The 134808-nt window shown below is 42.1% G+C and overlaps 36 protein-coding genes across 36 annotated transcripts; 21 read left to right on the forward strand and 15 right to left on the reverse strand.

Annotated features, from left to right (window-relative positions):
* Window positions 1-6159: 6159 nt before the first annotated feature.
* Window positions 6160-13462, forward strand: EAE98_006185 (uncharacterized protein; the record flags this gene model as incomplete). The annotated part of the gene is made up of 3 exons (XM_038953807.1): window positions 6160-6324; window positions 6723-6988; window positions 7057-13462. The coding sequence occupies 3 exons, from the start codon at window positions 6160-6162 to the stop codon at window positions 13460-13462; spliced, it is 6837 nt and encodes a 2278-aa protein (XP_038809597.1).
* Window positions 13463-13967: 505 nt separating this feature from the next.
* On the reverse strand, window positions 13968-15743 carry EAE98_006186 (uncharacterized protein; the record flags this gene model as incomplete). Its single annotated transcript, XM_038953808.1, has 4 exons — window positions 13968-14155; window positions 14634-15035; window positions 15104-15475; window positions 15542-15743. 4 exons carry the CDS (start codon window positions 15741-15743, stop codon window positions 13968-13970), a joined length of 1164 nt encoding a protein of 387 aa, XP_038809598.1.
* A 1851-nt stretch (window positions 15744-17594) lies between these two features.
* On the reverse strand, window positions 17595-18528 carry EAE98_006187 (uncharacterized protein; the record flags this gene model as incomplete). Its single annotated transcript, XM_038953809.1, has 2 exons — window positions 17595-18343; window positions 18441-18528. 2 exons carry the CDS (start codon window positions 18526-18528, stop codon window positions 17595-17597), a joined length of 837 nt encoding a protein of 278 aa, XP_038809599.1.
* A 923-nt stretch (window positions 18529-19451) lies between these two features.
* Window positions 19452-20667, reverse strand: EAE98_006188 (uncharacterized protein; the record flags this gene model as incomplete). Its single annotated transcript, XM_038953810.1, has 2 exons — window positions 19452-20422; window positions 20514-20667. 2 exons carry the CDS (start codon window positions 20665-20667, stop codon window positions 19452-19454), a joined length of 1125 nt encoding a protein of 374 aa, XP_038809600.1.
* Window positions 20668-21126: 459 nt separating this feature from the next.
* EAE98_006189 (uncharacterized protein) lies at window positions 21127-22135 on the forward strand (the record flags this gene model as incomplete). Its single annotated transcript, XM_038953811.1, has 3 exons — window positions 21127-21184; window positions 21267-21398; window positions 21453-22135. 3 exons carry the CDS (start codon window positions 21127-21129, stop codon window positions 22133-22135), a joined length of 873 nt encoding a protein of 290 aa, XP_038809601.1.
* Window positions 22136-22883: 748 nt separating this feature from the next.
* EAE98_006190 (uncharacterized protein) lies at window positions 22884-24753 on the forward strand (the record flags this gene model as incomplete). Its single annotated transcript, XM_038953812.1, has 3 exons — window positions 22884-23280; window positions 23378-23452; window positions 23882-24753. The coding sequence occupies 3 exons, from the start codon at window positions 22884-22886 to the stop codon at window positions 24751-24753; spliced, it is 1344 nt and encodes a 447-aa protein (XP_038809602.1).
* Window positions 24754-28779: 4026 nt separating this feature from the next.
* EAE98_006191 (uncharacterized protein) lies at window positions 28780-31787 on the forward strand. The gene is made up of 2 exons (XM_038953813.1): window positions 28780-29419; window positions 29499-31787. Exons 1-2 carry the CDS (start codon window positions 28979-28981, stop codon window positions 31233-31235), a joined length of 2178 nt encoding a protein of 725 aa, XP_038809603.1. The 5' UTR covers window positions 28780-28978; the 3' UTR covers window positions 31236-31787.
* A 2602-nt stretch (window positions 31788-34389) lies between these two features.
* Window positions 34390-35450, forward strand: EAE98_006192 (uncharacterized protein; the record flags this gene model as incomplete). Its single annotated transcript, XM_038953814.1, has 4 exons — window positions 34390-34503; window positions 34537-34585; window positions 34645-34862; window positions 34884-35450. The coding sequence occupies 4 exons, from the start codon at window positions 34390-34392 to the stop codon at window positions 35448-35450; spliced, it is 948 nt and encodes a 315-aa protein (XP_038809604.1).
* A 525-nt stretch (window positions 35451-35975) lies between these two features.
* Window positions 35976-37616, forward strand: EAE98_006193 (uncharacterized protein; the record flags this gene model as incomplete). The annotated part of the gene is made up of 2 exons (XM_038953815.1): window positions 35976-36429; window positions 36478-37616. 2 exons carry the CDS (start codon window positions 35976-35978, stop codon window positions 37614-37616), a joined length of 1593 nt encoding a protein of 530 aa, XP_038809605.1.
* Window positions 37617-40977: 3361 nt separating this feature from the next.
* On the forward strand, window positions 40978-43272 carry EAE98_006194 (uncharacterized protein; the record flags this gene model as incomplete). The annotated part of the gene is made up of 2 exons (XM_038953816.1): window positions 40978-41824; window positions 41888-43272. 2 exons carry the CDS (start codon window positions 40978-40980, stop codon window positions 43270-43272), a joined length of 2232 nt encoding a protein of 743 aa, XP_038809606.1.
* A 236-nt stretch (window positions 43273-43508) lies between these two features.
* Window positions 43509-44577, reverse strand: EAE98_006195 (uncharacterized protein; the record flags this gene model as incomplete). Its single annotated transcript, XM_038953817.1, has 2 exons — window positions 43509-44230; window positions 44292-44577. The coding sequence occupies 2 exons, from the start codon at window positions 44575-44577 to the stop codon at window positions 43509-43511; spliced, it is 1008 nt and encodes a 335-aa protein (XP_038809607.1).
* A 1452-nt stretch (window positions 44578-46029) lies between these two features.
* On the reverse strand, window positions 46030-46995 carry EAE98_006196 (uncharacterized protein; the record flags this gene model as incomplete). Its single annotated transcript, XM_038953818.1, has 4 exons — window positions 46030-46186; window positions 46242-46651; window positions 46785-46855; window positions 46932-46995. The coding sequence occupies 4 exons, from the start codon at window positions 46993-46995 to the stop codon at window positions 46030-46032; spliced, it is 702 nt and encodes a 233-aa protein (XP_038809608.1).
* Window positions 46996-47634: 639 nt separating this feature from the next.
* Window positions 47635-48388, forward strand: EAE98_006197 (uncharacterized protein; the record flags this gene model as incomplete). The annotated part of the gene is made up of 3 exons (XM_038953819.1): window positions 47635-47881; window positions 47936-48169; window positions 48225-48388. 3 exons carry the CDS (start codon window positions 47635-47637, stop codon window positions 48386-48388), a joined length of 645 nt encoding a protein of 214 aa, XP_038809609.1.
* An 882-nt stretch (window positions 48389-49270) lies between these two features.
* EAE98_006198 (uncharacterized protein) lies at window positions 49271-50119 on the forward strand (the record flags this gene model as incomplete). The annotated part of the gene is made up of 1 exon (XM_038953820.1): window positions 49271-50119. One exon carries the CDS (start codon window positions 49271-49273, stop codon window positions 50117-50119), a length of 849 nt encoding a protein of 282 aa, XP_038809610.1.
* An 806-nt stretch (window positions 50120-50925) lies between these two features.
* Window positions 50926-52104, reverse strand: EAE98_006199 (uncharacterized protein; the record flags this gene model as incomplete). Its single annotated transcript, XM_038953821.1, has 2 exons — window positions 50926-51872; window positions 51939-52104. 2 exons carry the CDS (start codon window positions 52102-52104, stop codon window positions 50926-50928), a joined length of 1113 nt encoding a protein of 370 aa, XP_038809611.1.
* Window positions 52105-52480: 376 nt separating this feature from the next.
* On the reverse strand, window positions 52481-52924 carry EAE98_006200 (uncharacterized protein; the record flags this gene model as incomplete). Its single annotated transcript, XM_038953822.1, has 1 exon — window positions 52481-52924. One exon carries the CDS (start codon window positions 52922-52924, stop codon window positions 52481-52483), a length of 444 nt encoding a protein of 147 aa, XP_038809612.1.
* Window positions 52925-55704: 2780 nt separating this feature from the next.
* EAE98_006201 (uncharacterized protein) lies at window positions 55705-58834 on the reverse strand (the record flags this gene model as incomplete). Its single annotated transcript, XM_038953823.1, is given in 5 exon segments — window positions 55705-56213; window positions 56238-56863; window positions 56917-58271; window positions 58288-58403; window positions 58420-58834. 5 exon segments carry the CDS (start codon window positions 58832-58834, stop codon window positions 55705-55707), a joined length of 3021 nt encoding a protein of 1006 aa, XP_038809613.1.
* A 720-nt stretch (window positions 58835-59554) lies between these two features.
* On the reverse strand, window positions 59555-60184 carry EAE98_006202 (uncharacterized protein; the record flags this gene model as incomplete). The annotated part of the gene is made up of 1 exon (XM_038953824.1): window positions 59555-60184. The coding sequence occupies one exon, from the start codon at window positions 60182-60184 to the stop codon at window positions 59555-59557; it is 630 nt and encodes a 209-aa protein (XP_038809614.1).
* Window positions 60185-61619: 1435 nt separating this feature from the next.
* EAE98_006203 (uncharacterized protein) lies at window positions 61620-62555 on the forward strand (the record flags this gene model as incomplete). Its single annotated transcript, XM_038953825.1, has 1 exon — window positions 61620-62555. One exon carries the CDS (start codon window positions 61620-61622, stop codon window positions 62553-62555), a length of 936 nt encoding a protein of 311 aa, XP_038809615.1.
* A 686-nt stretch (window positions 62556-63241) lies between these two features.
* On the forward strand, window positions 63242-65567 carry EAE98_006204 (uncharacterized protein; the record flags this gene model as incomplete). The annotated part of the gene is made up of 4 exons (XM_038953826.1): window positions 63242-63324; window positions 63382-64191; window positions 64251-64516; window positions 64576-65567. 4 exons carry the CDS (start codon window positions 63242-63244, stop codon window positions 65565-65567), a joined length of 2151 nt encoding a protein of 716 aa, XP_038809616.1.
* Window positions 65568-66263: 696 nt separating this feature from the next.
* Window positions 66264-68305, reverse strand: EAE98_006205 (uncharacterized protein). The gene is made up of 3 exons (XM_038953827.1): window positions 67747-68305; window positions 67505-67693; window positions 66264-67446 (listed from the first exon to the last, which is right to left on the reverse strand). The coding sequence occupies exons 1-3, from the start codon at window positions 68080-68082 to the stop codon at window positions 66469-66471; spliced, it is 1503 nt and encodes a 500-aa protein (XP_038809617.1). The 5' UTR covers window positions 68083-68305; the 3' UTR covers window positions 66264-66468.
* A 3115-nt stretch (window positions 68306-71420) lies between these two features.
* EAE98_006206 (uncharacterized protein) lies at window positions 71421-73652 on the forward strand (the record flags this gene model as incomplete). Its single annotated transcript, XM_038953828.1, has 4 exons — window positions 71421-71589; window positions 71649-72065; window positions 72114-72202; window positions 72255-73652. The coding sequence occupies 4 exons, from the start codon at window positions 71421-71423 to the stop codon at window positions 73347-73349; spliced, it is 1770 nt and encodes a 589-aa protein (XP_038809618.1). The 3' UTR covers window positions 73350-73652.
* Window positions 73653-74636: 984 nt separating this feature from the next.
* Window positions 74637-75191, reverse strand: EAE98_006207 (uncharacterized protein; the record flags this gene model as incomplete). The annotated part of the gene is made up of 1 exon (XM_038953829.1): window positions 74637-75191. The coding sequence occupies one exon, from the start codon at window positions 75189-75191 to the stop codon at window positions 74637-74639; it is 555 nt and encodes a 184-aa protein (XP_038809619.1).
* A 2574-nt stretch (window positions 75192-77765) lies between these two features.
* On the forward strand, window positions 77766-80860 carry EAE98_006208 (uncharacterized protein; the record flags this gene model as incomplete). The annotated part of the gene is made up of 5 exons (XM_038953830.1): window positions 77766-77991; window positions 78039-78111; window positions 78231-78520; window positions 78576-78643; window positions 78692-80860. 5 exons carry the CDS (start codon window positions 77766-77768, stop codon window positions 80858-80860), a joined length of 2826 nt encoding a protein of 941 aa, XP_038809620.1.
* A 761-nt stretch (window positions 80861-81621) lies between these two features.
* Window positions 81622-83023, forward strand: EAE98_006209 (uncharacterized protein; the record flags this gene model as incomplete). The annotated part of the gene is made up of 3 exons (XM_038953831.1): window positions 81622-82502; window positions 82635-82779; window positions 82878-83023. The coding sequence occupies exons 1-3, from the start codon at window positions 82461-82463 to the stop codon at window positions 83021-83023; spliced, it is 333 nt and encodes a 110-aa protein (XP_038809621.1). The 5' UTR covers window positions 81622-82460.
* Window positions 83024-84984: 1961 nt separating this feature from the next.
* On the forward strand, window positions 84985-86116 carry EAE98_006210 (uncharacterized protein; the record flags this gene model as incomplete). The annotated part of the gene is made up of 2 exons (XM_038953832.1): window positions 84985-85228; window positions 85287-86116. 2 exons carry the CDS (start codon window positions 84985-84987, stop codon window positions 86114-86116), a joined length of 1074 nt encoding a protein of 357 aa, XP_038809622.1.
* A 3278-nt stretch (window positions 86117-89394) lies between these two features.
* EAE98_006211 (uncharacterized protein) lies at window positions 89395-90834 on the forward strand (the record flags this gene model as incomplete). Its single annotated transcript, XM_038953833.1, has 4 exons — window positions 89395-89409; window positions 89468-89888; window positions 89955-90447; window positions 90507-90834. 4 exons carry the CDS (start codon window positions 89395-89397, stop codon window positions 90832-90834), a joined length of 1257 nt encoding a protein of 418 aa, XP_038809623.1.
* A 1016-nt stretch (window positions 90835-91850) lies between these two features.
* EAE98_006212 (uncharacterized protein) lies at window positions 91851-92096 on the reverse strand (the record flags this gene model as incomplete). The annotated part of the gene is made up of 1 exon (XM_038953834.1): window positions 91851-92096. The coding sequence occupies one exon, from the start codon at window positions 92094-92096 to the stop codon at window positions 91851-91853; it is 246 nt and encodes an 81-aa protein (XP_038809624.1).
* A 1252-nt stretch (window positions 92097-93348) lies between these two features.
* Window positions 93349-94329, forward strand: EAE98_006213 (uncharacterized protein; the record flags this gene model as incomplete). Its single annotated transcript, XM_038953835.1, has 3 exons — window positions 93349-93604; window positions 93668-94030; window positions 94088-94329. 3 exons carry the CDS (start codon window positions 93349-93351, stop codon window positions 94327-94329), a joined length of 861 nt encoding a protein of 286 aa, XP_038809625.1.
* A 587-nt stretch (window positions 94330-94916) lies between these two features.
* Window positions 94917-96560, reverse strand: EAE98_006214 (uncharacterized protein; the record flags this gene model as incomplete). Its single annotated transcript, XM_038953836.1, has 1 exon — window positions 94917-96560. The coding sequence occupies one exon, from the start codon at window positions 96558-96560 to the stop codon at window positions 94917-94919; it is 1644 nt and encodes a 547-aa protein (XP_038809626.1).
* A 211-nt stretch (window positions 96561-96771) lies between these two features.
* Window positions 96772-99559, forward strand: EAE98_006215 (uncharacterized protein). Its single transcript, XM_038953837.1, has 2 exons — window positions 96772-98495; window positions 98551-99559. Exons 1-2 carry the CDS (start codon window positions 97220-97222, stop codon window positions 99516-99518), a joined length of 2244 nt encoding a protein of 747 aa, XP_038809627.1. The 5' UTR covers window positions 96772-97219; the 3' UTR covers window positions 99519-99559.
* Window positions 99560-99574: 15 nt separating this feature from the next.
* On the reverse strand, window positions 99575-101091 carry EAE98_006216 (uncharacterized protein; the record flags this gene model as incomplete). Its single annotated transcript, XM_038953838.1, has 2 exons — window positions 99575-99708; window positions 99759-101091. The coding sequence occupies 2 exons, from the start codon at window positions 101089-101091 to the stop codon at window positions 99575-99577; spliced, it is 1467 nt and encodes a 488-aa protein (XP_038809628.1).
* Window positions 101092-101613: 522 nt separating this feature from the next.
* On the forward strand, window positions 101614-102881 carry EAE98_006217 (uncharacterized protein; the record flags this gene model as incomplete). The annotated part of the gene is made up of 8 exons (XM_038953839.1): window positions 101614-101616; window positions 101678-101705; window positions 101762-101827; window positions 101934-101973; window positions 102034-102112; window positions 102172-102488; window positions 102586-102671; window positions 102742-102881. 8 exons carry the CDS (start codon window positions 101614-101616, stop codon window positions 102879-102881), a joined length of 759 nt encoding a protein of 252 aa, XP_038809629.1.
* Window positions 102882-103310: 429 nt separating this feature from the next.
* EAE98_006218 (uncharacterized protein) lies at window positions 103311-105389 on the forward strand (the record flags this gene model as incomplete). The annotated part of the gene is made up of 2 exons (XM_038953840.1): window positions 103311-103734; window positions 103786-105389. The coding sequence occupies 2 exons, from the start codon at window positions 103311-103313 to the stop codon at window positions 105387-105389; spliced, it is 2028 nt and encodes a 675-aa protein (XP_038809630.1).
* Window positions 105390-106171: 782 nt separating this feature from the next.
* Window positions 106172-106708, reverse strand: EAE98_006219 (uncharacterized protein; the record flags this gene model as incomplete). The annotated part of the gene is made up of 1 exon (XM_038953841.1): window positions 106172-106708. One exon carries the CDS (start codon window positions 106706-106708, stop codon window positions 106172-106174), a length of 537 nt encoding a protein of 178 aa, XP_038809631.1.
* Window positions 106709-108761: 2053 nt separating this feature from the next.
* Window positions 108762-109611, forward strand: EAE98_006220 (uncharacterized protein; the record flags this gene model as incomplete). The annotated part of the gene is made up of 2 exons (XM_038953842.1): window positions 108762-108875; window positions 108943-109611. The coding sequence occupies 2 exons, from the start codon at window positions 108762-108764 to the stop codon at window positions 109609-109611; spliced, it is 783 nt and encodes a 260-aa protein (XP_038809632.1).
* Between the last annotated feature and the right edge of the window lie 25197 nt (window positions 109612-134808).

The following is a 134808-nucleotide window of genomic DNA, read 5'->3' on the forward strand; positions in this document are numbered from 1 at the left end:
TGTAAACTTGGGTTGCGTGCATTGGCTAAGGCGTTTGTTTGTTTTTCTCAACATCGTGCGTGCATAGCTAGGCGGACATGGTATGGGAAACAGTTTGGGATTGATACTGCTGCTATACCTCTTTTTTATTGATTTGCTCTGCTCCTCTTGGCTCGTTCCTTTTTGTATTCTGGGAGGAGAGAGTTTTTCGTTTCATTTGTACATAGGGGATGGATGGTTGATGATGGGTTTGGGGTTTCGTTTGTTGGTGAGATGGTGTGCGGGAGAGATTGGAATGGATTGGTAAGGTGATATGGATGCAGAAAGAGCATGGATGGATGGATGGATGGATGAATGGATAGATGAGATGGAATGGAATGGAATGGAATGTGATAGGATGGATGGATGGCTGGAAGTGAGCGCTACAGACACAGACAGACTATAAGAATGAAGGAAATGATTATGATTCAATTGGGTGTTTTTTTTTTTTTTTTTTTTTTTTTTTTTTTTTTTTTTTGATATGTGATGTGATGATATGAGTGAGAGATCTTGATGATCAAAAAGTAGCTATAAAATAAGATGAATGCACTAGCTACGGTAGGGTAGTAATAGTAGATGGATGATATGTAAGGAATACCCTTCTCGGGAAAACTACCTAACTACCTACTTGTCTTGGTAGCTACCATACCTAGGTAGGTAGGTAGTAGGTACCTACGGGGGGTAAATACTAGGCAGGCCGGGGGCAGGTATAAGCTTAGGTATTTCTTACGCCCGAATATTTTTCGGCTTTTGTGGTTTGGTTTGTCGGTTTGTCGGTTTGTTGGTTTGTTTGTTGGTTTGTTTGTCGGTCTGTTTGTCGGTCTGTTTATCGGTCTGTTTGTCGGTCTACCTGTTATGTATATAGATATATTCCTTCTTTTTATATTATATTGTATTATGTTATGTTATGGTTGATTGATTGGTTGGTTGGTTATACGTTTGAGTTTGATTGAGTATATGCTCTCCTCTCCCTTATTTTATTGGTGATGGTCATGGTGATGGTGTTGCTAGGGTTGGAAATGGAAATGAAGCTGGGAGGTGGTAGGAGAGTGAGGAGAGCGAGGAGAGTGAGGAGAGTGAGGAGAGTGAGGAGAGTGAGGAGAGTGAGGAGAGTGAGGAGAGTGAGGAGAGTGAGGAGAGTGAGGAGAGTGAGGAGAGTGAGGAGAGTGAGGAGAGTGAGGAGAGTGAGGAGAGTGAGGAGAGTGGGGTTTACTCAGTTTTCCTATTTGTTTGTTTGTTTGGATAGATGGTTAGGGATGGATGGGATGGGATACACTGACTGGATGGGATGGGATTGGACTGAACTGAACTAAACTGGATGAACTGGACTGTTTGGGAGGGGGCTGAATGAGATTAGGTACGTTGAGTAGATAGCTTGGTGGTTGTTGAAGGATAGGTAGATAGATAGATAGATAGATAGATATTCCATTAGATAAATAAATAACTTATCTGGCTCTATCTAGCTACTAACTAGCTGGATAGATAGATATATTGAGTGCGTGGGTGTGTAGCAAGTAGTAGGTAGTAAAAGTAGTAAGTAGCAAGTAGTAAGTAATAAATAGAGTAGATGAATGTGAGTGTAAATGTGAGTGTGAATGTGAGTGTGAATGTGAGTGTGAATGTGAGTGTGAATGTGAGTGTGAATGTGAGTGTGAATGTGGAGGTGATGAAGAAATTGAGAAGGAGATGAGATGTGGTAGAGAGGGATTTGTATCTTGTAGTTCTGTGGGTGGTGTGATGTGATGTGATGTGATGTGATGGAGATTGGTGGGTGGATGGGTAGGTAGAAGAGAAGGGGAGGGGGGTAGGGAATTAAGTATGGATGGGATTTATATATATATATATAGCTTGTGATAATTGTTATTTGGATGATGAGAGATTGAGAGATTGGCTGATGAGAGATTGAGAGATTGATTTGAGTGAGAGTGGTTATGAAGGGGCTATCTATGGGGAAGGAAAAAGAAAGATGTTTTCAGATTATATCGCCGACGTGTTTGGACTCTAGAGTGATGATTTGATTGGAGGAGGAGAGAGATTTTTTGATGGGAAGTTGATAGATAATAGGTATCGCCGATGTAGGTAGGTTTTTTTCCTTGTAAGACGGACGACTGTTTGGGGGGCTAGAGAGAGGTGTGGAAATATTGATGGATGGATGGATGATGAATGGAATGGATGGAATGGGATTGGATGGGGGGTGGATATCTACAGTAGTAGTACCTACCTAGGTAGCGAGCGACGGGGTGTAGCTACAGTAGCTACCGGTATCACTTTGCACGTAGGGAGCAGGGAGGTAGAGAGTGTTGGTAGTGGTAGTAAAGAGGTTATTCTTCTTCTTCTTCTTCTTCTTCTTCTTCTTCTTCTTCTTCTTCTTCTTCTTCTTCTTCTTCTACTTTGGGTGAGTGAGTATATGGAATGAATAATGTAATGAATATCTAGGTAGTGCGATAAATGGATGGATGTGTGAATAGGTATTTTATCCACCCCGATATGTAAACTCCGGTTCAGGATTGGTATTGCTGTAGCTGGGATAAGTTCGAGCTGGAGTTGGGAGGATGTGGGTTTAGGGGTCTTTTTTCTTTGATTCTGAGGGGTAATGAATGGGAAGGGAAGGGAAGGGAAGGGGAAAAGAGGTGATGATGATGATGATGATGATGATGATTGTGGATTGTTGTCTTGTTTATTGTTGAGCGAGCATTGAGTACATGTTGGAGAGAAGATTATCTAGCATCTATTATGTTATACGAGTCAATTATCTGGCAGTCTGCAGTCTAGCGAGGAAAGGTGTACACGAGAAACGAGAGAAAGGAGGGAGCTCGGAGGAGGTGAGGAGGTACCTAGCCTAGTAGCTAGCTCATCGGATGTCCGTGGGGAATCGGGGGAGAAATAAGAAATAAGAAATATCTGGTATCTAATCTACGTACCTAGTAATTCAGCCTCACGTAGGTTACCTAGAAATTAGAGAAGCGGACTTGTGAGATACGGGCGCACTCGAATTGTAGAAATTATCTAGTATAGGTACAGCGAAGGGTTCGAATGGAAAGAAAGATAGATATGATTTGATGGCTGCTTATGGGCTAGAATATATACGATGCAATATACATGGACGAGTGAGTTTCTGTATTGATGTTTCGGAGTCTTTGACGTACATGCACATTTGGTGATGGGTTGGGTTAGCTGGGTGATGACTATTTTGTTTACTGATGTTCTGGAATTATTGTCGTAGTGGTATGAGTAGATGCAGATATTTAGATTTTGGGTTGATATTGAATTGGATTGGATTGAATTGGATTGAAGGGAAGTGAATGATGGATGATGATGAATGATATTTTGGGTTGGAGCTACGCTACCTATCCACCCGAGCCACCTAAGCTGTCAAGCGAGACAAAGCACTCGGAGGGATGATTACCTTAGGTATATTTGCTTGGAAGATTCGGATTGAACTTTTGATGGCTTTTGGATGGGAAGAGCAAGGGTCATGATGATATAATGTTTTGTTGGCCGTGAACTATCTCCGAAAGGGAATCATCGAGCGCAGCGAGCTACGGGGGTTTGGGGGCTGGCCCCCATCCATCAATACCGAGTCAATGATGATCTAGGAAAAGGATCAACGACGGGTTCCATATTTTGGGAAAGCTGAGAGTTAGTCGTGTGTATGTGTGTGTGCTGCTGGAAAGTACTTCGTACAGAGAGAATATACGACGTAGAAGTCCGGTGCTAGGAAAGCTGGATAGGTTCTCTTGGTATATATGTGTATGTATGTATGTATGTACTTTGTAGGTAGATATGTATGTAGTTTGAAACTGCATCCCTAGACTAGCTGGAGATATCTGCATTCTGGTGTTGTGAGAGGAACGAGTAAGAGACGACATCACCATTACATTACATTACATTGCATTACATTGCATCATGTACGGAATGGAGGATTTTGACTTTCATGACTCTCTCTCCCTCTCGATGTCTTTTGTCTTTTGCATGTACATATGTACTTTGTAAGATTTTACCTTGGATTGGTACAGCAAGCAAACCAAAGGTTCTACGGGATTCTTCATCCCTTTGGAATTTTGACCCCTGTTATTTAGTTAGCTTTATTAGGTATGTACCAGTATGTACGAGTATTTGGGTATGTATTTGGGCATGTACTTGTATGTACTTGTATGTACTTGTATGTACTTGTATGTACTTGTATGTACTTGTATGTACTTGTATGTACTATGTAGGTAGTCTCAAGGTAGTGTGGTGGTGTTGGAATTGATCGACCGGGTAATATTCATTCCAGAAGCATGGCCACGACCCCTAGCCTCTCTAACCAGCCTTAGAGGGAAGAAAGTTTAATGAAGTTGTCACTCTCGATGATTGTTGATTTTTGGTGAATTTGAAAAATGGAGATTAGATTAAATCAATGGGAGATGATTTTTTGATTTTGGATTGATGGTGAGTGTTGATGTGTTGATTATCTATATTTATTAGATGTGTCTTTATATGTTACAATGTCGTGGTGATATATTATAATATTGTCGTCTGTTGATGTAAAAGAGTATACTCTGTTTTTATTTAATATTGATATTGAATATTCCCATATAATTCTCACACTCTCAGCCAGATCTATCGACGGACTTCCTTCTCAAAGACTTGTTAAGCAAGTAAAGTGACTTATTAGCTACCTAGTCTCTCCGCAAGTGGTATACACCTTACCCTACCTTACCCTACCTTACCCAATCTCCCCTACCTACCCTACCGACCTAGTATGCAAGTGGCTGAGTGGGTCTCTTCAAAACGCCAGAACTCACCAAATTCGTGGTCGTTGGGAGACGCGCTTTACTCGCTTGGGTTTAGTGGGGTCAAGTGAGGGATGGTTGAGAGGTTTGAGAAATTGGAGACATTGGAGAAATTCAATTTTTGATAGTGAAGTGTGAAGTGTGAAGTGTGAAGTGAGTGAGGGAGCGAGGGAGGGAGTGAGTGACAGTGAGGGATGACTTGATATTGAGAGTGAAGACTGATGAAACAATCAAGAATCCAATACATCCAATACAATCAATGGTGATACGTACACTCGCATCTCATCTCGCATCTCGCATGAAAAATCAAAATAATGAGACTCGGTCAAGAAAATCCATCGAGCATTGAATTTCATGCCATGTAAGACTTAAGACTTATTACATAGAAGAAGATAAAAAAGGAACCTGATCGCCATAAAATTGGAGGGTTTTTTTTGCTTCTATGGTGTAGATCAACAATTTTGAAACTTGTTGATTGTTGATTGTTGTGTTGTCGACTATTTTCCATCCCATCCCCTCATTCGACGAGACTTGAAGTCTTTCAACTAGCAATAAGTACATACATACCATACCACATCTACTTCCTTGTCTTGTACTTTTTAATAGATACATTGATACATTGATACATTCTTCACTCTTCTCTCTTCACTCTTCTCTCTTCTCTCTTCACTCTCCTCCCTTCTCGTCTCGTCTCGTCTTCTCTCCTCATACATCCATCAATCATATACCCAACCACTCATCCACCTACCTACCTACCTACCTGCCGTCTTACTTATTACTTACTCATTCTTACATCATCGCCTCAACTCTTCTTAAATACTAATCCGCTGTATATCCTCTTTCCTCGAGTATACACAGACTACTTTGTAATATTCGGACATCATTCGCCGAGAGAAGGGACCGTCTCCAATCTTTTTTTCTGTCAAGCATTCATTAGATTGAGATACCCCAGGTAAGATTATAAAACCTTCATTAACACTTCTCCCCTCCCCTTCCCCTTCCCTTTCCCCTCAACCCTCAACCCTCAACCCTTCCTCCGAAAACTTAAAACTTCCACTATTTTTGTATTTTGTCTACAGTTCAAGTTTAATCTTTCCATTTTCTTACAAAATACAAAGGGCTTCAGATTTATTTCGGAGTTCTTTCAATTCCTCACATCTAGAAATCTTTCGAGGGGATTTCGGAGTCAGTTCCTGAAATAATTATCTGACGCTCAACCTTTTTCCCGGCTGGCTTAAGAATACAGCTTCCCCTCCTTCCACCATTTCCAGGCCTCAATCCTTTCTTTGGCACAAGTTCTCTTCTCTGCTCTTCATTGAGCCTTGAATACTTCTCAAAGATATCCGAATCTCAAATCACATTCACAATGGCGGAACCACATACAAACGGCACAGTGCCAATAGTGTCCTCTTACGCCGCGAGACATAACCTCGCAGATCACTTTATTGGAGGAAATAAATTAGAAAATGCTCCCGCGGGTAAGGTTAAGGACTTTGTGGCAGCAAGTGATGGACACACGGTTATTACAAATGTGAGTAAAAAGTTTCTTGAGTCTGGATGTGGTGACGCTCCGCTGGCCCTCCGGGGGCCATTGCCATGGGGGCAGACTGTGCGAGAGGAATTATGTGTTCGATTTGAGCTTTTGAATACAGTGGTGGGATGGGAGTCAGGACCTGTTGGGTGGGTGGCAGATAGAGAGGGCGAGTAGTGGAGCATGGCAGAAGCCTTTTTTCCCTCTATTTCGTTTTGGATACCTCGTCTTCAAATATATATAAAGAAAGCTTCGAGCGTAGCGAGCTTTGGGGGTTTGGGGGCTTGCCCCCATTGATAATGGACAACGTACAATCTGCTCCCTTGTTGCATACTGGGAGTTTTGGGACTGGCATATTCACATCTAGTCCAGAAACATAACTAACACTCGACGAATAGGTTCTGATCGCAAATAACGGAATTGCTGCTGTAAAGGAAATTCGATCGGTACGAAAATGGGCATACGAAACATTTGGAGATGAAAAGGCTATTCAATTCACGGTTATGGCCACCCCGGAGGATCTCCAAGCCAATGCAGATTATATCCGTATGGCAGATCAATATGTTGAGGTTCCGGGTGGTACGAATAATAACAATTATGCCAATGTCGAATTAATCGTTGATGTGGCCGAGAGAATGAATGTTCATGCTGTCTGGGCTGGATGGTAGGTTTCGCCCCTCATACAATTTCAGATACAGATCATTTGGAGAGAGAAACTAATAATTCTATCAGGGGTCATGCATCGGAGAATCCAAAACTTCCGGAATCCTTAGCTGCGAGTCCGAAAAAGATTGTATTCATTGGTCCTCCAGGTTCGGCCATGAGATCGCTCGGTGACAAGATTTCTTCTACTATCGTTGCACAACACGCCAAAGTACCTTGTATACCTTGGTCAGGAACTGGTGTTGATAAGGTAGAGGTTAATGAGGATGGTATTGTTACCGTCGAAGACTCGGTGTACATGAAGGGATGTGTTCAATCATGGGAAGAAGGTCTACAAAAGGCAAAAGAGATCGGATTCCCAGTCATGATTAAAGCATCTGAAGGTGGTGGTGGAAAGGGTATCCGAAAAGCTGAATCCGAAGAAGGTTTCGAAGCCCTTTACAAAGCTGCCGCGAGTGAAATCCCTGGTTCCCCAATTTTCATCATGAAGTTGGCTGGTAATGCGAGACATTTGGAGGTTCAATTGTTGGCTGATGAGTATGGAAATAACATCTCCCTCTTTGGTAGAGATTGTTCCGTACAAAGAAGACATCAAAAGATTATCGAAGAGGCTCCAGTTACTGTTGCCAAACAAGCCACTTTCCAAGCTATGGAGAAGGCAGCTGTTCGTCTCGGTCGTCTTGTGGGATATGTTTCCGCCGGTACTGTTGAATACCTGTATTCGCACTCCGATGACAAATTTTACTTCTTGGAATTGAACCCAAGATTGCAAGTCGAACATCCTACAACTGAGATGGTCAGTGGTGTCAATTTACCTGCGGCTCAACTTCAAATTGCAATGGGTCTTCCTTTGCACAGAATTAAGGATATCAGATTACTTTATGGAGTTGATCCCTCGACAACCACCGAAATTGATTTCGATTTCTCTCAAGAGAAGAGCATCCAAACTCAAAGGAGACCAACACCAAAGGGACACACCACCGCTTGTCGTATTACATCCGAAGATCCAGGAGAGGGTTTCAAGCCTTCGAGTGGTACTATGCACGAGCTGAACTTCAGGAGTAGTTCCAACGTTTGGGGTTATTTCTCTGTTGGTACTGCTGGTGGTATTCACAGTTTCTCTGATTCGCAATTCGGTCACATTTTTGCCTACGGTGAGAATCGATCTGCATCGAGGAAACACATGGTTGTCGCTTTGAAGGAATTGAGTATTCGTGGTGATTTCAGAACTACCGTTGAATACTTGATTAAACTTTTGGAGACTCCTGCCTTCGAAGATAACACCATTACCACTGGATGGCTTGATGAACTTATTTCCAACAAATTGACTGCTGAGAGACCGGATCCTATGCTTGCAGTTGTTTGTGGTGCCGTTACCAAGGCCCATATTGCTAGCGAGGCTTGCATTTCCGAGTATAGAACTTCTCTGGAGAAGGGTCAAGTTCCATCAAAGGATATTCTCAAGACTGTTTTCCCAATCGATTTCATTTACGATGGTCACAGATACAAGTTTACTGCTACTCGATCCAGCTTGGACAGCTACCATCTTTTCATCAACGGATCCAAGTGTTCTGTCGGTGTCCGTGCATTGAGTGATGGTGGTCTTCTTGTACTCCTCAGTGGACGTTCTCACAACGTTTACTGGAAGGAGGAGGTCGGTGCTACTCGTTTGAGTGTTGATAGCAAGACGTGTTTGCTTGAACAGGAGAATGACCCCACTCAGCTCAGAACTCCGTCCCCAGGAAAGCTCGTCAAGTTCACTGTTGAGAATGGAGAACACATCAAGGCTGGTCAGCCATTCGCTGAAGTCGAAGTCATGAAGATGTACATGCCTCTTATTGCTGGAGAAGATGGTATCGTACAACTCATCAAGCAACCAGGAGCTACTTTAGAGGCTGGTGATATCCTCGCCATACTTGCTCTTGACGATCCATCGAGAGTCAAGCATGCTCAACCTTTCTTGGGCCACCTACCAGATCTTGGACCACCCCAAATTGTTGGTACCAAGGCTGCTCAACGTTTCGTACTCCTTCGTAACATTCTCAACAATATCCTTGATGGTTTTGACAACCAAGTCATCATGGGTTCTACTTTGAAGGAGTTGATCGAGGTCCTCAGAGATCCAGAATTGCCATACGGTGAATTCAATGCTCAATTCTCAGCTCTTCACGCAAGAATGCCACAAAAGTTGGATGCCACCTTGACTCAAATCCTTGACCGTGGTAAGTCTCGCAACGCTGAATTCCCAGCCAAGAACCTTTCCAAGGCTCTTCAAAAATTCTTGGATGAGAATGTTGCGCCTGGAGATGTTGATCTCCTTACCGCTTCCATCGCCCCATTGATTGAGATTCTCAACCGATACCAAAACGGACCAAAGGCTCACGAATTTGCCGTCTTCTCTGGCCTTCTCGAGAAGTATGCTTCCGTCGAGCGTCTCTTTTCTGGCCGTACCTCCCGTGATGAGGAGGTTATCCTTAAGCTCAGAGATGAGAATAAGGATGACATTTCCAAGGTTATTCAAATTGTTCTGTCGCACAGCAGAGTCGGTGCAAAGAACAACTTGATCCTCGCTATTCTCGAGGAGTATCGACCAAACAAGCCCAATGCCGGCGATGTTGCTAAGCATCTCAGACCTTCTCTTCGAAATCTCACTGAACTTGAGGCCCGTCAAACTGCCAAGGTTTCCTTGAAGGCACGTGAGATTCTCATCCAATGTGCTCTTCCATCCTTGGAGGAACGTGCGGCACAAATGGAGCACATTCTTCGATCTTCGGTTGTTGAATCAAGATATGGTGAGACCGGATGGGAACACAGAGAACCTGATATTGAGGTTCTCAAGGAGGTCGTTGACTCCAAGTACACTGTCTTTGACGTCTTGCCAATTTTCTTCGGACACAGTGATCCTTGGGTCTCGCTCGCAGCTCTTGAAGTTTACATTCGTCGTGCTTACAGAGCATACTCCCTCAAGAAGATTGAGTATCACAACGAGAGTGCCGAGCCTCCTTTCATTGTCTCATGGGACTTTGTCTTGAGAAAGGTTGGAGCTTCGGAATTTGGCATGCCAGTTCAATCTTCTGCTCCTTCGACACCAGCTACCCCTTCGCATGAATCCGGCAACCCATTCAAACGTGTCAGCTCTATTAGTGATATGACCTACCTTACCAACAAGCCTGACCATGAACCAACAAGAAAGGGTGTTATTGTACCAGTTCAATATCTCGACGAAGCTGAGGAGTACTTGCAACGGGCTCTTGAGGTCTTCCCTATGTCTGGATCTAAGAAGAAGGGCAATGGTCTTTTGCCGGAACTTGGTGGCAAGCGCAAGGTTGCACCACCTCGCCTTGATACTGAGGACGAGCTTACCGCCGTCTGCAATGTCGCCATTCAAGATGCCGAGAGTCTTGATGACAATGAGACTGTCGCTAAGATCAAGCTGATCGTCAACGATTATAAGGAGGAACTTCTCAACCGTCGCATTCGTCGTCTCACCTTTATCTGCGGTCACAAAGATGGTTCGTACCCTGGATACTACACTTTCAGAGGCCCCAACTACGAGGAAGATGAGAGTATCCGTCACAGTGAGCCTGCTTTGGCTTTCCAACTTGAGTTGGGAAGACTTTCCAAGTTCAAGATTACCCCCGTCTTCACCGAGAACAGAAACATCCACATTTATGAGGCTGTTGGCAAGGAAGCTACAAGCGATAAGAGATACTTCACTCGTGCTGTCGTTCGTCCTGGAAGACTTCGTGATGAGATTCCTACTGCTGAGTATTTGATCTCTGAGTCTGATAGATTGATGAATGATATTCTGGATGCTCTTGAGATCATTGGAAATAATAACTCTGATCTTAACCACATCTTCATTAACTTCTCTCCTGTTTTCCCTCTCCAACCTCCCGAGATCGAACAAGCTCTTGGTGGTTTCTTGGAGCGATTCGGTAGACGTCTTTGGAGACTCCGTGTTACTGGTGCTGAGATCCGTATTATCTGTACGGACCCATCCACTGGCATGCCATACCCCGTTCGTGTTGTCATCACCAACACTTCTGGTTATGTCATCCAAGTCGAGATGTACGCTGAGCGTAAATCTGAGAAGGGTGGGGAATGGGTCTTCCAAAGTATCGGTGGTACCACCAAGATTGGTTCCATGCACTTGAGACCAGTATCTACTCCATACCCCACCAAGGAATGGTTGCAACCAAAGAGATACAAGGCTCATCTCATGGGTACCCAATACGTGTACGATTTCCCAGAGCTTTTCAGACAAGCCATTCAAAACAGCTGGGTCAAGGCTGTCCGCAAACACTCCTCTTTGGCCGAAAAGCAACCCCCTACTGGTGAATGTATTGAGTACAGTGAACTCGTCTTGGATGACAATGATGGTCTTGCTGAGGTTTCGCGCGAACCTGGTACCAATACCCACGGTATGGTTGGTTGGCTCATAACTGCCAAGACACCAGAATATCCTCGTGGCCGTAAATTCATAATCGTCGCCAACGATATCACTTTCAGAATTGGTAGTTTCGGACCAAAAGAAGATCAATTCTTCCACAAGTGCACGGAACTTGCAAGAAAGATGGGTATTCCACGTATTTACCTTTCTGCCAACTCTGGTGCTCGTATTGGTATGGCTGAAGAACTTATGCCTTACTTCAAGGTTGCTTGGAAGAACCCTGAGAGACAAGAAGCCGGCTTCAAATATCTCTACTTGGATACTGAAGCCAAGAAGAGATTTGAGGATGGTAAGAGCAAGGACGTCATTACTGAGGAGGTTGTTGAGGACGGTGAGACGAGACACAAGATCGTTACTATCGTTGGTGCTGAAGATGGTCTCGGTGTTGAGTGTTTGAAGGGTTCTGGTTTGATTGCCGGTGCCACTTCAAGAGCTTACGAAGACATCTTTACCATCACTTTAGTCACTTGTCGTTCAGTTGGTATTGGTGCGTACTTGGTTCGTCTTGGACAACGTGCTATTCAAATTGAAGGACAACCAATCATCCTCACTGGTGCCCCTGCCATCAACAAGCTTCTCGGTCGTGAAGTTTATACTTCCAACTTGCAACTTGGTGGTACTCAAATCATGTACAAGAATGGTGTTTCTCACATGACTGCCAATGATGACTTCGAGGGTGTTTCCAAGATCGTCGAATGGATGGCTTATGTTCCAGACAAGAGAAACAGCCCTCTACCAATCGGACCTGCTGCTGACTCTTGGGATCGTGATATTGTTTACACTCCACCTGAAAAGCAACCTTATGATGTTCGAAACCTCATCGCTGGTAAGGAAGACGACGAAGGATTCATGCCAGGTCTTTTCGACAAGGACTCCTTCGTTGAGACTCTCGGCGGATGGGCAAAGACTGTTGTCGTTGGTCGTGCTCGTCTTGGTGGTATCCCAATGGGTGTCATCGCTGTCGAGACCCGCTCAGTTGAGAACATCACACCTGCCGATCCAGCAAACCCAGACTCGACCGAACAAATCTCCAACGAAGCTGGTGGTGTCTGGTATCCTAACTCCGCTTTCAAGACTGCTCAAGCTATCAAGGACTTCAACAATGGTGAGCAATTGCCGTTGATGATCTTGGCTAACTGGAGAGGTTTCTCTGGTGGTCAACGTGATATGTACAACGAAGTTCTCAAGTATGGAAGTTATATCGTTGATGCTTTGGTCAAGTACGAGCAACCAATCTTTGTCTACATTCCACCATTTGGTGAGCTTAGAGGTGGTTCTTGGGTCGTCGTTGATCCTACAATCAACCCAGAATTCATGGAAATGTACGCTGATGAAGACGCTCGCGGTGGTGTTTTGGAACCAGAAGGTATTGTCAACATCAAGTACCGTAAAGACAAGCAGTTGGAGACCATGGCCCGTCTCGACCCAGAATACGCTGAACTCAAGAAGCAATTACTCGACAATGCTGCTGGACAGGAGAAGTTGGCTGAAATCAAGGCTAAGGTAGAGCAAAGAGAGAAGGCATTACTTCCTGTCTACAATCAGATCTCGCTTCAATTCGCTGATCTTCACGACCGTGCTGGACGTATGAAGGCAAAGGGTGTTATCAGAGAGTCATTGAAATGGAGAGAGGCTAGAAGATTCTTCTACTGGCGTGTACGAAGACGTGTGAACGAGGAGTATATCCTTAAGCGCATGTTATCCGCCAACTCAAAATCACCAACTGGTACCAGGCCAGAGAACTTGAGAAAACTTGCCGCCTGGACTGCTATTCCAGCATTCCAAACAGATGATAAGAGTGTAGCCATGTGGTATGAGGAGAATAGAAAGGTTGTTCATGAGAAGGTTGAACAAATGAAGGTTGAGGGTGTAGCTGCCGAGGTTTCGGCTTTGCTTAGAGCTAGTGGACCTAGTGCTAAGGGAGGATTGAGTGGTGGTGCTATGGCTGGTATTAGACAAGTCTTGTCTATGTTGCCAGTTGATGAAAGAGAAGAGGCATTGAAGTTTTTGGGAAGACCTTAAGGTTGGGGTTATGAATGCCATGATTTGAAACGAGGGTTTCGACATGATGATATGATCATTTGAGATGGGGGATCTGGGATGGAAAGAGGATTAGAGGATGATACAACTTTTACTCTGTACTCTATTACAATTTCTTTCGTTTAAGCCATGTCTTTGGTATTTTGATAAATGAATGGTCGGTTTATAGTCTTTAAGCAATGCATTGCGTCGCGTAGTTTGAAGTATGAGAAGATATAATTATTCATCAATATTGGGGTTTTCACATGTGATGTAGTTGATACCTTTTGTGAATTTGATTAATGAATAAATTCATTGACTTGTATTTGATATTACTTGAATGATAGGTATTCTCAACCAGCTCAGTACCATGCCTTTCACTAATATATCAAGCCTCGCAATTAATCACCATCTACCTAGGTATTTATCATAACAACAATAATAACAATAAAATTAATGTTCAAATTCATCACCTCCATCATCTCTTATCTACCTAGTATCTATCTATCTATCTCCCCATGGAAGAACAATTCCTAGGATACTGAACGGCTCTCTTAATCATGCTCTTCAAGGTATCACCATTGACGCGATGGACATAGTGGACCTTGCGCAGGCCGGGCGGCATCAGCGCTTCTTGGTAGGCGTGGATGTTGCCGTACGAGGGGGAGCCGTAGGATGTGTCGACGTCGATGTAGACTAGGAGGGGGAGGGGGGGTGTTAGTGAGGGGTTTGTTAGTGAGGGGTTGGAGATGGAGGGTTGGAGATGGAGGGTTAGATATGTAATTTGTAGGATGTGGAGAATCGGTGTATTCATTGCGTCGCGTACCATGATGGATGTAATTCTCTTGGGGTTGAGGGTTGAGGGTTGAGGGGGAAACTTTTCTTCGTCTATCGAATGCATGCAATAGTGGGGAGGGAATTGAAAAATTGGGAGGGGAGGAGAGGAAGGAGGAAGGGGGAAGGATCAAAATTAACTTGTAGTTTGTGGAATTCTCCACAGTTGATTGATCCATTTACCATAATCGCCGCAGCAGTCTTGTGGGTGGACGGGGGAGGTGGAGGAGAGCTGAGGGAAGAACTTTCTTCTACTGTCTACAAGAGCCGGCGGAGCTTTCTTCCATGTCGTTTGATGGGAGAGGGATGAAGCAAAAGTGCCCAGAGAAAAATAACTCACAACTTGTAGAATTCTCCACAATCGATCCATCAACCATAATTGCCGCAGCAGTCTCATCCCAAAATGGGAATTCCGTTCCATAATGTCCCCACACCAATTCCGAGTAGGGATTACTAACTTCCTTAATCTCGTCCAAGAAATCCTGTGTGCTCATGACCTGATTCGCGACATTACCTGCGAAAGTGATTTTGGGAAAGTTGGCCGTGAAAGCAATTTTGGCGGCTTCGGGATCGACCATCAAGTTGATGTCGGAGCTGAGGTCGGCTTGTAGCACGCTGCCGGTTACTTGGAGGAGGTTGTCGTCGATGTAGCCGCCCATGATGACGAGTTCTTTGGCGAGGGAGGCAAAGTTGTCGTCGGAGCGGACGGCGAGAGCGACGTTGGTCATAGAACCGCCGGCGTCTGGGTGGGGAGTTAGTTTTCGAGTCAAAGTTGAATTACTAGAAAATAAGCAAGATTTGTTCACTTACATATGGAAACTTGTCCGGGATATCTATGCACCATTTCAATCATAAATGCACTGGCACTCTGACTTTTCTTCAATCCATTAATTGAATAGTTACTTGGCATTCCTTCTACAAAAGCCCCCTCTACGACTCTGAAAGGGTTATCTCCCGATGTGGGATCACTTCCTTCTGCTTCTGCTGTAGCATTATACGGAGCAAATACACCCTCCCAAGGAAGTTTACCATGAACCGCTTCCCATGCTTGGAATCTCGTGGCGGTATTGATAAGCGGGAATGTAGAGCCCGGAACTACGGGGATACAGCTAGTCAGGTTACCGACAGAGAGGGTAGCTAGTGCATGCAGTGCGACTTGGTGTTGCCATGTATCTGCGGTACCTGAAAGGGGAGGGAATTGTCAGCTGAAAGGTAGCTATGATAATGAGAGGATGAGGAGATACGCACAAGATGTTAAACCTAATACTTCCCATCCGGCCTCGAGAGCGATGAGGAATGGAATGAAGCCAGTCGAACTCCAATCATTGTCCATAATGACATATTTGGTCGCATTATTGGTAGCATAACTAGTTCCATATCCCAGAGCACTCGAACCACAGACCAAACTTCCCAGGCCCAAAAGCCCAGAGACGATCCGTGAACTTATCATCTTGTCTTATCTTGTCTGGTCTCCGCGTAACAGAAAGGGAATTCTCAAGATCGAACGAAACGAAAAGGTGAAGAGAAATCTCGAGAATACTCGTCACGAGATATATATATGAAGTTAAATGACCTACCCACCCTACTCCTTCAATATCATATCTAGCTCAACGGACGTCACCGAAAATTCTTTTTTCGTACCCACTGCTCCTCGTGGGAATCGAGAGAGATCGTCAGGAAACAGGACAGATGCGGTTACCTAAACGATTTTGTATCTATCGCTGTGCCCCACATAGATATTGATTGCACCGACTCTATGAAGTAATCAGAGACTCTTAAGGTTATCGTGGTGGAAAGATGGGGGCTGGAAATGCCGCGATTTTACCGGGTATGGTATGGTATGTGATACGGATTGGAGATTGGAGATTGATAGAGAGAAAGATGAATTGAGGGAAGATCCTAGTGTGTGATACGAAGGAGAAAATTGGTGGATGTTTTTCGTATCTTTGGAGATGGCTGATTGTATTTAAATTTGGGAGAAGGATGAGAAAGAAGCTGAGCTTTTTCTCGTGATGTTGCGGTGCGGAGAAGATCACAAAAATACGTTTCCAGTTTAAATCGGAATCGTACTTTCCTGCTTGGAAGATCACATTCCTGGCCCCGAGGTACAGTAGTGTTATCGATATGTAGTGAGTTTATTTAGGAAAGATCGATAGATGTAACTAAATTGACCGCTCTCTTTCGATGTGTTAAAGTAAACGCCATCTGATGAACTTTCTTGAGAGGATTGCATTTACATGAAATCAGAACTTAACGGTAGCACAGACAAACTGCCTTGATCAGAGCATTCAACGCTGTTCATTTTGCTTACCTTTTCATTTTTCAATTCTGCCAATCTGCTTCAATTGTTTGTATTTGAACAAGTCGAGAGAAATTCGTCTTAATTTTCGTGTCTTTGCTTGAATTGATTCTGCATACTATGGGACCATAAAACTGCCGATCGGCAACATCTCTCCAGCGAGACTGTCTCGCTGCTGTCGCTCCCTTTGCTTTTTCACACAGACATCTATGTGTCTTACTGCCTTTAAAACTTCAGACAGATATTATGACGTAAAACAATGGGCTGAGAAGATTATGAATGAGGCGCGAGCTTTCTTGTGGAAAGCTAATCTAAATCACAAGAAAAAGAATACCACTTTCCAGCGTGAAGATTGAGGAAGGTCCATCAGAAAGGAACACTGGTACAAAGCCAACGTCCAAGCATAATTTGAGGAAACAGTCGTCATCGAACTATCCTAAACTTCACAGATGGTTGATGGACGACTGGAAGATGCGAGGTCTCCTAGTCGGAAATTCAATGCGGGGTCGTCATGCCCTTGTTCTATCGCGCGCTAAACACCCCTGAAGATGAAACGAGAGTCACATGTCATTCAGCAGTGCTGGAAAGAACTGATGAGTTGACGGATTTCATGTATACTTCTGAAGATTGGTTTCACTTGAATATCTGCATAAGAGGCAAGTCATCATTGAAATATACAGACTCTGCATCTTATTACTATGTAAGACTTTTTTCCACCAAAGTCAAGATACAGTCTCTCAAATTCGTCCATCCCTGATGTATTGAGGTGATAAATCGGATATCATGCTACATTGCTCAAGGTTTTACCAGATTGGCACAGATCCAGTAGACACCTACTTCGTGCGGAAGTTAAGGACGTGAATTTCAAGAACTTAATTCACACTGAAAATATTTTTCCACGAGTAATAATGGAATCGGTTGAAAACCCCTAATCTCTTCCCATATATTATTGAAGTACTAGCCTCCAGATGCTCTGTGACTTTTCAATCAGAAAAATGGAGGTTACAATCTGCCAGATTTCCAGAGCTTCCGCGCCTTTGTTCCCTTCCCAGTTGGCTTAGATTTCTCGGGCTCCATGGGCCAAGATTGGCCTTCATCCGGAAAATAAATCAATACCGCCATCGAATTATTGTTGCAAATCTCAGTCTTCTGATACTTCCTGTGAGAAAGAAGCCACTTTTGACCACCGTTGGAAAGTAACCAACGGTACAAGTTTGAATGACGATAAGACGCAGCTAGTCTCTCCCTCTGGCGAGTCCAAGACTCCCAGCTCAAAACTTCATTCTTAAATTGCCGTGCAGCGAGACGAAACCAGTTATCCACGCTCACACCGAAAGGTTTTGGAACATGATAAATCAATTTATACGTCTCTTCATCATGAGTATTCAATCTCTTGTAGTCTTGCCATTGACAAGCCAAAGTTTTTTCCTCCACTCCTGGAAAGTCCCCATACACAGCACGCGATAGAAAAGGTGTTTCAATAACCCGACTATTATGGCCAATACGACGGTAGCCTGGGCCAATCCAGGTTTCAATCAACTCGATAAAACGTATTTCATAGAAGTCAGTACCGAAGTTAGTAAATCTCTTCCATGGTTTACCCTGGTAGAGATTCCAGCAGTTTCGACATGTAAGGGCAAGACAAGTGATGGAAGTCATTTCATCTCGCTCGAGTAGTATATCGAAGAGTATGTTTATAATGTCGAGTGGGAACCCTTCGAATTCGCTCTTTTTGGTTAGGACAACATTATCTAGCAGGTAGACATGTTAGCTTTTGATGCAATCGGGTGTTGTTTTTGAAATGATAATGGCAAATATTAGTTGTCACAGGGAGTGAACTTTACTTACTGGTAACTGCAACCAATTCAGTTCCCGGTGATTTAGACATAGCCTCTTGGTTCTGCTTTTTAGGCTTGGGGCAGATTTTCCAAACCATTGTGCGTTTTGAGTATTTTTCAATCTTGGTTTCTTTCGTGTTTCGAAGAGTATCTGAAATTATCAGAAAGTAATCGACGTCTGTTGTGTAGTGTAAACTTTGCTCTTGTTGAAGGGGACCAAGAAGCTGATGTGGATTTTGAAGAACGTTGTGTGGGGGTTGATATCCTTAAGTAGAGTTCGATTGAAGTCAATACCGTATCGAATGTTCAATACCCACGACGTATCTAATACTTTTTACCGCGTTGAGTTTCTGGGCAGCAGTGAGACGATTCACTTTACCGAAATTTGTACAGCCGTATTGCTACCGCAAGTTTTCTGCCTGGGGCCTTGCATATACAACAATCACGAAATAGTGGACCGCTTGATGAGCCGACTATTAGATTGAATGGAAATTATTGCCGTAGCTCGGGAGTTATAATATCTTTATTAAGTTGGTGGTATTTTGAAACTCACAGTAGTAGGCACACCAGTACGTAGACCTGCTACGCTCTTCGTATCTCACAATGGCAAATTCTTTTCGAATCTAGAGTGCATCAATGGAGATCAATCAAGTAGATTTGAGGAACCAGTTTGTGTTTCTGGTTTGAAAGGTCTGGAAATTCAAGCGATAAAAGTCACTGATGAGTTAGATTTTCATGTTTACTTGTATTTCTGCCAAAACTGCGATTCCTTGCTAATGCCTATCTTGAATTCTCTCAACTAGAACTAGATATTTTGAGTATACCTGACCGCGCTGACCTCTGCAACATAGTCTGAAGAGTCCATCCATTTACCTAAACAAGTCAATCTCTTCAGTATAACTAAACTTTGATTACAAAGCCCGAAGGATGGTATAAAACCACCCGAAAGATCGAAAAAAGCTTCCTCCCATATATCGCAACCATATAACCTAAGTTTGCACCCTCTGATCCACAGTCCAGCCTATTCATTGTTTCTTTGAACCTCAACCCCGTCAGCAAAAAGAAGAAAGTACTGTTCCCAATCTTGCTTTGAAGCTTGAAGTATTGCCTCCCAAAAACACATACGCCTAGTTGTATTGAGCACATTACCACGCGGATCATGATCTGGAATCCGTGTGCTAACGTGCTTTCCCATGAAATACCAAAGGTGAGTTTTCTGCATGTTTGTAACTCTTGAATACTGGTCTTTGACCGCAAGATTGGTCATTCTCAAGTTCTCTCGAATTTGATCTTGGTCGGGTGTTTGACCGAGCATTGTTTGTCCAGGCATTATGTGTCCAGTCGAAGTTACTCCGGGGTATGGTATTCCATGTAGCCAAGGTCTAGTATCCAACGGTGGAGCCATATTGACTAAACGAACCGGAAGCCCCGTCGACGTGAATGTACTCATTGTTAGTCCAATCACAGAGATCCCGGGCATTACGACTGGTACATATTGCATAAGATTGCTACCGACTGTGGATAAATCTGGAACAGCATCTTCAACGTGTTTGACAAATTGGCGAACTGCTGCAAGATACCAATCGGTTCCCATTCCAAATGGATTTGGCAAGATAAGTTCTCCGATTGTACTTCCTTGTCTTGATATAATGCTGTGATAGTCGCTTGTTCGCTGGATCAGATCCCACTCTTTGTGAGAGCCGGCTTCATCTCCATAGACAGAGCAAAGAAGGAATTTTTGGAGTCGCTTCGAGAGTCGGTACTCTGGAACCAACGAATCGTGTAGAAGTTTTGCGAGGGTAGGCGGAAACTCCTTCTGGCTAAAAGGGTATGGTGGTCTTGAAATGAGCAGTACTCGTTCTGGGTGAACTGAGCAGAAGAATCTATAATAAGCTCGACCTGTGATAGCGAGACAGACTGCCGTACATTCGTCGTGATCGTTAAGAAGTAGTTCGATGATTTGGAAGATGATTTCGACGGGGATCCGAGGATCTGCAGATACACGAGTTAGTGACAAGTCTAGTATGAAGCTGCAGTAGTGTGATTGATCTGATCGTCTTAATCGAAGAGGTCTGTAGCTTACCTTCGATCTTTTGTAGTTGCCGGTCCTCGATTTGGCGAAGCCATTTTTCAACGCGGGACTGAACCTTGGGATGCGCTGTTGTTACGATATCATATTCCCATTGATTTTCTAGAGTACTGCCTTGCTGGACCCCGTGTTCAATTGAAGAGGTCATCTTGTTGATCTGCTATGTAGTATGACTATGGTAAAAAAAAGTGATGTCGAATGTTGTTTGCTGATGCAGAGCTACCTAGGTAGAGAGATGAAGCAGTAAGCGGAGGTAATCATTATTCTGCCTACTTTCTAGCACTTTTAGGGTAGAACTGAATGAAAGGGCTTATCCTATTGGCAGTGAAAGCTCTTTCATTCAAAAAATCAATTTCATCTTTAGTTCATCTTCAATTCAACATTCACTTCGAGAAACTGAATACATCTGTGAGCATCCTGGGATTATCTCGGGGCAATAAGGGGTAGCTCTTTGAGCCGAGGCCACCCGAAAACATTTTTGGATTTGCTTGTACAGCAATGTGATCAGGACTAAAGCCACCAATTCTTTTATTGGGGGTAGATACATCGATGCTCATCAACATTAATTTCTAGCCCGATACCAAGTATTCAAAACACACAATCAAGAATGATGAACAGTATTGTCCTTCATAGCAGCGCCTCGTCCTTGAGACGGCGGCCTACAGGTAAAGTCCTTGAATTCCTTGGAGTTGCAAATTTTGCCTCTTTCCATTGTCTATCAAACTAACCTATTTCATTTTGTTTCAGAATACAAAGCTGAAATTATCCATTTCTATACCTTGACTTATCAAGACCTCCGCCAGAAAGACACGTTAAGACTATCAATTGATCAATTGGAAAGGAATCTTGTTCCGGGAGAAGCAGCTGCCGACGAAGAAGGTAAGATCAAATATAGGTTCCCCAAATAATGCTAATGCGATTTACTCAATATAGTACCGAGTAATGGTTCAACAGTTACAGCGAAAGCCCGGATACAAAAATGCGCGACAGCAGAACTATCCATTGTTGAAAGCGCACCTACCGAAATCATCAACAAGATATTGAACAATCTCCTCGAAGAAGACTTTCCTGATATCTGCTCAGCTCTTTGTTTCGGCCTGACTTCCCGCAGAAATTGGACAATACTTCGTAACCTGGACCATACAAGCTACCTCAAAGAACATATGGACCATATTCCGAGTATTATCGATTTCAAATACGACAAGATTCCATTGTTCAATCCTTACCATGAGAAAGCTGGGTCAAACTCTGTCGTTGAAGAAATTAATGAGAATGAATTTACTTTCAAACACCAGAGCTTTCACCATCTCTTCCCCCGTTTCTTTAAATCATCGCCTATTGTCAAGCGTTCTCTTAGCCCTTCTCAACGCAAGCAAATCGTGTTATTTAAGGAGTGGATGGGCCCCAAATATCGTCCTCCAACTTCTTTGCTCATCCCTTGCTATCTCTCTTGTGCTGTATATGGGGAATCGGATGAAGAAAGTATTGAAGAAGAAATTCTTGAGGGTAGATTCTATGATTTCATAATGGCTCAAGCAATGATGTGCAATTCCCGAAACCCCTTTGGACTAGGTGATATATGGGATGCTGTAGTTAACTCGAATTGGGACTACTAGGCAATATCCGATTCTGCTACGCATCTTTTCACAGTATTAGGGTAAGAGACTGGAGAAGGTTGATAGTTGGGTTGTTGGCAATTGGCATGGAATACAAGATTACCAACTACGTTCAACATTTCATCCGTCGACTTCTACTATCAGAGGCATTTGCATTACATCTTACACACTCATCGTGTCATAAAGTATCTTATCAAATAAAACTGATACTTTCATATACCGAATTAGACTTTCTGACTTGTGAGACTTCCATGTAACCTCTCTCTGGCTATCAAATTAGTGAAATCACAAAGTGTTTTCCTGATTTTATAGAGTAACCATGACATGACCTAACTTAACAGCATGAACGGCTTAAAAAACTGCAACAAATCAACTAATTTGCTCTACAATATGAAAGAGGCCAATCAGCAACCAATTTAGTATCTATTTCTGTTAATTAGATCACGTTTAGGCCTAAATGTAGAGATTTAGATAAACCAATGAGAGCATGTTAAGCGAATTTTCTGTAAACCCCGCACTAACCATTCACAGATGTAACCATGCTAGCATCTTTAGGTAATCTTGATTCTGGAACAACTCGGCCCTTGAATCATTTGAGGCATTCCAAGGTTCCCCGCCGCCAAAAAGGTCAACTCTCCAACAACATCACAAAGGACTGTCGATCCTTTCCTTGAATCTCCATTACATCTACCTTCGATATACGCAAGAAGCAGATACCTGCAGCACAAATACAAGTTCAACGTTCAAGATGCCTCCTCGGCGTCTCCTGCTTCCGAAGTCAAACCAGTCCCAACCTTTGGAGTCAAACGAATGGAATGTAGACGACTTTACAGCCAACTTTATCTTGGAAACTTCGGGACCGAACATAGTCAACGTCTCAACAGCTAACAATGGCCGACCTCTTCGCTTTGCTCCTGCAGGATTTTATGGCCAATCTTTTGGCCCCGCTCCTGGAAGAGGTAATAGCTCTGCGCCTGACATGCAACCGTCCTTTCCAGTTCGAGGTCCACTTACTGCAAGCACCAGTCAGGATGATGGAGCTGAAAGGCTGCGCCAGCATTTGATGAGCCTTCGTGAACTTTCAGTAGCACGGGGCCTTGACAACGTTGAAGAAGTTCTCGAACCTGACCAAAGCCAGATTAGATGTACGTCGCTGCAGCTCTTCTCTTCTTTCTTCTACTCTTACCCTCTTTGGCCTACAGGAGGGTTTATATTAACTAAATATTTACTAATATCTCGCAGATGCAGGGACATCTGAGAAGAGACCAGCAGAAGAAACGAAATTGGAGGAAGACGGAATCGGCCCTCAACCTGCTCGTAAGAGAAGATACAATACAGCTAAGAGAAGTAATAATATTGCTAAGAGAAGAGGTTGGACTCTACCATTTCATAGCTGTTACTGTGTTTTGATTTTGCGTTTTCCTTTTTAACTCCCAACCACTTCAGCTGCCTGTACTGTCATATTTTGACAATCCTTGGTGCCATTTTATCTACGGTTCAAAACACTAAAGTAGGAGCCGTGTCATGATTTCCTGACTTGCAGTGGTCATTCTTGTTAGAGGATACATCAGGTCATTTTTTCATTCGTTCTCTATATTCTCTCCTCATTATCATGCGTTCAATCACCTGAACAATCACTGCATCCATATTCGAACACTCATCATTCATCCCAGCCTTCTTAACTCAGCCTCTCCTACTATTCATTCTCAATGCAAGAGTTTCAGCTAACACCCTTCCCATTTCTAGCCGCGAAATTTGATTTCCCCACCGAAATCATCCGTCTCATGCTCCGCTGTCTCATCTCCGAACATCAAACTTTCGAAAGCGACTTCTGCACCGCCGTCTGCTTCGCCCTAACCTGCCGCACCCACTGGGCAATCTTCCGCTCAATCCACAGTGCCAAGGTCCCTATCATGATTCAATCTCCCGGAACATTGAACCCTAAAAAAGCCAGCGTCCCCTACAGACTCGGAGATCTCCTGATCAACTGGATGTCTCCAAAATACCGTCCATTGCCCTGCACACTAGTAGACGGCAAAATGGTAGTTCAGGACATCAAGTGCATTGAGGTGTTTGTCAGGGCTGCTGTATATCCTGCTGTAGGAGGCGAGAAAGATAGAAGGCTCTTAGAAAGAATGGCAGAATTTAAAAGTAACCGTTTCAAAGACTTCTACCACGTCTACCATAATAGTCTTCGCTCATCAAACCCACCAGGTCTCAACTGGTTTATTCCGAATCCATTCAGAATGGGCGAGGAATGGTATCCTGCCACCGCGCATGTTCTCAAACATACTATCTTCAAATGGAAGTCTGATTGCCATTTGGAAAGAGAATACCATTGGCTTCGTGACAGGGAGGAATATAGTCGACATTATCGGGTCTGGTCGGGTTACAAAACCTGGATGCTGAGAGAGTGGGTTGAGGCGCAACCGGAAGCAATGGCATACAAGAGATCTCGTGGCTTGGGTGAAAACAAGGCGAAAGTCGGTATGAGAGATGGGTTTGAGATGTTGAAGTTGGTGGATGTGCAAACGAAGGAGCATAAGAGTAAGGTTAAGCAGGTTGTTAATGCGATGCTGGGGTTGGTTGAAGGCCGTCCCTTTTACGGTCATGAGTGAAGGAGGGGATAAAATTTATGTTGCCAGCCTGCTCTGTTAGGGCTGTGATCTTCATGCAGTGTGATTACTGCTTCGAAAACTTTCACTTCTTTCCGAGCAATTACGTCGAAGTAATGACTACTCTTCCATGGGTAACGTCAACTTCGGCTTAATGCATCGACTTTTACCTGGCGGGATTGAACAATCTCTTGTTGGCAAGCCTGGGGACAGTGGATACGGATAGGATAGGATATGACATGGATATGTCATTGTCTTCAGATTGCCAACAATAGCGTTGGATTGTTTAGACCGTCTTATTTTAATTTAGTTTATGATGAACAACGAATCTCCTCTTTTCTCATCTTATCGAGTTTCTGATGTGCAACTATGGTCATATGTGATAACATTCGAGACAGGTAGAGAACGTTTTCAACAATGCTGGATCAGTAATACTACCTTGCATCTTGCATAATTATCGATTAGTATACTTTAAAAATACAAGAGATTGTGATATGTTTTGATACACATTCTCTACATATAGAGACTAGATGTACATAATACCGACTCACTGAGTTTTAATACATGCGATGAGCGACATGTATACAGAGCTTGAAGTCGAATTACTGATATGTCTCCAGAATAATCAGTCAGATAATCTGGCAATGCAATGATATATTTCTTGTTATTATAATTCCAAGTCGAATCCAAGAGTATATTTAATTTTCCCCATTCAGATATCTAACTCTCCTGCCCCTATTAGAAGCCCAATCAAACACAACATACCCAATTTCCATCTTATCCCATCCTACCATTCAAATCACAAGCAATCTTCAACTTAACACTACAGTATTCCTGAGTCTCTAATTGATCGTCCTTCCAATCCCGCAGAGCTGAGTGTCTGTCTAGACTTTCACGCTCGCGTAGATTCGATATAATCAAGTATGTTTTGATCAAAGAGGCAGAGCATCTGATATCCAACCCACAGCCCGAATCCATCTTAAAATTCCACATTTCAAGAATCTACGCACAGCAGGATAAAAATCCTACCCAATCCCTCGGGAAAAGGGAAGGAAGCCGAATCGATAAATCGATGCAGCGACATACATCAATACATTCCATATAACCCGATCAAGATACCAGATCGATAAACCCGTTGATTAATTTCCACGCCAATTCTTCATTCTCACATTTCTCGCTCAATCAAAAGAGACTATGGAAACATGATCAATAATCTACTAACTAGTATGAGTCCATCCCACCCACAAGATACTTCCCAGCCCAGCTCTCCTTACATGTAACCGAAAATATCTCATCATGTGATATCATACCATAGGTTACTATACTAGGTCGAGAATATATAAATATATATATAATCTCGACTCTCTAATAAGTATATATTATATAGATTAAGATCTACTCTCCCTTTAAACTATTTTAAATTCTCACTATTATATATACCTCTTTAGTCCTTTTTACTCCTCTATTTCTCTAACGATTATCTATTTTCTCTTTTTCCTCTTAATATATATTATACTGAGATAGATCGTTAGAAACTAGTAACTAGTAATGATATATCCCAGAGAATCTAGATATAACTCCCTCGTTTCTAGATACTCATCGATATTAAATTTCATATCTAGTATATCTATTTATAATAAGATCTTTTTAAATACTCAGTTTAATATCTTCATAATCAATTATTTCCGATGACCTCATAGTCAAAAGATCGATGTTCTCAACCAATCAAAATGTTAGGGTATGACACTCACGTGATTTTGAGAAAAGGAAAAATTTGTTGCACGTCTAAGATTTGAGAGTCGATACCCTGGTGACCTGCGATTTCAGAAATATGGGGTGGGTGGTAGGTAGGTGGGGCTGAATGGATATCTATCATCGACCTATCTCTGTTGCTAGTGCTTTTGGAATATGGTGTATGTTGTTTTGAGATGTGGGATGATGTTCATATTTAGATGATTATGCTGTTTATACTTTTATGCTTCTATTATTCTATATACCTAGGTATGCTTTAAGAGTATCATACCTTAAGTGCAAGTAACTGAGTAAGTGTAGAACTCAACTCAGATAAATGTAACAAGAACCGGATTCATACCGATATTCCCTCTCAACACACCTCTCCGGAAAGCATACCCGAGATTTGTAAAGGGGAGAGAAGGTAAAAAGATCACACGTTCATATGAGGCATTTGGAACTTGATCAGACGCAACCAACACATCTACTTGTTGATTCTTAGATTTGCGTAAAATGTCCAATGAAAGACCTGTGAAACATAGGCATCGTGGATGAATTATGTAATTAGAAAGGGTTATTGATGGATAAATACCGATGGTGTTTGTAAAGTGGTATTGATTGCAACTTCAGACTGCAAGCAGCTGTTTCAATCTGATTAGCTCATTGTATACTGTCTTGACTGTACAACTGAGATTGACATTGACTCGTGAAATGATAAAGTTCCCTCGTATGACTTCGTATCTGTCTGCAGGATCTTAGCTCAGCAGCCTCAGCTACCCAATTCCTGGGCTTCACTTGAAACTAATATGGGATTCGGTTAGATCTGAGCCACGTGGTGCATGATATACAGATTAGAGGATGGTATGACGAATATTGCCTGCAGGTCGAAGCATTTAGCAATTGGTGAGGTTATTCCAATCTCGCGAAGGAGGAATGCGATAAGATGATCTTTCTTGGGTGTTTCTTGGAGGTCTCGGGGAATTTCTCAAGGTTCAGCTCCCAGCTCTCAGCTCGCAGCTCTCGAGGGAGAAATGGCCATCATGGTTACCATCCAATAGTTACGGTCACTTTATTAATTGTGTGATCATGATCATCCAAAAGGAGACGCGGAGAGTGGAGAATGAATGATCTTTGAATGACGGACGGCCAAAACAATTAAGGAAGGAGGAAGGGTGTGAGATAAAAGCAGCATTGGATCCAGGGTCTCTTTGGCCGCGTTGAAGGGTTACATAAGATGACATTGACCGAGAGCGAGAGATAGAGGCGAAAGAATGCGAAGGAATAGGAGTTAAGAATTCCAATAGATTATTACAACATCTCGAAGAGAAGTCTGAAGGCGAATGTGATTAAAAATCAAGATGTAATCATGGATGCTCTGGAATGAATTGAATTTGAATTAATTATCATTCTTTCGCTGGCAAATTCTTTTCAAAATTTTGAGTAAAATTTACATAATTCTTCGACTTCTCTATGAAAAAATGATCAATTTTTCATTTCTATCGCGTGATATGGAAGCCTGAGGCATTGAATCAATCGCACGCCATTTTTAGATTTCTTTGTCGCCTCTTGGAAGTGAAGGAAGGAACCTTGGAAAGATAAGTGAAGTCAGAGTATTGAAATGAGAGAAGATAGAAAATAATACAACACTTATGATAACAATGACACTACCTAGGTAGGTACACAACACAATGCTATTTTAATTGCTTTGTGATAATATAAATCCCATCAGAATTTAGTCTTGTTAGGATAGGATTATTACCCCAGAAACCAAAATGGTGCCAAGAGAAGTACCGGCAGATACTACCACCAGTTACCACCAGTTACCACCAGTTACCACCTTCATCCACAAGTCTTCATCCCTCTCATCTGTACATGTACACCGCAGTATTCTTTCCCCCCCGGATTTTCTGATCCAAATATCCAAATATCCAAATATCCAAATATCCAAATATCCAAATATCCAAATATCCAAATATCCAAATATCCAAATATCCAAATATCCAAATATCCAAATATCCAGATATCCAAATATCCAGATATCCAAATATCCAAATATCACACCTACCTAGGTAGTGAGTGGCCTACTTATTATTACTAGGTATCTTACCTACCTTGGTCCCCTAGTCAAAACAACACCAAAGCACGCAATAAATCAAAAATTGACCTCAACTTCGCCCACCAACCCGGCTAGCTACTCAGCGACCCTCTATTTCAATCTGACGGCTGATTGCGCAAGCAACAGAAGACAAAACAAGAGACAACTCAGCAAAACCAGACAGAGGAGAAGAAAAATTATAATTGATGGTTTGATGGTTTGATGGTTTGATGGTTTGATGGCTTGACTGAAAAAGAATCTCTTCATGATTATCGAACCTTACTTTAACATATTGCGCGTTCGAGACATTCATTGCATTATCTTACTCGCCCTGGTCTTAACACCAATCCATTTCGCAATACTACTGGACCTCTCCACCATTCCTTAATATTTCACCATAACATGGTCACTATGGCGTCAAATCATGACGAATCTTCAGCATTGCGCCATAACGTCGAATTGGATCTGGAGCGGTCAAGAAGGAATACTTCAACAGGAGACATTCAAGAATTATGTTTGGCAACAAAAGCACAATCGAATCGCGAAAATCTTGATACCGACATAGTTGAATCCATTGAACCTCTTTCAATGGAAGATAATTGCAGAGCCGATCACGATCATTCAGATCCTACAATCACCATCTCGTCGACAAGTAAATTGGCTGGCCAAACCGTTGCGCCTTTCCTTGCGAAACACATCCCAGAACAATACGCTCCTTTTGGCCCCCCACAAACTACATCAATCTCACGAAAGGATCCAAATACCAAATACTGTTATCGACATCGACCGGATTCGAAATGTCGTAGAACCGCAGATGAACCTACAATGGAGAATCTACAAAGAGTGCGTCACACAATCTACCCCTCGCCCCTCACATCTCACCCCTCTTACGGTCTCCGTACATCTACTAACATGATCATAGGAGCTTGAGACCTTGTCGCAATCAGATCAACAAGGTATCTCTCATGTTTGGACACTCTTCTCCGCTGCGCCATCGAAACATCGAAACCTCATGCTTCAAGGCATCTTATCGCAATGCTGCTTTCCACAATTATCCTACCTCTCCTCCGCTGTCAAGAATCTCATTCGCATTGATTTCATTACAGCTTTACCTTCTGAAATCTCCTTCAAAATTCTCTGTTACCTCGATACAACTTCTCTATGCAAAGCTGCTCAAGTCAGTAGACAATGGCGAATAATGGCGGATGATGATGTGGTTTGGCACAAAATGTGTGAACAACATATTGATAGAAAATGTACAAAGTGTGGATGGGGCTTACCGTTGTTGGAACGAAAACGATTGAGGGATTGGAAAAGACAACAGCAATTGAGAGCTACAGGATTAGGTCTCAATGGTCAATCACCTCAAATCACAGCCATGTCAGATACTTTGCGCAATACGGAAACACGTGTGGTGACATTGAATGCTTCAGGGAAGAGAAGTGCCACTGAGTCGGAGTTCTCAGAAGAAAGTTCAAAGCGACAACGTACCAATCCAGAGGAATCATGTCTTGGAAGACCAAGATTTAGGCCATGGAAGGACGTATACAAGGATCGATTCAAGGTTGGAACCAATTGGAAATATGGTCGATGCTCGTTAAAAATATTCCGAGGTCATTCGAATGGTGTTACTTGCTTACAATTCGATGACAATATCCTCGCTACCGGATCTTATGATACGACCATCAAGATTTGGGATATCGAAACGGGAGAGTGTTTACGAACTTTGCGTGGTCACACATCTGGAATTCGAACATTACAATTTGATGATACCAAGTTGATCAGTGGAAGTCTTGACAGAAGTATTCGAGTTTGGAATTGGCGTACTGGAGAATGTATGTCTTCTTATCCGGGTCATACTGATGGAGTTGTGGGTCTTCACTTTGAAGGAAATCTTCTTGCCTCAGGTTCTATCGACCGAACAGTTAAGGTCTGGAATTTTGAAGATAAATCTACATTCAGTTTACGAGGTCACAAGGACTGGGTTAATGCCGTCAAAGTTGATTCGGCTTCCAGAACATTATTTTCTGCTTCTGATGATTGTACTATTCGCCTTTGGGATCTGGACACTCGACGTACAATCAAGACTTTTGAAGGTCATGTGGGTCCAGTTCAACAAGTCACCATTCTACCACCCGAGTATGAATTTGATGATGTGGATGTTGAAGAGGCAGATGATGGCACATCAAGTACAGCATCATCAACTGAACTCAACCGACCAATAGGAGAAAGTTGTTCTTCCTCCCAAGGATCCTCTCTCTTCGATTCTTGGCCAGCAGGTCGTCCTCGTCCTCCTCGCTACATCCTAACCGGTGCTTTGGACAATAATCTTCGCCTTTGGGATGTATCAACAGGTCGATGTCTTAAAACACTCTTTGGTCACGTAGAAGGTGTATGGGCACTTGCAGGTGATACATTGAGAGTTGTGAGTGGAGCCCAAGATATGATGACCAAAGTTTGGGATGCGAGGACGGGGAAATGCGATAGGACATTTACGGGTCATAGAGGCCCAGTTACATGTATTGGATTAAGTGATAGTAGGATGTGTACAGGAAGTGAGGATTGTGAAGTTAGACTTTATAGTTTCAAGGGGGAAGTAGAGGGGCAGGAAAAGGGGAGTGAGGGTACGGGATTTATTGAGGAGGGGACGACACCTTAAGGGGAAGTAAAGAGAAGTTTTGTTGCATTTGGGTTTGATTTAAGTTACTAGCCGACTGGCTATTTATGGACGGATGGAAAGATACCTTTTTGCAATGTTCATCGTTGGTGGTCTTCTTTCAAGATATTTATTGGCAAACATCAAATGGAATTTATGATGGGAGTTTGGAAATTGGGGTTTGATATAAATCAATGGGATATCCTTTCTTCATCAATAAATGAAGATATTTTGGAGTTCAAATAGGAAAGGGTTGGACTTGGAGTTTTGATTGTTTGTTGGATGATGAACTGGGAGGTTCTTCGGACTATGAATGGCGGATTGGTAGATGGATGGATAGAATGGTTGGAATGAAAGGGATGAAAGGGAGGGTATGATTAGACAGAATTATGTTGACATGTTTATTTAATAAACATAATCTTTACTTTGTGGTATGGGAATTGGGGATGGGGATGGATTAGATAAAATTCATTTATATAGGGAAGTTGTAATGAATATGGTGTGGAGTGGTATTGAATGAAATGAATTGAACAGAAATGAAATGAAATGAGCTGGAATTGTGTGAAATGAAAGGAATTGAAATGCATGGGATTTATACACTTTGAAGAGTTGTGGGTGAGATTCTTTGATAAATATACACATAAAGGTAAAGAAAGATATAATTGATTGATTGATTGATTGATTGATTGATGGGTAGGTATCTGTCTATCTGTCTGTATATGTTTTGGGTTGTGCTGGTTTGCTTTTTCGTCGGATAGTGCTTTTCGGATAGTGCTTTACTCGGATAGTACTTGGATGGTGCTCTACTCGGATAGTGCTTTTCGGATAGTACTCGGATAGTATTCTACTCGGATAGTACTAGGATGGTGCTCGGTTATAGCTAGGTATGTTTATGAATAGTTGAAGGTATGTTTATGGATAGTTGAAGGTATGTTTATGAAGGTATATTTATGGATAGTTGAAGGTATGTTTATGGAGAGATATTTATGAAGGTATATTTATGAAGATATATTTATAAAAATATATTTATAAAGATATATTTATAAAGATATATTTATGAAGGTATATTTATGGATAATTGAAGGTATGTTTATGGAGAGATATTTATGAAGGTATGTTTATAGAGAGATGTTTATGGAGAGATGAACTTTGTATCTCCTTTGGCTATTTAGCTATGATTAGGCAGGCTATTGGGTATTAAAGGAGTTGAGGAAGAGTGAGGAGGGGGAGTGAGGAGGGGGGTGAAGAGGGGATGAGGGAGGGGGGAGAGGGAGGAGATGGGATGAGGAGAGGGAGTGAGGAGAGGGAATGAGGAGAGGGGTGAAAATAGGTGGGAAGGGAAATGTAGAAAGAGTGAGGAGAGGGGTGAAAATAAGTGGGAAGGGAAATGTAATGAAAGTTGGAGAAAGTTCGGGATATTGGTGGGGATATTGATAGGGATATTGATGAGAATATTGATGGAGGATTGAGAAAAAGAGGGAGAATGTGTAGATTTGGAGTTTTGTAGTTTTGGTGTGAGGTAGTGTAAATAGGTGTGAGTGGGTATGAAAAAGGATGGGGATGGAGAGGGGGATGGAGAGGGGGATGGAGAGGGGGATGGAGAGGGGGATGGAGAGGGGGATGAAGAGGGGGATGGAGAGGGGGATGGAGAGGAGGAGGAGAGTAAGGAGGAAAGGAGTAGTGGTGCTTGATAGAAGTGAAAGGAAGAGTGAAAGATAAGTATAGTAGGGGGCTATTTAATTGAAGGGAGAAGAGGGAAGATTACAAATGAAGAGTTGTGTAGATATATAGGTGTATGGGGAGCTAGGGAGTATAATAGTGGAATATTGGGAATTAAAGATGAGGAGAGGGGATAGTTGATAGAGGGAAGAGGGAAGGGATTGAGGAATGGGATTTGGGAGGATAGGGGGAAGGGAGATGGGGGAAGGAAGATAGGGGAAAGGGAAGAGATGGGACGGATTGAGAGGTGGGTGATTATGTGGATAAGTGTGTGGATGATGGTTCTACCGAATTTCTTTGACATCATAACTCGAATAGAGGGCCCTTGTTCAAGAACACTGGCGCATTTAGTGTAGAGGTAATCTCTGATAGACTGCAGAAATAGGAATAAGAAAGGGCAGATGAATCAGAATCCTGATGAATAACTAGCTTGGGATGACAGGAAAATGGGATTGCGATATCCTTATGTCATGGGGAAAGACTGATAGTTTTCGGCTGTGAAATTCAATGGTCATGGCAGGTGAGCAACATCATAAGATAGAAGAAAGAGCCAAGGTAATCTCGTAGAAGTACCCCTTGGAATACGTGAGAGAATGCTTCAATCCGCGTTATAGATATAGTCATTCTTGGAACTTAATTTACTAAGGTTATAGATAGCGGAGAAAAAGATTCCATGACAAGGACTGGCTTAGGATGAGGGAGAAAAAAGACTATTGTTATTATTTTGGTGGTGACTACGATGTCTTCAAAATAAGTCTAATTGATTGATTCGTACTGTGTGTGTGTCTATTCTAGGTTCACAGATTCGAGAGCTACATGCAGCTGTGGGCTAGCAATCACGTGTGCAATTCGCTCACATCAAAACACCATCTCTCTGATCAAGTCATGCAGCTCACTAAGATATAAGTCAAACCTCAGGTTTAGTTTTAGTGTCCTTGCAAAGACATAATGAACTTCACGAAAGTATTACTTTTGCCCAACTAACCTGCTAACATCAAGTTTGCCTTTTTAACATTTTCTCAACCTATTTTCTGTTCAATACAAGTTAATAAGTTTCAAACATCAGGTAGTTATATTAATCAAATACATCAAAAACTTTAGGCCCATTAATAGTCAGGTTTTTCAAGCATCTGACTAGGTACCATATGTTCATCAAAGCTAAGCCAGTGCCTTGATGAGTTGAAGTTAACCTGAACTAGGTTGTCCAATTGAAAATAAGAGATTTTTTACCCAAGCAAATTAGCCGAAACAATTAAACAGCCCATCAGTCACTGTAATCTCAATCAGATTTTATCATCCTCCTTCTTTATCTTCCACACATTTCAAAATCAACATACAGATATCAAACTACAAATTTTCAAAGTAAGCTCATCATGATGGTCAACAAAATAGGTTGGATTCCCCCAATTATGAACGTTTTCTCAATACTTCCCTTGCAATGGAAGCAATTCTCAAAGAATACTCCCTGAATCAAGAAGTAGCCGAAAGAATTGCTCTTTGGATGAAAGGATGCCCTCCCATAACATCTAAAATATCCCCTTCGTTATCAAAGGTCATGGATATCATGAAATCTTTCACAGCTTAGGACACGGTTGCTAACACTAGAAAAAATAATCCTAAGAATTTACAGAGTGGTAAGTCTCTTTTTCTTCCTGCTCTCTCTGCACATACTCGCATGCTAACAGGCTGATAGAGATAAAGATGCAGAAACTTCCGACCGAAATAGTTGACCAGATCGAAATGCTCTGTCTCTGTCTTAATGATCGTGATGAGCATAATGGATCAGATGCCTACTGCCGAGCAGTTTGTCTGGGATTGACATGTCGTCATTACTGGGCCGCCTTTTCTAGGACATGGTGCCACGCTGGTATAAATATAATCATCCATAAGCCTCCGCCAACTTCAAAGATGGTTCTCGCTCTACTCTAAGAGACTTGGGTAGGACCTGAGTATCGAATTTCCTGCCATATTTCCTGGATTAGAGGGGGAGTTCTCATGTTTCTATCCCGAGAGTTGTATGGCAACAAGAAAAGTCTAGCTGAAACCCGGCTGAAGGAGAGATATGATGATTATGTGCGACTTTACACCTGCAAATCGACCCCTTCTACTGCCGGCTTATCTTCTCAGCGCATGGCTTCGTGTTGGAAAGGAGTCTTGAGTCCGTTTGGAATGGGTGAGGCGTGGTACATAGAGGCAGCAAGACAATTTTGTACCCGCTTAGATTGTTGTCTTGTGGCACCAGTATTGGGTGATACTATTGCCTCGGATCCTGATGCATCATGGAGAAATTTTCGGGCTAGTCATCTTTATGAGTGGACTTATTCTCAGGAGCTCTTTCCCACATCAAAGTTTCAGAAAAACATCAAGGAGTGGCTTCGACTATATGAAAAGAGCTTTGAAGAGCGCCAGGGCCATCGTCGTTATAAGGTGCATCAGGGCGTCTGGAATCCCGAGTTTTGGTATATTTCCGTAAACAAGCACTCTGACGGAGAAAATTGAACGGTGATGGAAAATGATGCTTTCTCAATAATTGCTCAATTCGGACTCTAGAATTTTCGATAGCATGCATGGGACATGGCTAGCACATGGTGATATAGCTTATTCAATATTTGCTTGATTTATGAACAGTATAGTCAATACAGTGTTGATGCCAAATTAGCACCCAGTTTAATGAGAAAGATATTGATTGTATCATACGATTCTCATATTCCGTATTTGAGGGAGGTATACTCCATACCTCTGCTGTTATTTCGCCGTGAATCATCTGTATACCTAGGTACTTTGTTACAAAATGCAAAACACGTAAAACTTATTCTCATTGGATGTAATCTATGAGGCTGTCATATCAGTTCATGTGCTAAAATTGCCGTAAAACCTGATCGGCAAAATCGTCACTCTCTCAGCCATTTTTTAATTTTTTTTGAAAATACCCCCGACTAGGTGGCCATAATAAACTCATCAACCACAACTCGCGATCCAAAAACGAAATTTGCGCACTCCATCAAAAATTCTGAGAACGATAAGATGAATAACTCGAATTCCATTCAGACGTCAAATGTAACTGTTGAACCCTTCACTGATTCGAGGGTATCAAGTGGAGTGGATTTGAGCGGCCTCAAGAGAAAATCCGGTGCAGAAGGTTCAGAAGATGCGTATTTTGGTGAAGAGACCATTGAGCGAGAGAAAACAAGAAGAAAGATCGACCATTCGACAAGCCATTCATCCTCAATTCCAAAAGGAGATCAGGAAAGCAATCTTGGCACTTTTCCTCATGGCGAAGCCTCATCCTGCGATTCTTCAAGCAATTTTCACGCCAACTCCGCACTTATACAAGCTGAGACTAGCGAAAGAAAGATTGCAGAAGCAAATCTAGGACAAGTCGACTACGCTCCAACGATAGGTGTTGCGGAGAGTGCTACTTGGAGGGATAAAGACAATGAGGAAGAAGAAAGAGCTACTCCGTCTATAATCCAGCGAAGTAAGTCTATCTTCTCAAAAATCACCTGCACTCTAACTGAAAATACAGAAACATCGAAAACTGTGGCAGAGTCTACATCCTTCCTCCCAAACGAAGTCGTAGTCAAGATCTTCAAAGCCATCTTGCGATTGCCACGAGAGCCCGACACACCGCCAACTTCGAATCAAGACTCAAAATCAACTTTAAATTCGACAGAAGATGAGGACGATAGTCGTTGGGATAGCTATACAAATGGCGAAGTGTCATACAACCTTGGAAGAAAGGAGTTTGGAACAGATAACGATGGAATTATTGAGGCTATTTGCTTTGCTCTTACATGTCCTAGATATTGGATTGTCTTCCGCGATCTCTGGTGTTATTCAGATACCAACAAGATCGTCAAAGACTTCGGGCTATCGATGCCACAGGAGCTTGTTCTCGCACCTCTTCTAGAAACATGGATGGGTGAAAAGTACCGTCGTTCAAACCTCCTCACTATGAATCCTGCATGGTCTACAGAGATGGGCGAGGATGGATCTCAAGGATACATCAACATGTTTCTTTCAAGAAGTGTCTATGGCCAGGGGGATAATGAACGTGATCTGAAAAAGGAGCAGTCTTTATGGGACAGGTACAAGGCTAGGTCTCAAATACTAGATTGCAGTGAAGGTGATAACTTGGAGTATTTTGAATATAGTGGACAGTCTCCGGAATATTATCCTAAAATCCCGCTGCCTAGTCCTTTCAGAATGGGTAGCAGCTGGTATCTAAAAGCCGCCAAACAGTATCGGGATACGTTCATAAATTGGCAATTCACATATTCCGATTATGATTTTGTGCCGGAATTTGAGGACAATAGTAGGGACATTGGTCCCCTGAGCTGTGCAATGCAACGTTCTTGGGAGTCATTTCGAAAAACAGCAATCTTCGAATGGGTCGGAAGGATTCAGTCTACTATGGATCGTCCCTTGACTCAAGTCCAAGACGAGTCACTTCAAGTTGCAACGGACATACTCGAGCTTCATCGGGATGTTACACAACTCGATATGATAGTTGACTTTTATGAATTTGGGTATAAAGTTGGATGGGAAGAAATCTCTGGGCCTTTCCCAACAGATGATTGGGAAACGTACGCATATGACGCTATGTGTTCTACAGTCTTTTATGGGCATGACTTGTGGGAGCCGGAACTTCCTCTCTACTCGTAGTCAAGTTGGCAATATAGGTACAACTGATTATATATCCAAAATTGAATCTCACAATCTCCTTGATGTACGTGAAATTGTTATATACGTATGATATCGAAGATCATTATGTGATTAAGAACTCTTCACACATATGATCATCGAGATTTATTTACCTTGAAATCTCTTGCAATGCATATACACGATGGCACGTTGTTCATAAGCTACTACCAAGATGCAAAAATACTTGTGACTAGATACGAGAAACCATATTCCTTCATCTGGTTGACAGTAATTCCTTAGTAGATCGTCTATTCAACACAGTTACCTTTGTGTACGAGTACATTTAATCATGGTGGCATTGCAAGCATGTGTCATCACGTCCATCAGCACATGTAGCAACGATTACAGCAAAGATTCAATTCCCAAAAGGGCGTACCCAGCAGAAAGATATCAAGATGCATTTTCTTTCCAACATCTTGTACAAACTGACGGTCTACATCATCATGTCTCACGGGACTTAATCTTGTCAGTCTCTACAATCTGGACGAACGCTGGTATCCGGCTGCGGCTATCCAATCTCGAGAATTCGTGGTAAGTTGGTTCCGAGTTAAATTGAACAACATCGATTGACCCAAATACTGTGACTTCAAATAGGCTTGGTACACGTACAAATGCACCTCGTTTTAAAAACGGATTCATTGATTAGCACATGCTTCCAGTCCTGGCGGATCAATTTTGGGGCAAATTCAAGACGCTATAGGTTATGGGAAGATGATTGAGCGGGGTTTGAAGAGAGTTCTTCGTTGATTGTCTCATTCTAAGTGATTCTAGATCCAGGATTTGTGATGAAAGAGGTATGCGAGGATTTCAAGGCATGATTTGAGTCATTTTCCGAGTTAGTAGCACAAATAGAGTTGATAGATATGCTCCGGAATCATGATAGTAGGTGGCGTGCAACTTGAGACCTGAGTCTCTCTACGATATCACTTCTTATCTGATTGAAATTCTTTTATTCGACCCAGAGAATTCTTTCAAGGACGCCGCTGACTGTTAATGCCATGATCATTGACCAGCAAACTTGTTGTGAGGACCGCATATATTACTAAAAATCAAACAGCAATTTTCCAAACATGTTGGTGAAAGGTGAATGATAGTGGGAAGGGTAGAAAGTGTCTGCAATCCTCAAAATGCATTTCTCTTTACTGATTTCTTTTATGTGGTTGATTGTGCTAGAATATCTAGATTCCTTGTTGAATTTCGCTATTATACTCACTTATAGCACTTTAATGGCGCATTTGTTTATCATATGAAAAAAAGTTCCTTACCGTATTGCTAACGGGCCAGCCCCTCTAATTCAGGATATCATCTCGTACATCGCCGCGCGCCCCGCGTGTACGCGCAGTGATCCAATCAATGCTTGACTTAAAGTTACTTGTTTTTATGATATCAGCGATCAAACCTTACAGGATTTGAAACATCTTATCACTTACGGAATCTTTGCTGAGATAACTCACACATAGTTTTGTTCTATGGGCGGTCCGAACTGGTACCAACGTCTACTCGCTTAGCCATGACGCTGCGGCTCGGACCCAGTTTTGATTGGTCCGGATGCAACAAAAACTCACTAGCTAATTGAGGCGCAGATTTAAAGGTCCACGTACCTAGGCCGGGCGTGTAATTAACAAATCCAAGCAGGGAAGGTTGATTACCGTATAAAAAAGTTGTATATTCTCGCAACATTTCAAATTGTATTTTTGAAACCGAAGTCTTCAAACTCTTTACATCAAGATTGCAAATCTTGAAACGTTAACACCAGCAGCTTTCTCACGTCAAGAGGCAAGCAGCAGAGATCTGTGTTTAACTACCCTCTTTATTTACAAAGTTTCAAGAACCACGGGGAAAATTTGTCTCCCACATAATCTAAAGACCTTCAATAAATGAATCGAAACAACTACGCCACATTACAAGAACACACTTCCAAAACTCTCCTTCCATCACCTTTCAATCGACTCCAAACATCCGCCAACTTTACGAGCGCCCCATCTCAAAATGGTTTCAGAGCTGGAGAGCGCAATAGAAATCAGTCCCTCGAGAAAGAAGAAGACCTAGATGACTGGGTTCATATCATGCCAGAGTTGATCAGCGACCACGATGCTGAATTCAAATGCCATACCTCCAAGCTAGGATCTCCATTCGAGTTTGTTGAGAAGAGCTCTGTTAGATTGAAGCGTAGCAGAAGACAGCGTAGAGGTACGAGGTTTATTCAGAACACTCGACCTGGTCGGCGTTTGGAGTCGACGGAAGAGCTCAAAGGATCAAAGTTGTGAGCAGGCGGCGAGGCTCCGTTCGAATGATGAGAGATGGCGCTGGGATGCACTTCTAGGACGAATAGACTCAGAGTTAGCTGAGATGTGACACAGTGAGATTAGCAGAAGTAGTTGCGCAGGATGGATCGGTGGATGTTTACGGGTAGTTGAGCAATGGTTATCAAATATACAAAAAGGAAAAGAGTTCATTCCAGTTAATAGGTATGTATAGAAAATCAACTTTTATTTCTTACTGAGCTGGACGCTCCAGGCACCAATTTTACAACCTCCAGATAAACATAGGCTACAGGTCTTTACAAGCATCTTCACGGATAATTGAAGTGGTGTGAATTTTAATATTTATGGATGTGTGTCATGTGACCTATCAAGATACTTGTGGAATAAATTTGTGTCATCATATCATTTCACGCGATAATGCATTTTTGCAAGATTCCGAATGCTATTGATAAAACTATTGAGTTGTGTATAGTGTCACCTTTCCATGCGCTCAAAACGTGCAAAGGCCTGCTGCGTATATTAGTACGTTTATTAGTCTCCTAGAACTTTACGAAATGCCAAAAGAAGAAGCAGGAGTACCAACAAAAGGCTGTGAACATACGTTCAGGACAATGATATCACGGCCTCTAAATGAAAAGTACAGCGTACCTATCGGAGCTTTGTAAGATTGTACACATTACGGTTAAGCCGTAATAGCATATATCTCAAATGGACGAAGGCCTCAGAACATTGTCAAATTCTCAAGCCCAACTTGTGCTAGCACGGCGAGTATTACAAAGCCGGAATCGGTGATGCTGATTGATAAACCGTGCTAGAGCCGTATGTGATTGAGAGAAGATTTATATAGCTTCAACGCGCCCCGAAATAAAGGGCACTCTTCGTCACATACTCGTGAATATCCAGCTCTGAAAAGTCCGAAATTCATTTCGTGCCAATTTCAATCATTCAACATCACGCAAAATATCACGATCAGAGTTTCCAATTGAACGAGCGATCCTGCTTATGTTATCATCAAACTCAATCCGAATCAACAAGATATCTGATTCCCCCCCCTAAATATGCCAAAACAAGTCGGAAGAAAGATACCCCCGCGACCATCGCAAAAACTAAATCAGTTCTCAAGCCGTCTTTCCCATTCTCTTTACCTACTCCATTCTGAGGCCAATCTCACCCCTTCTCGGAATCACTCTCTTGAAAAAAGAAAAGGTCTACTCGCCAAAGCCAATGAGGCTCACGGAGGCAAGACCAAGAGAAGACTAGCATTTAGAAGAAAGCTCGAAAGGGGAGTTGTGCTCTGCCGAATTCGTCGAGAAAATGTTAAAAGCTTGCCATTGATATTCAATCAAACAAGTCAGCCTCGAAAAGAAGCTCCTCTGATCATAAACTTAGTGTCAGAAAGTGAGGATACAGACATTGAGGAACTAGAGAGCGAGGAACACGAAAGTGAGAATGAGACCAGGAGTGAAGATGGTACTGAAGAAGGTGAAGACATAGCCAGGCCAAATTCGAGCAGTGGAAGAAACACCCGGAGTATTCCAATCGTTGCAAGCCGTTGGAGTCGGGTGTATTCGTATCAGCATAGTAGCAAAACGGAAGATGGTGAAGGAAAAAAAGAAGATCGCTCTGTTTCAATTAGAAAATATACAGCAAAGATCAAGAGCCTGCCGCCCAATAAAGACATACCTGAAAGACACAAGGGCAGTAGCGCTGATTTCAGAAACGAAAAAGATCAATACAGTGAAGAAGACGATGATAGCGAGGAGGAAAAGGGTATTCGTTTTCCGCTTTTAGCATATACAGGAAATTCACTGAACCTTCCGATCGCTAAGGGCACGGTCCCTGGACCCAAGTATGGCAGAGAACTTTCGTTGGCACTTCAACGGCTAGAAGAACGCACTATTCCAAGTTCAAAGAATTCAAGATAAACACCTCATTGCGCGAATCATCATAGCAATGTGAATCAAAAAGGTCAGAGATACATTCATGGAAGAGAGGTTACGCCGAAGATTCACAAAATAAACGGGAGCATTATCTCATCATCAATACCAGCACTCGAGACGAAGGGACTTTCACGCGGTAAAGACATAGTGACTCGGGGAGTCAAGCGAAGAAGAAACGGCATGCCGAAGACACCAGAAGATAAGGAAGGTAGTGGAACCGAAGAAGAGAACAAAGAAGATTCTGCAATCCTTCTCGCACAGTCACATTCAACTCCCTCGAAATACACATCACCAGCACATGCCAGCATGGCTCTAGAGCACAAGTTGAAGTCGAACGCCATGCCAAGTATTGCACAAGAACAGGAGAATAAGGGACAACCGAATTATCTCTCCCATCCATCTCCTCCTTTACTAGATGGATCAAGATCGAAGCGCCAAAAGACAGCGGCTGTCAGTTCGCGGAACGAAGTGAATAAGGACATTGATGGAGTGCTTCGAGTTGAGTCCATGAATCGACCCATCCCAGAGAAAGTTACAAATCGTCGTTTGTCTACAGAAGTTATTAGAACCAAACCAGCAAGGTTTTTCACCGATCTTCCAGGGTTGGTAATTCGTCAAATCGTCGACACCGTTTGTGAGCAGGAAGGTGGAAAACTCATCTCCTCAATCTGTTTCGGGCTCACTTGTAAACTTCACTGGGCTTTTTTCAAGGCCCGATGGAGTCCTCCAGGCACTGATAGGATCTACGAGGGATATCTACCAAAAGAAAACCAAGCAATTCTCGCACCTTTGCTGCAGAATTGGGTTCCGGAAAGATATCGAATGATGTCGGGCAAAGGTGGTAAAGGTGGTCCAAGCTTAGTCCCAATGTTTCTTTCAAAGAATCAATACGGGGAAGGATATACGAGAGAAGAGGGAAGATTGGAGAAAAGATATATTGCCTGTCTCTCAATCCTCGATGCTACCAATCAAGATGGTCTACAGCTAAAGCCCAGCCGCGGCTTACATGCGATGATAGATAACACGATTGATTTGCCAAGCCCGCATGGAATGGGTCATTCTTGGTACGATGCTAGTGCCTCTGAATACTTATTTCTGGTTGAGGGATGGGAATATTCAACATTGAATGGCGAAGGTCCTGGATTCAAAGCCATTTGTGAGTCGTGGCATACTTTTCGAAATACATGTTTGTGGGACTGGGTCAATGGCAGGAATTTCAATCAGTTTCGTGAAGATTGGATGGATGACGAAGGAATGAAAGGAAGGCAGAAGGTCAAACAGACTTTAATCAAGTTTGACAAGAAAGTGAAACATTTTGAGGCAAGTAACCGTGATTTGGAAGATACAGTTATCGCTGGTGCTGTTGGTGCTGTTGATGAAATGGTGATGGAGGATATTATCCAGGTGTTATGAGTTCGTGATGGAAGCCATTAGACAGGTCAGTCTGAGGCATGGATAGGCATTAGATGAAATTTCAATATTATGTCATTTTTTTGGAACTGTCGCACAACCGCTGAGATATTTCCAAAAGACGATTGAATTTTGCCGCCAGCCGATACCATCGTCAAAAAGTTTTCAACTATTATGATTATCAAAACAGAGCCCACAGTGTATGCCATAGCGATATCCCTAGCCCTAATTCCAACCAGCTAGTAATCTTCGTCTTCATCCTCCCATAGCTTATATCCTTCCAGGAACTGCTCTTCATATGCTTCTAACTTCTGTTTCGCAGCGAAAAGCTCATATTGGCCACCATCGTTGGGCGACTCCTCCTCCGTGTAGTCCCCTACCCAGTCTTTAAAAGGGCTGGAGAAGTAATTGGTCCAGAAGCCATCCAAAGCTTCTTCCCAACGAACTCCCGATCCATACCTCCAGAGCTTTGCTCGCTGCAAGATATCATTGAGCGCTCTTTCGTTCCACTCGACACCTTCGCCGAATGGTGAGACAAGAGTTCTGTAAAGAGGGTAACCTCGACCCCCTGGTTGTGGAATTTGTAGAGTAATACGGCTGTAGTATCTGCCAGTCATAGCAGTCTCTTCGTCGCTACCTCTCTTGCCGTAAACCTGTCGTGATAGATACATCACGTTGCATTGATTGCCAACTGCCAGTGACAAGGTTTTCTTGGAGGCAATTCGGTAACTTAAACCCATCCACTTATTTAATCTTGGTGCTAATTTTATTTTAGTCAATGCTGAGAGCTTTGAGTAGTTGCGATGATGCTGTCGCTTTTTGTAGCACCAAAATGCTTTCCTGGTAAGTCCCAGGCAAATCAACGTCGCGATGTCATTCTTTTCGTAAAGCAAATTGAGAACGCGGAGAAATACTTCGTGTGGAATCACCAAGTCTGTGCCGTCATCTCTTATGAGAAAAGCTTAGCCGAGAATTAGTTTCATATCTTTTCAACCGCAAGTGCCATGATCTCGGTGGCTTACCTTGTGCTAGGTCCCTGTGTTTTGCCTTCACTTTCAGGACTCCTCCAACAACAACTCCATCCTCTCCGGCCTCTCCTTCCAGAACAGGGATGTTGCGCCGTCGCTTCTGTTGTCTGGCTGAGGCTATTTGTTGGTCCAAAGCCCTCTTATTATTAGATTTGGTGGCGGACCTCAGCACCCGCCCCGAGGTAAGCGCTTGGCTCATCATGTTATTAGATGGCGCCGAGCCTACTGGTAGCTCTACATCTTGTAGATAATGCGAGTTTAAAATATTGTTGCTCGTCATTGTCAAAATCTGGTGGTTAAAAGTCTGGTATGACTCAAGTAAACAGATAGCAAACAGTAGTCAAGAGAAGTTTTGAGAAGTTCTATGTGCGTCAATAAAGTAATTGGCAGACTAATATGTCCAAGAAAGTAATCTTTCAGTACACTAGCTCAACCTAATTTACCAGCTGCTGTAAAACGCTTATAGTCACAAGCAAACCCGGGGGCCGAGGGCCAAGGCCCGAAATGTAATTTCTGATGGCTATGACATAATTGAAGAGTGTAAGAAAGGCTTTTCAATTGTGATTAGATTAAAGTGAATAGTTTTGAAACTAGTTCACTAGAGAATGGTGAAAGTATACAAAATCGCATCTTATTTATATACTAGGTTAGGGATTGAGTAAAGCCTGTCTATATACTAGAATATATTATAACTTTAAGCTTAATTTTGTGAATCTTTGTTAAGTGCCCTTCTGAATCGAAAGCTGTGAAGAGCATATGTTATCAGTGACCATGTAACAATAGAATATAGAAATTAAAAGGCTTTGCAAAATGATAGGGGATAACAGTGTATGACACCATAATTGCTAGACTAAGAACAAAGAATAGCTAGAAAAGATCGATTGAGTTACATCACCTACTCATATAGGCATAAGATGTGGGATAGCTATCCATTAATACTTCTGTAACATACTGGGGGCAAACTCCAGTTCGGTCGACCTTAAGTTTTACGCGAGTTTTCTCCCAATATCAGGCACCGTGCAATCAATTGTTGTTTTGATATTGCAGTCTGCATTAGGAACTTCATCAATTCTTGAAATACAGCAAGACGTTGTTGGTTAAGGATAAAGATAGACCTGAAAATTAGACAGACAGTCATCAAAGTGTCAAGTAGGAAAACACACCCCTTTCTTTCTGAACACGAATAGCAATTTTTACAGATATGCATGAATTACCCATCTTGGTTAGCACACAAGATTAGTTGTACAATGGGAACAAACAGAACAGTCGTAAGATGATTGTCTTGTTTGTAATATGTCTTTGATTTTTGTCTAACGAGAAACATTTGCCGAGCTACAATCAATGCTGTGAACAACTAAACACAACACCCTACTAAAACTTCGATAAACTAACCCCAAACTCATCTTTTAATCACAGAAAGCCAAAATGATCCCTATTCAGAATACAAATATCTCATATCATCCTAGGATGGAAAACATTTAGTTTTGCATGATGCTTTTCCTTTGCCTTACTTTTGCTCTTTCTGCTGACGAGGCTACTCGTGGATTGTACATAGAATCTACTCTCCTCTACTCTTTTTTGACTCTACCTCAGTTATAAGACTATCTTCTGTTATCCTTGCTTATTGCTTATGCATGAACATCGTTACTCTGGAAATAGGATCAAGCTCTCTGTGTTCCCTCTCTGTTCTATCCTTTCCAGCAGACAACGACTTCATTGTAATAATCGATAGCTACAGCATCATACCATTCTTGACCCATACCAAAAGGCTTGGGCGGTCTGAGTTCACGTGGAAGCTTAGAAGACTATGTAGTATAGGGGAAACATGATGCTGACCTTGCTCTACATGATGCACCAAAGACCAAGTCAAATTGGTTAATTTTTCTTTTCTCGTGTTTGTAATAGTGAGCTTTGTATAGAATTATTTTTCGGTCTGTATATCACTCAGCTAATCTCATCTCTTCCTCATCATATTTAAGACCATCTCGATAGACTTCGCGAGACAAGAATAGCGTGTTGCCATGAGTGTGGTACAGAACATCAAAGTCCAGAACGCTACCATGCCCGAGGTTTGTAGTTCGCGCCACCCGATATTTGAGCGGCATCCAGAATTGGAGTTGAGATATGAGGCTCTTTTTTGATCTATGGCGCCGAGTTTTGTTGTGTTTGCTGATTCCCCAAAGGGTAGACCATATAGACCAGATCCGAGGAGTCTTGGTGGCACTGTGCGAAAGAGCCCAATTCTCAGAATTTGAGAGGCCCAGACAAATTGCAGCTACAACGTTCTGCACAGTGCTTTCCTCTGATTCTGCAAAGTTTTCTCCTGGTACATCTTTTAGAAGGATGTCAAAAAACTTTTTTTGGGAGAATTGGTTCAGTAATTATAGAAGTCAAAGTGGAGACCTTGGTATCTGAAGTGGATTGAAGTTAGCGACTATATCACAGATGTTTCATCTAGCGTAGGGTACAAAAGTCACTATGATTTACCTGCTTCACCCATAGTGTCTTTAGGGCTCCTGATTCTGGAATGATTCTCTTAGCCCTTGAGAATGCTGACACTGTGGTCAAGAGTCTGCTGAACAGCAGAAAGAGGCCTCTTTGAAGGCAAGCTTCTATTGATAGCCTTGTTAGTACCTTCGAGATCTTTAAGCTTTTTGGCCTTCTTGGCGCGTTGTTTTGCTGTGTTCATACAACCCATCTTTCTTGAAATTAGACCAAGAAAACCTTGAAAGGGAGTGTTGTCTCTGGAGGCTAGTTTATTTCATACAATTTCTATTAGACGTGAGCTAATATGGCCCTCAAATAGGCAAGATCATTAGAGACACTAACTATATACGGATTAGCCTAACAATAGGCATATCGGCTATAAAAAGAAAGAGGCCCGCAACCAAGCTAATTTTATGTCCAACCAATGTCTAAAATCAATAACACGATTTTTTGTCCGTCTTTTTTAAGAAACCTGACGTTGAAGTTTACTCAACAAATATTCAAGTCCTGATGTTGGGAGTAGGTGCTCGGCGCTGTAGTAGTAAATTTTGTCAATAAGCCGCTGAACTAGAATTTCTGCACCACTCTTCTCTTCCTGTATATACTCTATAATAGGAACTAGTGAGTAGCTTAAAAAAGCCGACTATTAGCGAATACAAATTCTCCAATAAGACCGGAAATTTGTGGCTGTATTCCCCGAGCTCCAAATCGGTTAGCCAAGGTTCACTTTCTTCTGCACAAACTTTACTGTCTCAACAACAACACCAAACTTTTGAGAGGTTTCCGAAACAGTGTACAAAACATTTTCAAACAAGATTCACATTTTAACAGCATCTATTCCCAAATAAAAATGGGAAACGAAGTATCAGCACAAAGAGTTACCTTTGGTTCACATTCACCACGTCCACCATACAAGCAAGTTCAACAAGAAGCCTCCCCGAACACAGATGCTCCTTCCACCAACAAACGCAAACGTGAGGATTCTGAAGAAGATCACTCAAGTGAAAATGTCAGCAAACACAGGAAATTGCACCAAAATGAGAATAGTGGTCATAGCACTCTCAATTCTGAGTCTTTGATAGTTATCCTGAAATGTGGTAGGTTTTTTTCACCTGTTTTTAATTTCTACCTAAATATTAACAAGATCAAAGATTCTTTATCATCACTTCAGACTGTATCTCAACAGAAGGACCCCATGAGAACAAAGAAAAATAAAGAAGAAAACAACGCCCATGCAGTTCTGAATAGGTATGTTAAAAGAGAACTGGAATACATAAACAGGGAGAAACAAAAGCGAAGACGCTTGAGAAAGCAACGGGAAAAAGCAATGGCCAGCACACCTGGACGTGATCCAATTGGAACCCCATCTTCGGCTGATCTACAAGGTATGATACTACTAAATCAGTCTCTGTCTGGTTTGATTTACTAATTACTTGTTAGCCACCACCTCGACTGTTCCTCCGACTCATTCAGTGCCTATAGCTCCTGGTACGAATCTAGATTCTAAGATCAAGGAGAAGCCCGAAATTACAGTGAAGTCCGGATTAAAAGCTTCCCCAGACACGAATGCATCAACAGGCTCTCCTGCCCAGATCAAGGATTAACTGATCGTGAAGTTGAAATTGCCAAAAGAAGTAAGTGGTTGCCCTGATTCCTATGATTACATTCTTTATTCGTTTATGATAGTTACCATAGCTAATGGATGTCTAATCAGTTCTTTTTGAAGACACAGTAGCTTATAAATTCCAATGGATTCAGATATTGGATTAAAGGAGTAGTAGTAGTAGACAAGAGAGTTGTAGCAGCAGGGAACATTGGTGGAACGGTAATTAATAGGATATACCGCGTTTTGAATATAATTTTACCTCTTCTATTGCCATAAGTAATCTCAATGAATGTTAATTTGGATTCCCTCGGGGTTTTTCAGAGAATTCCAGAGCTATTGATATGAAATGTTGAGCTTGACCTTGAGAACTCAAAATTCAGCTGTCCATGAGTCTCGACCATGGTCTGCTCTAACATAAAGTAAACTCAGTTAAATCATGCATTTAAGAACTGTGTATTTTGTTTGTACGCTGTAAACTTCTCTTGAATAAAACTGACAGGTTTCTCTTGCCATAGCTGTTAACTTGGCATATGTCCTCATCCCCACCATGTACCTAGGTAGTTCTCCAGTTCTTTGATTTAGCTCGGCTGGCTTTTAAATTTAGCCGAATCCGAGACTTTTCCCGTTCCTCTTCCAGAATGTTCATCTTCGACCTCGCAATTACTAAACTACTGAATTATTCAAATAACTCTCTTCATCAATTGGTTTGATTTGGAATTGATTGAAATCCCCACAAAACCCTAATGCAATAAATGCATTCTTCGTGTCAACAAAACTCGCAACGCTATCTTTCTTCTCAGCCTACACAACCAATAACGCGATCACTTAATTTGTGTCTTCCGATACATAAAATAAAATCCACTAGCCACAAGCATCGGCCATGGCGCAATGTTCCACAGAGATCGACATTCATGCTCCAAGGATCGTCTATCCAAACACAGACAAAGAATCAATCACGACAATGGCAGCAGCTACGCCCCACAGCAAACAACTCATACCACCTGAGATTATTCTCCGGCTCATCGAAGCTATGGTAGAAGCTGACGACGAGAAATTGAATCGACCTACAATAATCTGCCTCGGTCTTACCGCGCGTCTATATTGGAACTTCCTAAAAACACAATATCCCATGCAACAGAGATCAAGTACCTCATCATGTTTCCCGACTTCCTTGGAACGACCTTTTCTCGATAGATACGGCATGAGACGACTCGCGCAGGCACTGAAGACATGGATTGGACCTGAGTATCGCCAGGTCTCGGAACTCTTCCTCAACGAGACGATTGGCTGTCAGATCATGTTTTTACGCCGCGAGGTGTACGGAGATGTATCAATAGACGATTACATCCACCCTTGTGAAAAGGAATTAGCAGAGAGACTTCGACATTGGAAGGAGTTTCCACTTAAAGATTGGCCATCAAATATACCTATCCATTCCCCAATACTTAAGACATTGTCAAATCCTTACGGAATGGGTATGCAATGGTATCCCACAGCCGCCCGGGAACTACTCAATATAATCGATAGCTGTCAGAGATATGAAAGAAACAATGTTTCGATTGTTGGTCGTCATCCCGAAGGCATTCAGTTTTCGTTTTATCTTTCGCATCTCGATAGCATATTGTGGAAATGGGTACGTAAGAGGGACAAAAAAGATACAGCAGAGTTGAAAAAGCTTAAGAGGCAAGTGAGACATTCAGATCATGTATTTGGAAGGCTATTACACTAGAATTCACTGCATGTAATGAGGGATACCGGCTATGATGCGAAGATGGACATCAGAGATGCCAACACCACATATTGTACAGTGATAAGCACCTTATTCAAAGGAGCAGGGAATCCATTGTTATCTGGCTTGGTTTCATGGTTCAATTCCTAGATTGTGATCAGCGTGCTGGTTCGATACCTTCAGCCCTTAAAGTGCTGCTTCTTCCCTCTTCAACAATCTGCAATGCTGGCTTACGGGTTCTGCACACCATCGGGACGGATCTAGGGAGTACGGCGGGGTCTTCCTATTATCAATTGTGTTACATTGCGAAAGCTCCTGCAGGACAGGCTAGTAGAGAAATCTTCTGTGTTCATTAGTTCCACAGAATGCAGTGAGAATAATTATCAGCAATATACAATTCAAAGTTCAGAATTTATGTGCTACATGGATGATGATGTGAAATGAATACGCTCGGAATAATCAGGAAGTGAAATCAGACACAAGCTCTTGTACCAAACTAGTGAAAGGTGCTTTTACTGTCAGTAATGTAAGCAGCCATGTGCAGTCTATTGTTTCACTCTCACATCAAACTCATAAAACTAGTCATAATCAAGACCTTGTCTAACGTCAAAGTATGAGGAATAGCTCGCGATCTTGTATTAGTTTGGATTACAAACTCTCAAGCTGCTAATTACACATGAGCTGAGCCAACTCATGATTAAAATCTACGCCCAATGGCACGCTAGCCCCAAACTGCCTGCATGTAGAACTATTAGAAGCACAGGAGAACAATAAGTCCGCTTCGTGTTTATGCACATTCCACCTCTCTAATCCAACGGACCCCAAGACTCCTCGATATCTCTCTCAAAGTTTCTCAACACTTCTTTCATTGAAGTTTCTTTCGGGAAACAGATAGCCTTGAAAACCCAGTCCTCGCCATCATGATGCATCAGCCATTTTAAAATATTGTGATCCGGTATCTTCTGCATAACATCATCCTTGCTTGAGCCATCTTGTATGTATTGACCCCTATGTAAATCATCACAACCGTTATAATTCCAGTTCGGCTTACTTGAATAGGGAGGATTGTATTGACCAGACTCAGTACGTGAAACCTTATTCTGCGGAGGCGTACCACCAAACTCTTCTCCTTCGTAATGGGCCCATGCTCGCAGACTACTGTACATGTATTCTTGCCAAAGGTGCTGACGAGCGGGATACTCTGGGGATTCTCGACCCTCGAACCAGGAACCAATTGGTTCTCCGCTGCCTTTGTCCCAATTCTGGATAATGCAAATCAACAAGGACTTAGCCATCTCTTCATACCAATCTGTTCCCTTTCTAGTTGGATCCGGAATGCGGAGACCACTGTATAATGCAGGTTTATAGCCCGGACTGCTTAGCAGAGCTATGAAATTATTGTAGTCTTCGAATCTCTGGCACAGAGCTCGTTCTTTTGCATCTGTGTCGCCATAGACTTTGCGTGAGAGAAACATGGTATTGTTGTGGAATAAAGCTGCCGAGTCGATTGTATCCATGGTATCTGAGCGCATGATTCGATATTGATCTCCCATCCAGTTCTTGAGAAGTGGAGCTAGCACTCTCTTTTCCTTTCTGGTAAGACGAATTCCAAATCGATGGCGATATTTTGCGACATAACGATAGTAGATACGGGCGGAAAGAGAAATACACCAGATTGTCGGCATATCATGTTTCTTGTAGAGGAGATCGAGGATCTTGTAAACAATCTCAGGTGGAACGATTCGCTTTTGGTCTGCAAGAAGATCATATACTGTTAGTCACTTGAAAGTAGAAGGATAGAGATTGGAGTCTGTCTTACCGTATTGAGAAGAAGGAGCCAAATCCAAATCAGTAGAGGCTACAAGATTCTGGCCAGCGTCTACTGTCATGCTTGTCTTATTGTGGTACTTCATATCTCCAACCTTTTGGGCGGCTGCCGAATCTTGATCAGATGTCGCGGTAACCATCTGATCACAAATATCCATTGTGAACTGATTCATTTCTGTATGTGCTTGGCTCGATGAAATGTTACAGGGTTCTTACTTTATATTTCGAAATTTTTGGGATATCTGAGCGAAGTTGTAGAAGAGATCTGGTTGCTGGGGTATAAACATGTGGAGAAAAAGCCCTTCGGTTATATGGTTCAACAAAGACTAGTGGATATTTACTTTTATATGATAATTATGTAGATTTTAGAGCTAGGTAGAGTAGGTACGTAGACTTCACAATGACGGAGTAACTTTTTAACATGAAATAATTGCACATAAGAATGATTACACTAAACAATGATGAAATTCTGCTAGACTTTTTCTAACTCTTCGTGACAAATTTCTGAGCCAAACAGAGCGAAAGTGTGCTCGGTTAGTCACTGCTATGAGTTTCCCAAAATGAGATTCCCCAGGACTCATTGATATCTCTCTCAATGGCCTTCAACATATCTTTGATTGTTGCTCCCTCTTGATGACATATGGCGCGATGAAAGCTATTCCGACCATTGTAAGTCCATGGAAGGGGTGGCACCCGACGGTCATACGCAGTTGTTACGCTAAGGTCCTTAACTGACACAATAAAGCCACTGCCATCTCCCTTGCCTTTGAACTCTGATGGTCCCCTGTGGTACGCCCAGTCTCGCAAACTGCTGTGCATATATTCCAGCCAGAATTGTCGCCGCGCTTCGCACAAGCCCTTGGGGTGATGCGGTGTAGTACACACTATTCTTTCAGGGTCAAACCAACCGCCAATGTCGTTGTGGCTTTCTTCATTCCATTCACCCAGGATATAATCGTGAACGATGAAGTGTGCCATGTCTTCGTACCAGTTGACTTTGTTGTGCAGTGGCTTTGGAAAGAATGGTGTGTGGGTAGTGTAGGCAATAGTATACTACAGTAAAACGGTGGTGTATATGAAGCTTTTAATACAGTAGTTAGTACGTATTAGATAGTTGAAAACTTATTGCTGTAGGTATTACTCAAAACTGATATCTACGAAGATATATGGGAAAATTAAAATATAAAATAAAAAGATGATATTAATCTTAATAAAGCCTAGAGAAAACAGGCTAAATATATTAGGTGTATTATATAATCATTTTAATTGATATAATCAATTAGATTATATATAGTTTTTAATATAATATATACTATACTTAATACTAAAACCTTATCTACCTATAATATATATCTTTTCTCCTAAATAATTAAAAGATACAGTATATATAATAACTGACTAAACATATAATAGTTCTCTTTTTTACCTCAATTAATCAATTAATTTAATAAACTTTTATCTTTAATAATTTAATAGTTTTTTAAAATCAAAAAGATTAAAATATTCAATAATATAGATAAAATCTAAGAATAACCTCAAATTTGTGTATTTCGGTTTGTTTCGTATCAATCAGAAATCTGTATTTTTATATTTTATCAATAATATTTAATATTAGAATAATATTGAATATCTTCAATAATATCGAATTCCATACCACGTATATACATATTTCGAAGAAAAATCGATACGTACCATTATCTAGTCCGTATACGGATTACGGGAAATACTATTGCCTACACTGTGTGTGGGAAACAAAATTATACTTAAACGGCATGATCATGTTGTAATAGTCCATATGTCGCTGTGGTAAGGCAAATTTTTGCTCCCATGTATCGCCGTATATTGCACGGGAAAGGAACAAAATGTTTGTTGGTGTCTCCCAGTATTCTGAACTAACCTCAGTTAAATATAGGGCGGCGATGGTTTTCGGAGAGGCAACTCTGTAGTCGCCTCCAATCCAGTTCTTCAATAGAGGTGCGAGCTCCAATCTCTCGCCTAGACAAAGATTCATTTGCATACGCCATGTCGTGCCATCTTGTACCCGTCCTTCTTGTTTTGCGAGGAACGCTAGATAGTCATAACAAATTTTGGCTGTTAGAGACACACAAATTAAGGTCGGGGCGTCATTGGACCAATTGAGACAGTCGATTATTTGATACAATATCTCGGGTAAAATCCTTCGTGTTCCAACTATGGTACAGTCTCTCATTAGCAAAATGTAAATTGATAGTCGAGCATCAAAGGTATATGCTACCTTGTTGAGATCCAGAAACTAAAGTTGTGGGAACTGTCTCTGTATCTGGTAAAGATGTTTCCAAGGCTATCTTTGTGGCATAGGTACTCTTTGGTGTTTTGTTGCTCAGGCTCCGGGGTGACTCTTTGGTTCGAAGGATCCATTGTGAGTGAATTGATACCTTGTGAAATAGGATCAATGTGGTGTGCTTCTGGATTTCTGTCCATGATGTATGAAGTACGAAATCTGAGGAAATCTTAAGACAATCTGGATGTTTGAAACTTTTTGTAGATAGTTTCGGGGTTGAGAGAAAGATGCAAGTTGTAAGATACAAATTGTAAAATGCAAGTTGTAAGATGCAAGTTGTAAGATGCAAGTTGTAAGATGCAAGTTATAAGATGCAAGTTGTAAGATGCAAGTTCTAAGTTCCAAATCTCAAGAACTTTATATACCTAGCTAATCCCAATCCACTGTACCAATTTATAAGCGAATCTGAAGCAAAAACAGTAACCGAAATTCTATATATACTAGCATAACCCAACAAATCACATTACACAATGAAATCGTCATTCCAAACCTATCATTCGTCATGTCAGTTATAAAATAGAATAATAGAATGTCACTTGGAGTTTGGTCCCGTCCATACAGGATTTGGAACTAATAGCCCTTTGACTATCCCCTATCAATGGCCATAAGAATTGGTTTTGGTGTTGTAAGAGGTCATAGCTGATACAGCATCATGGTGTTATGAATTTAGTTAGCAAGTTAATCACACAGAACATTGAATATCAAGCTTGAATAAGTATCGAAAGAAAAGAAAAATATTACCTATTTCTTGGCTGTTTATATTAGATGAATAAAGGAACTTCAATGTCCATGAGAATTGACCGTCTCTTTATGAAGAAACTGTATGAAAATACGATTATGCAAATTCACTATATAATTCCCAATCTCACTAGCTATTCTCATTTTTTCTTGATTTTTCTATTGATGGATCACATACAAGAGACTATTATCCGAGAATAACACATGTCCAGAGACCCGAATCTTCTTCACACCATTGAACCTTTGGTATTTAAGTATTGGAAAATGCAAGGAATTTTCAGTGTATTAAATGCAAGTAGTGAAGCAAACAAATGGGAACTGCTTGCTCATGCCAGCCGAACACAAAAACAACTATTTCCAAAATGAAGACTCATCTCAAGAAGAATTGAATAAGCAGAAAACAGTTTTACATTGATATCTTAATGCTCTAAAATTCATCTTTTGACTAGCACCAAATATACCCGTCTGCAATATACTTAACTTCGCAAACACCATGCTAAAATCTCGCTCTAGTTCTCAGTTAAATTATCAAACTCCCAAGATCTCTTGCAAAATACTGACTTCTAATCCCACCACCAAGGACCACGTCCGCTTACTCCATATGAAACCCCCCACCTATGCTCATAATACCTTTCAAACAACATCCGGACCAAAAAAACGGGCCTAAAAAATCATTCAAGCCGATTGCCAAAACAGTTGATCATTCCAGATGCTCCCCATCCCCATCGCCCTCTTCCAGTACAAGCATCTCAATACTATGAAGAAAAGTGGTACGTCCCGGCTCAAAAGCTCTTACACCTCCTAAAAGTAAATGCGTATCCACATCTTGGCCATCGACTATTGCTCGCCGACCGTCGACTGTATGTTCCATGAACAATTCTTCAGGGAGTCTGAACAAACAAAACCATACTTCTTGCTGGTATTGCAGAGAGAGAGTTGCATCATCAGATGTAAAACAAGGAGAATGCATCAGTGCACTCGAAGGACTTCTTTCATCGCCACCAATATGCCGGGAAGCCAGGTACGCCAGGTGTTCACAACAGTTGTAATCAGAAAGATATCTTTCTAACGCTACCGACTGTAGAAATCCCGGTTTCGCCTTTTGATATCTTAGTCGATCTGATGTGATTCCGAAAGGCATAAAATCTGATACTATCAGCCAAATCAGTTGTTCTTCCGTGATTCCAGATGACCTCGCACACTCCCAAACTTTGAAAATTGGTCACAACACACGTTGTTCCTTAAATCCTTGGTATTGAGGCCAGTCCGGCTTCCCTCTACAAGATTGCCCCACTACCCTATACATCCGGTCACGCTTATATTCCGAGAAATACTCTTGCAATCTTTTTCCTGGTCCACAAGTCTTTTTGTTGTTCAAAGAACAATTCGACGGATCAAAAATGTAGTTGCCCTTGTCTCCCCAGGAGATAGTGTCGGAAGATGTAAGAAGACTTTCATCTTCATACTCCTCGGGTCGTTGATGCAATGGACCAGAGTAGGACGTCTTGAATACTCTGCAAATCTTACATCCCTCGGCCGGGGCATGAGTACAAAGCTTGGATTGATTTTTAAATATTACCCCAGATAGCAGACAGTTTACAGAGTCAGCTACTCTTCGATGGTGAGATTTCAGATTGTCTCTAAAGTGGTGCATTCGATCGAGAACCCAATGGTTTCTTAAACTATCTTCTCGGATGCAAGACTCTTCGCATTCAATACAATTTTTCCGGCGAGATTCAAAGCAAAGCTTTTTATCTCTTTTGCCATGAACGTTTCGCCATTGTCGAAGCCATTTAGATGGCACACGGTCTATTGAACAGCCTGTATCCGTAGAAGAATGACAATACTCTCGAGGGCGTCTACTTTTGTATTAGTATTAAGTAAAGATCTCCCGGAATACAATGCAACATACCTCTGCGAGTTAAGTGTGACTTGCGAAGGTTCCCTCTCGATTCCCATGTTTGCCAGACTTATTTTGCAATATGACCTATCCACGGGTGCAAATATATGGGTGGTACCTGAATCATTGTTAAGCGATAATTGAGAATAATGAGCGCTGATAATAATCCACTTACTCGTTTCATACATCTCCAAGTTGTGGAAGGCTGTCGACACCGTATTTATTGGCTCGGAGTTTAGAGCATTATTGCCAGTGAAGTATGAGTTGCTGATGAATTTGCTGACATAGGGGTCATAGGAATCATAGGCAGGAATGTATTGTTTCATCCCCAGTCGATTTTTCCCAAGGCGGTTGAGGCAGCTCTCAAGTGAGTTCGAGCAACGTTCTTCATATTCAATATTATACTGACCCCATCCCCCTTCATTATTATCCCAGTCCAAGTAGCCATTATTTAATAGGTCGAAATGGCCGCTGCTGTCACCGCTCCTCGTGGAGTAAGTAGTTTGCGTAGCTTCATATGTAGAATACTTTCCTCTGCCATGTTGGTGCGAATGATCGTCATCATCATCGTCGTCTTCGTCGTTTATTGGTGGTAATCCTGGCTCGTCCGCGGTTTTTCGTCGGGGATTGTGCAATAAGGGATCCCAATTTGAGATGTCTGCACCTCTTCTGAAATGCTCGGCAACATGATGTTTTCTCTCTTCCCAATCTTTGAAGTGGTATGTACAGAAACCACAGTACCTTGGCCATTTTGTTTTGTGATTGTATGTCCAGGCTGCAGAGGTTGTATCAAGTCCAGGACGATGAGGAACGTCGACTAGATGGGCTTGAAAGTGATCAGTCTTTGCTCCTGTGAAAGTTTTTCCCTTTCTTCTTGCTTCGATGCAATTCAAGCTATGACTTCGCACTGCCTCAATTGTTGAGAATGCTAAAGAGCAGTAAGTGCAACAAGGATTTGAATCGTCGTCTGATTGTAGTTCGGCGCAGAGCATACACATATAACGCTTCTGTGGCCAATGTTTCTCGGATTCTTCGTGTCGAATCCAATCGGACTTTCTGCCTGTAGCATATGGACATCGTTCGTCTCCAGGTCCATATGTACATGAATAAGTAGGCGACAAAGGCTGAAGTGGTCTAGGTGTTTCTTCATCCGAATGAAGTTCTGAATCTTGAATACTGGATAGTGCAGTAGCCTGCCTTCCAAGGTAAACATACTGTTCCTCAAATACAGAGCTCGAAACGTCCGATAGTGGAATGTCAGAAAATGAGCCATATGCTGAATCCACCTCCAAATCTGATGCCTCTGAGATTGAGGAAGAATCAGATGCATCATCTGAGCAGATAGCCTCATCTATAAGCTTCTCCAACTGAAGAAAAAAGTACTCGGACTTTTGTCTGAAGTGTCTGGACGACTTGGAATAAGATTTCAGAGCCTTCTTTGCCTTCTCGAGTGGAGCAAATGCTTGAAACAGATGCGCTTTCCGTTCCCTCGCCCTTTACTGATAACAGAGGCACTGGCGGCCGAATGCTTTTTGGTTTTGCCAATCCGAGCAGATCCCTTGACTCGATTCGTAGCAACGGATAAGTGGGTATTTCTGGCGGGCGTGCAGGCATTGGATTTAGATTTCGATTTATTATTCAAGCTCGACATATGGTTGAGAGGCGGTTGAACAGGGGTAATTGCTTGACATGAGTCCTGACCCCGTTCAAGTTGAGTAGCATGAAGACCATGTACGAAATTAGGAGTAAACCATGTGCCCGATTCGATCGGATCATTAAAAAATGCAAGATTTGGTACATCCTGCATCAGATCATCCGGATCATTTGAAGAAACGTTCGATGCACCCAAGAATCCAGGGATTGACAACCAAGAATCCGCATTCCGTGATAAGGCTGTCGAAAATGTCTGCTCCGCCGAAGGTAAAGTCATTGTGAAGGTAGTGTTTATCGAGTTTCAGTATGATAAGTGAGATTGAATGAATTAATCGGGGAATGAGTCAAGCGGTGTACACACAAATGGTGATCAAGCTGGACAATAAATGGTATTATAATGGTGGTAACATCGAGGGCACACAGAAAATCGAGGGCATACAGAACAGCAAGGGCGCAAAAGCGCCCGGGCACAAGGGCGTGCATCATGACTGCGGACGACGAGGCGGACGAGGAGTATAAACCAATCAAGTAGTAAGAATCTAGAAAAGGAATGATTGGGTATTAACGGTGGCTTTCCTTTCGTGTGACTACATTGATTAATCTAAAATCCTCAGGATGATACCTAGTTGTGAAGTTTATGTCCATTTATGATGACTAATCCCTAGTGAGAGTGGTAGTTTGGTGGAACAAATTGGAAGATAAAGTTTAATGGTAATAGCGACTAGGTACATGCACGCAATACCTAGCTGGAAGCACAAAAATATGAGCACGGAAGAGATTCTTAGGTATGGATATAGTGCAATTCCTGATATTACCCGTGCAAAATTATGCTAAAAATAATGCGATGCTATGCTATGCTATAAAAAGAAAACAGTGTCCAAAGACCACGATGCAGACGGGTATATGCTCAATGAAAATCCAACCTTGCGGTATACCTGTATCCAAACTCCAAGCAATGCAAAGTATGATATGCAATTTCTTCACGACACGACACAAATCAAAGTGCCCAGTGAACCTTCTTCTTTGGCTTCGGACTCTCCACAGCCTGACTGAGAACCATCGAGGGCATCTTTCCACCTTCCCTCGTTCCCTCTTCGTCCTCACCCTCCTCCTTTATAGACCTCAGGTCAGGACTAGGTTCGCGCCATGAGTGTGGTCTTCTTAAAGGCAAGCTTCGTGTCTGGCCTCGACCGCGGCCTTGTGGAGGTGTTGGCCGTGCCTTTGCTCGACCTCGGCTGGTTGTAAAATCAGAAATAGAGATTCCGAGTCCTTTGAGCTGTTGATCCATTCGGTGTGCAGCCCGTGACTCCCTTCCATTTCCATGCACTTTTGTAAAGTCTTTCAAGCTAAGAGGCATGGGAAATCCAAACAAAATATCCTCCTCATCATCTAATGGCGCCCGCTGTAAGGACGACGGAGAAATTTCCCGGACTTCAGATTTTCCTTCATCATCGGACATGATACCGGCAGAGAAGTCATCGATATCGTCATCTGTGATCTCGTCTGGCGATGTGAGGAAATAGGAGAATGGGTCTTCATCGATCGCATCAATATCTGCGTTGTTTTCACGGAGATGAATAATGGTTGGAGGCCAGGAGTCCCGGCGCTGGAGCTCATTGAAAGGCATTGTGTGTAATTTGAGTGATAGATAGGAGATTAAAGTCCTCAATAGATCCGGCTCAAGGCCGGTCTATGTACTTGTGGCGAATGCGGGGAACTTGGCGATCTGAACTCGAAAAGTGTTCGAATGTGGAGATTCCTGCGATTATAAAGGGCAGGAATGGGTACAGAAATCAAGGACGTATTCGGAAGGACATGTTCGCTTTATAGTCAGTCATGCAGTAGAATCGCAAGAGGAACTAGTCATCCTTTTTCGTATTGCGCCTTGTTAGATAAGAGCATGTGGGAATATGTGAATCATCCTTTAGTGAGACATCACACCCACACCATGAAATTCTCCAAAATCATATAGGCAGTATTAAGAGTGTGAAGCGTGTGAAAAACTTGGAAATAACATTAAAAGGGTAATTAAGAATGCAAAGACGGAAAGAAAAGAATTCAAGTGTGACTCCATAATGATTTAGTTTCGCGCAAAGGGCGTCTCGTTGGATGATGCTCGTGATTGTTTGGTCAATCAGAATTGTAAGCCTGTCACTTTGTCCGGTGACTAAAATCGGATTGTGAAGCCACAGGCACATTCATGGTTCAATCAAGAACTTTGAATGGTCAAAAAGAAGTAAAAGAAGTACCCGGGTAATCCGCATTCTCGTTCTAATGCAGGAGTAGATGATCAAATATCGATCACCGTGGCATTAAGTATCCATAAAATCTGCACGCTGATGATTAGATTTTGAGAGGGCATTCGCATTCGTATTGTTTACGATGAAGTGGTTGGGTGATGAGGTGATGAGGTTGGGAAAGTTGCGATTTGCGAGTGCAGATAACAGTGTCAATGCCCCTCTCGCACTAAACTCCATTTGATTTTTAGTCATGTGATGCTCGTAGATTTTATATTCCTGCTCTCTTATTTGCCCATCTACACATTGTTGCATATCGCGTTTCTACAAATAAAGTGATTACGTATCCCGAGACTTGAGAATAGCCTCATTGTCATCAAGATCGGATCATATGACCCGCACCTCAAATACCTTACTGTCTGACAAATAACCTACCTTCCTCTACCTTGGTACTAGGTACTTACCTATAGCTATCTACAGCTATAGCTATACTGAATTCCTCATATGCTTCTAAGCATAGCGACGTGCAAAACTCCATCGGGTCATTTGATGCTGATGTGTTTTTAAGAACTATATCAACAGTTCTATCATGACATAAACTTGTTCTTGCAGCTTCAATTTTCCAATTTTTCTCATGTCCTTTTGGGATTACCCCTGGACTCTTGCACACGAACACATTCATCGTGGGTTGTAAGACGAAAAACACGATTACTCAATCGTCATATCACTAGGTTGAGCTTGATCAGACGTTGACAGCAAACCATTGTGGATTCAGTCATCGATTCCAAAAATACATTAACCTCTTACTCCACTCATCATAACGATATGACCCGTGAGAAGAGTTTGTCTGACTTCGAAGGAGGAAGACTTGTCGTCTCCACTCCTTCCGATGATAAGAAGTCGATCTCGATTCCCATTCGAGTTCTTACTCACAACATTCGTTATGCAACGGAATCTCCATTCAAGGGAGAGGAACTTTGGTCGGTTCGATGTCCTCGATTGTGCTCCGAACTAGTGTTTAATTCCACTATTCCCGAGACTTTTATCTGTCTGCAAGAGGTTCTCTACTCTCAACTCATCGACATTCACAATGCCCTGAATGAAGGTCCTGGAAGTCAGTGGTCTCGTCTTGGAGTTGGGAGAGATGATGGCAAAGAAGCCGGAGAATATTCTCCCATCTTTTATCGTCCAGCGGTGTGGCATCTTGTTCTCTATAGAACATTCTGGCTCAGCGAGACTCCAGAGAAGCCTAGCTTTGGTTGGGATGCCGGTTCTATCAGATTACTGACTATAGGCATATTCATGCATCGCAAGACAAACGAGATTGTTATTATAATGAGTACTCACCTGGATAACGCTGGTTCTGTTTCTCGACAAAAGAGTGCTGAAATTATTTTGGAGAAGGTCAATCATTACAAAAGTATTTATACTCCCGCTGCACTACTGCTTGCTGGGGATTTCAACAGTCCTCCAGACGATGGAGCCTACAAGACAATGACATCGTCAACTTCAGGTATGGCAGATGTTCGAGATCTTGTCCCTATGAAGAAACGGTACGGGAATGAAATGACATTTACGTCGTTTGGATATGTGGACAACACACCAACTCGAATCGATTTTATTTTCTCCGCAAAAGATACACCGGTCGAATACGGAACCTATGCGGTGTTGAGCAATCGTTATGATGATGGGGTATATCTTTCGGATCACAGAGCAGTCGTGGCTGATATTGAGGTATCTACGACTCAACCTGGGCAATGAAGTCGTAATAGTGATTCGACTACTTCTGTCATTGACTCACCATTTTCTGCAAGGTATTTGAGAAATCTGAAAGAATCGTCATCAAACCGAGTCATTCTCCAGGCACCCGAACACTTCAATGGTTCTGGTTGCCTATGATAGTATGTTTTATGTCCACCCCAGAAAATGATACTCTTATAGGAAAGGAGGAGATTGGGAAATGAACGGCTTTTTGATTGTTGAGCCTGAATTGATCTATGGGTGAAAGAGCGAAAAGGGGTGTTTATCACAACATGTTCGATGATTCATGGTCTCATCATTGCTTCGTTCATGAATGTGCGTTGTAAGAACAGCTATTTCGTTCCTATTTATTATACCAAATTGCCATTTTATTGATTCAAGACTTCCAACCAAATTAACTCATCAATATCTATGAGAGTACAACTTCTTCAGAAAGCTTCCTGATGCTCTCATTATACCCTTGCATTTGCGTGTTTATGTGAGATGAGGCGATTTATTTTTATCTCTATTCATATTTCCGTATATCCGGAGGTTATAAGCCACAGGGTGTCCCCACCGTGATCTGACCGATCATCATTTGTCTCATTTACGAGCAACAATCAAGAATCGCCATAATGAGTCTGAAGATTAATGAACATTAGACATCAAGCATCAAATGTACCCTAGCAACCATCAATAATTGTGCAATGAGGAATGCACGTGCTTGCGAAGCTTGCAGAGCAAGTAAAAACCGATGCTTCTTTGCCGATGGCACTACAATATGCCAGAGGTAATCCCGATGTTTAATCAACTGTCCCCATAGGTTACAATTACTAATTATAGACAGATGCGACCAAGCCAAAAGTCGATGTGTCGTTCGAGAGAAAGCCAGACCAAGACGTGCTCGACGTACTGTACGTCCAGAGAGTAGTACAAAATTAGATGATACCGGAAGCCCATTATCATCCGCCCCCTCGCTTTCTGCTGATAACCCCTCGAAAGATGGGGGGTTTTCTCTTGATCTTCCCACAACAATATATCATGATTCAGCCAAAGACACTGAAATTCTTCAGAACCATCATAAACGGGTCTTCAAAGAAGATAAATCGCGATCGCCTAGCCCATTGAAGGGTACACTACCCGTACCATCCAAATACATCTCCGGTCGCAAACTCACATTATCCCAAGCGACACACCTCCTCGATTCCTATATTCCCAAACTTCCATTTTTCCCTTTCGTCACTCTCCCCGCAAACCCCACAATTCGGGCCCTGTCCCAACAATCTCCCTTCCTGCTTTTGGCCATCCTCACCACCGCCGCTAGCCCACATCCATACCTTCATCATCAACTAGACCAGGAGTTCCGTCGTGTGTTAAGTCTCAAATTAATCGTCGAGTCGCAAAAGTCCCTTGACTATCTTCTTGGTCTTCTAGTATATATAGCCTGGTATCCCGTGCATACCAAACCACAACACAATCCATGTCTTACTTACATGAACCTCGCCAATTCCTTGGCTTTAGACTTAGGACTCGATCAAGCAGAGCCTCAAACTGCTCTGTTTCGAGAATTTGATTTGAAGGGACTTGTGGATAGCGATGGCGCGTGGACGATGGAGGCTAGAAAAGCTTACATGGGATGTTATGTTTTGGGTTCTCAGTTAGTGACATCTCTTTTGAATGCAACTCTCTGTCTATATACTAATTTACAGTGAAAAGTCTTTCTAAGGGATTCAATAAACCACAAACCATGTCCTACGAGAATCTTCTTCCTAGTAATCCGAATACCTTCATTCCGTCACACATGACCACACCGGCAACAGCTATTGTGATACTTGAGCGTGTGGCTGATCGTATCAACGATGCATGGACCGCAAAGAACTATCCACAAATGGACGTCTTCAGCACCGACTTGTACGTCCAATTATTCACCTCTGAACTAGACACCTGGAAACGAAACGTACCAGAATCAATTGCTTCTTCACGTGAGCTCATTCAAACCTCCCGGAAATGAAATGTAAAGCAAAACACTAACAAGCCCTAGCACTCCTCGCTCTATATCACAAACACACCCATTTCTCAATCTATGCCCACTCCCTCCGTCTTCTCCGTCGTCCCTACCGTCCCTTCGTCCCCGGAACCACAGAAGCCATTCCCTCCCCCGAACATCTCAACATCTGTCTCCGTCTCGGCGCATCCTACTTCCAACATCTTCTCTCACTCCCCACTTCAGACTACACCCATTTCAATCTAATTCACTGGTCACAACTCGTACACTCCCTCGTCGGACTCGTACGACTCACATTCGTGCTCGCTCACGTGGAAAACTGGTCTGCGGAAACCACGCGCGAGAAAGTGGGGCTGAGTATGTATTTAGAAGCATTATGTTTTAGACTCAGTAGTCTATCATCGAATTCACAAGTTTCTTCCGGTGCGGATATCGAATCTAGGGAAAGTGGGACGAGGGATGAGGGAAGTAGTAATGGAAAGAGAAAACACTATGATAAATATTTCGTGATGCATGGGATGTTGACTGCGCTTAAGAAAACGTGGGAGCAGAGAGTAGAGGCGATAGTTCCGAAAGCGTCAGTGATTTCTAGGGGAAAATGTCCAATGTTTGATCCGGAGATGGCGCCGCTATTGGAGAATACAAATATGAATTTCGATTTTGGGGATATGGCGGCTTGGGATGATGGTTTTGGGGAGGGAATGGCGGGATGGGATGTGGATATGGGGGGTATTGGGATGGGTACTTCTACCAGTACAGGTATCAAGACACCGGGAGATGGAGAGACGGGGTTACAAACGATAAGTAGTCATGCTGGAACACCAGGGAGAATTGGAACTGGAATTTCCATGTCGGATGGAAGGATAGAGCAGCAGCGAGGTGCAGGCACACTTTATCATGATTTATGGGCAACAATGACATGTTCATGGTCCGAACAATCTCCTAGATGGCCGACAGAGATGGTTCCTGAAAGCACTGGTACTAGTAGTAATGAAGCGATTTTCGGGTATCAAGTTAACGAAGGTTAGGATCAGATTTAGCAAGAGGGACAAGCGAACAATGTAAGGGAAGTACGGAACCTTTTTAGAGCTCTGAATATATGTTATTTCTTCTAGAGTGCGTATCCTCTTATTCTCTATTTGTACAAAAAGTCAAGAGTACAATGATAAATCTCAGACAAAAACTAAATGAACAATCAAACCCAATATCTACCCCCTCTCCCCTCATCTCAGGCTTTCAGATCATCAAATGAAGACGAGGTAAACCATACCTTTGCCCAGAAATCATGAACAACCTTATCCTCCCTTACCATCTTTCTCCCGTTCTCCTGAATTCCCCCCCCTCTGCCACAAAAGAAATAGAGTCCTGGCTGTAAATATCTGAGTCCTGACTGTAAGTATCGGTCCATGAATTAAAGCATCCCATCCGAACCCATACAAAATCAATTTCTATCTCGTTACCACAAAATCCAAAGCTCGACGACCACCACCACCTCCCCCCTCTTTCCCCCACCGCATCATCACCACATCATCTTTTGACACCTCTCCCAGTTCTCAGAGAAATAGAAATCTCAGTTTCTGAGCCAGCGGGAGGATGCAAAAGAGCCGGTGTCCAATTTCTTTTGAAATGCCAATGAAACATTCTAATCGCTATATACAACACATTTGACGCGAAGGCCATTCTCGGACACGCAGATTCGAGTTGAGATGAATAGCAGCTTTTCTAAAAGGGATGTGGATTGGAATCTATTCTAATGATATGTTTCATGGAAGCGAAAGTCAGATTGTCAACATTAGATTTCACTTTTCACTTTTTGCTCTGGCAAAGTGCATTCGGCTGTGATACTAATAAACTAGCTTTGAATGAAGCCTCCACTACCGATGTTAAATTATGACAATTGTTGACCACTTCCGTTTCATCGAATATCCATCAATTTTCCTTCGAATTCCTGTGTCTCTCTCTATCTCTCTTAATAGATTCCTTTACTACACTTCTCTCCAACAAAGGGGTACTAGTCCCACCTTCTTCATCCTCCACCAATCTGAAATCCCATTTCGGTGGCGCTTCATTGATCCCCGGATATAAATCAACCGGCAAATAATCTCCTACATCAAATTTGAAATGATTCCTCTCCTTCACATCTGTTTCATATATCTTATTGATTTGCTCCATTGCCTTCTTGGCTATCGATCTCGCTTTCTCCTCAGCAACTGTACGGCGGTGAACTTCGAGTATGAGGCCGTCATAAGAGGAAATATAGTTTTCATAGAAAAGTCGCATTCCCTCCAGTTCATTCATTTGTTCATTTATCTGCACCTTAGTATCTTCCCACCTAGCTCTGAAATCATGACCCGCGAGAATATATCTTGGGAGTCGCTGATATACACCCTCTAGAGTTTTGTATACGCTCGCAGTATGCTTGAATTGTTCAATGAGAAGTGAAACATAGTCAAGGATGGCATCATGTTTGGCCTCCATTTCATTTTGACGATCGTGGAGTTCCATAACCACATCTTCAACTTCTGCGGCATCTTTTTCGAGGATGGAAAACATTTCTTCGCGCTCATGTTCAGTGAGGGGTGCTTCGTTTATGTCATCGTGAGAGTTGGTCATCACACCAGAGACGGATACCGGTTCGGCGCCTGGTGGTGGATTGGAAGCCGCATTTCGGACAGCGGCATATCCTCCCTCTGTATGTCGGATTGCATTCAAGCATAGGTCGAAATGACTTGAAAGCGATGAGAGTAAGGAAGCCATTTCTTGCGCGTGCCCTTCAAGTGTATATAAGTGATTTGGTATTGGGGAACGAGACGAAGGCTTTCCTTTGCCATTCTTGAAGCCCGATTTTAAGCTGCGTATATCGCTGTCAAAGGAAAGTATTGATGTACCGAACGCTGCTTCTGCTTCCTAGAATCGAAAGTCAACAATGCAAACGCCCGGAAAGATTTAAAAAAAATTCTGTTACCTTGGACTCATCGATCAACTCCTTTAGCCCATCTCGCATTTTCTCCACGCCTTGCTCATCAACAAAGTCCAATAAATTTCTAGGTTCCTCGCCCGCCGGTCGAAAAGCAGCATCCACCATTGTCGATCGTAGCTTATCCATCGTGGATACAAGACGAGCATCTGCGGCATCGAGATTTTGTAGGACATTCTGTGCATATTGTGATTAACCCTGCACATCACTGCTTTGGTTCGATGACTTACGCTGAAATCTTCCTGACCATCACTATACACAAACTCTACAGTTTTCCTTACCTTCAACAAGGTTTTCATCTGCTCATTGATACCACTTTGTAAAAACCTGGTTTTAGCTTGCAATATGGCACTCTCCTCCAATGCATTCTTTGCCGAAGTGACGATTTCATTGGCACGCCATACTGTACTAATAGATGATAGAGAACGCTTGGAAGCAAGAAGATGCGATACTAAGGTTTCGAGAGGGATTTCCAACCCCTGATTTGAATGAGCGGGAGGTGGCGGATTCACAGTAGATATTGAGGTATGGCTCTGGCTTCCCGGTGCATTGGGTGAAGATGCCATAGTTAGGTTACAAACACACAGCGTTGTGGTAGATGTTAAATGTTGGTCGGCAGGATAAAGAGCAGCAATAGTAATATTTCACAATGGAAATTTGGACGTCAATAAATGTTTCGACCTCGTGATAGCCAAGAATAATATATTATTTATTGATTCAATATGAATATCTATATTGTACGGCAGAGGTATATCAAAGGTGGTGGTTGGTAAATAGAATGTTATAATCTTGGAATGATAAACATCTTGAGGATATCAATTGATGATGCTGAATTGACTTGCAGCTAGCTCAGTGCAGTTCTCGGCAAGACCCGGCGCTAAAAAGAGCTATGATCCCTCACCACAACTGATCTTACCCTGGACCTTAAGCGACATTCATTCAGTTCAGCGCATAGTCAGATTTCATGAAATTCAATCAACTGAGATACCTTGGATTCGATGGCACAAACCTTAGGAGATAACACCTTAAGTGTCAAGCAATCGCTTTTTGCTTTCCAAGAGAGAAGAATACCAGAACCGCTTCGTACTTAGTACTTACTTCTAGCCCAATTTCTTCACCTTATCATCCTTCAGGAACTTTCGCAATTGGTACTTCGTTTGTGTGTAACTCGTTGAGAACTAATTCCATTGAACTCGCATGCATTTGGTATCAATTTCATATGAGTATCCCTCTCACGAGTCAAAAGAACAAGTTTGGAATATCAAAATTATCGGCAAGATTCCAGGCACGAGTCGAGGGGAAAGCATTCGAAGAGAAGTTCTATCGTAGGACAGACGAAGCATTATGGAATGGAAGACAAGAGGAAGCTAAGTTCGATAACCTTAAACTTCAGCCGACCGAAGTTTCAACTGCGTCAGTGAGGACGAATTTCGGGTTTGAATACATTCTCCCTTGGAGCTCTCTACTCGATTCCGCATGCAAGAACCAGGTAGCCAAGCTCACCATGCCCAAGAGTACGAAACCAGTCCATATTGAACTGATGGTCATGTTTCCACTGAGGACATACGTGATATCTAACACCTTTGGTAAATCGCTATAGAAGCACGGCGGGGAGACTTGCAGCTTTAAATCAAGCATGAACACAATTTGCACAAAGGCTCAGGACGGGTTTTGAGTCAACCACCAATCACGTGGCTTGATCTGCCTCCCTTGCATTTCAATCTTTGCCAAAAGAAAACACACGACGTTAGCACACCCTACCTAGATACTGGCAGAAATTATTGATATTTCCGTATCTAGGCATTGTCGAGGCTGAATTGTGCTTGATTATTCACTAAACTAACAAGGATCAAATCCGAAAAGGTGTTAGTACTGTTAAATACGGGCAAGTTCAACATGCAGGATCTTCACCAATCCAAAAACATGTTCTCAGCTGATTTATATATAGAACTTAAGGCTGGTTTTCTTCTTTCTAGAATCCATTATTCCATCCTTCAAAGAAATAGCAATGCGAAGATATACGAAGCAGGCGTTCTATCTGGACATAGCCAGTCGTGATATATTCAATCCGGAGGCAGGAGTTACGGGACCAGGTATGTAAGCACAGAACGCATAAGTACGCACCACACAGGTAATACAACGAGCGGTCTTTAGAAAACGTGACAACCATAGAACCCGCGGTCCTACGTACCCAGACAAGATGAGCAAGGTAAATTCAGAAACTTCAATTCGGGGAACGTCAAACGAAGAATGTGATTTGTTCCTTTCCAATTATTACGAGCCCACTACATCGGCCCTGGAAATCCCCTACGCCGAGGATCTTCCCTTCGGCTTCAACCTGGAGGTCGATCCCGCTTCAATATCCTTGAAGTCTCGCTCGTGTGGTTCCGGCAAGCCACAACTCCTTTATGTCGGCAGTGGCCCGAAGTCGAAATAACTCCATCTTCCAGAAAAAAAATGGTCTCACAAATATGATTTCTTTTTTTCCTTCGGGACATCAGTTGTTAATATCCGATGTTTCTACAGACAGATAGGTTTGTGGCTAGTATATTGGATGTCAATCCTAATTCAAATGTAAAGTCTCACTATCATACCTTCGCGATATCGTTTGGCGAAGAGTACTCGTAGGGATCGCAGGGCCCAGCCGCTAAATTGGTGGTTAAATCTACTGAACTACCAATTGTCATTGATGTATATCTCGATAGCTCTAGTTAGTCTGACTCGGAGAGTTACTGGTACGAGCAGTTGGGTGCATAGTTTTGGAAGATATTTCTTATTTCTCTCTAATTTCCGACATACATTCCGGGATCGATGTACTTTCACGTGTTCTGGCTGCCTTTGCAAATAAACACAGTCAGATCTTTAAGTGTGGTTTCTGAGCTCCTCAGTGAACGCCGCACGATCTCAAGACCATGACGGAAAAGTGATCAAGCTCTACTTTCAAAATTTGCAATGCTTTATTACAAGCCTGGTTATTCGTTCTACGGAACTCTAGGGCTTGAACTTCGATTTCTTCTGCAGGAACCACGATCAATCATCAAAGCTTATCAATATCTGCCGAGCATCTAGCGTCATTCTGGGGTAAGGATTTAAATTTCTACTAGATACTGGTATTGCCAAGCATTCTTGGTAACCTTTGACAGACGACATGACAGCCAAAGACGTAAGTCTCAAGCCAATGATTGACATGTTTGAATCCACAAAAATGTAAAGACATGGGTTCGCATGACCCATGAACATCAAACAGACTTGCTCCATCAATTCGATCGTCAGTAACGACTTTTAGTGCTCTCACTTCCCCTGGTAATCTTGATATACATGCGATCCGCAGGGGAGTTAATCGGTGAAGCACGAAATTGATGCCGTAAGTCTGTTCAAAAAGGCTCGATGACCATTATACTGTGCACTTATTGGCATGAAGACTCAGAACTTTGGTCTTCTCCCGTGTAGACTATTCGCACGGCATAATACCGAAGCAATTTATGATGTGGATTATATGTGGAACTCAGGACTGATACTCTCACCTCAACCTCAGACATGCTTGATGTGCCGTCAAGCTTTATAATTACAATTTCAGTCAGGCTTGGATGATTTTATGCCATGTCTACCTGGAGATCAATGCATACAATTGAGCATCCTGCAAGCCTATCTGATCCATCCAGGCATGGCATGAATTCAATCCCGCAAGATGCAAGTGTTGCTGATCAGCCTAGTAGTCTTTCAATACTTTACTAGCTTTTTTTTGTATCTTTACTCGACTGAGTTGCGAAGTACTTCTATATAAATCAAGAACTCCTGTACACATCCATCTCATTCTACATCAACATTCACATCAGCATCAGATCATAGCCATCGAAGGTTCACTCTTTAATACCTTTGGTCTTGATTCTTACATTCCTTCAACATGCGGGGTCTAGCTTCTCTCGCCACTCTCCTTTTTGGGTCACTCGTTTCTGCTCAAAACAATTATTCAAACTTGCCTATAAATTTTCTGAAAACCAGCAATCCTGTCACTCCCCTTCCCCAAGGATTTCCATGGGGTAACAGGACTGCCAACAATTCCAATCCTTATAGTAGGTTGATTACCGGCCCAAATTAACAGAATTATGACTGACCATTTATCTTACAACAGCTGATGCACCACACACCGGTGTGATTAGAAGATATGATTTCACGGTTCAAAGAGGCCAAGCATCTCCAGACGGTTATCAAAGAGATGTGATACTAGTAAACGGCGTCTTCCCCGGTCCTCTTATCGAGGCCAATTGGGGAGATACGATTGAAGTCACTGTTCACAATGAGATCAGAGGCCCTGAAGAAGGTACAGCACTTCATTGGCATGGACTTCTGCAAAAGGAAAGTCAATGGTTTGACGGTGTTCCCGGAGTTCAACAATGTCCGATCCCGCCTGGAGGAACCTTCACATATTCGTTCCTGGCCGATCTCTACGGGTCAAGTTGGTGGCATTCTCATTACTCTGCCCAGTACAATGCTGGTATATTTGGTCCTATGATCATTCATGGTCCTCCAACTGTTCCATATGATTATGGTAAGTGAACTACCCGAAGATTGACCGAAGTGTGCTGATTTTGACAAGATTTGGGACCAATACTCTTGAACGATTGGTATCACCCAGATTACTATTCATTAGTTGAGGATTCTATGTCGACCGACCTCAACAGAGTTGTAAGTAGTTTTCAAATTCCCAATTGCAAGAACATACGCTAACAACCATCAGCTCATAAGCTCCGATAGCAATCTTATCCAAGGGAAAGGATTCTTCGATTGCTCTACAAAAGCTGCCGGTGATAACGCTACCTGCAATGATGAGAACTACATGCCACCTACTTTCAAGCTCACAGCTGGATCAAAGCACAGACTTAGGCTCATTAACGCCGGAACTGAAGGAATGCAGAAGTTCGCAATCGATGGACACAACATGACTGTCATTGCCAATGATTTCGTCCCTATCATCCCATACACAACTCAAGTCGTAACTTTGGGAGTTGGCCAGCGTACCGATGTCATCGTCGAAGGTATTCCGACTGAAACGACAGGATCATACTGGATGCGATCAACAATTGCTGGATGTTCACTTTTCAAGAACCCTGAAGCCAAGGCACTCGTTTATTATGGTCTCGAACCAAATGTAAACTCTACCACTACTGCCTCCACCATATTCAATGACTCTGTCGCCAACGTCTGTGCAAATGACCCTCTTAACGAAACGACTCCTTGGTACCCGATTACACCTGATCCAAACCCGCCCACAACGGAACAAATCGATATTGGATTCGGACAAAACGCTTCTGGAAACTGGCTATGGTCGATGAACAATTCTTCCTTCCGTGCAAACTATAACGAGCCAATCCTTCTCCTATCTAATCAGGGTAACAACTCATACCCAGATAGTCCCGAATGGAACGTCTACAACTTCGGTGACAACAGTTCCATCCGTATCTACATTACCAACCCCACCACAGTTTCTCACCCCATGCATCTTCACGGCCACAACATGTTCGTTTTGAATGAAGGAGTCGGACTTTGGGACGGACAAACAGTTGTTCGACCATCCAACCCGCAGCGTCGTGATGTACAAACCCTTCAAGCTGGTGGCTACATGGTACTACAAATCACGGCTGACAATCCAGGTGTTTGGCCTTTGCATTGCCACATTGCATTCCATGTTGGCAGTGGATTGTATGTGAGTGTCTTGGAAAGACCAGCAGATATTGCGAAGTTAAGAATTCCAAGCATTATGGCCCAGACTTGCAGAGATTGGGCGGCGTTCACAAATACGACAGTGGTGGATCAGATTGATTCAGGATTGTAGCTTGAGGATTTAAATGGGTTGCTCCATTTGATCTATGGCTTGATCGACTTAATATCTTCTCGCTCGTTGATGAACTTACTCTCATTCATTCGTTCTTTTCGAGTTGAGATTTTAATAATTTGCTTGGGGATGGCATCACTTTCCTTAAGTCGAAATTAATAGAATAATGATAATTGTGGCGAAACGGTGTATGGATGACTAGCGTCACAGTTTGGTTTGAGCATTACAAGCCTTTCATTCGGGTGTTCGTTTGTCTTGGGGGCATACTGTTGGCTGTGGCTTAGAGAGAAATTGGGTTTTATAGGGAGGTTTCGGATATATATGAATAACTACCTAATGCAATATGATTTTCTTTCGTTTCAAATCTTTGTCTGTACCATGCCTGTTCATAGTTTGTAAGTGTTTGATTGTAGCAAGTTGCACTGTGAGATTCTTACGCATCATTTCTGGTCTTATCTTGGAGGGTTTCTCTCATTTTAGTGAAGGGGATTGCTTGTAGTCTTACACATCTCTGGCTCAGTGTTCTTACAATTTGAGACAAACGATTTGTTAGTTCGCAGTATAAATTCAAGTAACAATTCTGAAATGCATAGTCTTTATCCGGTGAACATTTAGACACTACACTGCATTGCTTTGTCAAATTACATGATGGAAAGCTGTTGAATCAATGACAACTTCTAATCATGACATTGCTCATGCATACTCGGACCATCACGAAACCATATCAAGGCAGATCTTAATTTTCGTTCCGTCTATAACCTACTAAGCTCTAACCGCCTAGGTCGGGGACTACATCATCAAGACAAACTGATTTGTATTACAAAATCAGAGATCAAATCAAATAACTTTTCTACTTTACATGACCAAACTTTTTGGAATATACCGTGCAAGGGTTAAGTAAATCCCCATTCCAACATACTCCTTTCTCAATTTTTTTTCCCCCTTTACACTCCTGTATCATAAATAATGTTTGCTTTTGAAATCAGACCCAATACCTTCGGGGTTGTAGCCCATAACTCAAATTCCAATCGTGCCTATTTGGTGTAGAACGACTAGGCACTGTCCGAATCAGCATATAGAGAGATCCTCCACAATATCAACGCCCGAAACGAATGTTGTGATGCGTGTCTGTTCAACGCACAAAATCATATTGATCGCATGGTACATATCCTATTGCATAACTTGTGGACGAAAAGCAGTTGTTTCAGTGGTGAAAGATCGGCTCAGTATGTCTTGTTCGATAACCGACGTAGTAACAAGCATCCTGGACTCGAACGAATGTTCCAATTATACCGTTACAGTTTCAGTTACAGTCGAAGTTGTGTATTTTGGGGTGACAGTCTTTTTAACTGTTTGTTGTGCACCCGTAACTGTCGAGATTGAGACTCGTGTGATCTCGTATACACAGTATACTACGTAGGGATACATGGGCTTTGGAGTTAGAGATCGGAAATTGAACCTGTTAGGCACAACTCGTGGAAGAGAGATCCCGCGTGAAGCATCATCAGGGAGAGTTCGAGGTTTCTTCGAGGCTTCGTCAACACCAATCAATACAGGATCTGTGGCCCTAGCTACTAATGGTGCAGGGACCGTCGTTTTAGTAGTGGTGAATATTGTTGATTTGGCAGGAAGGGTGACAGTAATCGTTGTTGGAGGAGGTCTGGTGAAAGAATTGGAAGCGTAGAAATAGTCGCCTCTGCGTGTTGTGATGGTTTTGACTACGGCAACAGATTTGGTAGAGGATACGGTGGTACACGATGAAAAGGTAGAAGTACTGGTAGCAGCAATAGCTACCTGAATACTAGCGAAGAGACATAGAATTATTGCGTTGAAAAGCATCATAGTGTGTGTAATATCCTAGTAGATATTTTCTGTAACAGCCCATAATCCCTTGGTGATTTTACTCTCGTTTTGTAATTGCTGACTTTGTTTTCTTGAAAGAAACTCGCCCCTTTCTGTTTTGCTCTCAAAGCTCCGTGAAGATCATAAGGACCATCATCTTCTTTTGATTACTAGCTATGTAATACCCCGGAAAAACGTGCAATACCTTCTAGACCGAACGTCAGCCAATTAGCTCTTATAAACTGTTCCGTGAAGTCACACCTTGGGAATAATGGCTGCAGAATATTTGCACTAGAAAAAGGAGACGACATCTAGACTTCTTTATTCTATAGTCAGCAAACATTTTCCAATCATAACACCATCGGACGTTGGCATTCCTGAATTATTTCATACTCTCGTAAGCTGGGCATCTAGAGGAGGATGGTTCTTTGCCAAGCTCGGAAGGCTCATGTTCCGCAGGTCAACAAAGAGTTCCATCATGATCTAGATCTCAATCGAAGATCGAGTAAACTTCAATAGAAGTCGTTCAAAGGAGACTAAGCGCGAGACTTCTCCTCTTCTTGAAGATTTTTCAATCAGGAACGACAAAGGTGCCGCTGTGAGACTTAAATGTAGGGCTGAATAAACATCGTTTGTTCGATTTTGACGACGTTCGCTGCGGAGTGCCTTCTATGGGTCAGATTTGAGATTCGTAAATTGTGTGCGTTATCGGTTATAAGATTATAAAATCAAGTGTTGGGTTTTATGATTTGTGGACTTATCTATCAAGATCTTTGTTACAGGAGAAAGGTGTTCTCGAGACGAATTCCAGTGAAAACTTGTTAATCTGGTCACATCACGTGATTACATCTTTCGGAAATTTCCTCTCCTTTTCTTTTTTTTTCAGTCCGTCTCGCGCCCAGTTCATCACTTGTTGTAATTCTATAAGGGCTTAGATCGAAACGAGCAATGAATCCACGCCATGATATTGTAGTTCTACGTCTAGCGTCGTTATTAGGGTAGGGACGTATTCTGACAAGGTGATGAGATTTTCACAAGTTCATGTCGTGCAACCGCCTTTCTCACTTCTCTTTTGCTTTCATCCGATCTCTATACATCAGTGCATATTATCTAATGGTTACTGATCTGACTGTTGACCTTATTGGCTCTATTGGTCGAATCTGTCTTATCACTCGGCACTGGTTTGACGATTGAATCAATTGTGCAACCATGGAAGGTGGTTTCACGACCTCCAAACACTTCATCGCTATGCAATCAGCATCAAATTTACCGGCGGGATAGTGCTTCGTCAAATGCAAGAAGACTTGTGATCTTTCAGAACTACAGGCCATCATAGAGTCAGTGATGATACGGTTGAAGTCCTTGAACATTTTCCTCTAAATCTTCATCGTTCATAAAGGTTTTAAAGTCCTTCAGCTTGGGAAGAGTGAAAACCTTTTGCAATTTCCAGAATTGCAAGTTAATTTTGTCTTTTTAGATCACATTCGTCCAGTGCGACTTCCCAGATTTCTACTTGTATTTCAAAGAATCATTCTCAAACAGTTTATCACAGATCCGAAACTAAGTTTCGCTATGGCAATCGAGTGACAAATTCTTATGCTATTGATTCAATGCTGACCATAAGGAAATTGCAGATTTTTCTTCCAGTGGTTGTTCATTGCTGCTATACTGATTAGTTTCTGGCTCATGGCAACATAGACTCTCTGGTTCGATTGCAATGTAAACAGCTAACTTTGCAGGAAAGGAAGACGACTTGGTGTGTGGCGAGCTTCCGCGGATATTTCAGAGGCAATGAGACAGAAACCTGGACCAAATATACGGAAGTACGCCATGCAATAAAATCTTACGCAAGGCTAGATGAAATTGACGGTCTTGAACATATAGGCTAACCTGGAATCCCCAGATTCATCTACAAAGGTAAAATTGCCTTGGGATGCGCAATACGCTAGAGGGTCATAGCCGAGCATGTTTTCAATTTTAGGGTTCAATATGACAACATTATGTTGCTTGACTTTCTGCACCTTCCATCAAAGTTCTGGACTCGGGAAGGCACCTTCATTTTGATACAGGTTGCCTCACAAGAAGCACACTCGGTAGAGAATTAAAGGCAAGAGCAGAGGAACAATATTCCTTGCTTTTATTTTCTTGTGACAATTTAGAAGGTGTTTACACCTTAAAATAAAACAATACATTTCATTCATACATCAGTACTTTCGAAATTCACCAGTCTCTCTGTATTCGTAGAACGCTTATTCTCTATAATTTTGAAATTTTACATATTGATTCTACACATCAAATTTTGCCTGGAGGCCTAGAAGAAGAACATTCTCAACGCGAAGTTCTCTCCGCAAGTAGAACTCGCATACGAATTTATTTTGCCGACAACGCGGTTTTCACTCCAGCAGATTCTAGGACATTTTGGTAACTACTATTCGATCCAGCTTCCTCGATTGTCATCAATTCTCGCGCAAATTCGAGGTTCATTGAAGATTTTCAAGTAACTGTAAAAGGCCTCGAAGATTTTGAACAACGAACAAGGTGGTTTCAAGATCTTCTTTGTTGTTTTATAGCAACATGAATAATTATGTAGACCTGGAATCGGTTGATTCAGAGGACTCGACGAGTTTCACTCGCACAGAACACGTTCCTCTCTTGTCGCAATCTGACCATGGAACTTTACCGATCGAATCGCAAACAGCGCTTCGTAAGGTGACGGAAAGACGAGTTAGTGATGATCAGAGCTACAGAAACCCCGATTCAAAGCTAAAAGAGGTAATCGTCCAACAGCTCAGTAGACTAGGTTGATAGAATTTGGACCTCCAAAGACTAATGCGTGTCAATTTGTAGGTACACAATGGAAGCTGGCACAATCTCGGAGTATCAACACAGTACTCCGGTTTTTTAAAGAGGCCTACAACTCGTACGTATTACTCTCCAAATCCATCGCACATGCAAGCCCTAATCTGAGGACCATAGCCAAACATGACCAAAGGTACTAAGTCATAATTCCAGCGAGTGCTCTTGTTAACGTTTCGTTAGTCTCTCAATCATTCAAGACCTGCCCATGAAGTCGGTACAGTTTCAAGGATTGGATGGCACAGAGTTGGTGCCAAAGGAGAATCAAGAACAAGAATTTCGTGTCCGTAGATCCCAATGGTTGAAAAGACGATTGAGGTCCAAGAGAAGAAATTTGTACAAGTGGTCACTTTCTAACAAGGACATGAAATATAAAAAAGAAGCAAGAAAGGTATATCTTAAGGGCATTGCGAGGAAATTTAATCCTGCTTCTCGACCTGCGTGCCACAATACCAAGATACGTCCTCACCGTTGTAAGCCTATTGCTCATCAAGCTTATCTGCAACTTGATGTCTAACACTCAGGTAGATCTTCAACCTTTTACAAGCTCAAGCTCGGACATGGGAAATGACAACAATTGGTCTCGAATTTTGGATGTATGTACTTCTGAAAAAGCCATATTTTAACTGACTGACCTGGAAAAGGTATATATCTCGCAAAGATGCCATAGTAAAAATGACAATCTCAGTGATACTACCGAATTCACCAAGTGCTGGCCCCCACCTCCTTCTTATGCGAATATAACAGTGGATTTTCACACACCATTAATCTCTGATCCGAATTCGGACAATAACCACGATATCGACACTGAAAGTGACACTGAAAGTGACACTGAAAGTGAAACCTCTTCTTCTTTTACAGTATTTGAGATAAGAAATCCTGTAACGGACGAAGAAGTCAGACATCCTGCGAGCTACGATCTTCCGAAGATGCCGGGTACCTATCCAAAATCTCCTCCGGAATATTGGCCAGGTAGTGAGCCTATGTTTTTTTCGTCAGAGTTGGGAGTGGCTCATTCGCCTCCACAAAGCCAACTCTTCAAAAACGTATCTTGTATGGATGTACCAAAGTCCCCATCAAATAATGATGTAAACATGGATGATGTGGGTGGCGCACAGTCCGAGAGAGATTTTTCTCCACCAAGACGCCCCAAGTACGTTTATAAACCTAGGGACTATTCGTTGCGACCTCGAGAGCCCTGGGAATTTCCAGATCCTTTTCCTCTGATGCCATCACAAGAAGTCACTGCAGCTAATCGGCCTGACTCATCACAGCGCATATTCTCTACAGCCAGAGTTCAAAACGACACCGCAGACGATTTTATAGCCAGGAGACGTCGACGCAGGCATATAATCGATGAAGAAGACTATTCAGATGAGGATTGGGACGCTCTAGGGGAACCTAGAAAGATTCTCCGTCTGCATTACCAGGAAGTGAAAAACAATGGCAATGAGTGGGAGCCGTTGACCGATGAAAAGGCCAGAGAATTAATGTCTAGAGGAAGAGCCGATAAATATGATAATGTCAAGCTGTCAGACACGACGGGAACTGAACTGTGTAAGCGAAGAGAGCTTGAAACGTATCAGCGAAGAAAGCTTGAAAATGAATCACGGGAAAATTCTCCTTCATCATCCTCAAAGCCATGTTCAAAGCCTCACAATAATTCCAGGGCTAATCAAGGCATCGAATCGAACACAGTAGCCGTAGGTCTATCTCCAACTCCAAGACCAGGACGAAGCCGAGGACCGCGGGTGCGTGTTAACGGAAAATTAATTAGCCACGAGGAAAAGGAGAAGAGAGAGAAAGCCAGTCGTAGTCTGGTTGTCGAATTGCGTCAGTTACAGCTTGCGTCGATGGCTATCATGGAATTTCTCGGGCAGAATAGGTCGAGTGATGGTGACGAAACTGTGAGAGAGCAAAAGAAGAGAGAATTACAAAACATTCGGGATAAAGCAGTTTCCATGGAAATTCCGGCAACTGAAGATGATCGACAGAGGGCGGCCCGAATCATTTTTGATATAATAGACACTAACATGCGACCTGTCGCAAATGGAATTGGGCCTGATGATGCGATGAATTTCTCGCGCTGGTTCTCTCATGACAGATTTATGAATTATAGTCGATTAATATCAGCTATAGAAATGGAGTCAGACCAGATAGAAGATCAAATGTGTATGCTTCCCAAAGGCTCCGAGGAGTACAAAAATCTAGAAAGTCGATTTGATTTTCTGGAAACAGAACATGAAAATTTGGAAAAGAGGGAGGATTTCTACGTTGATGAGACACACGACGACAAGCAATGGTGTAACGATTATGAAAATCACAATCCGCCCTTGATAACTGGAGACCCACGCCTTAACGCCGAATATGGTGCAGCGATAGGGAAATGGAACTCACAAGCTTCACCGCAAACACTAAAAGAAGAGGAAGATGATCTTCAAAAGGCAATAAGAATGTCATTGGGTGAGATTGAATCGGTCGAGCCGGTGGGAGAAGATACCAAGGGTAAACATAAACAAGTCGAGCCGCGAGGAGAAGATACCAAGGGTAAAAATAAACAAGTCAAGCCGCGACTTGTTCTGACTATGCGCAAAGATAATGAGGGTCCGGCTGCACAAAGGCGCACGCCAATCCGCCAAAGCACCAATCTTGCAGAGGTTATGTCATCCGAAGCGCATTGGAAAGATAGTACATCACTCGCGCAGTTTCAAGATGACTCAATGAATGAGACTGCAGTGTTTGAGAAGGCGAAGGCTCTATCGCGTGCACAGTATCGAAATGAGAGTCCACCACTCGACGACGATGACTATTAGTGTAGCTGAGACGATATAGGCGGAAGAGAAGGAGCTGAGAGTAAAAAAAGGCGAAAATGCAGGTAGTAAAGGACTTGAACTTAGTCTCATACGATGATAATAAGGAGGGTACTACCTGGCATGTGCTCAGGAACATTGATATTTGACTCTACAGTGTTAAAATTCTGTTTTGGCAGAACCTAATAGCTGCCCCATGGTTTGCATGATTACTCAATTGATGACAAACAAGAGTTTTTCATGAAAAGAAATTTTAACAACAAAAATGAAGTTATCATGGCAAAGAATGAACGTGATTGCTTGCTGTCAGTTATTTGTTCTACATCCCGACGTCGTGGAAGCGAAACGGGACGGGCAGTCGCAAGGGGCTGCGGATAGTTATGCCATGCAGTGCATAGATAGCGTAGAAATGTAATGCAATTCGTTTGGTAAAACATGCACAAGGGTATCGGTACACATTTTATTTACGTGAGAAGAGGTGTTCCCGAAAATTTGGCTCCGCCGGCGCCGGAGCCGAGAGTATTCGGACCCGGTGACTTGGAACGGCTTGGAGGTTAACCTAGTGGTGGTGTGCAGAATGGAATGCTTGTTTGCCATGTGCGCGAAGGGATTGAGGATGGGATGACAGGGCTAGATAGAACGTGATTTGGAAGATGGGATGGGATTTTACTGATCAATTTGATTTGTTGCATGTCGGTGAGTTAAAGTTTTTTTCCTACATTGCTGGGCAAGAAGCTTCTAGCGATTGAGGTCTAGCGGCTATGCTTCTTTTAACATGTATTCAGCTCATGGTCCAAGTAGGTTCTGTAAGGCTGAGAAATGGGATATGGATGCATGTTTATAAAGTTTAACGTCGTGTCGATCAGGTGCAGAACTTTGATATTGTAGCACGGTCACGTTCCAGGAATTGTAGTTAAACTTTAACACTTCCTCATTTTGTCTCCAGTTAAACCCCATCTTCGGGAAAAGCTGGACGGGAGCGTCAGGACAAAGACCACGAGAGTGCCTGTGTTCGACAGTGGCATGGCATTATTTAAGTACTAAAAATTCAAAAACATTCGAGATACATACCCCATTCTTGCCTTGAAGACGTGGGAGCGGAACCTTGATTGGCCGGAAAGCATTCCTTCCATTAGAAGTGGTAGGTGTGTGGTATGATTGGAGTTTGTAGGAGAATGGGGTATCGAGGCAGCAAACGAAGGAACAAGAGGTATATAAACTTAAGGTTCCTTCCTCATAAGCATTTGATGGATTGATAAGTTTTTATTTAGATTGTGATTCCCTGCGGACTGTCAGCAATTGGCATTTTTATTCTGGAATTTGTTTTCGTCACAATGTATATTTTTGGCACAGCGTTTTAGCGCTCGACTCGTCATGGTAATTTATGGTAGCAAAAGAGGAAGGTCGATGCCCCCAAACTCAATCGATCCATTTTGCATCGCCGGTAACAATTGCCACGCGATTCATCCTTTAAAATCTTACCTGGAAGCAATTTGGAAGCAAATTATGGTCAGACAGCAAGGGGTTTATTACGGCAGATCATTAAGGCAAACGGCATTGGCGTCCCGACGTAGTGTCGACTTCAAATCGGGAATCATACGACATGAAGGCGCTTAGAGTTCAGGACGTAAACTATGCCCACATGGTATGATATGCTATGGAGAAGCTCAACATCAAGCACACTTGGGCGATTGTACGTTAATTATTTCCAGTTATTCCCATGCTCGGTACCAGATCGACGAAATAGCCTAGAGGAATCGAATCTTATCGGCTAAAGTCGTGCTTTGGTCTCGAAAAGGAGGTAATGTCAAAGATATCTAAAGATCAGGGCTGGATGTTCAGTGAAGTTGGAAGGCAGCCTCGAGACAGCTCGAGGCAGTCAACATCAATCATCATTACGCCCCACCGGAATAACATCGGAGGTTTGACAAGCTCACAAATTGCTGAGACAGTGCTAATAAGATAAGTCGAATCAGGTATCAGCGCTTCGTTCATATATTCCTGTCAATTAGCATGTAAGATCTTACCATTAAGGTTCTCAAAGGCCCAGGTATCGATCCTTCCGTCTATGGCTGTGGTAATACCATGGAAATGGATCTCGTCTTCCGCACGTGGCGTTTTCATGGCTGGTGGGCTAAAGATGGGTATCCGTTGGGAAATTATTGACCTGGGGTCTTACTGGCGCTACATGGAACAGGGCTTCGGAATAAAAAGCACTGTGCAAAAACGACAAGCGCGTAGAATCAAAGACGTTTGCATGAAACAGAAATGAAGGATTCAGGATGAGGATTACGACTTACAAGTTCGAGATGTTCAAAAGGATTGATGTGCAAAGAAGCAGCGTTTACACATGGCAGACAGACATGGTCATTGCATGGTGATATCACATCTTATCATGACCTCAAACGACGGTGAGCATTAGCTTCCACCCTGATCCTTATGACGATATCACGGAATAATATCAAAGGAAGGAAAAGGACGGGACATCCGTTCATGTGACCGGTTCAAAAACCACGCTACTGTACGATATTAGTAGTCTTGGGGGTGGACTTTCTCACATCGAAGAAAGTGGACATCGTCGGATATGACTCCCTTTCCGGGCTATTATTTACCGAAGTCCTTATATCTTTCGCTGGGATATCGCCATAAAGCACCAAAAGCCAAGCCCATGGAGATTGGAATTGTGAAGATCTTCAACTGCTTGGGATTGTACGTACAGAGAGTCGATTTCTATTATAACTTATGGACCCCAACGAAAGTTCCCATATTTTCCAGTCCTCCAGCCTCACGAACCTCAAGGCAGCTGTTTTATGATATTTAGGGTGAAAGCTAAACTGCATTGGCAAGTCATGCAGTCGGTTAGATACCCAGTTCCAGCCAGCCCTTGACTCTGTGGTTCCAGAGCTACAATAAGCGATGTCGTTAGCATCGCCAACGGCGGCACTTGATGGCCGCCGTATTTTCTCTATCAAGCTAAGTGAGTAAAACTTATGGGGATTGATTTTGATTGATTGGTGTGAATTACCGAAACGCTGTGAGGGATTCGAGTAGCGTGGAAATGTTTACATGGTGACAAGTGGTCAGATATCTGCGATAAGAATTTTTGAGTTCATGCCCTAACTGCTTAGTAAATTCATCAACAGAGAAAATGTCGATAAGGAAAGGCAATTGGCAAATACCTAGGTAAAAAAAAAACCAATCCAGAAAATTAATGGATGCAGCGGCGAGCGATAAATATATACAAACATGGGTTTGCGTGGAGGGGTAACCTGGCGCCCTTTGATTTGAGAATGATTGATGGGAATTGTGGGGATGCTTGTGTACCATGTGCTTGGGGAACCAATTGTAACATCAAACAGAAAACGTTTAACAAACGTGATTGGTGGTACTGGCAAGGGAACGGCTGAGAACTACGAGGGTACTTTGTACGCATGATGCACCGGTGCCGATTCCTGATAGGTGATGGGTGTTAACGGAACAGACAACCGCACTTGCATTTGTAGAACCCGTGGTTGGAGAATCAGATAGAATAAGCATGGTTAATGCCCGAGTAATTTTTGTGCGGTATCGTCGCTATGGAAATGTTGTGTATGGGGAATGAAGCCGAATGAGGTTCGAATTTCTATTCTCGTCGTGGCTAAATGCCTATCACACAAGACATAAAGTACCAAAGGATTTGTGAGCGGATATCATACTCAACAAGGTAGCTTCACCCATTGACAGGTCGGGGTTTGGCATGTCAATTCGTCGCAATTCGCAATTGACTAGTCTGACCTAACACCCTGTCAGTAGTGGCAGTGGAAATCTTGAATAAACTAGTTGTGGAGAGCCCTGGAGGAACCATGTATTATCATGTACGTATGTGCACCATGCCCGATAACCGGTGTTTGAGTGGGTAAAACTTGGGAGTGTTAAATAAATGGAAATTGAGCCAGTGGTTAGATAGGATGATTGTCAGTGGAGTGGAAATTATTCCGTGACTAGATATATACCTTAGTGCTGGACCCCTCTTTTCCCCGTTCTTCGATATTTATTATATAGTCTGAACTCAATTACCAGTATTGGAATTAGGACAGCAGTCAAAGCTTGAACTTTACTCTTATCATATCACTATCGTCGACATCAACATGTCTTCACTCACAAATTCGTCAACCTCTCGCACATCTTCAATAAGTTCAACATCGAGTTCGAAAAGTTTGAATGACAGTACAAATGCAGGTATCGGGAAGAAAAAGTTTTGCTGTAGTTTCGCGGGGTGCGGAAAATCATTTTCAAGGAGTGAACATTTGCACCGTCATGCGTTAAATCACAAGGATGGAAATCATACCTGTTTGCGATGCCGTGCACATTTTCGACGTCGAGATCTTCTTGGTAGGTGACACTATTTAGCCCCCCACCCCCCCAAATCTTATTCTAACATGTCATGTAGACAGACATATGAATCGTCACAAAGAGAAGGATGATGAAGCTGGTGGCGAGGGACTAGGTGTATTGGCTACCAGAAAAAGACTTTGGAGAGACGCAGACGGAAACATTGTTGCTACAAGAAGACCATCATATGTGCAAGAAGGCACCAAACGCAGACAAACAACCACGAGAGCAGACAGAAAGATGAAAGTCAGCATTCAGTCAGATTCTCAAGACCAAGTCGGCAGTCATCAATTACTTTCTCCACCAATGAATACACCCACTATCAGATCAAGGTCGCCATCTGCAATTGTGGTGGATAACGGAAGATCATATCCGGAAGCTGAAGGCCACCAGAGATTCGAATCACATCACGCTGTTCCATGGAATGGTATGACTGCATCAATACCGTCACCGCCAACCTCAGAATCTAGCATTCACTCAGCAGGTCAATCTCCAGCGCCTGAACTCGGTGATCTTGATGGGCTCTACGAAGAAACCACATGGCCTGCAATTCCAAATGGTCTACCTCAAGCTCCTTCTCTCAATCGCCAACTTCCCGAGCCTACCGAATACAACATGGGACCTTCACATCATTGGGGCTCGCAACCCTTCCAAACATTCATGGGGGCAATGCCGGAGGTTCCTGGGAGCTACGATGATATCTTCAAGCCAGATCCAGGAATGTACGAGTGGCAGATGCCGCAATGGAATAATCAGATGCTGATGTCAAGAGTGAGAGAGGAAAAGCCTGGGTACGAGGCGCAAGAAGAGCCAAAGAGAGAATGGGGTTATTCATATTCTGCGCAAGGAGGCAATTTTCATAGGACCTATGGTGTTGGAAGATGTTGAGATGGGAAATGAAATCATGAATAAATGAATCAACGGTTATGAATACATCGATCTGGTTCTGTTTAAATATTGCTGTGAAATTAGCGGTTGATACCATGGAAGTTTTGATAGTTTTAGCAATGAAAGACATTAGCTGTTGCTGCTCTCAATCTCGCGTTTGTTCCATTGGCAAATTCTGGAAGGACAATTTTGTGCGACTTGTGTTTCTCAAGCTTTGATATCACCAACATAATCACTCAGAAAGCCACTCCTAAAGCATCAGTATAGGGGATATGAGTGCACCGCACTCAGAACTTTTCATTCAGTCCATCTAGGGAATATTAGCGAAACGTGTCACGGCGACAATATGCACAGTCCGGAGCCATGGTCTGAGGGCAGTTTGGGGGCAGTTTTCCCAAGATTGCCACGGGCCAAAAATAAGACACCGAGCACATGGATGAAAGCACCACTCACGATCCCCGTAACTCGTCCGTAACAACTCCTTTTAGTAGCCTGCCTTGTCTGGGAACACGAGATATCCATTGATATACATGTACCCGCCCGATATCTGTCTTCTATCATTGGCTCCAAAAGCGTGGTCCTGTCCAAGTGTTCTTTTGCCTGATGTTACACAGGCAAGCTGCAACCGCTGGCTTTCAACTATGAATAGTTGAATCCTTCACCCCTTAGCACGTTGTCGATGACTTTAGATGCATGGATAGCTTGATTTCTCGACCCAGAAATGTGGAACCTCCGATGTTATCCTTGTTCAATATACACATGCTACATCATAAACCTAGATCCATGTTTATGGAATTTTTGAGAAGACTGTTCTGTGGACCTGACGTTGGGGAAATGAGGAAGATGAACTGATAACGATTTTGGCCATACATTAGCGAGTCCGAAGAATTGTTTGGGATGGAAACCCTGTACCATTTCCAATATCAAAAGGCGCTCGAGCGAATTTCATTTCAATCAAACGCGTCTTAAAATAAAATATCAATATTAAACCCCTTAATAAATAGAGATGCAAGGTAAAAGAATCTAGATATCTGAACAATCGAAATCGAGTACCTAGGAAATCACATCAGGTTCAAGGCGTATTCATTTCGGCCATCAAACAAATGCATGGCGATCTATCTTCGTCGCCTACACACTAAAGACTTCCGTTAAGGTTTAGTTTAATTCGAACTATCGTATCAGACGCGTCGAACCCTAATCATGCTATAGTAAGCCTATATCAGCATGCAATTCTGAATTTCGCAATACGTCCGTAAGATGGAATATTGAAAGAGAAAAAAATCTTACGCATGATCGGAGAATTTCCAAGTTCTGTAAGCAGGAGATGTCTCCTTCCAAAAGGACGCGAGCCTCATGTGTAACTGGCTATACAACGGGTAAACCATCGACCAACCTCTTCCGTATATGCAGCAAACGATGAGTTTGTGCGATAATTTCTTTTCTGGCCTCGCTGGGGTACCCACTAGGATACTTCACACTGCTACTCTAACCCCAGTAGAGTTATGATCACACGCTTAGGCTCCGGGGAAATGGTGGAGACTCAAGCATGAAAGCTTGTACCACTTAGAGGTTCACCGCCTGTTTGAGGAAGGTTATCATCGGATGGTGGATGTTCCACAAGATGTTGATGGAGCATTGTGAAGAATGTAGTTGACATAAGAATGGAGAAATCTTCCGTCTGATAATTGAAAGATAACAGTGACGCGACGCTGCAGTGTAACAGTGAGAACAGAATTGACGGCTTACTGGTCGCGGTACTGTAAGAGCGAACTTCCGAGCTATCGGGGGTAAAAGATGTACACGTGATCACAGTAAGAACTTTTTAACTACTCGAGTATTCCGTTCATGTTTGGCCGAAGCACATTTGAGGAGATGGTGCTTGAGTAGAGAGCGACGGAAAAAAATGAACCTGCTATATATTGCCATGATCATGTTTAATATTAAGGCCGCTCTTCTTTCTCGGCTATAATTCTTCACCCCTCAGGGATTGCATAATACCGGACCGACAAGGCCAATAATACTGCGATTGTTAGTACATCCAATGCTTTATCATGCAACGTCAGAACCTGCTCGATATGGCTCTCATCGACGGATCTTCGATGTTTGGTCAATTCAGTGATATAGTGGCTTGATTCTTAACTTCCCAAATGCTAAGCGGGAATTTTTACAAAGAGCTTGTTCCGCATAGGAACAAAAGTAAATCTCATAAATTTAGTAAAAACATACTAAGTACGTGCCAGTAGTTGGTTTCCTGTTATAAGCCTGATTTAGCCTGCCCCCCTGGTGGTGCATCTTCTTGCAAGATATACAATGCTCATCCCTATAAAAATGGCAACTCTCGGTGCAAATTATGTCTGGGTTAGAGAGACAGCCAGTCGCGATGTGAGTATTCCAAAATATCACCGCCCATAAAGGGGTCACATTATTTCCTGCTGAATCGCTCTCAGTTGTCATTACAACTGTCAATAACTTTTCCTAGAGCTCATATATGGAGTATAAGTACGCTCTTCGTTATATCCATTTAGCTAGGGCTGTTACGAACCCTTCGACAGGCGGGAGTAGACATAAGAATTGGGATCTTCGGTATAAATAGCGCAACATTTCATCAACTCTGTCGGCAAATTCGAGTGAATATAGTCCGGCAGCGTCACTTCACATGAGAAGCGTAACGATGGTTTGAACTCCCCGTCGATTAAATAGTTCCAAGTTCCGACAATGTGGTTCAGGCGGCAGCTACATCTTACATATCCCAACTTGTGGCTTTGGCTCTCGATAAATATGGTTTCAAGGATGTCCGCAATTTGCAATATATAGACAGATCATGGAAGGACGAGATCATCACTCTCCCTTCAAATTTGATTTCATTATTAACGTTTAACAAATAACCTTTCTCTGCCTAGAATCGGAAGTCTTCTGCCTCTGGTTTGATCTCGTGCCAACAGCAATGTTCGTTCCGGATCAGCATTGCGTTTTGACATTCGTAATTATTCCCAACTGCATACCAACAACAACTGTATGGCTAGATTCCGCTTTTCAAATGTGAGTAACCCGGCTAAGCATCATTTTCCAATCTCGATCGGAACTTTCGGTCCTTGGGCCAACAGTAGAGATGTTGGTCGACACACATGTGGTTTACTCGTGTTTTGGTCAAGCAACATTCTTGTTATCGTTTTTAACATATTTGCATTGAATGACATACTCTTATATCGCTTCCTTCGTTCTCTACGATATACTACTTTTATGATTCCAATAAAGACATTGCGAAAACTAAATAAGTTATGACAGAGCTTCAAGTATTTGCAATTAACTAAAACATAATCTCATGAATAATCTGACTAACAGCAGAATTAGATTACAGCATTGCGCGATTCCTTGCAAAGAAAAGCTGCAGCTCACAATGATCCAGACTATCTGTTGGCACAGAACTCTTATTTCTCAGCCCAAGCCCGGTCATTATCTCCAGGATGCATAGCAACACCGACTACAAATATTGAAGTTGCAACGATAGTGAAAATGGTCGTAGAGGGCGGAGTAAAATTCGCCATCCGAGGCGGCGGTCACTCATTGAATGCCGGAGCTGCGAATATTGAAAGCGGAGTCACCATCAGTCTTCGAGCTTTACATAAGGTAGAGGTCAATAAAGAACAGACACTAGTTTCCATTGGAGGCGTCGCAAAATGGGGCGAGGTTTACTCTATCTTATATGGTTTGGGATTAGCTATGATCGGCGGGAGAGTCGCCGATGTTGGGGTTGGAGGATTGACTACCGGTGGTATGAGATAAATAAACCTTCAAATTATTGTTGAGACTTCTTATGACTAATTGAATGGTTTGCTAGGAGATATCTCATTTTTCAGTGCCAGAGAGGGTTTAGTATGCGACAACGTCGAAAACTACGAAGTGGTCCTCGCCGATGGAAGTCTTGTAAATGCCAATCACTTCGAAAATCGCAATCTCTGGCAAGCCCTGAAAGGTGGCTCCAATAACTTTGGCATCGCCACTCGCTTTGATATTCGAACTTTTCCGCAAGAGAATTTTCTTTGTGGTTGCATTGTCCACGATATTTCGACACTTGACTCACAATTGAAAGGGTTTACGGATCTTCTTGAGAATTTCGATCCCTATGCTGCAATTATGATGATTATATCATGGAATCAAAAAGGAAATGGATATTCGATTTTCAATAATCTCGAGTATACAAAAAATGACACGAACCCGAGGGCGTTGAAACCGTTTCTTGAAGCGAAACCTCAACATTTGAATCCCATGCGTCTTTCTAATCTCGCTGACTTCTCTACGGAGGCTGGAAAATATGCTGCGCCTGGCTTACGGTTTGTTCCCATCTGATATAATTGGCATTTTGAACAATGAAATGCTGAATGTGAACCAGCAATCAATTCGCAACTACCACCTTCGGCGGAAGCTTAGAATTTCTTCAGAACGTCCATTCGATCTGGCGATCAAGCATTCATGCTATCTCCTCTATCGTTGGAGTAAACTGGGCCATGGCAATCCAACCCCTTCCCATTGCTGCAATGAATCAATCCGAGAAAGTTGATTCTCTTGGCCTCTCATCTTTATCAGGTCCTCTTACTTTATCTCTCCTTTCTTATAATTGGGAGAATATTGAAGATGATGAAGAGATAACGTTTGCCGCGAAGAAATTGATTTCAGATATCGATGAAGCGGCAAGGGAAAGGGGTGTACCTAGGCAGTGATTTCAAATATTTGAATTATGCGGCAAGTTGGCAGAATTCATTAGGAGGGTATGGGGAGGAGACGTTGGTGAAATTTACGACCCTGAAGGTGCATTTCAGAAGTTATGTGAAGGAGGATTCAAGATTTCTAAAGCTTAGAAATTTCGGGAGGGAGAGTGAAATTAGTTGAGAGGAGTACCTCTGAATGTTTTCAGTTTCTAGGTGCTCGGTGCAAAATAATGCTAGTGAATATGAACGCGATCCTACAATGTCCTATTTACAAGAGGCTTCATTCATACTATTCTCACCTATCTATATAGAAAAGCCTCAGAGAAGAGAACCCGGAATGTTCAACACGAAGTTGGAAATTATCATACTCTTTTCGTCTCGTGTGACTTTTCTCGTGCCTAAAGAATCCAGCTTGGCAATCTTACACAAGTCTGAACAATACTGAGTTCTAGAGATGATTGTTCATTTCTTTCTCACAATTACCATTCAGCTGCGACGAGAAGTCGGCGGTAGATGGCGATTATGGGGAAGAAGCAAATTTACACCTAATCTCACGTCTATCACACAAAACTTGAATTTCGTTGAATGTTCCGTACGAATCACACAAGTCAATGATAATTACATTGACTAAAGTTGTTTTTTCTAGGCGAAAAGCTAGAAATCCTTGAAGATATTTCTGAATGAGAAAATGTTTAAGCTTGTATTGTTAAAAGAATATCACTTCAACCAAATCATCTAAGACTTTGTGGTGAATAATGTGTCGTGGTGACCATAGATCCTTAGAATTTGTTACTAAATTGTGATAATACAGAAACTGGATGCCATTCAAGCAAATCACTCCTCTGAAATGAAATGAAACCCCAAGCCACCCAACGAAACCCCCGTCCCCAAATCAAAGTGCGCCTCCAAACAAAACAAACCCCCTCGCAGAAAGACGTCAGTTTCAGACTCGGAGCGATCCTAAGACACAAGTTAGTCTCAGTTCGAAAGACTTCTCAGACAATAACTCACCTTCTAACTCCGTAGTACTACTTCTTCGCTCTCTTCTTATAACTTTCATAACTTCCATAAACTCCATAATTACCATATTCTCCATAGGCACCGTAAGGGTTAGCCGTCGTGGATGTTTTGACAGTCGCCGTACCAGCACTTGAAGACGTTGCGCTCGAGGTCGGAGCCAAAGTCCCAGTACCACTTGCACTAGCATCTAAAAAACCGGCCACCACGCCAGCAGCCATGGCCAGCGCCAATGCAAGTTCAGGGAGGAACTTCATGGTATGAGTATACTGGGGAGTCGAGAGAGTGAGTGTGGAAATTTGGACGTGAAAGTGGGTGAAGAAGGATCGGATGTGAATGATGAGATGGGGAGGATGAGAGAGATGGAATTTGACGAGAACATATATATATCCAGAGAAAGAGGACGATGATGATCATGCAGACAATAGAAACCAGAATTAGTATGCTGGTGATGAAGTTGGTTTCATCATACATAACGGGAAGGGAGATTAGAGAAGGTTATGTGACTGCCGATGGGGTACAGTTGTACTGGCTGAGCGATGGAAGTTGAGTGTTATGATTGGGAAAATCTGTTCAAGTGTAATTTTATATGGGTCGAAAAATGATAGAATATCACTTAGAATAAAGTAGTAGTGATAGAGATCGAATTGAACAGCAATGGATACGCCCCTCAGCCAGCTATCCTTCGCGGTAGTACGCAACACAAAGAGAGTTTGACTGACTCTATGGATTGAGTATCCCACATGTACGAGTCTGAGTAAAAGCATCTCGCATATGAGGTAACTCCAAGTCTTGATAGGAAAATCTATCAGAAAATATCTTGGTTTATGATAATTTTCAGAACACCCATCATATAAGCATTGTGTAAGGATGCTCCGTCCCATGTTCCATAATACGAAGTGGTACTTTAATCCGATGTAGCACTGTGGTGCACAAGCTTATTATAAAGCGAGCATATCGCCAGCGTCGTGATACAAACGTAGATATTGGCTTGTAAGAATATCACCCCAGGACAAGATACTGCATTTCCTGGATCTATTAAAGAGCAGAAGGATGAAGATGGGGTATCTATAGTTGAAATCCTCAGGTTCGATATGTCGTGATTGAAAGGATATAATGAACAAACAAAATACTGTTCCTCTTATATGACATAAAGACGATGATCTGGAAAAAAAATCCACTCTTAATTATCGATATAATAGCTTACTTGAGTTGTACAAATGTTTCATACCTCTGAAGACATTGTTTTGGAGAGAATGATCACTAGATCAAGCGGCAGGACAGACCAATACTGACTTCAGATCATTACTTCACGATAGATTCGACCTCATTATCTCAGACATGAATCATACACTGGTAGATTACTAACTATCGAGGAACATCATCCATCCTTCTGATGTCCCAACATGCCGTTATCCTCAAAGCCATCCTGATACCAAACACCACGTACCTTCATCTTCTCAATAGCAAATATCCTCTTTATTAAACAGTCGATAATTAAGTTTCAAAATGAGGACCAGGCTCACAGACAAAATTTATGTTTTCGAAGAGATTCCTCGTCAAGCAGGGCCAACAAGTCGAACACCTCTTTTGGCACCCGAATATAGAAGGCAAGAAGAGGAGGAGGAAAGTCTTTGTTCGCAGATTCTCCTAGTCTTGGTCTTTTTCATCTTTTTCATTAGTATCTGCTTAATTGGCCTCTGGGTTGGTGGGCGTTGGGGTCGCAGCACTGAACGACTATGCACGGGTCATATTTCACAATACTGTAAGTTCGCCGTTCTGTATGATTGTTTGCCGAAGGAAGCAATAGCTAACAATATTATCACAGCCCCAGTTCTCGAAGACTTGAGCCTTTCGTATACCACGATGAGTTTTAATGGGTCACTTCCACAATCCAATGAGTATCGCCAAGATGCAGGTCGGGAAGTTGATGCGGCCTGGAATGATTTGGGAATTAACTATCGTGACATCGTCATTCCTGCAACATTTGCAGCGAGATCCGGAATCACTACTGATCATGTAACAATCAGTGAGAAATATGGTGGCGGCTACCCAGCTAATGTTGAAGGTTTGACCCATCTTCATTGTTTAAATCTGCTTAGACAAGGATTGTGGTATAACTATGACTATTATCAAAAGAGAGGAGAAGGCGCTTTCGAGAATGACATTCCAATATTAAAGCTCCACGTCTGTAAGTTAACCGTGTGGAAAGAACCAAAAGAAATGCTAACCTTTGCGGCTTCGATAGCTCGTTGCCTTGATATTCTTCGTCAGCAACTGATGTGTACAGTTGACATTGGCGTTATGGGTAAAATTTGGGTTCATCCAGAAGCCCCAGAGGCGTATCAAGATTTTAATACAAAACATAAGTGTCGAGATTTTGATGCTGTGAAAAATTGGGCTGAACAGCGACAAATTCCCGTGGACGTACCGGTCGACTTTTTCCAGCAACCAGAGGAAGGAGAGATTGTGTATTCGACATATCCATGAGCTACAATGTCAGATCCAGGGGCGCGACTTTGTCTGTAAAAGATTTCAGATGCTGGGCATACCGTGCCGCGAGTGCTTTCATGCTGTCTGGGGTGAAGAAGTGAAGATCAGGTGGATCATATGTGGAATATTAACTCTCGGGCTATCCAGTTGGTTGTATCAAGAATGTCAATTTACTGAAGATATCTATCTGACTTGTTTGAAATAATTCTGATTGGGTGTGGAAATTTCTGGCATCTGTTATGATGACCGAGCTTCGTGATCAATCTTTATTATTAGTCAGCGGAATAGCAAAATGCCAAGTCTTCCATTCATTCATAACGCGTTTGCATTTTTAGATCATGCTAGAACCCTCATAATTCATCATGTCATCCTTTCAATAGCACATAATTCACATAATTAAACATCTATAGGCTCCTATGTAAACTGTGTGTCATTGATCAACCTCAATCAGAAATATGGCAAAACCCTTTCCCATGGAGAAATAATGAATGGAATTCATGTGTATCTTTTTTTTTTAAAGAAAAACCTAATACCGACCCTCCTCAGATAAACCATCATGGCATTCTTCCTTATGTCGCCTTCTCTCAATACTGAACACCGCTAGACAATCCTTCAGCCTCGAGCCTTTCCCTTTCTCTCTTCGCCCTCTGGATATCAAGGGACATCTTCACTGGTCTGACGCCTGGTGTCTCAAACACAGTATCAATTTCCTCCAAAGTCAATTCCGAGGTCTCTGGGAATACGAAATATGAGAGGACCAGTTGTATGAGATTATACCCAACATACACGACCCAAATCTTGTATCCAATTTTTTGAATGCCAACCGAGATGCCGTAATTCTGGACTGTTCCAGCTGCACCTTGTACGAAAGCATACAAACCCATACCTTTCGCTCTCATATCAAGCGACAAGACTTCAACAGGGTAAAGATTATGCATTGTTGCGATTAGCAAAGAGGAGCAAGTTTGGAACAAGAAAAGCCAGGTCACAACGAGTCCAGCATCCACTTTGCTCTCGTTCAATGTGTATTGCCAGGAGGTTATTGTAGCGGCTGTTTGTAAGAGAATAAAACTGATTAATCCAGCAAAGATTAAAGTCCTTCTCCGAAATCTGTCGACTATAAAGGAACCACAAACAGTAAACACCAAATAAGTCGCATTTAGTCCGAAGTTCATACCAAGCTGCTCGGTGGTTCCTGTAATTCCGACAGTGTCTAGAGCGGGTACGAGATACTGCCCAATAATGCCGCCACCGTTCCACTGTTGAAAGATTGAGTACAGTACAAGAACGAACACTCTATACTGTGCTGGTCTACCATGGAATAGCACACGGTAGTCCCACCAAGCATGGTTACTTTGTCTCTCATTCTGCAGGGATTCTTCAATCTGATTTGCAACAATAGTGACTAAAGGATGATCCACGTTATTGCCTTCTGTGGTTTGCATCTTGGCGATAACCCTCTTCGCCTTTTCCATTTGTCCTCTCATGATGAGATAACGTGGTGATTCTGGTGTTAAGGGGTAGATGAGCAAGCACACAATCAATGGAAACAATCCTTCCAGAACTAAAGGAATTCTCCAGCACCAATCTGATTCGATGTGAGCCAATCCTATCAATCCGGCGTTCATACATAAGCTTCCGACTTGAAAGCAAGCTCCAAATATCCCAACAAGTCGACCTCTGAGATGGGTTGGGGCTACTTCCGCGACGTACTGGGGACTGGACATCAGTGCTGATCCAAATCCCAAAAAGAAACGGCCAGCCATAAACATTGGCATGTTTACCGAAAACGCTTGCAGAAGAGATGCAACTAGAACAATAAAATTTCCTGCGAAATTGATGCCCCGTCGTCCGATAATATCAGCAAATGCCATGAATGGAGCGCCACAAATTGTTCCGATAGTCATCAAGGCGTTCAAAGTACCATAAGTCACACCGCTCGTGCCAAATCCGAAGTAGGTGTGCCAAGGTTTGAAGGCATTGATTCCAGAAATGACGGCCCAATCGATACCGTATCCAGCGGCACCGCAGCCTTGTACGAACATCATCAAGAAGACCCGAAACGAAGTCCATGATTTGAATTGCAGCGATTCTTGAGATAATAAGAATAAGTCCTCTTCAGTTAGACGAGCAATAGTAACTTCCTCCACATTTTCTTCGGCATGTTTGAAGTCGCCTAGGCCTTCTGAGACGACTGGCTCCAGCTTATTATTGTACCCAGGTGACATTGTGTTCCTGATTCAGATAGCGAACTCCTTCGAGGTAAAGGCCAGATTTGCGTCCTCAGGGAATTTTGCGAAGACAATTGGAGAGTTTTCTTCTTCTTGTTTGGAGGCTTTGCCTCAGATGAAGATATATCTTTCTAGGTGTCCCTGATGGGCAACGGAGGTGAGTGGGGAGTGTAAGAGGAAATTTGCCAATACCACCACTCCACAATAATCGTATGACTCCTGTGTTCTCTCTTGAAAAATTGACTTCGATATTCACTTTGGTTATATAAGAAAATTCATATGGATTCCAGCCAATCATGTCACATGTCCCATGCGGGACAACGGCCCTTGCTACCACCCGATGTCACCTCACTTTCCCCCGCATTATCTCTTCTCCGCAACCCCAACAGTTGATAATTATCATTGAACAAACAGATTCTATTGATGGATTTACAGACATTCGTTCAGGCTGTTGTCTATGCGTGAAGAAGTTTCCTGGTTAAATTGATCCCTGCCATCAGATTCAAAGTGATTGGATAAATAGCGAATTTTTGCGGAAGAGAATGCGCCGAGACTGGCCGCATTCGTCTTCGGACAGCATTGGCCACCATGGAAAATTGATATCTAGAGCATGTCTCAGTGTTAGAGTACTGAATAACACGCTTTGAACATCCAAGATGGCCCCCTCTAACCTGGAAGAAACTCTCCATTACACGTCACCTGCGAAGGACTGGTCGGAAAGTTTGCCTATAGGCAACGGCCGATTGGGTGCAATGGTCTATGGCGGCACGTCTAGGGAAAAGCTTCAGTTGAATGAGAATTCAATCTGGTATGGCGGTCCCCAAGATCGTACGCCGAAAGACGCGTTCAGAAACCTAGACCGTCTGCGACATTTTATCCGGATCGGCGACCATGCAGGAGCGGAAAAATTGGCTGAGCAGGCATTTTTTGCCACTCCTCACAGTCAACGCCATTATGAACCACTCGGAACGCTGACCTTGGATCTTGGACACGACGAAGCAAAAGTGAGCAACTATTGGAGAGGACTGGAACTGTCAACAGCGAATGTGACCACGGAGTATGAGTATCTTGGAGTTGGTTACAAACGCACAGTCTTCGCTAGTTATCCTGACGATGTATTGGTCGTCGAATTGGAGTCGTCCGAGAAAGTCGAGTTCACCATCCGACTATCAAGATATAGCGATCGAGAATTTGCTACTGATGAGTTCGTCGACTCTATTGAAGCGCAAGATGGGACTATAGTGATGCACGGGACACCAGGTGGACGAAAAAGCAACAATTTTTGTTGCGTTGTCAGTGTTCAGGACTTAGCTGGTGATGGTAACGTCGAAACCGTGGGGAACTGTGTTATTGTGAACTCCTCAAAAGCTATAATCATTGTTTCTGCTCAGACGACATTTCGCCATGCGGATTTAGAAGCTAAATCCCTGGATCAAACAAGGAAGGCCCTCTATAGCCATGCTGATCTTTTCAAAAGACATGTTCAGGATTACAATTCACTGTATGGGCGATTCAAACTTCGACTTTTTCCCGATGCTGCTCACATGCCTACAAATGAGAGGCTACTTATTACTCCAGATCCTGGCTTGGTAGCTTTGTATGCTAACTATGGTCGCTATCTTCTTATATCTTGTAGTCGACCAGGAGATAAAGCTCTTCCTGCGACTTTGCAAGGGCTATGGAATCCATCATTCCAGCCTGCATGGGGCTCTAAATACACGATTAACATCAATACACAGATGAATTACTGGCCAGCTAATGTCTGTAATTTGGAAGAATGTGAAGAACCATTATTTGATCTGCTTGAACGGATGGCGCATCGTGGAGAGAAAACCGCTAGAGTTATGTACGGGTGTCGTGGTTGGACATCCCATAGCTGTACAGACATCTGGGCTGATACAGATCCTCAGGATCGTTGGATGCCAGGCACACGTGAGTCGCCTCTAATTCTTAGTTTCGATGATCTACTTGACTAAAGCGATCTTAGTGTGGCCCATGAGTGGTGCTTGGCTTTGTACTCATGTTTGGCAGAGACAATTGTTTGGAGGCGATCATAATCTAAAATTCCTCCAAAGAATGTTTCCTGTACTACGTGGAAGTGTTCAATTCATCTTGGATTTTCTTATCAAGGATTCAACAGGAGAATATCTAATAACTAGTCCATCTTTGTCCCCGGAAAACTCTTACATCGACCTTCAAGGTCAAAAGGGTGTTTTGTGTGAAGGGTCTGCTATCGATATACAGATCATCAAATCTCTCTTCGAGGCATTCCTGTTATCTGTAGATTTGCTACAGATAAACGATGAACTTACTGAACCTTTGAGATTAGCTCGAAGCAAACTACCGCCTTCCAAAATCGGCGAATTCGGACAACTACAAGAGTGGCTTCAAGACTTCAAAGAATATGAGCCGGGCCACCGCCACACATCGCATCTTTGGTCTCTTTATCCAGGGGACTCGATTCACCCCTTTAAAACACCAAACTTTGCTTCTGCTGCTGAGGTTACGCTGCGTCGTCGAGCTGAGAATGGTGGAGGTCATACAGGATGGAGTCGAGCCTGGCTCATCTGTCTTCATGCCAGGTTACATGATGCGGATAGCTCTTTGGGGCATATTTTTAGATTGTTGGAAGACAGTACATTACCCAACTTACTAGATGTACATCCCCCCTTCCAGATTGATGGTAATTTTGGTGGATGCGCTGGTATTGTCGAAATGCTAATACAGTCACATCAAATTGATACCATTCAAGTCTTGCCAGCCTGCCCTAAAGAGTGGAGATCAGGGGAGTTGAGTGGTGTTAAGGCAAGAACTGGATTTGAACTTGATATTGCTTGGGATAAAGGCGTATTAACGAAGGTCCTGGTACACTCGCGACTTGGTCGTATAACGAAGGTCGTACTCCCGGACAAGACTGTGATTATAAATGGCATTGGAGACCACCGCCTAGTTTGATGCGTAATTCTATATACGTTCATATATACACTCAATTCTCATACCATACCCCATTCTTATTTTCCTTCAATCATATAGGTAAAGAGGTCCTTGATAACAGTTGCAGACTTTTTTGGGTATCTTTTCTTTTCTTTCGACTCAAAGTCTATGAAGGTCACTCCAAATCTATCAGTAAATCCGGCAGCCCACTCTGTATTTCCAGTCAGTCACTTGTGATTATTGGAGATCGCGAAGTCTTACCCCAGTTATCCGTAAAGGTCCATGCAAAGTAAGATCTGATGTCCACTCCATCTTCTTTCACAGCTCTTGCTAGTGCACCAATATATCCCTCAAAAAAATCAATTCGGAACTTGTCATTCAAAACTTCGTCAGTCGGTGCTGTTTCACCCTTCGCAGTAGTTCCGTTCTCGGTAATGAAGATGGGAACTCCATACCGAGCCCAGATCCAATTCAAGAGCTTTCGGAATCCATCCGGACATGTTCTCAACCAATAAGTATCACTCTCAGGTCCTCTTATCACTCCTTTGGAATTAGTATCCAGCTTATCGATGTTTCCCGAATGATCATTGATATCAGCCGGACCGTCTCGATGTTTCACAAAGAAGGTCGTATAACTATTCATTCCATAGAAATCCGAACTACCCAAAACCAGTTTTGACTCCTCTTCCGTGAATTTTGGCAATCGATCCCCAAGTTGCGCACGCATACTAGCCGGATAATCACCCGTCTTATATACCGGATCTGCAAACCACGCAATCTCAAACTCTCTCGCTCTTTCTGCGGCTTCCACATCCAAGGGATCCTCCTCATCCCATGGCTCCGAGTAATTTCCATGTAACGTGATCATGATAGTTCCACCTTGATTTTCCTTAAATTCTTCTCGATACATCTTCACCACATGAGCATGGCTTACCAACTCCGTATGGCCAACGGTAAACGGCTCGGTGCTCGAGTCTCCCTCCTCATTCAACTCTCGATTTGATGACCGTCCAGGCGCATGTACACCAGCTGCATATCCCGCCAATGTGTAAACACCCGGCTCATTATAGGTAATCCAATTCTTAACCCTATCACCTAACGCTTGAAAACAGACCCTCGCATACCTTACAAAATCAGGAGTATACTTCTCCTTATTCAACATACCGCCATATCTGTCCTCCAATGCTTGAGGGATATCCCAGTGAAAAAGAGTCACAAAGGGTGTAATTCCATTTTTCAGTAATTCATCCACAAGCTCACTGTAATATTCCAATCCCTTTTCATTGACTGGATCATCCTTTCCTCCTAGAGGGATGATTCGCGACCACGAAAGCGAAAATCGATATCCAGTCACACCGTAAGACTTCATGAGGGCGACATCCTCGGCAGTCTTGTAGTAGGAGAGAACAGCATCGTCGCAGGTACTAGAATCTTTCACTTTTCCAGGTGTGTGGCCGAACTTGTCCCAAATGGAAATTCCTTTGCCGTCGACATTCCACGCGCCTTCCACTTGCGGCGCAGCGGTTGCGTAACCGAAGTGAAAGTCGGGACGAAGGACGTCTTTGAGATCTTTGAGATTTTCTGGGACTGGCATTGTGAGCAGCAAGGTTTCGAGATTTTTACTTCAGATGGTTTCGAAGATGGCTTGCTTGAACAGCTTTGAGTTATGTTATCTGGACTTCCTGCATCACGTTACAATGAATACTATCCAACGGTCACTCTGGCCATTCACCCCCACCTTCCTCCAATCGCCTTTTATTATCAGCCTCTTCTCGTCTCACCCGCGCGCTCCATAACGAAGGCGGGGTAGTCCCGCCCCCACATCATTTTATTGGTGGAAGTTCATACACAAGGATTAGTACAGGCTAAATTGATGTGGTCCCAAATACAATTTATCATTTCATTTTTTGGTTAAAACGGTCCCATGGTTCGTTGTCAGAGCAGGGAGCGGCTCGTTTATGCATTTGTGAGCTGTACCTTTTTGGAGGTGGAAATTATTCTCAGATTTTCGGTCCCGAAGTATCTTGTTGATTTGTTCGACTCTTGAGATACTCTGTTCTAGTTCCGTTCACTAGGGAATTGGACAACCCGCTCGTAGAAGACTTGAAAGATAGAGATGGTGAGTGCTTTCTGAGAAAGAGGAAAATCACATGATGAGCGTATTCTGATAGACAATACAGGCACCTTATGATCAATTTATCCTGTTTGGTTGGTAGCAAGAAGATGCTTCGGCTATGATGTTCAACACTGATTTGGTATACCAGGTGATAGTATCACTCAGTGCTCAAATGAACCAAACGGATTCTCATTTGCATCTGCAATCCAAAATGGTATGATTTGAAGTCTTTCGTATTGCCCAGATCTTGGTGATACATTGAAGAGTCCTGTTTCAATATTCATTCAAGAAGCACTCCCTAATATTTCCAAATTATTTAGCATATGCCAGAAAACTTGATGTTATAAATAGAGGCTTCAGGTACATTCCCATGCATTTTACCTATGAGTATCCAAAACATCTACTAATACACCTGGACAGTGGCTATACTACCAACCATGCACTCGAAATACTCCCAAAATTCTTTCCTTCCCCTTCTCAAGCCAAAGTCCGTTTTCTTGTATGTCTCACTCCCATCTTTGATAGTCACATCCAGAACAAAAAGCTAACATAGATCAGCTCATCTTCTTCGGTGCAAATGATCTCAACCGTGGCCCCTCCACAAAGCAATATGTGCCTCTTCCGCAATTTGTTATTAATCTCAAAGCCATTGTCTCCCACCCTCTCATTCGAGCTCACTCTCCGAAGATTATTCTTGTGACGCCGGGACCTGTTGATGAGGCAACATCCAGAATTATGAATATTGAGTGGGCAAATTCGGATGAACCTAGACGGGTTAGTTGGACGAGAGAATACAGGGATGCAGTGAAGAAGGTTGGAGAGGAAGAGGGACTAGGTGTTGTTGATATTTGGAGTGCATTTATGGGGGCTTGTGGGTAAGTCAAGGGTCGGCTGGTTTTCCTTGGAAACTCAAGAAGGTTATCAAGACTAGGGGAAACAAGATTTTGTGAACTGACATTGATCTCTTGACAGGTGGAAAGAAGGAGATGACCCAGCTGAGATGCCAGGTCTAGAAGAAAATGGCAAGGACAAAAAGCTCACGAAATTGCTATACGATGGTAAGCAACCCACCAACACCCGCAATCAAATCATCAGAGAAATGTTCGGGTGGACTAATTCATATTACAGGTCTACATTTTAGCGGCGAGGGTTATAAGATTCTTTTTGATGAGGTGACCAAGTTGATTGCCGAGAGGTATCCAGATGAGACTCCTGAGAGCATCAAGAATCCCATTAAGATGCAGTGGGAAATAGATATAGGCTGGTAGATTATATGGCTTCGATCTAGAGTAGAATCATTTGAAGCATCAGAAAACAAGAGATCAATACGATTATTCGTAGTGTATTTTGTTCTGGTCCCCAATTGACTAATGTTAGAATCTAGCGAGATTCTCGCCTATCGTCATCAAACAATTATAAACTTTCTGCAGAATGCAACAAAACAACCAAATCTGCCTATCCAAGCGAGCTCCTAAAGTCAGTTCCTATGCAGTGGTCATACCAAGCTCAGCTGATATGTCTCGCTTTGTTCAAGCCATGTTGACTCAGCAGATGACACCCGGCGTAACCTCGGCTCAGCCGTGTTATTGTCGCAACTCAGCTCAGCATTGAGATGTCTACCTAATCTTTATATCTATAACTGATCCAAGAATTTGATACAGCTAGCTAGATCTTTACAACTGTGTCTATACTTTAACATGGCTTTGAAAACGCCTTGGCCAATATGCACAACTTGTCAGGCGATTCCTTATACATTATTCCAGAATGGAACAATCAACGACCCTCACCTGTTTTGGCCGAGCTTCTCTGAATTCGCTACTTCGGCTTCGAGAGGTTGTCATACATGCACTTTACTATACGAAGCTGTCAGAGAGCCTTTCAAACATCGATTGGAAGATCAACCAATATTTCTGGAACGCGGAACTATTGACAGTGGTGGTACCGAAGTTGTAGCCTTGACAGTGGATCTTGCCTCTCTACCCGATTATAGTACTTGGGCAGACGATTTCTTACGGAGGCATGCCGAAGATAAACTTTCTGGCTTCAAATGTTTACCCATAGCTGATGTTAAGCATGTCTTGGATGCTGGAGATGTGCCTGAAGATGCACGAAATTTCAAGGGTAAGATTTCACACAGAGATAGAGATTCGGCATACTGATTAACATCATAAGATCTTATCAGCTCGTATGAAGAGAGCGAAGGGGCGGTTAGATATATCAAGCAATCCATGAGTCGCTGTTTAGAAAACCACAAATTGACATGCGATCGGGTGATGTTTCCAATCTCTTCCGCTGCGTCACAGCGACACAATGTAGTCAACATTGTGTCCGGACGCAATGGAATGGTAATTGCGCCAACTCGCCTTATTTATGTAGGTTCCCAGGATGCCGGAGATTTGCCAAGACTCGTCGATGGGCAGGAATGTCTTTATAAAGGCGGATATTTGATTCTCAGCTATTGCTGGGGAATGACTCCCAAAGATGCACCATGGCAACTGACCACTACAACTATGCCGCTATTTGCGACAGAGATTCCACTTAGCATTCTTCCACAGACGCTTCATGATGCGATTATGTTGACTCGCAAGCTGGGAGAGCATTACATTTGGATCGATAGTATGTGTATTCTTCAGGACTCGACAGAGGATTGGCAGTTTGAGGCTTCTAATATGGCCTCCATCTATGGAAGTGCTATTATGACTCTCGTAGCTGCATCTAGTTCAGTATATGGTGGTATGACGGATCGCCGAAACCCATTACGAAACAGTGCTGCTAGTCTCGATTTACAAGATGGTCACTCAAAATCAACAGTCTATATATTGCCAAACGGACAGCCTCGGAATGCACCACTACTTCCACCGACTGACAGTCGAGGCTGGTGCTATCAGGAAGATTTGCTTTCCAGCAGACTGGTAAAGTTGACGCAGAAATCTATAATATGGCAATGTCTAGGCGACAAAAGCAACCCCAACACCCGATCACAGGGTCTCGAACAACTCATTCAGCATCCTCCTTACAGATGGTACACACTTTGGTACCGCTTGATAGAGCAATACTCCAACAAAAGCCTAACATACCCAAAAGACAGACTCCTCGCATTCTACGGTATCGCATGCGATAAAGCAGCCGATGCATATCTTGCCGGACTTCTCAAAACTGATCCTTGGGCAAGTCTACTTTGGTGTCGCGATGAAAACCAAATACGTCGACGGCCGGGCCATAGATATAAGGAATATGTTGCGCCTTCGTGGTCTTGGGCTGGTATTGATGCACCTGTACTTTTCTACGAGGCAAATGCACGACATTGGAGAAAACCACAACTCGGTACCACGCTCCGGGATCCAGAGCTCATTCATGCGGAGGCACAGCCTGCTTTTAATTCCAAAACTGGTGCGGTAAGAAGTGGGAGTGTTGAGATATCAGCCTATGTTGTCATGGCTTGCACCGCACCTGTCGAACCGTTTTTATTTAATACCAGGCAGGGCTCTCATACATACGGGAGACGAAATTGTGTGGATCCGCTTACCGGTGATGCGCTTGGATTAATTGTTTTCGATATTGCGCTTGAAGCAAAGGATGATTTGTTACTATGCTGTGCGCTTTTGCAGACGGGGAATATGGATTTGTGGGAGAAGAACGGGACTTCTGGGCTTGGCTTGGCATTGAGAGTGGAAGGAGCAACTGCGAAACACTGGAAGTGCACTCGAGTGGGATATGTCCAGTTCACATCTGCATTTGGGAAGTATGCGCAGAAGTTTCGTGTGGAAATTTCGTAGACTTTATACTCAATATGTAATGGATTGGTGTTTCTTTACAGCTTGTAGTCCTGGAGAGTTGAGATACCATGATTCGCAACAATATTTGATCTAAACAGCTTCACTTTGTACTCAACTTACAGAGATCATAGTCGTTCCAGTCCAGCTCCGTCACTGTAGTATTCACTCAAGCCATGTCCTTTTGTAATAAATATATTCTAAGCGAGCAGGCCGAATGAGCATCGGATGAACATCAAGAATAGCCCAAAGGTCAGTGAAATGGTGGTGTAAATTTAGCTGGAGAATTGGGATGGACTGAGCAGGCGTAAGCTTTTTCAGCAGTGCAATTACTTGCAGACTTGCAACCAAATCAGCATAAATGAAAGGAAAAGGGAAGCTTAGATGAATAGGTACTGAGGATTTGAGGCTTTAAATAAGAGTTCCAATACTTGGAGTGTCCCAAAGGAGAATTATCAACTATCGTTCCGTCGCCTGGGAACAAATGCTGATGCCCTCAATTTTCTAGCAGACAATGAGAGGAGAGTATCTTGAACCTTATCTTTAAACATCATTCTATTAGAAGTAATTCCACCCAGTCATTACTTCCTTGATTCATGCATTTCGATATCCTCGTTTTCAATCCATAATGTACACGCTGGAACTGCCATCTCCCAATGTTCAGATGCCCAGGCCACCTCGATCCGACCCACACGTACTTCTTTCATGCAACAAGCCTGCCAAATGTCGCATTATGTATATATCTATAACCATACAGATGCCTTCTATCAATTCCCCTTCTCCAATCAAGGCACACTAGTCCTCAACTGTACACCATGCCATCCCTTGATCTCTTCTCCCAGTACTTTATTAACCAACCTCTGTTGCTTCAACATATTCAACCCCCTAAACTTTTCGCTAACAATCTCAATCCCATACATACTTCCACATCCACCACTTATATCCTGCACCTGCAGTTTCGTGGGCGCAAGTTCGTTGTACAATAAGCTCCAAATCTTCTTTTCAGCTTCATCTAGATGAGATGGAACCTCGAGTTTATCTGCCGCAGCTCCGTCTGCACCTTCACCTACGGTACCTTTGATTGTGGATGGAGAGGATTCACTGCTGTAGAACCTGAGGCGGGCGAAAGATGATGAGGGGCAAGGAGCTCTGCTTCGAGCGAGAGTGCGGGGTAAATTGGCTGTGGGAGTAGAGTAGGAACGTGTGTTCTGTAGAGCGCGGGTGGTAGAGCTATAGAGGTTTGAGCATCTTGAAATCGAGGTGTGTCGAAGAAGGGTTCTTGTTCGCAGACAACGTAGGCCGGAAAGGACGGGGTTTTCCATGGTGTGAGGGGTTGTGGTTGTTTGGATTCAATCAGAGATCCGCGCTGGCTTCGAACGCGTCGATTGTAGGAATTTTTGAAACGACAATATTACGGAAGATTGTGAACTATCAATTGTAAATTATTGCAGTATACAGTAGAATTGTTGTTATCGTTGCATGATACTATTGCTATGTTCAGATATTTACGATTATATTTTTCCGAGGTTCATGATTGATCAGCGTCATGGATCTTGATTAGTCATTATGACCCATATTCATCATGTACCAATAGGAATTCTTGAAATGTAAGCACGTCAAGATATTCGTTTAATTGAACTACATACGATATCCACACGACTGGAACGCGTTCTCACGCTCACGCTCACAATCTATCATGATTCTTTGGTCAATTTGAATTCCGAAAAGTTTCGGGAAGATTAAGCTAGTGCTTTAACATTTGATGGTTGGCATGGTCTTGGTGCTTATTTCAACGTATTCAACATGTCATCATGGGAATTTGCGTCTAGTTCAAGTCCGGTTCACCTAGCGTCTGTCTAGTGGCACTAATTCCCCCTAAGTCTTTCGCCTTACAGTTTTAAGTGCAGATATTCACTACACCAATTTTCTAGATGAGCTTCATGAAGACCTTTAAATGTACGATTCACAAACAATGATTCTGGAATCCTCTTGCTCGACAAGGGGATAGACACAGGGGAAGTCTAGACCTTTCATTCCCTCTCTGTGGGTAGCCAAAGTTTATCCGCACATTTCTATTCTTTCGTATGCTTTATGTCCCTCCACATTTATCGTGGAAGAATGGGGCCCCCTAGAGGCAGGGGATTAGATCTTGCCTGATGTTGGAATAGAAAATCCCTGAAACATATCTATCCGTCAAATAAAATTGAGGGTTCGAATCTGAAAAATTTGAGAGCTAATAGAAACCTCATGATTTAGCCCCTTGAAATTTTCAATCTGAAGCTTTCAAAGGAAGATCATGTATGGCTTTCATCAATGATTGATGAATTGTATCAAGAGTAAATTTCGTCAAATTCCAAGTAAATCATAAAGTGCTCTTTTTTGTCATCTGTTCCTTTATTTGAATGCGTTCAAAGCTTTAGAGCTATGAATCTCGAAGTAATGTGAATGGTTTTGATATTCAGGTTATGGAATCATGATTTTTGGTAGAAATGATAATCACTCAAATCACCTGATCTTACGTCAAGAAAGACCTGGAATCGTAGAGGGGGTGTAGGTCAAACTCTATCGAAATCTCATATCAAAATTTTGTAGCTGGTCACCCTAGTTTATAACTAGCTTCAATTTATTCCAAATTCTCGACAAGCTACCTCTTTGGATGCTCGCGTTACAGGATTGCTCTATGCCACAATCACCTAATCAAACAAAATGTCAATTATAAGCCTACTCTAGAAGTCACAAATGGTTTGTAGGAAAGTGTAGCCCCTGCACATCATTACTTCTTCCTTAGCCAGAGAGTTACATCAATGGCAGCAGATCTTATGGTAGGAGGGCTTGACTTTCTCGTAGTATAGAGTTCTGTAGAAGCCAATGCCCAGATTCTTACCCTAGGAAGTTGATCCGCACAACGGCTGCTCAATTGAGCAAGAGAGATATTGGCATACTTCCCTTAAAACTAGCTTACTTTCAGGTATTGGTGATCTAAAGGTGCAACCACTTTCCAATTCGCCAGATTGCCGCTCAAAATGCCCCGGATGTTGTACGAAGAGGACTACGATTGTCTAGGGCGTGCAAGTTATTCTCCAAACCTTTGTATTAACCAATTTCTACACTTTTAGACCCATCTAGATGAAGCTAGGTGATGTATGTAACGTCATTTTCTCGACCAAATTTTAGCCCAAACTTTCCCCGGATTTTCATTTGTACTAAAGAAAAGTCTATAAAGTCACGGCCATCTCCAAAAGTTTTCATACCTTTTTCGATTCTGTATCAAAACATCATTTCCACATCACAATATTTCAAGTACTAGTAATCAAAAGCCAATTATCTTGATTGCCATTATTTCTGAAGTCCCTGGATTCAAAACAAAGCTCCATCATGACGAACTCGAATAATACGTCGCCAAACAACCAATCGATGGACCAAAGTCGCGAAATGCCTTTGGAGGCCATCATCAACAATGCATTTAGGGATTACACCAGCATGACTGACGTAAGTATATCAATCTTGTATTTACTTTTCAACTGCTTGGGTATCAATATTGATGATCTTTACACAGGGATCTTCTTCTCCTGAACAGCCTTCGATGACCAGCCCATGGTATCAATTTAAAGCAAACATTAATCCTTCTAATGGAGGTTCCGCTAATACCCCTCAATCTCTTGCTCGAGGGCACTTGCGCTGCCGCCTTTTTCTCCAAAATGTTTGGAATCGCCCCACCGCCCCTCCCACTCCTACCCGAGGGTTCTCAGCCCACCGCTCTTTCATTAAAAGTGTTTGGGATCGCGCCGAAGCGACCAGCAAGAACTCTGGTGCAGACACCTCTGCCACTATCCTTAACCCCAACATTCAGTCCTTCACTCCATTCCCATATTTCCGTCTTAGAAGACTCGAATCGGAGGATGTTGTCGAGGATGACTGTGGTTTTCCATATTGTGGAGGGTTCTGTGCGCTTTATCCCCCCCGCGCTGCCAATGACGACAATAATGAGGCTTGGCAGCAAGTGAGCTCTTCCGCTGTCCAACATGGGAGTGGAGCGATCATTGCCCCAAGCCAAAACATTCAGCTCAGTGATGAAGAGGAGTCTGATCTAGAGGCTGGCTACAAAGTCGATTGGATTTCAGGAGACGATTTTCTAGATCATGATGCTATTTACTCGGCTTATTCTTCAATGTTAGCTGCAAAATTCTTTTGGAGCAAGCCATTCTCTTGCAGCAGATCTTGCTGAAGGTAGAAAAAGACGGCTTGCTTCTGGCTTTTGTATCATGGGTACATTTGGATGGTTTTCTCATTACAGTATGTTTTTTTGTACCATCATCGACGGTTGAATGATTTCTCATTACCGTATATACTACGTTTATCTGTTTTCCATGTAATATTGGTGGCGGTTGAATGATTTCTCATTACCGTGTATATACTACGTTTATCTGTTTTCCGTGTAATATTGGTGGCGGTTGAATGATTTCTCATTACCGTGTATAATTTTTGATTTCTCCTTTTCATATAGCACCAGTGGCGGTTGAATGATTTCTCATTACCGTGTATATACTACGTTTATCTGTTTTCCGTGTAATATTGGTGGCGGTTGAATGATTTCTCATTACCGTGTATAATTTTTGATTTCTCCTTTTCATATAGCACCAGTGACGGTTGAATGATTCTTTCATTACCGTATATACTATCTATGTTTTTCCATGTAAAGTTGGTGACGGTTGAATGATTTCTCATTACCGTGTATGTTTTTTTTTATTTTCTCCCTTTCATGTAATATTGATGACGGTTGAATGATTCTCTCATTACCGTATGCATTTATGTAGTAGTAGTAATAGTAGTAAATTCATAATCGATTCAGTCTATCAATGCTAATGCTACGCTGAGCTATATTGTCTTTTATGTGATCCGAATTCTAGAATTTTTACATGCTGAGGTCTCTGTGAGACTTATCATCTCATCTTCCAGCTATGATCACCATCTATTTGATGTCCGGTAATCCAATCATCTAGTCCGGCACTCGCTGACATAGATACTGTTGTGAATGTTTATTTCTCGGAAAGGTCACCTGATTTCTCTAAGAGTTATCTGAGTAAGTAATTCATCCAGCGAGTCATTGGCTGGTCTTGCATGTCCCCGTGATATGAATGCAGTGATACAAGTGCAAAAGGTTCAGGTTAGACAACATACGGATCGACAACGGCAGTCTTCAGCCATGACACATACTAACGGGCCCTTGGAATTAAAGGTAGATGTACATCTCGCATAGCTAATGTCTCATTATTGGAACCGAACCGACCAAGTGTTATTGATTTAGTTGAGCAGACTTGAGGCAAAAATGCTTAGGGCAGATTCCTACATAGGAAGGTTCATTGAGGCTTATAAACACGTCAGGGTCAGGGCCCCTCCTTGAGATCTACATATATGCAAGTGTTGTATGCCAGAGTCACCTGCCTACTTCAATGCATGCAGGTGAGTCTACTTCTTTCCCGGATGATCGACGGTTTACGACTGGCACTCAAGCTGCCAGATAGAATGCGACTTCGCCACTAAGAATATCAGGTTAGTCCTCTTGTAGTTTACTATTGTGTGATATGTGCATCTGGCTTCGGAGTTGCATACTCATTACTTTCTAGCCGCACGAGTATGTGGAGAACTAAGGGCCTCTGTGTCTCCCAATATTTTATGTATGCAGGGTGCAATAGCTAGACGCAGCGAATTCATGCTAGCGGATTTTATTTAAGAGGAAGGGAGGGGGGGGTATTGTAGACCGCATATCTTGACCTTACTTGATAGCAAGTATGTTTCAAATCTTTATGGACTTATATCAATACCTACACAGTCTAGCTTCCTGCTGTAATGCAAAAGTACGACGTGCATATTTTTCATGTAGAATTCGTCAAATCGTATCATCTAGACTATCTCATCTCACTATATCAAGTGGGTACTATCACCTTCTAGGCTTCCCAAAACACACTTTTATTCATTGCAGGTAGCATAAAAATGACTATTGCTTCCCAATACAACATAATATTGCAGAATCCGTCTAGTCGCATATGTACGACTAGGGTACGTACATAGTGGGGCTCGCATAGCATTTCAAAATCGTAACCCAACTCCCTTCTCAAACTTGTAAAAGCCCAGAATAGCATGAATTTTTTTCATTCTCTCGCATTCAAATATTGAATGCGGAGAGACGAATCAAGGGATTCATATCTCACAATAAACACGAGTTTGGTTAGAAATGAATAGATGAACATGTGGGGTCCTACGTGGCTGCACATAGTTCACGCCTGGTTACGTGGCTCACCGAGCACGATCACGCTTCTGCACGTGAGCGAGGGGTGCAGTGCAGATAGGTGGAGATAGGGATACGTGGTACTGTATATTGCTCATGAATTATTGACAAAGTGGTAGTACCGTAGTTTGGTAATATGTGCGTTGGGGATTTCATCGAGAACAGTGGTTTGGGCATGAAGAACTTTCTGGAAATGCTGGGTGCATATCGATGAAGAATCTGGAGTCTGGAGTTCTGGGGAAGTAAGACATACGGGGAATGTGGTCGAGTGATGAGGAGCTGCAAGATTTGAATCTGTAACTAATCTAGATGAGCCACAATTGGCGGGTTGAGAATACATATCTATTGGTATACCAGAACTCCACGCTCAATACCCTGCTATCACTCTACCGTGTTTCGTTATAAGTTAACAATTTACGTTGTGTACTTGGTATCGTGACCCAACACTGGTAATATCCAAGATTGAATACTGACTCGAACCATAAGTATTATTCTCAGGTTGGAGTAGTACTGCATCGCACCTATAAGCTTGTTGTGTGCCAATTCCCTTATGCCTGTAGACGTTTTTGAACAGCAGATAAACCTGTAGGATAATTAGCGTAAATGAAAATTTCGTGTCCGGGCAGCAAGACATATTGAACCAAGAGAGAGAATTTTTGCTACCCCGTACAGACCAGTAGTTTGAAGTAAAGCTTGTTTGGATGTAATGGCGGCGAAAGGGGCAAGGGAGATGATTCCTTCTCCGGCATAGAACTCAACAAGAATTCATCCCTCTTTAGGACACAAACAAGTCACTGAAGATCGATGCCCTCTTCGTTCATAGGAAACTATCCTACTATATTAATTGCCCGTTAAGATGTGCTTGGCGAGCGGGATGTTTTCTTTGCTAAGTCCATAGCAATAAATATGTCGATTGGATATACTTTTCCCCATAGACCCTCCTTGCATCCGAGCCAAGACCCTGAATAGAAACCCTATGCAGTCAAATCTCTCAAACCCCTCAATTTTCATTCCCACAAAGTCGTCATTCAACCTTGGTACATAATTCCCTTCCATTCATCCATTCCTCTCCACCAATAATACCCAAAGAAGGAAGATCTCGACATCATCACTGAAACTGCGATTCGGGCTCGCTTGCATTCATGTCCACATCTCCTTTGATCAAGACTGAGTGACATCATACACCACTTCCTCCTGCATCCACTCAAAAGAGGATGAGATTGTAAGGGCCACAGACCACAAGTTGATCAAATTGTGATATGCTCACACTGCCTAATGTAATACATCAACCAATCAGTTCGGTTCCGAAACCCCGATACTCAGCTCCCCCCAAATTCCGGAGTTTGATTAAAACGCAATTCCTTCAGTGGAGCCACGGAGAAGGTAGAAGCATGTTGGTTCCGCGCGGATTTCGCTTGATGAATATAATCAACCCGCGCGGAGATTGATCTGAGATAGTAGGATAGTATTGGTACATATCATGATATTATCACTTCTAAAAATTAAGAGAATTTGAAAACGCCGGAGCACTCGGGTTCCAGAAAGCTTTTCCAAGACTCCGTAAGGTCTCCGAGAACGCAGCGGGTTTTGAGTAAGAAGTGTTAGGAGATGATATCGTCTTTGCTAGCACCCCTCTTGGACTTCTGGGGTATCAAACTGAATATTGAATATGATGATGATGATAATGATAATGATGGTGATAATGAAAGAAACATCTTGCTTTTGTGATAAATGCGCTACATAAAATCAAAACTCGTTTTTATGCTTATCGATCTAAGTACACAGTCTAATTTCCCCGCTCGACTAGTACCACCACGTTCACAAATGAGTTTCACGGTACTATCAAGGATGAATCAATATTATAATACTCAAGCAGACACAGCATAATGCGATTCTCCTGACAAAAGATATTGTATCAATAGATCTTTGAATAATGACCTGTGAATAACTTTCTTAACTTTCGAGTTTGAATCCTTGAACATTGCATTCCAAAATGCCAATAACCCAAGGATTTTCCATGCAGATCTTCACGGAGAGAATCATACTAGTAACTACATTATATTCCCTACCTCCTCTCAAGTTATTTCTTCTAATTGACGACTACAATTGTCAATATCATACTATTCAATGGAATAAAACAATGCTTTGAATAAACAAACCACGATCAACAAGTTGTGTGCGTTTCTTTCTTTCCTAGTGTTCACTCCAATTAAGAGCAAAGTACTGGTCTGATTTGAATTAAATCAGTTAGAGAAAATGAAAGCAGTTAACAATTTGATAGTAATTTTAGAATAAAAACAAAAGAATAAGATACTGCGAATATTACTGATAAAAACAGAAACACGTCTTAAGCACGCGAGGAATGTATTATACGAAGTCTTCTTACAGAAAGTTCTATGACGGAACTGAAGATTTTTTTCGCTTTTTAACGGCTATATATCTAACTGATAAGATAAATTTTCATCTTGAGACCTTTTGATACTAGGGAGGGTAGTCTAGGGATAAGTGTCTCGTCTGACCTTAGTGATTCAGTGAAAAGAAAAAAGGGGGGAGAAGTAATTGGGACCCTAAGACACGCTCTAGAATGATGTGTACAATGGTATATAGTTATTGGAGTTTCGAATCGATTACTACATCTATTAGTTTACATTATAACAGTCGATCTATTGAAGCACTTGTTACCCCTTTAGAACATAAAGATCTATCGTCTCGAAGTAATTAACAAGTCGTATCAATCCACGTATTGAAAAAGCAGTAGTCAAGACTATAAATTAGAGAGCTCTAGTTTCGACATTAAATTGTCAGATTGACTTTATCCAACTTAACGATTCCGCTTTCTATATGAAAATCCAGAGTCGAGAGAGTGTATCCACAACTCACACGGATATAGGCTTGTGAGATCGACAGCAGTCAGATGTTATGTAGAATGGAATTAAGATACTCTTAGAGTGGGGAGTAAGTAATTCAGAGTCGGTCTATTGAATAGTCTCATATTTTTGAACGATTTAGGACATAGGGAGGAGGCTCGAACGGGGTAGAATAATCGTTTAGACAAGCGATTCTCGGTAAACAGACATTATCTTAGAAACTCATTTTATACGAAGAGCAGATAGATGATGTAAAATCAAATTTCCATAAATCACCAAAAGCGAATATATAATAGGCAAAGGAGATTACGGTAGAACTATTTCTCATTTCCTATTACCTTATCCCGAGAGCTTCCACATCCATATATAGCTACAGTTGAAATCTTCAAAGGTGTACCGAATGACTTTCCGGGATGTTCCATCAGTTGCTATTGCAAAGGATGTTGTTGAGAGGCAACTTGAAGTCGCCCGATCATCCTACTAAGGAATTATTGATAATTCATCATCATATACTGCCAGTTGTTCTCTGATAATTGTTGCACTAGCAACTGAAAACATTGATTGCACGAAGAAGCCTTCAACTTCTTATTCATATAGGAGAACAGTTCGTCTCAAAAGCCACTCGGCCCTTCTCTCCAAACTAAAATTCATTTTAATCCTTCACTCAAATCCACTCTTATCTTAAGATCCTTCTCTTATGATATTCGGCCCTTTCCCCAATTCCCATCAAACCTACTCCAGCTTCTGCACTTACATATATTCGGTCCTTTCCCCATGATCCTCCATATTCTGCAAGTTTGTGAGCCCAACATTCACGACACCCCGCCGGCTCCGCTCCCACTGTACAATGCCGTATGTCCGTCTTGACATATCCACCCAAATCGGCCCTTTCCCCGACTCATCCACTATTCCGCTTCTCAGTCCTGCAAGAATATCCGCTCCGCATGCCTATCTCACAAATGTCAAAATATGACACACGGAAACATACATCCACCTGGGGAAAGAACCATATCGGTCCTTTCCCCAAAACACTCAATCCCCAACCCAATCTCTACGGCGCGTACGCCCAACTGTTGAAACCCTCTATACCCACCGGAGTCGGTCCTTTCCCCAATACTTCTGTCATACATAAGACCGTTTTATCTCCAAACCGACTCAATCCAACCGTGAAGGTTGTACAGCCCGTGCCCATTGCGGGTGGAAATCGGACCTATCCCCTGTCCCCAATCCCCGATCCCCAATTCCCTCTTCCGCACGCTTCATATTCACGTAAGGAGCACATATCAAACTCTCATTCTATTGTCTAGGAAAGAATAGGGCTAGGAGTTGAGGGCATGCATCAACATTCCAGCCCTAACAGAATTTTCACCCAAAGCTTGTTGTGTCTCGCAAAATTTTCCACGCTACAACCTTATCCCACTTTTGAGCCCTGGAATCTAAGGACTAGACAATGTTGAGTACCTCAAATTGCGTGGCTCCCGCTCTCAACCCATTTGCCAAGTGATTTCCAACAATCACAGTTGCCGGAAGTTCATCTCTTAGTTCCCAATCGAACGTACTGGCCGCTTTACGGCGTACGCGCGATAAGTGGTTTGAAAATTGATAGTAGTTTGAAGTCCGAGCGGGAAGCTTCAAAGTTGGTTGGACAGTGCACCGTCGATCTCTCAGCCCGCAAACTTTATTTCAAGCCTTAGATTAAGTCCACAATAGAAAATCAATAAGACATTCATATCCATCACATTGCGAGCTTAGTGTCGTCGTTAGTGTTACAACCATAAGAGGTGCATTGAATGAATTCATTAGCGAATTCAAATAGAGTTTCTGCACGCCCGTAGCTTGCACCTTTTCGTGGCTCACCGAATACCAAACATTCGGTCGGGACCGCCACTCTCCTTTGAAAATCAGCATTTTCAGGGTCCATGTTTTCTTGGTAATCCGATTGTTTCCTTGCGATTGTCTGGGCTGCTCTGTTTGGGAAGTTTTATGCCACGGCTGTTTCTTTGGTGTCGAGGATTGGTTTACGATTGTTGGTAATTTATTACCTAGTTAACGGTGCAATCTACTTTGACGCTGACGGGTGAAAGTTAAGAAATCTAGTCGATTTATCTATGCTGGACTCGTTTCAATGACGCCCGAACCCTTAGAGCCCAGTTCCATAGCCCAAGACCCTTTTGGGAGGGTTGGCTCGGTGTCAACATCAATATGGTTATGTTGACTCAACATACTAAATCTGTGGAACAAAATCGACTCGCCAAAACTGTTTTGCGAATGGTGGTTGTACCCAGTGCCCCTAACTAGAGGCGAGGTCACAGCCTACTATCTCCGGTGCAATACACCGCAATTCAAACATCAATGTGACAAAACAAAGCTTTAGGAGACATTTCTTTGCCAGACCGTTCAGGGTCTAATCTGCAAATAGAAAATGTATCCGCCTCCTACATTGTTTGTTCTCTTTGTAAAGCTATAATGAAGATCTTAGTGAGAGTAGTATTCTTATGCGCCCCGAGATCTTCAACTCAGCCTCACCAAATCAAAAAATAGACATCAAAAGCTTCTCAGATCGCAATCAATTCTAAACACAGGCTTCTCTAGCGTTGAAGATCAGTACTTACTACTCACCGTTGCGTTGAATTTCACAGAGATAAGAAATGTTTCACAACATCGTTTGACATATTGAATTGACTCTACGGTATCAAAGTTCTATTGCACAACATCCTTGACAGCGAAACTGTATCACTCATAGTTTTCTCCAAATCCTGCAAAATGCATGTATAAGCAGTGGTACTAGATTTATCATATATGCAATTTCAAGGTTGCGCTTGTGTACACCGCGAAAATGCCATTCATTTTCTATCCTGCTTGTTGTTTGGTTATATTCGTCGCGATAAGAGAGTTTCACCACATGCAGAGCGTTTAACCTTCCGTTTTGAAGTTTGTTTGCAGGACTAGAGCGTTTACACCTATTGAAATTGAATAGTGATAAATTTGATATCGATTTTTGAGGATATTAAAGGGGACAACATGATATCGGAACATTAAAGCCTGGTTAAAGGGCTAAGATGTGGTTGTACGTGTCATACAGCAACGGGGTTACACAAAAGGCGTGATCACAAGATCAGCTTCTTTTCCTGATATATTTTCATGATGAATACTTGGGGGTAAGAGGTGGGGGAAGGGATTATGATGATGATGATGATGAGAAAATACTTTAGAGTCAAGAAGAGCGAGTCGCTGAGTGGAGAGGAGATGGTTTCCCCAGATTATCACATATCCGATTCCTATTATCCAGACTGCAGCGGTGGTAAGTTATCAAGTAAGAGAAGACCTCACCATCCCTCCTCTCCCCACTTCTCATCAAAGGGGACAAGAGATCGTTTATCAGCCGTGCTTCTCGAATAAGAAAACAATGAAGATACATTGTTTTAGCGTCATGTAGACTAGTATACAAGAGAACATTAATATGACCCTACTTCCTCATTAGGCCACACAAAGAGGTATCTTCGATGCCCCAACAGATTGCCCTTCGGGGCTGACATTTAAAGGGTCCTCGAACCTAGTTGCTATATCAGAGAGATTATGTGAACACTCGGGTCCAAACTCAGTACCACGCCTTTGAAAAGTGATAAGAAATTGATACTATACCAATAAGGCCCTGAGAATCATCGGATGGTTTCTTGAGATTTGCTCTCTATTCTCTAGAATTGATAGTGACAGCAGTAGTGGAAGGCAAAACCTTCGTATTTCATGCCCGATGTTATCTTGAGGAAAATCAATATCCATAATAATTATCAATATATCAGTCCATCGATCACCCCATGCCAATGATTGCCAATTAAAGCCCACAATAATTCGTGCAGATGTGCAGATCCAATCACATGCGACATGACTAGTCACTTGGAAATATGCACGTTTGCTAAAATCACTGGATATAAGCCTGTTCTAGATGCATGGCCAAGTTCCTAGGTATTTGATCTAATGAAACGCCATGATAAGAACTTCAGAGATTTTGGTACCGTGACTTTGATGAAGTCACGGTACTCGGGGTACACGAGAACGTGACCTTCATCTCATCATGACGAGGACTGACATATTACGATGTTCCGGTGAGATTCCTACTGGAATAGGGTTTCTCCGTGTCATTCGGATCGGTAGAGAGCTGAAGTTCAAGATAAACTATGTACCGGTACTTCCGGTACCAAGATGCGGCATGGAAATGGGGATATTGTCCGAGATCGTCATATCTCTTCAATGTATATTTAAAGTTTGAACTGGGATGCCAGGTAAACAGGTCCCTACTTACATACCCTCATGTATCATGTACCATGATGATGTATCTTTGTCTCTTGGTCTTTTTGGCAAGATTTGTCAGTTCTGTATGACCCGAGTATGTCACCCCGCATCCTCAATGTAAATTATTGTCCTCTACAGCCAGCAAGATAGTTCAAGGGTTCAAACCGCTTCATAAGTAAAATTACATCATATCAACTAGTAAATAAACGGACTTCCAGATCAGACACTATCTCGACTACACTCTCACGAGTCATGATATTATATCTGACAGCTGCACATCCCTTACTTGGAAGCTACCCCGCATTGTCTTGGCACGTCTATTCACCACAGAAGTGAAACAGAGGCTTGAAGATATAAAATCTCAGCCAATCAATTCTCCATCCCGTTATTGTACGACGTACTGTGAAATGACCAGTCATGTCTCATATCTCATCTATATCCACATGTCTTACACCATCAGAAACAAGGAGGGGGTGACATGTGAAAATAACGTCTTCCAACGCCACCAAGTAGGACGTCTCAAACGCCTTTGAGAAATTCTCCTAATACTCCTAATTATCACAACATTTCGTTTTTCTCAAGAGGGGCAAGCGAAAACGCCCTTTACGCCTCTAACCCAACGAAATGGATACGAAAAGCCCGTGGCAATTGTGTTACATAACCCCTTCGTACTCCCATGGGGGGAACTCCTCGGGCAATATTCGGAATGGCATGTTATAAATGATGTGCATGTAAAAAAAGCGTGGGATGTGGTATACTTCGTATTACAATCTTAAACATTGAAAATTTTCTCCTTGGACATGCGATATGTGTTACTTGAAAATTATATAATTATAGTGGAATGAGATAGAGATAGAGATGGAGAAAACCGAGGGACCAATAACCTATCAAACATAACGAACCCCTAAATTTACCGAACACACGGGACGAGACGGGAACATACCAAGCTTTTTTCTGCCTTCTCATTTCCAAATTCGGGGTTCGCGAAGTCTAGATCGTCTAAAAACAGTCTCTATCAAGAGACCCCCGATATAATCCCGAACTCTCTCAACGATTGTTTACCTATCAAAATCTCTTTCCAAATGCATCTCTTTCCCATCTGCGCCGTTTTTGCATACATAATGCGAACTATTGAGAAGCAATTCTTTGCAATGTGCATGCAGATAGATAGCCCATTTCATGCGAGCTGCTCAAAACGAAAAAACGATATATCATATCATCGTACGAGTAATGTAACGGTCAAGACGAACTTAGAATCCGATACCAAGGTATGAAATGGGAGGGAGCGCTTTCGTTCTTCTTGGCTCGTTTTTCGTTCGCCTCTTCGTCGCATTCGTTTGCCTATCAAAATTCCGACATCGTACATATATCTATAGCAAAGCTATCGGGTATTTGCCACTGCGTATGCAGATATGTCACGCTATTGTTGTTACACGGCGCGTGATATGGCATTAGTACATGCGAGTTTGAATTTGTTTGTAGACGGTTAGTAAGTGGGATGATGAAGTGGAGAGTGTGTGTTACACAACATGAAGAAGATATTGAGCAGGCAAACTTGCATGCAATTCAATGGTTTGGATTGGCATGCACTGGAAGATTCTCGAAAATGTGAAGATATACTCTTCTTGGTATGACACAAACCAAACTTTGGTTAAATATGGATAATGTATAGGTATGACTTGCAGTTAGGTTATACATGTCTGTATGCACTGCAATCATGTCAATAGAGTGCATCGAATTTAGCTATTCTTCTTAGGATCATCTATTGCGCTGCCATCTCTGGAGAAACGTCAGCTTTACCCGGTAGAGCACCCCGAAGCTCGATCAACCTATACGAGATGAAATCAGAACCGGCAAGTAAGATGAGAGTCGACGACATTTTGAAATCGATCCCAACCACAATCTACAGACTCCATCAATCGCTCCCGTATTGACCCATCCATCAAAATCATCGCCTACATTTCAAATTTTGCCCCACGCTCCTAGTCTCCCGCGCGCAAACCCACGCACAAGAAGAGTTTCGAACCTCATTTTATTTCATCCTATTCTGTACCAAGAGGCTGAGCTTCCATATATGTTTCATCACTCATATTTCATTCAATTGTGGATCAAGGCCAAGAATAGGCGCTTGACATCCTTCCACGAGTAAGGTTCTCGGGCCACCAGTAGGCGGCAACACAACCACCCATGAAGAGTGGTGTTTTTGTACGAAAAATCCCCGACGCAACCTGTATGCGGCCGGCCTCGGAGTGATTCGATGTTCCGCAGTATCAGGAATGATGGTAAGTAGTACGATGGTACCTGTTGGTACGTACAACAGTCGAATGGATGTGATGTGATGTATATTGTCATGTAATTTCAAACCGTGTACGGTTATCGAATTTTTGGATCGATCGATAGAGAGGAGGTCTAAAAGGACGAAGAGATGCTCTTTTACAATATCGCTTTGGATGAGTGCCAGTGTCAGAGATTTCCGAATCTATGACTGCTCTTTGAAAATCTGTCCACCGTACCTAGATAACGTGACATCGAAGGCCTTCTCATTGCCGTCCTAACCCAGGTTGTCTATGGCCCATCCCAAGTGCACCTCAAATCTTCACCAAGCCCATGCAACTCTTCTTCTCCACCGCGTGGAAGCTCAAAATGAAATTACCTGCCGTAGTCACATCACGGTTCCTTCGATTTCATCCTCAAGTTTCTTTCATTTGATATCCCACTTATCGCTTATCTCTAGACGAATCTAGATCTAAAGAATTAGGTTTTTGTCTCATAACGGCGCTTAACTTTCTTCTTCTCTCTTTGTCAGATACTACCAAGTAAATATAAATACGTACCTAACACAGTTCTATAATAAGTGTTTCGGGTTTCAGGTGATGGGGAAAGTACCAAGTTAGTGTATGAGGCGCTTAGAGAATTCTGTGTTGAAGATTCAATTATGAATTTTGATGGATTGCAGCGTGTTTATGTACAATAGCTTTTGAATGTAACAATGTAGAGATTGGCCTTAAGAAACGCATCTTATGAACAGTATGAATATCGAGACACCAATGATATAATCCTAGCAATGCCATTCAGACCTCTCGGACCAGAGGTCATCGTGGCCTCTGTCCTCACTCCCGGAGGTCAAGATCCGTACCGTAGACTCGTCACTCCTTCATCAACCTGACCAAGAACTCTATACATCATACCTCCAAACCCATAAACATTCAGCATGCTCGAACCCGTGATCATCTCCGTGACCCAAACACCAAATAAGCTATAATATTAATCCTTAGATCCATGAGGCGGCTATCTCCTCCGGGCGGTTTCTAACCGCAAAATCTGGGGTAAAATTAACTGGCAACCTGGATACCTCTTTTTCTTCCCTCTTCCTTCCGCCTACCATCAATCCTATGATCTTTAATGCCCCAAAAATTGTTTCCCGTTATAGAAATCACGGTCATAATTTTGAACTCTATTCAAAAAAGATATACTTTCAGTGCTAAGATACTAAACTGAGCGCTTGAATGATACCGAGAATGTACGTGAATTAGTGTCTGAGCTCAAAGAACGGTACATTGATGCCAAAATGCGGGATATGGATCTTTTTCGAGTCTAGAGAAGGAAAAGGTATCTTTATGCAGAAATGAAACGGGAAATGTCTGAGGGACGTGGCAGTGTAAGAGGAAATATCAATTGAGTTTGAAGATACGATCTTTTGCCGTGGGGGTCATGAAGTTTTAGAATGTTGATCTCAACTTTCGTGATAGTTTAGTGAGGATTAACCTCTCAGTGCTACCGGTACGATGGTAACCCCCCTTTGCCACTAGTAACGGTATGACAGATACCAGATTGATAACGAAAAAAGCTGTTTCTGGATTGGTTTGACATATTGATAAGATGAAAGTAAATATCAACAATCAGCATAGCCAATTACTTAGTCAGAGAACGTGTGGTAATTACAAGACCATAGCTTCTGAACCGCGCCAGAAGCATACTACACTAACTCCAATATTCATCAATGCTGAGGCCACTTACTTTATTTTCGCCTCCTGTTCTCAATGTAATCTTCAACCAACCAAGTTAACACATATCTGTGGCCCACTTGTACCCTCTGACGGTTCTCGGAATAGGAACAAAAGCCAAAGCCCGAGCATAACTAATCAACAACTGTTCAATAATAGTGTTATCTGCAATACTACCAGCTACTAACTAGTATAGAAATCAATGCTGAAAATCTTGCTAGTGGCAATGATATCCAGTCTACTTTCGTGCTAAAGTACCCCGAGTAGCCAAGGAACGATCAAAAAAAAAGTCGAAATTCGGGGTCCTCCATTCTCCGCTCTCCATATTGATATCTTCAACTTTGACCACTGGTTATTGATATCAGATTGTATTCAAGGTGGATGCCTTGACGATGCAGAAAGGTACTTCCTTTCCTCATCCATCCGGACAATGGAAAACCCGGGGGCTCGAGGAAGAATCAACCGATATGTATTGTCCGTGACTGGTAGCCATCTACAAGCAAGTAAGCAAACATACACACAAGTTTCAAGATTTCAAATCTGCAAGAAGTAAAAAGAAAATGTTTTTGGAGTAAGGGAGATCAACAATACCTATACTCTCTTCGTACCTCTCGTAATGTCGATCCGATCTCGACCAAAAGAACGACTGGTACCGACGTCAATATCCCTATAAAAATTAGGAAAAAGATTTCCATCCCTCACTCTAAGTCACGACGCAAAAATGGATCGGTAGTCCCGGATACTTGGTCCCTCTACCTAGTTTTTGCTAACTTGCGGCTGTGATCTTGGCAGGGACGTTTCCCGTTTGAATTCTTATTTATGTATTTCTAATTACTATTACAATTATTTGAAGATCAATCAACAGCTTAGAACAAATCACCACCGACCTAAGATCAATCATTACTCTGCTGAGTGTGTTCTCTCCCTGTCCTGACCGTCGATCTCCAAGATCGGTATTCGTTTCCCATCAAAAATCAATGGAAAAAGAAAAGAAATTAAACATGGGATTAACTTTCCATAACTCCTGAAGATCTGATCTACCGAATTTTGAAATTTCCCACATGTTCATGATATTTCCCGTCTTTGATGTTCTCATCGAATTTTGATATATGGACTTTGCGATGAGCTGATACATCGGTACACATGGTAGAAATTCATCGATTTGATTGAATGATTTGATACAAGATGACAATGACATCATTTTTCTTAATTCCTGCAATTCCAAACCCCCACCTACCAGATATAAAAAGAGAAGCTCGGAACCCGGCGGTCATGACCTGACCACCTGGAACAAGCCTCACCCACAATACTCGTTTCGTCTAAGTACCTGTGGCGTTGAACAAAGCTTCAGGGGTTAAGAGCTTTTAGACACCTCATCAATTTTTGAAGGATGATTGAGGAGAGACGATTTAGACTTGATTTATAGACCATTCAATTATCTCAAACCCTCTTTTTGATGCTGTCAAAAAGCTTCATCATCTTTATCAGATCCCTCTATGTTCTCCAATCCAACCCATCTTTCCCTCCCTTCCACATGTATCCACATGTAGCAAGTAACACTTGATTAGAGATATAATTTTTTATCTATTACGAGGATACGAATGCACGATATCTCCACCTAGACTAAGTCAGGATCTCACTGGCCAACATTGACTGCATAAATCCCAACTAGTCTCGCTCATCCATGTCCAATCAAACCCAATCCATGCACCAAGAAAAGAAAAATCAAGGAAATCGCACGTTCTCGTATGCTGAAATAGGCGAGAATTTGGATAGGACTAGAGATATGGATGGGATTCTAGAATTAGCCAATCATTTCTATTATGGGAATTGTGAGAGGTCTAGAGCGAATCGATCGAGGGAATGAAGGGATTGGTATGTTGATAATTTTAAAGAAGGAGAAGGAGAAGAGGGAAATTTACGAGATGAAAGAGAAGAAATCGAAGAATTTTTTCCATAAATAATGCCCAGTAATTGAACGGCTGGATACTTCCCCAGAGCTCATTCATATTGATGCAGTAGATATCACGAGATAGTTGAGCAATGCTAGTTGGTTGAGACATCAGAATAGAAAGCGGCTTAACATCGTATCAAGGTGCTTCCAACACTTCTTCAATCTCACCGCCATAAAGGCAAATTCGCAGCGCAACGCAGAGTACACAGATCATAAAACCTATACCAAGTAACCAAGGTTTCATATGTATGTACGGAGCATGTATGTGTATGTATGTATGAGAGTTGGGAACTTGGGGTAGAACAATACCGTTGAGAATTCTCATCACGATGATAATAATTCTGCTGAACCGTGCATTTTCTTTTTGGATGATACCCACGATGATCTTTCCTATAATTAATTTCTTCATCTCCATCTCGATTCTCCATCTCCATCTCCTTCTCCATCCACTCCACTCCACTCCCGTCGTCTTAGACTTTTTCGGAGAAAAACTCCTCTCCCGTCGAAACTCGAATGATGAATCTGTCTCTCTCCTCTTCCAACTTCCAACCCACTCCAACCCCTAAATTCCAACTTCAAAAAAATAAGCAATCGAAACGAAATTACAGCGTCGTATGCTCATTGCCCGTCCCAAAAGTGCTCACCTACTCATCATCCCGATGCATCGCTATCAAACCAGCACCAGCACGCACACCAACAACCAAACGTGCCTTGGAACATTCAACTCGAGACTCGCCCTCGCGTAAACTTTCTTTTTGCTACACCACGCTTTTCCGCTCCCAGCCAGTGCCAGCCGCCAGCCCGTCCGGAAATCCGCGCATGGACGAACTTTGAAGGAAGCCCACGTTGCGCTACTTCCCTAGACATCCAGCATTACAATTGACAACAGCCATCGCAAAATAAGACTACACTTCACGATGTAGTACATATAAGACAGTAACCAGCCCTCCCCCCCAAAAAATGAGGTCATGGTGACTCGTGCACGCGTTACCATTCTAATACCTATGCCACGAACTAAGCATCCCAGCAATTTCTTAACTTCACGAGGTTATCTCTCGATATCGTCTCAGCGTCTCCAAATGTCTTACTCTCATACTTCCCAGTGCGAGCCTAAAGATGGAGACTGCTTGTTCTCACCACGAAAAAAAAAGGGCTGTGCTGAGTGAGACATTACAATACATACACACATAATCAAAAATTTGAGACGAAGATTGCGAAATCTAGAGTATGTACTGCACCGCTTGAGAATCGAGATATACTCCGTACAGGGGATGGATATCATTTGCATGCTTGTATCGTAGAATTGGTGAATTTATAGGCTGGGCTGGGCTGGGCTGGGGGGAGAGATGGATATGGATCTGGTTATGGATGTTCCAGAGTACATACAGGGTAGGTAGGTAGTTAGGGATGAGGTGAGGTGAGGTGATTACAGAGTCGTAATTAGATGTGTAGCTAGGGTAGCTATTGAACTTTATGAAATCCATGCTCATGGAGTCATGGTGAGCTAGCCTGCCTCCTTACCAATCGATCAATTGATCAATTGATCCATCTATCGTGTAACCACGGAGCCAGGCGGGCTGGGCTCGCTTGGTATCAAAAGTTTCATTTTACAGTATTTCCAAAGAAAAATAAAAATCGCATTGAAGATAATTGTAATACGATAGAATCTTACAGGTAGTTGAACATCTCTACATAATCAAATCGTACATACTGGGTACAGCATCTTCTATGACTTACTTACACATACCTACATACATACTGCAGGTCTTCCTCGCATCACTACAGGATCGATAGATAAATGACCATCGAATAGAGATTCAATATCACGAATGAATAGAAACTACCTATATCACACATCACATATAGCATAGCATTTCCAAACTCAAGATAAGAACCCCTTCCATCACATCTCGGAGATGAAGGTTCAAAATCAGGTAGGTTGAAACGTCGCAAAAACGGGAGAAAACCTACTAGTAGTATCTCGTATATCCATACCTATCTACATCTATCACGGGTTTTTCTCCTTCCTTTCTTGCTTAGAAATCCCATACTTTATTCAATATTTCCATTTCCATACCTATCTAAATCTAAATCCCAATCCCAATCTAAAATGAAAATTTCATCCACCCGCCCGCTTACCTACCCTACCATACCATACCAACTATTCAATCCCTCTTGGCGGCGTTTTTTCCACACTATACATGATAGATACTATAATAAACATACCACACCACCGCAAACCATGCATACCTCCTCGTACTTCCTCCCAAATTCCAAGCTACCACCCACTCATCACATCACATCACGGCATCTCCTATCCGTGCCGATGCCGATACGATACGATGATATGCTATGGTATGTATGGTATTGTGTGATGAATGTCGTGCTAGTATAGTATATATGTATGTACTACCGATATGAAACTGCGCGGGCTGAATAAATCTATTCCGGGTTCCGGGTGCGGTTGGTGGATTTTTGGGGTTTGTTTTTTGGGGGGGGAGGGGGAGAGAAGTGGTATGCGTAGTCAGCATGTAAATACATCCATATCAATTATTATGTTATTATCATTTTTCTTGATCGAGATCGGACTGCGGGTAGGAGATCAAGAGTGATCTATTCAACTATCTATTCAACTATCTATCTATCTATATCTAAGTATCCAAATCCAAGTATCTACAATAACCTTCCCTCCCTCTACTCCCTTCTACCAACACAGCTATCCACTCTCGTTAACTCTCATTAACTTCCATCAACTCGGGTTTACTCCAGAGCTGAGAAGATATACCTTTACCTTTCCGTTTCGGCTTGGGGTTCGGCTTCAGGTTCGCTTTGCTTCCGTAAAATCTAATGCGGCTCCCCAAGTAGAGAGAGAGAAAGATTCGCGAAACTTCTTGATGCGTACAGTAGTCGAGTCGCTTGTATATCGGGGCCCTAGGAGTATGCAATTTGTAATTTGGGGAGGGAGGGGAAGGGTGGATGTATGTATGTGATTACTACATGTTAGATATACTACTACATATCTATTGCTTGCTTACATATGCACGCATATGCGTATGTTGAATTTTGAGATGAAGGGGGGCGGGGGGTTGTATACAGATTATTTACCTACCTACCTACCTAGCTACATATATACATGTATACAAATATATGTATACAAAAATTCTCTATTTCCCATCCATCTCATACTGCGCCTCACCCCGCACCTCCGCGTTCAAGGATTTCCCTATCTCTCATTCTCACTCTCACTCTCACTCACTCACTGCGAAGTATGTTTTCATTAACGACTAACACTAGCCGCCTATCTACCTCTCCGAAGTTTCCGAGTTGGGATGGGATAGGATATGATATGGGATAGGAATTAAGTTTAGACTTTTGCGTAAGATGCGTAAGAAAAGTAATGAATACCTATCTATCTACCTACTCTCGAGCTACTCTCGAAAAAAAAACTCAATTCTCAATACGTAGAGATAGAGATAGGAGATAGATACTCGAGTAACCTTACTACGTAGGGACTCGGGTCCTCGGGTCCCGTGATGGAGAGAATGGTATGTATGTACATACATAGGATAGGTAGGTAGATATTGGTCTGGTGGGTATGTAGATACTAGTAATTATAATCATAATCATAATCATTCTCGATATTTGAGGGTTGAAATGTAAATGTGGAGGTGTGATTCAATAATGTATCCATCCATCTGTCGTCAAAACCCGGGGCCCAAATCAAGCGCTCGCTTTTGTGTTGGATACCTAGGTAGGTATTTGATGTTTGAAATTTGAAATTTGATGAGCGATTGAGCAAGCGATTGATTGATTGAGGATCCACTATTTTTCGTTACCTAGGTACTTACTGCGTAAAAATGGTGTATGGATAGGTAGGTGGAAAGCTTGGGATGGATGGGATGGGAAATCGAGAATGATGATGATGTGAGTGAGTGAGTGAATAGAGTAGTGAAATTGAGTTCAGTGGGTGAATTTGGGTGAAGTGAAGAAAGGTCTTTTGCTGGGAGGTGGATAGGCAGATGAAGAGTTGGAGAGTTGGAGAGTCAGGGAGAGGATGGGGATGGGGATGGGGTTTGATATGGAGTATGGAGTATGAAGTATATAATGGAGTATATATGATGTGTAGTGAGTTGATAGGATATGTAGATTGAATAAAGAGAGATATATAGGGAATGATTTTATTAGAAGATATTATAGATACATATACTATTCTATACTCTAATACCTATCTATTCATCTAATTCCCTATTTCGAGGCGAGTAAACTCGCTAGTGTTTCAGAGCGTTTCATATTTCGATTATTTTTATTATTCTTATTATTCTTATTATTCTTATTATTCTTATTATTCTTATTACTCTTATTACTCTTATTTACTCTTATTTCTCTTATTCTCTTATTTCTCTTATTTCTCTTATTTCTCTTATTTCTCTTATTTCTCTTATTTCTCTTATTTTATGAAAATAATAAAGATAATAATCTCATAAACTCATAAACTTATAACTAATAAATTATCCAAATAATAATTAAATAAATAAACAAATAAGCATAAAAAAAATAGTAATAAAAATAATAGAAAATATTAGACGCTCCGAGATACTAGCCTCGAAATACCACTCTATACTTTAATATATCTTTCTATTAATCTATTTATTAATCTATTTATTAATCTATTTATTAATCTATTTATTAATCTATTTATTAATCTATTTATTAATCTATTTATTAATCTATTTATTAATCGATTTATTAATCTATTTATTAATCTATTTATTAATCTATTTATTAATCTATTATTCATCTATTTATTCATCTATTTATTAATCTATTTATTAATCTATTTATTAATCTATTTATTAATCTATTTATTAATCTATTTATTAATCTATTTATTCATCTATTTATTCATCTATTTATTCATCTATTTATCAGCGAGGTATTCATCTAATTCCATATACATCTCCTTATTCCAATTAATGATCTACGCATACTATCCATTATAAAAACAAAATACATCCTATAAACCAAACTGACTCATCTAACTACCATTACTATTCCTACTCCCACTACCCAAACCATAGCACTCCATTCCATTACATACATATCACTATATTTCGCGACACAAGTCCCCCCCTTCAAAAAAAACCATCACCATCACCATCACCATCACCATCAAAATCAAAACCTCAAAAACTCAAGCTCTTCCCTACTCATTGCTCATTGCTCATCCCTCCCTTATCCCTTCCTCAGCCTTTATCCATCCCCATCCCTCCCCCATCCATCCCCATCTATCCCTTATCCCTCCCTTACCCTCCTCTCCTCTCCTCTCCTCTCCTCTACAATATACCATACCATACCATACCTACCTACCTACACCAAGCAAGAAAACAAAACCAAAACCAAACAAAAAAACAAAACCAAAAACAAAAACAAAAATAAAAACAAGCCACAATAGCTCAAAAGCTCAATAGAATACAAAAATCAAGGCAGGGATTTGCTATGCATGAGCTGGTGAGCTGGGGTTGTGATAGGGCAGGGAAGATTGGGGATTTTGGAGATGTGTTTTTTTGGGGGGAAGGAGGGGTTTGATAGGGAGGGAAGGGATGGATTGTTTGTTTGTTTGATTTTTGGGGGAGGTTTTGGGGGAGGTTTTGATGGTTTTGAGTTTGGATTTTGAATGAATGGATTTTGAATGAATAGGGCATTGATGAGGTATTAAAGTAAGAGAACAAATATAGTAGAAGAGAGAGAGAAAAGATAAAATAAATAAAATAAATAAAATAAATAAAATAAATAAAATAAATAAAAGAGATAAAATAAATAAAATAAATAAAATAAATAAAATAAATAAAATAAATAAAATAAATAAAATAAATAAAATAGATAAAATAGATAAAATAGATAAAATAGATAAAATAGATAAAATAGATAAAATAGATAAAATAGATAAATAGATAAAGAAATAAAAGAAATAAAAGAGATAAAAGAGATAAAAGAGATAAAAGAGATAAAAGAGATAAAAGAAATAAAAGAAATAAAATAGATAAAATACTTATACGGTTAGAAAGTATATAACTCCGGCGCTATAAAAACCAGGTTAGTCCTCTTATAGTTTATTATCTTGTAATATATATATGTATCTAGCGTTAGAGTTGTATACTTTCTAATAGTACGAATAAATAAAATAGATAAAATAAAAAGAGAAAATCGAAATAGTTTTGTATATTTATTTTATTTTATTTTATTTTATTTCATTTTTTTGAATATAGATTTGTATATATTTAATATATATATATATATATATATATATTCTATTTATATTAATTATAGAGAGGAGAGAAGGAAGGGAGATAGATTGATAGATAGATAAATAGTTTTATTTTATTTATTTATTTATTTCTTTTTCGAGAAAATTATAGAAAGTGAATAAATGAATGAGTGAATGAGTATACAGTTCATTTTTACAAATTAAAGTTTATTTTATAGAATAGAGTAACCTTAGGAATAGAAGTACAGTATCGAAGTATTATCGATGCATATGTATTTTTTATATCGTAGAGATAGAATAATAGAATAGAAAGTTTATATACATGGTGGAGGTGTGTGTAGGTATTAAAGGGTTGAGAGTATGTATGTATGTATGTTTCATTGTGTGTTTTTTTGGATCTGTTTAGTGGAGGTTTGAGGTTTGAGGTTTGAGGTTTGAGTGATATATGGGTGGATGATGGATGGATGAGGGAGGGATGGATGGGGCCATGGAGAAGAGACAACGGAGATATTGGGTTGATGGAATGGAGACCGATGGTTTGGGGATGTGGTTGATTGATTGATTGATTGATTACTACTTGATTTGTAATGTTGTGATGTGATGTGATGTGATGTGATGTGATGATATGGATGAAGTGTGGAATCTATCAGAAATGAGAGTTGTTCTTTAAGTAATGGATAGATGGATAGATGGATAGATGAATAGATGAATGGATGAATATCGAGATAGATGAAAAGGTTAGATGAACCGGTTCATACGCCATGAAAGGATAGGTAGATAGATATCGTAGATGGATGAACAGAAAGATAGATATCCACGCCACTCACTCACTCCGCATCAAACGACCGCTTGTGAAGAAAACGAACGAGAAATGTTCGCACGGAAATGTGCATGGTGGATTGGTATGCGATGGAGAATGCAGAATGGATACCTTTGTACGATACTCCGTACTGACCTACATACTTCATCAGGCTTTCTTTCCCCTCTTTTTGCCAACTCGTCGAATGGAGTCGAGATATCCTCTTTCGCGCATGCAAAGGGGGGGGAGTGGTCCAATGAGTGAGTGACAGAACAGTGGTTTTCTTACAGTAGTTTGGGTAGAGATACTGCTGTCTATAAGGTTTGCTTTCTGATGTGGGGATTTGAGGGTGGAAGGAAGGGAAGGGAAGGGAAGGGAGGGAGAGAGGGATTGTGGCGATGATTTTTGATGGTTGATGATGGTTGATGATGATGTTTTGATTGAGGATTGGATGGATGGATAGATGGATAGATGGATGGGTGGACTTGGTTGAGTCTGACTGAGTTTCTTAATTTGTGTGCTCCGTAGGCAGGGTAGGTTGGGTTCATGGACGATGGACGGGAAAAGGTGGTGATCATACATCGTACATTAATTGATGTAGCATACATACATACATACATACACATACATACATACACATATACATACATGCGCAGTACATACGCAGTCCATCCATCCATCTTACATATCCTCTCCAACGAAATTCATCCTCTGTCCATTGTATTTGTTCAAGGATGGGCTCCACATGTTCAAGGGCGATTAAATGCCTGCCTTCTTGCTTCAGTGCGAGTCGGCGTCAAAGGTGTGCAAGACAAGATGGATCGAGGGAGGGTAATCTTCAATGCCCTCGTTTCCACAAGGAGTTTGAGGTCGTGAATCCATCCGCTTGCCGCACTCGTCCTCTGGTTCGATTTTTTGATTTGGACGAGGCATTATTGTGTTGATTAAGTGGAGTGTATGTAACATGATGGCCAAGATATCAATGCTACGGATAGATAAAGTCAAATTGGACGAATGAAGAGATGGGAGAGAGGATAAGGAAAGATTTTATCATTCGATATTACTGAAATGGTCTTGCGGACAGGATCGGATTTCGCTTTGGCTCATTTGGGTATTGAAGAAGCATCTCCGATATCTCATCTCCAATATCTATCGACACTGTGTCTACGATATACCTACATGGTAATCTGTGCCGACTCGACTCTTTAGTCGCTCCCAGATTCTCCGGATTCTTTTCTACTGTCTTTATTATTGTGTAAGTGTATCTATCTGTGTACGTGTATCTGTCCAAGTCCATCTCTCGAACCAAAATAGTTCCTCCAAAATAGTTCCTCGACCTCGACCAAGAAAGTATCAAATATCAGTGCACCACACCAACAGAATCAAAGCTCTCCAACTCCAGATCCAATGGCAATATCCAATTCAACCCCCCATCTGGGAAAATGATAAGATGCCAGCATCCAGCATCAAGCGTCAAGCATTAAAATATTTCCACCATGTTACCTGATTTGATTTGATGTGATTATATTATAATCAAGGTTTAAACTTAATAAATCACAATCATGATCATGATTAATGACTATCTGGTGGTAGTGAGCAGTGAGTGCTAGTAACCAGTAACCAGTAGCAGTAACCAGTAGCAGTAACCAGTCCCAGTCCCAGTCTCGAGGCAGTAACCATATCCATCTATTTTATCCCACCCCCCCTCTTTCCTTCCCCTCCTCTCTCTTTCTGTCTCTCGAGTCTCTTTCTATCTATACCAATTCCAGACTGGGGTATCGTATATCTGGAGATCAATATTTATTTAGATATGCATTCATAAAATCACACTAAAATCATACTAAAATCACACTAAACTAAAATAACACTAAAATAACAACAAAATAAAAATAAAATAAAAATAAAAACCAATTCACCTCAATCTAAACCCAGCCAAGCATTAAATTCATCATAAGTTCATAACCTTGACCCGCCAATCCGCCAACATCACATCCATCCAACTAAGAAACTCTCCACCCACTTCAGATTCAAGGTTTCGGCTCGCTGGGATCCTGGTTCAACAAACCTTTTTTTGAGTTTCTTATTTATTTTGTGATTTTTACAGCCCAGCCAGCCAGCCAACCTGCCAGCCTGCCTGCCTGCCTGCGTACTATTCCTCCTCGTCTTCCTCCTCCTTCTCCTCCTCCTTCTCCTTCTCCTCCTCCTTCAATGCTCAAGTGGTTAAGTACATAGTTAAGTGGTTAAGTGATTAGATGGTCTAACTTGAAGCTGGTTAATTCAATTGATTAGCTTCCTCTTTCTCCTTGCCTTCTTTTTTAAACCTGGTCGTGCTTGTAACTTGTCTACCTACCTACTTCGTGCCGGCTTGTCGACTTACTTGTCTTGACTAAACTTAGTCTTTCATCCAATTCAGTTATCACTCCCACCCCATCCCGTTTTATCCTCTCCCTCTCCACACACACACATGTATAATACATACATACATACACCCTCCTACCCACTCACCACTCACCACCCACCATCCACCATCCACCACCACCAACCTACCACCTACTTATCTAACTCAATCTATCCTCCACCCACCCATCCCATTCAATTTCAAATCTAGGCCAACGCCAGCCTTTTCGACTAGATAGACCATCATCCTACCTACTTACTACCATTACCATCCATCTACCATCTATCTATCTATCTATCCATCCATCTATCCATCCATCGATTTCCTTCCTCCAACCATTATCAACATCAACATCACCCACCAACGGATTTCCGAGGATTCCACTTTCTTTATTCTCTCAAGAAATCCATCAATTAAATCCACCTCCAGTTTTTTATTTTAATTTTCTTTGGGGAAGGAGAGTACAAGAGAGAGCGAGAGAGATATCCACACGAATCCCATCGGAACCAAGGAACAGCAAGAAAGCAAGAAAAAAAAAAGACGAAGAAGTTTGAATGAA

This window comes from Botrytis deweyae, assembly GCF_014898535.1.
Source record: "Botrytis deweyae strain B1 chromosome Unknown BDEW_013, whole genome shotgun sequence".
NCBI classification, from domain to species: Eukaryota; Fungi; Ascomycota; class Leotiomycetes; order Helotiales; family Sclerotiniaceae; genus Botrytis; species Botrytis deweyae.

What these genes read in the sequence shown, in the direction of transcription:
- EAE98_006191 (XM_038953813.1), top strand. Translation starts at nt 28,979, where the DNA reads ATGGTCACTATGGCGTCAAATCATGACGAATCTTCAGCATTGCGCCAT. An exon ending in CAATGGAGAATCTACAAAGA is followed by an intron (nt 29,420 to 29,498) that starts GTGCGTCACACA and finishes ACATGATCATAG; the next exon opens with GAGCTTGAGACCTTGTCGCA.
- EAE98_006205 (XM_038953827.1), bottom strand. Translation starts at nt 68,082, where the DNA reads ATGGCATCTTCACCCAATGCACCGGGAAGCCAGAGCCATACCTCAATA. An exon ending in ATGGTCAGGAAGATTTCAGC is followed by an intron (nt 67,694 to 67,746) that starts GTAAGTCATCGA and finishes CAATATGCACAG; the next exon opens with AATGTCCTACAAAATCTCGA. An exon ending in AGTTGATCGATGAGTCCAAG is followed by an intron (nt 67,447 to 67,504) that starts GTAACAGAATTT and finishes TTTCGATTCTAG; the next exon opens with GAAGCAGAAGCAGCGTTCGG.
- EAE98_006215 (XM_038953837.1), top strand. Translation starts at nt 97,220, where the DNA reads ATGGCCCCCTCTAACCTGGAAGAAACTCTCCATTACACGTCACCTGCG. An exon ending in TCGTTGGATGCCAGGCACAC is followed by an intron (nt 98,496 to 98,550) that starts GTGAGTCGCCTC and finishes AAGCGATCTTAG; the next exon opens with TGTGGCCCATGAGTGGTGCT.